Raw genomic sequence first — 144,179 nt, 5'->3', positions numbered from 1 at the left:
GCCATTGACCTTGTTCCAGCAAATTACCCTCCTGAGCTAAGACCATTCAATTTTTTTATGCTTCTGAATCCTCCTAGAAAGTTTTTTGTTTGTTTTGCTTTGTTTTCCATCAGTTCTCGCAACTAATTTTGTATTCTAGTTGGACCAACAACCACAATTTTCAAAACTGAGTCTATATTTAAGAATACAATTAGGTTAATAACTTCTTGATTTCTCAATTGTCCTTGTTTCTAACAAAAAATATAACAAATATAATTGATGTTTCCATAAAAGGGTGAAAAGAAAGTGCCCAAGTAATAATGACCATCCAAATAAGAGAGAGAAAGGATATATTAAAAATCACTGAAAAGTATAGCATCCTGTCTGAGCTGCCTCCTCAACTTGATACTCACTGTTATACAAGTTGAATCCATCATAGGGTTACCACTTTGAAAGGTCAACCTGAGAGTCTGTACTTCTGATATTATGACTGATCAGCCCCTACCAGTATGTCTACCTTTCAAAAATACTCAGAGAGTAGTCACAAGTACCTCAAAGCAAAAATGTGGATTGTCAGCCTAATAAGAAAAACAATGCAACATTACTTGCCCTCCCTTCATTCCTCCTCCTATCTCATCTCCTGCAACAAAGTAATATATTAGAAAAATAGGCACAAATTTAGAATACTGAATGAGCCATACACATAGGAAAAACATGTAATCAAAGCAAATCACACCTTGAGTATTATAGGGCCCTAAAATCCTGTCTATTCTTGTGGTATGCTTTTAGTCTTTTCCTCTGGATAAAGTATTTTAGCTTGCCTTCCAAGGTCTGATCCTCTCTACAGCTTAAATCCCAAGTGTATAGACGATTCTCTGCTGTCAAGGCTCAATTCCTTGGAGCCACATTTACTGAATTACTGTCTTTCTCATGCTTTCTGCTCCCTACTGAATGGCAACCTCTCTTTCCCAGCAAATAAAAATTCTGTAAAAATATATGGACAATTCTGAGGAAGAAAAGGAGAAAGAAATTTACTCCCTTATTTTGGTAGAGTTGCAAGGACCACATTCCATAAAACTGATTCCTACTCTTTATTGTTCCTCTAATAACTATCAACTTGCTTTTTAAGGGCCACTAGAATTGTGGACAATACTTTAAAAGGCAATGACAAGCTGCCCCTTCAATTCCATCAAGGAAATTTCTTCACACTTCATAAATAGATAATGTCTTTTCACTTTGTTGAACACATTAATGCCTCATCCTCTCTGTCATTTACTCTTTACCTTGTATGATTATATCAACTGGGCTGTTAAAAAAATACAACTACAGAGAGAGAGACAGAAAGACTCACAGAGAGAGACAGAGAGGCTGAAAGAGACAGACAGAGAGACAGAGAGAGACAGAGACAGGAACAGAGACAGAGAGACACACAAAGAGAAAGTTTTTTTTTTTCCTTAGCAAAGAGAGGAACAGTTGGAACAGTTAGCTTTACCACCTGGTTCATTTTGCTATTACAAATAACAATAGATATTTTAAAGTCTTTACTAAATCAGAATTTTTATTAAAACAACATTCAGAAGAAAAATGTATATTGTCACTTTTAAAAATTGTCTGTTATATAACATTTTAATTTCATTTCAATAAAGATTTGTTTAATAAACATGTGTTAACTACAAAATTTGTACTAACTACTGTGCTTGGCATTTTGATAGAAATGACAGTGAGCAAGATATTGTCCCATATCACAAAAGGCTTACAATTTAATAGAGAAGATAAACAATATTTATAAGTAAATGTAATAGAATATGAATATAAAACATAAGTTTTTATGTTTTATGTAATCTCTTAAGTGAGATTACAAAGAACTCTCACAGATCTAAATTCTAAAATTTAGGATAAAAATTAGGAAAATGAATAGGGATGTCACCTAGTTTAATACTGTTATTTTACAAATGAAAAAAGCGAGTCCTAGAGAAGGAAAGTGAGCCCCTCACAGTCACACAGGATTAAGCAACAGACCAGAATTTAAAGCCAGGTTTTCTAACTCCAAATCCAAGATTATTGTTATTTTATCATTTGAAGAGAGAACAACCTGGTCCCAGTGCATATGAATAATGAATCCTATGAGTCAGTTGCATTTATTCAAATTTATACTATTTAAAGTTATAAATACATTAAATAAGGTATTGGTTTCAGCCCAGAAATATGCAGTACAAATTTGAATACTGAGACCACTTCACAAGATTCATTATTTGTACTATACAGGACCTAATTGTAATTGTGTCTAGTCTCCCTGGTTAATGGTTATGAGGCTTTAACCCATGTCATCTCACATTCTTAAAGCAATTTCATCTCTAAAGGCAACCACTTATATTTGAATGTAAGTAGAGCAGATGGGTTGATAGAACCTATTATCCCATGCCATTGGCTAAAGGTAAAAGTGGTAATTAAAGGAGAATAGGGATTATGGGGCAAAGATAGGCAGGCCAACAATGATAATAAGTCAGGGATTTAGAAAAAAATAGTACTTATCTCAAATGTGGCAAAGGCTCAGAGCCAGGACATCAGCTGTTAGACCAGTGATGAAGAATACCAAATGGGATAATAGCTAAGCCTAAGAGCTGTGACCATCTGACTATGTTGTACAGACATTCAACATAAAGCACTATGTCTGAGAGAAAGACATCTTCCCTGAGGTAATAGCTTCACTTAATAACAGTACCTCCTCTATTTACATCATTAATTGGTAGTTGTAGTCTTGTGTTCTATTCCATTCTATTTTAGAGGGTTGGGAGTGGGATGGTAGGAATAGAAATCATGCCTCTGGAGATGGATAAGAAAGGAAACTCTTTTCTAACAAAAGCTCATTTTTGTGATTTACTAGATATGTTTTCTAGTTAAATGACTATTACCTGTTAATTGTGGTACTGATGATGCTTGTTATTGGTTATTGCTAGAAATAAGCAAATTCAGATGAGGATAAACCCTAGTTAAGCTGATTTTAATAGAAAAATCTGCCAAAAGTAGAAGAGCCAGGAAACTCACTATATACTCGGGTTATTTGAATAAGGACCAAGTGAGACTAACAAAAAGAGTACAATAAATATAACAGGAAATAACATCATAAGAAATTCTCCAATGTTATTTCTCACCTTGAAACTCCACAATACAAAAGCTTTGTTTACCTTCCAAGGGAATATCTATTCAGAGTCCAAAATTGATTTCGAAAATTGAAAAACTACCTGGAATCTCAAGTGTCATTTCCTATAGTAAAGATGCTAAATCTTCAAAAAGAGATTTCCAAAGCAGATCTACAGAAGTAATACTCCTATAGTTTCAATTATCATCAAAATCTGTGTGTTTTTCATAAGTTCAAGAATCCTAACGTGGGCCCAATTTTATCTTAAGAACAATAATAATCTAATTGAAAATACTAAAATATAAAAGCTCAGTTTTTTTATACATAGAATATTAATCTAGATTCCTTGGGCATTCCCATAGTCTGTAATTCCTAGATGAAGGAATTTAGGCATGACAAGAATGCTTCCCTTGCCATCTGCCTTCTGCTAAACCATAAGGACCATCATGGCATTGCATCTAACCTTTGGATTTTTCTGTATGACACTTTTTCTATTAAAATGTTAATAGTAATACTCAGTAAACATCACATATTTACTATGTGCCAGGCACTGGACTAAATATCATGGATATAAGAATGAAAAAAGATAGCCCCTGCTCCCAAAGAGACTAGACCCTAGTGAGGGAAGAAAACACAAAAAAGTAAGCTAAAAAGGCAAGAGAGGTACCCCCAGAAAAGCATAGTGAAGAAATTAGGGAAATCTCAGAATCCAGCCAGGTGAGAAATGAAATGTTTGAGTTGAGCTTCTCTTCTTAAATAGGGATTTTTAGAGTCCATGGCTCTACTCTCTAATAAGAGATAAAGAAAATAGTGATAAGATAGAACCATGACTGATAGTAACTTGCAGGATGATGAGGTTTTCAGAAAAAATGAGTTACATCATAGAGAAGTCAAAAAAGTCCCAGAGTGAGAAGTGAGGAGGAATGTGGGCTCACTGAGAAAAGAGATTGCCTCCATTTTTTTAATATCCCCATACTGAGCACAATGTAAGACACACAGTAATCCTTAATAATTTTTATTACCCCATTTAATTATCATCCTAGTACTTAAAAGCTGTGTAAAGATATTAATATTCTGAGCCAAAGGCATGGATCTCTCAGTTATACTTTTTGAATCAAAAATTCAAATTTAGGAAAGAGCTAAAGAGCTAAACAGAAAGTGCACTCCCAATAAAGAGAGAAAAAAATTCTGAGGGAAGCAAAAAAAAATATAATAAAATTTGCAAAAGTGACAACTTTGTATCCACTCAGTAGAAGTCATAATACAATACAATAATGTTGCAAAAGGACTTGGCTAAGAAAAAAAAAAACTAGTTGAATCATAAACAACCATTTCAAGGGCCTAAATGTCACCTAGGCCAAGTCAGTAATTTACTTGATGCTGCTTAAAAATGGTGCTGAAAATTTACTGGCCCCAGTAAATTTTTTAGGATTTTTACCTTTAGAGAGATAGGCAGAAGAGTAAGAAATTTGCTTTCTGATATTGACTCTGTCACTTTAACTTCTGTGGAGGTCAGTTTATTCAGTTGTAAAATGAGTGGACTGTATCTCTCAGTTCCTTTCCATTACTGACATTCTATGGTACTAATAATCTAAGTGATGATATTCCAGAATTACAGAAAAAGGTTAAGTAAAATTGATAGCCAAAGTCAAAGACATATTCTGAACATTTTTAAAAATCAACAATGAAATCTGCAAGATTGCTATCTAATGCTACTTTTAAAATTTATTAGAACAAATAGGCTATTTTTGAAAGCTAATTCTGTGACTCAGTAAGACATATGTTAATATAAATTAAATATCTTTCAACTACATGTCAGTCTTTACAATTTTCTGACTCAATCCACATACAAAGTGGTCATATATCTAAAATTATCTTGTTTCTTTTTTAAAAAAATATTGCTGAGGCAGAGCCGAGATGGCAGAGCAAAAGCTTCACTTGAGCTCTCTTCCAAATTCCTGTATCATTAAATAATGACTAAACAAATTCTAGGCAGGCAGAACCCACAAAAAGACAGAATGAAACAATTTTTCACGCCAAGACAATTTAGAAGATCAGTAGGAAAGGTCTGTTGCATTAGAGTGAAAAAGAAATGCAGTCCAGTTAAGGCCGCATCAATATGAACTGGACCCCAACAAACCAGGAGCAATTCTTGGGATGACTGAATCAATGGCAGCATGGTGGTATCCAGATCTTTCAGTCTACTGATGGTAAGGGGATCAGACAGTGGTCAGAAGGAGATTTATGCGGTTGCTTTGCTAGCCCCGGGGACTCTGTTGCATTGCCTAAATTTGGATCTGGGTTACAGATGGTCTTATTCTCAATTGGAGGAGGAACACAAAGCACAGCAGTTTTTGAAGCTTCAGTGGAGGAGAGACCCTGGTCACAGTTCCAAGCTTTGTAATTGTAATCACTCACAAGCTAGTGCACAAACAGTGAAGGAGAGTAGTAAACACACTTCTCCCTACATCATACCACCTTGGAAGAGCCAAAAACTTACAGGTCTACTGAATTTTTTCAAAAATCAACTACATACAAAAAAAATTTGAAATTTGGAACAGTACTTCATTCACTTGGGAAGCAGAGCAACTTTAGCATAGAGTTAAAAGTCAAAAACTAGGCTAAAACATGAGCAAACGAGAAAAAATTCTAAACATAGAAAAATACTATAGTAACAAGGAAGATTAAAACATACATTCAGGAGAAGACAACAAAGTCAAAATCCTTGCATTGAAAGCCTCATCAAAAAATATGAATTGATTTTAAGCCACGAAAGAACTCAATAAGGTGGTAAATGTCAACTAAGATAGATAAAGGAAAAATTAAGAGGAGAAATGTGAGTGATGCAAGAAAATAACACCTTTAAAAAAATAGGGCAAATGATAAAAGAGGCTAAAAAATCCAATGAAGAGAAGAATGCCTTGATAAGCAGAATTGGCCAAATGGAAAAAGAGGCACAAAATTCAATGAAAAGATGTACACTTTAAAAAGCAGAAGTGGCCAAATAATGGAAGAGAAAGTATAAAAGCTCACTGAGGAAAATAATTTACCAAAGTTAAAATTGGGTAAATGGAAGGCAATGACTTTATTGGATATCAAATAACAATCAAACAGAATCAAAAGAATGAAGAAATGCAAGAATATGTTAAATAGCTCATTGGGAAATAGACCCAGGAAAAATAATTTAAGAATTATTGAACTACCTCAAAATCATGATTAAAAAAAAGTGTCTTCATCTTTCAAGAAATTATAAAGGAAAACTACCCTTATACTCTAGAACCAGAGGATAAAATAAAAATTCAAAGAACCTACCAATCATTTCCTGAGATTCCAAAATGAAAACTCCCAAAAATATTATAGCCAAATTCAAGACTTCCCAGGTCAAGGAGAAAATACTTCAAGCAGTCAAAAAGAAAGAATTCAAATATCATGCAGCCACAGTCATGATGACACAAGATTTAGCAGCTTCTACACTAAAGGATCAGAAGATTTGAAGTATGATATCCTGTGGAAGAGGCATAAGAACTAGTTTTATAAGCAAGAATTACCTACCCAGAAAAACTGAGTGTAATCCTTGTATAGGTCTTTCAGTTATTCTCTATAAAAAAGACCAGAGATGAATAGAAAATTTGTCTTTGAAATACAAGATTCAAGAAAAGCCTAAAAAGGACAATAGAAAAGAGGAAATTACACAGGATTAGATACAGTTAAAATGTTTCTATTCCTACATGAGAAAATGTTGTGTATAACTCCTGAAAATTGTCTTATATTAGAGCAAATTAGAAGAAGTATACACAGACAAAAAGCAGTAGTATGAGTTGAATATGATGGTATAATTATCTTTTTTTCAAAAAATTAAGGGATAAGAAAGAAGAATATACTGAGATAAGAGAAAAGGGAGAGGAAGAAAGAGACAAATGATCTGACAAAAGAGGCCTGAAAAAGATTTTATAGAGGATGGGAAATGGGGTGGGGGGGGGGAGGGACATTAAATTTACTCCCATTTGAATTGGCTCAAAGAGTGAATAATGTACACACTCGGGTATAGAAATTTCTTACTATACAGAAAAGGAAGAGAAAGAGAAAAGAGAACTAAGGCAAAATAAAATAAGCAGAACCAAGAGAACATTATACACAATAACTGTAATATTGTATGATAATCTACTGTGAACAACTTGGCTATGCTCAGCAATACAATCCAAGACAATTCTGTAGATCTTATGATGAAATATGCTGTCCATATCCAGAGAAAAAAAACTTGTAGAACCTATATTTAGAGTAAAGATACTTTTTTCTTTATTTTTCTTAGCTTTTTTGTGTATTTCTTTCCCAAAATGATTTACATAGAAATGTGTTTTGCATGACTATATATGTATAATCTATGTCAAGAGAGGAGGGTAAAAGAGAGAATGTGAGCTCAAAAGTTGAAAAAAAGAATGTTAGGGGCAGCTAGATGGCACAGTGGATAGATTGCTGGCCCTGAAGTCAGGAGGATTTGAGTTCAAATATGACCTCAGATACTTAACACTTCCTAGCTATGTGACCCTGGGCAAGTCACTTAACCCAAATTGCCTCAGCAAAAAAGAAGTATAATGATTTTCTTCTCTCAGAACATAATGAGATCATTTTAAATTGTGCCATGTGTATTTTCATATTCATGAAATGAGAGAAGTAAGAGGAAGCCATTAATAATCTCAGTGATTCCTATTAAAATCTATCTCTCCAAGTCCATCATGTTAACAATGACAAAATTCTGGAAAGCTACTGGCATTCTTATGCTCTATTCTAGTTTTTTATCATTTCTACTGATAATTTGATTGACAATGAATAAGGGAAGACTGGACATTTTGTATTTTCTAAACTATGAGGAATTTAACTATAAGGGCACATTAATTTTAGGATTCACAAAACATTTTATTTGGGAAAACATTTTAAAAGTTAGAATACTCTTTGTATTAAAGAGACAAAATTTACTTTAGTAAATTTTGCAGAAGTTTGTTTTTTCCCCCAAAAAAAGGAAAAAAGTAGAGGCTGTATAATAGGAAATTTACCAAAAAAAGAGAAAGTGGTAGATTTTGTAGTTCAGAGACCTTAGAAATCATCAAATCCAACTTTCCTTTTTTACAAAGAGATTGAGTAACTTGTTCCAGCTCACAAAGATTAATCAGGTTCTGAGTCCAGGTACTTAAGTCCAAATTCAGCATACTTTTTGCTATTGTATCAATCTACTATCAAGGCTTTATTGTTTTTAGAGCACTCTAATTCTAATTGGAAGACCAAATATACAGCTAACAAACAATATGAGAACTATTTCAAGGTCAATATTAAGGGCAAAACCTTGATTAAACTGAAACTCTAAGTATTGAGGAAGACACCAAGTTAAAGGCATGCTTCAAGTGACATGAAATTAATAAAAGAAAGGTTTCTAGAAGACACAATTGTGTTGTTGGGTTAGATCTAACAGACATTATTGAAGAAATCTGTAAGTTTTGGAATCAGTTCAAAGGACATTAAACCTAAAGTCTCTATAGCTCTTTGGAAGGAAGAAATCTCATAAATACAAAATAATATATACATAGCAAAAAATCACAGTTGGTATTGAGCTATAAATTAACTTCAGTGCTATGAGTTTTTTGGGTGACTCAGTTGAGTTTAACCTTTCCTGTAACCCTATAAATGCCAAAAATGATTTAAAAGAAAACAAAAATGCAAATCTTTTGAAAGAATAGTTTACCTCTAAGCTACAAACACAGACACAGACAGACAGACAGACACACACACACACACACATCTTCTAAGATGGAACTCAAAAAACCACTCTCTTGAAAGAAGAGTTTACAACTAAAAGAAACTACCCAAAAAATTTTTCATTATATGTAGCATGGAGTTAGCTCCTTTCTATCAAAGGATGGCTAAGAAATAATCTCAAAAATTGATGTCCATAGATGAAAATGAAGATATCACACTTTCATATCATTTAAGCAGTTTTCATTTTATTTTTGATTCCATCCTCCTTCTCCCTGTCTTATCCCCCCTGGGCCATATATGTCTTACTTCAGTGAAGATTTAATAGGTAGTCACAATTCTACAGCTGGACATCCCACAAAGCAATATTCTTCCTGATAAATTTCAGTCATTTTTGACCCTCAGCTTGCCATGGAGAGCCATATCAGCCATATTGATAAGACCTCAAATTACCATCTCAGGAGCATAACAAGGTTAAGACGATTGCTGTCTCAGCAAGATGCTGAGCCTTTGATTCATGCCTTTATAACAACAAGGTTGGATTACTACAATTTGCTGTTGGCACCCATCCCAGAATGCTCAGTATGTCAGCCTGACTTTGTACAGGATGCAGCAGTAGGGGTGTTCAACAACTAATACAAAAATTCCTCCACATATCACATCAGTACTAGGAACATTACAATGAAATATGAAATTGACTTGGAAAATCATACTTATAAGTATTTGTTTTGAGCCCTGTGAAGAATGATGGACTCTTTATTTTTGTAAAGAACACTTTCATTTATCTTAGAAATTAGCTCTTTCATCTGTGCATGTATAGATGAGTTGTTGATCTTTATAAGTGGTTAAAAACAACACTATACAATATAACCCAATATCGTTGTGACCTCTAACAGCTTTAGCTAAAGGTTCAATCTCACTTCAGTTTAGAAAAATAAACTATCAAACAACTTTAAAACCAGAGTCATCAGAGAAAAATTACATAACATCAAAATATTAAATCAACTCAAATTAGTTTGTATGTTATGTTTAAATTATAACAAATACCCTGTTTGAATGAATTAACCATCAGAACAGTTGATCGTATCACTTACATGCAGCTAGTTCATGCCCAAAGATTCACCATTATTGGAAATGAAGAGGTCACTTTAGAGTCAACTTTAAAACTTAAATATATGAGAATTTTGTGCACAGCTCATTTTAGTACATCACTAAGAAAATCTCAAGAAGATAAATCAATTCATATGTAATATAAGCTCCCCAAATCTCAATGTCCAATTCTTGATTTTTGTGTTATTCTGACTTATTATCCGCTGAATTAGAATAGAATTTCTCCCCAAACTACTTTTCTTCCTTTATTAGAGGATTTGTAAAAGACTTCCCATCTGACTTAAGTACAGAGATGCTTGCTTCTATTAAACTTCACAGATGGATAAAGTAGAAAGCTGCCTGCACAAAATGATAGAATCTCTACTCACAATCCCTATTACTTTTACTAAATTCCATCACAAGAATTATTTTTGCAAGAGTTACACCACATAACATTGGTATCAGAATTATAGGGTTAACCAGTCTATGAATAGCTGTCATTAAATTTCCGTCTCCTCTTTTTCTTTCAAAAGTTTCAACTTTTTCCTCTTGCCTCAAATCCTTTTTCTCTAGATATCTTCCAACTCTCTAATTAATCCCTCAGTTCTATTGGAAAATACTTCCTCAAATTCCTCTCCTTCAACCCTCTCACTCCTCAACCTTTCTCAATCAATCCTCCTATTAACAAGTTAATGACCTACTCCCTTAGAGTTTACTCAATGCTCAACTTTTCTTTCTATAGATTTTTGAAAGAGACTAGTTTTTTTTTATATTTTTCTTAATTTCCCTGACTTTTTCAAAAATACATAGGAAGTTTTCTTTATTCCAAATAATAAAAAAACTAACTGCTTCCTATTCAAGACACTGCCATCAAGCTAGTCTTTGACTCATAAGGTGTTTTGTTTTTGTTTTTGTTTTTGAGATTATTCTATAAAATAAATAATAATAGTAAAATGTCAGACAGTCACCCTTTTAATCCCAACTGGAAATATCAAAGAACAGCTGTTGTGGTGATATTTTGGCACATGGATTTTCTATCCCAGTTGGAGATCTTACATGAAAAAAAATTAATCTAAGCTTTTCAGAAGCTAAATAAAGTTTCCATTCAGCTCTATTATCGAAAAAAAAAAACTGATCCACAGTTCAGCATATGTTGGAAAGGAATGAAATAATTGTTTCTCATCTATTCATTCAAGCATTTGTTGAACTGTACTGGGGGCAACTAAGCTGACTCTAACATTGGCAAACCAATATGTGTGATCTACCTGAAGGAGAGGAAAAAAAAAAACACAAGGTCATATTTACCCATGAAATATCCCTCCTCCCCCAGTGTAAAATTTTAACCATTAGAATCATTTCCAGACCAATCATGTATTCTTTCCTCTCCACGCTAACCATCTGATTCTTCTGAATGTTCTTTCTAGGGCTATCTCCCACCCCCACCTCCAATTCCATACAGAGTTCCCAACTTTTCAACTTTAACATAAAAATTTTATGTGTTTCCTTCCCTCATCAGAATGCAAATTCCTTGAATGTGGTAATTATCTTTCTGCTTGTATTTGTATTACCAGTCCTTAGCACAGAATCTGGCATATAGTTAGGGATTAATATATGCTTCTTGATTATCTCAATCTCCTTCCATCTGTCCAACAGCTATGAATATATATATATATATATATATATATATATATATATATTCTCTTATATGTGTTGTTTTCACATTAGAATGTGAGCTTTTTGAAAGCAAGGATTATCTGTTTTCCCTTTGTATTCCCAGCATTTAGCACAATGCTTAGCACATAGCAAGTATCTAAAAATATAGTTTTATTCCATTCCCTTGCAGGAGGATACATCCCAGGCTTCTCTACAAGGCTCTTGTCTTCCCCGTCTATCTCAGGCAATTACTTCTATATGAATGCTACCCACCCAGTCTCTCTTCTGAACTCTATTCCTTGTCCAGCTCATTTTACAGATAAGGAAACTGAGGCAAGCAGGATCAAACAAATAGTAAGTGTCTGAGGTCAGATATGAACTAGGCAAGATGAGTGTCACTGATTTCAGTCCTGCCTCTCTAAAACTGAATTCCCCATAATAGCAGTTGTGGTTGTTGTTCAATTATTTCAGTCATGTCTGATGCTTTGTGATCCCTTTTGGAGTCTTTTTTAGTCAAAGATACTAGAATGGTTTTCCATTTCTTTTTTCTGCTCATTTTACAGATGAAGAAACTGAAGCAAACAAAGTTAAATTTGTCTGGGATCCCACAACTAATAAATGTCTGAGGCTAGATTTGTACTAGCCAAGATAAGTGTTCCTTCCAGGGATAAGAAACTTGCATCTAGGATAAAAGATGAACTACTCTGTTTTGCTTTTAAAGTCCTTCACTGATTCTAACCATTCTAAATTTTTCTAAACTGGTTCCTTTGCTGTTCTTCACATATAGCATTCTGTCTGCCATATCTATGTTTTTGCAAAGGATATTCCTTATGCCAGAAACAAAATCTTGCCTCTTTCCTTTGAATCCCAGTTTGCTTTTAAGTTCATCCTAAGGGAATGTCTGTCCTAATATCCCAACTGCTAGTGCCTTTTCTCTAGAAATTACTTAATGGGAGTGGGGGTGGAAGAAAAGTACAGGGGAAGTAAGGAATTCCTATTAATTAATGTACTCACAGTGGGGCCAAATACCTCAGATGTGGAATTTAGAGAACTAATCAATCAATAGGCTCCAAATATAATCACATTCCATTTGAACATTGAGGAATTTTCCTACAATTTCATCACAGTATATGAATGAGCATTTTAATATATTTGAGTTACAGGTTTAGGTTACTAGAAAAATTGCACTATAGAGAGTACTTCCAGTGATTGCTTGAAAGAATCCAGAAGTTTGCTGAGCCAGCTCAAAATAGCTTTTGAAAGCCCATTGTTAAATTTCCAGTGTGAGTACTTAATTGGAAATCAGAACATGCTATAGATAGTTTATTATTTATTATCTAAACTTAAGAAATTGATGGAGAAAATGTTTAAAATACAGATTAAACTTAAAAGTGTGCTATATGTGTGTATGTTTTCCCCAAAGAGATACTTGTAAAAAAAAAATTTCCCAGCACACCCCTAAAAAAATCAAATATGGCCCCTGGGCTATGAATAAAAACATTAAGTTATTTGAGGAATTAATTGAGGATGAAAGAGTTCCAGTTTGAAGTTAATCAATTTGAAAATTGAAAATAAAAATGGAGGAAAATCAAGGCCTCTGAGAGAAAGTTGTTCTTAATTAAGAAAATGGAACTTTTGAACTATCTCTTCTTTAATCCCATCTGCAAATGATTATGTTACCAAAAAACCTAAGCCAGTAGAAAACAATGCATTTAGTAAGGAGGAGACAGACTGACCAGAGTTGGATGTGACAGGACAATCATTCAAGGGGAAGAATAGGATATACCCATTTCCTAAGGTGACCTGTCATTATTAGCTGTCAAGAAGAGCTAGAAGGGATCGTAGAGAACCATTTAGTCCAATCTTTTAATTCTAAAATGAGGAATATAAGGCTCAAGGAAATTAATTTGCCTATGGCCATTTAGGAAATAGTAAATATAGAACTTGAATCCCGATTCTCTAACCCCAGAGCCCATAATCTTCCATCTGTAACATTATGTTCCCCCCCCCAAATCCTGCTGCCAATGAGAATCAAGAGCTAGAAATTCTGAAGAAATGAGTATTGAATGAATTTCATTTTTAGCAAGGTAAAGATTTTATTTGCAAGAGTAGTCACATAGTAAGTTTAATTATAGAGGGAAGAAGTAGTCTGGGGGGAAAAGTGTTGGGTTTTTGGTCTCCCCATTTTTTAATCCTACAGACTATCTATTCTCTGTATATGTCACTGATGTCCCTATTCTCTTGCTTTTCTTTTCTCTTACAACTTTGCCCATATCTAGATCTTCTATGTCTGGAAGGTTCTAAAGTAGAAATGTACAGCTTCCTAGTTGAATAGTGTAACCTATTTGGTTATCATAGGGGCTGAAAATCAATCAGACTTGACTTTTCTCCTTGTAAATGAACTGTATAGGGTGGTTCAGAAGTAGCCAAGACTTTTTCCCCACAGTAGCCAGAAGTAGATTCCACAAACCCAGCAGAATTTACCTAAAATGCCCTCAAGAAAAGTGCTAGATTATCACTGACTTCCCCTTCATGCCAATACTTAAAGAACTCTGTGCTCAAATATACCCTTGAAACATCCTTTGTTAAATCAATTCCCTGCCCCTTCCCAGAAATGTTACAACTTAAAAATAAAATAAAAAATAAAGCTTTTTAGTCTTCTTTTTTAAAGGAATCCATGTCAATTGTTCCACTAAGGAAATTTGGGGGAAAATACTTTCAAACACAGCTCTGAACCCTCTATACATACAAATGTTGGGAAAAACTATAGGTCACGGAGCTATAATAAATCTTTTTACACTTTGGCTTTATTGTCTTGTATTTATAGTTATATTTTGATAGGCACAATGCCTTGCAAATAGAAGGCACTTAATAAATGCCCACTGACAATGATTGAATTAAAGATATCAATTCCTCAATAATACTATTAAATTCCTTGATGTAGGAGATTTTTCAGATATTTTTCTTTCACTACATCTAGCTAGGTGATGTGCACTCAATAAATATTGATTTGGTTCGATTGTAATTACTTTTACTGAATTAATTTATTTGGCTTGCAATTTAACAAAAAGTATTTGAAAGCATGACAGAGTGTGTATAGTGAAATATATGTAGAAAACTCAGTCCTAGATATTGTGTTTTCTCCTTTACTCACATCATAGCCAGCAAACAAGGTGACCTAGAGCCATTCATATAATTCAGAATTACCTAAGTCTTCACTCTTTTCAAAAGCCACAGGACAATCACTGTCCTTCCCTTAATTTGCTGAGTAACTTTTTTTTTGGCAAACTGCTTTTCATTTCTCTACCTCCCTTTTACCCCTTAGAAATGGAATTACTGAGCCCCAATCTACATCAAAGGCAAGTCTGGGAAATGCATGAAATAAATCTGCAAAGAACCCCAAGTCCTGTTAAAGCATCCTCTGCATCAATAAAATAGTCCATTAATTAAATGACTTCTGTGGTGGCACCTCAATGAAACAGAAAGAATTCACTTTGTACTAATTTCTTTTGATTTTTTTTTAATTTAGAAAATTAAAGTGTCATTTGAAAATCCTATCATTTGTCTACCCTCAAGAACAAATTGGGGAGTGGAGTATGAGGGGAGGAGGTTATATTTCAACAAATAATAAGTCTGGCTGAGAAAAAAGGAGACAGGCCTTACCACAGCTCACAGAGTCCTTGGTACTTCTCTAGGGCCAGAAATGTGTCCTTCTTATGGTCTGTCATTCCTTTTTTAGTAATAAGACATCGATAAGAAAACATGTGTAAATAATGATTTTAAATGCAAATTTATTTTAAATGTGACTTTCCTAAGAGAAATATAAACCACATATAAATATGAAATTACATACACCTAAAGCAGACAAAGATTTTACCACTCTCGGTGATATTAATAACCTTTCTAAACTCATTTGTCAATGAATGACAAATTCCTACCCAGCCAGACCCTTCCTCTCCCAGTGATCCTGAACTTCAAGGCTTTTATACAAAACTTGTTCTCTATCCTACTCCACTCCCTTATTTTCATTCCAATGTCCCACTCTAAAGCTACCTTCCCTTTCCATTGCACTCTCCAGAATATATGATCTGAGGCAACCAATCTGATTCCAGTTTGAACTTTCCCTTTCCATTCCTTCCATCTTCTACCTCTCTAAGACTTGATTCCTGATTACAAAGCCTTCCTAGGTTCCTCTCCAGCTTGGCTGCATATTTCCCTCCTCTTCTTTTCCCTTACCCCAATTTACTTGTTGAGGTAGGAAAATCCTTATTCCCTTTTGCCAATTCCAGATTTTCTCCCTACCCCTATCATTCAGTAATCTCTCCTACTTTGAGGTTCCAGCAATCCATATCTACTATGCAATCAAAATCCTTACATCTCCCTATTGCCTATAGACTCTAGAACAGTTTTCTTTTTTCCTTAATGAGTTTAGGACATGGCTCACAGTCTTTTCCTCCTTTCCACCTCCTGCCCTCATACTAGAAGATATATAGAGATTATCTCTCAAGTACTATTACCTCCCACTTCTCAACTTGCTCATTCCCCCTAACCCAATCCTCTAACCCATATCAACCACATATAAAGATGACCAAGGGATCTTGCCATCACCCACAAATATTCCATTTCTATATTTATGAACTTTAAAATGCTTCTATGTGATTCGGTCTTTATAATTTCACTTTTTCCTGTCTTGAAGCCCTAAAAATCCATTTTTGCTTTCATTTAGGTTTTCAATCCCTTGACCTCTTAATTCTTTCCCAAGCCATCACTGTTGCACTAACCAATCTCTCTTTTCTCTATCGTCATCACATTAGCAAACTCTATGCTGTTCTCTTGAATCCCTTATTCCATTATCCTAAACCCAATATTGTTCTTCCAAGCCTTGTATTACTATTAACATTCACTACCTTCACTCCTATACTGACAAAGATCAAAAACATCATAAAAACATGCAGATTAAGTCCCCTACACACTTATGGTACATAATCTCAGTGGACCCTCATTGTGGCAAGGCATTCTCTTCATATCTCCCTATTTGATTCACTATTCCGCTAACCACAACAGCTTTCCTAATTCATTCTCTCTGTCTTTCCATTCTCATGCCAAAAGCAAAAAAGTCAGTCCTTGACAGATGAACAAGTTGTGGTATATGTGGTATATGATGTGGTATATGTGGTATATGTGGAATACTACTGTGCTAAAAATATGATGAGCTCCTTGATTCTAGGCATTTTTCAATGGATATTCCCCATTCATAGACCTCTCCCTTTTCGTTGCCAACTGATAGCTTCCCTGGTTTCCTTCAAAACCCTATCTTCTACAGAAAGCTTTTCCTAATACTGCTTAATTTGAATATTGTCTTTCAGTTGATTATGTCCAATTTATCAGGTATATAGCTTGTTTGAATATAATTTTTACATGGTTCTTTCCCCTTCTCTCCTTACACTATGAACTCCTTGAGGGCAAGGACTGACTTTTTTGCTTTTCTTTATATCCTCAGAATTTAGTACAGCACCTGACACATAGTCAGAGCTTAATTTTTAATGCTAATTGTTAATGTTAATTGACAAACCAACTAACCAAACTTTCATCCTAGTTGTCTTTTATTGCTGTTGTTCTGCTATCAAACAGTCTTAAACACTCTGGTTTCTCTTTGCTTCCCCCTCCCCCAGGGAATTTATAAATAATTTAGACTCCCTTAGGATCCCAAAGGATGCTGCTAATTGGGGCTCATAACAATGACGAACTTTAAATTGAAGGGACAAAGTGGTGTAGATTACATCAGAGGTACCCTATGGGCAGTAAAAGCCCTTTGATTCATGGAAGGGCTGAGGAGGAAGAAGAAAGGAAGGGGATTAGGATTTGTATAGCTCATATTTTGTACTGAGAACTGTTAAACACTTTAGAAATATTATCTTATTTGGTCTTCAGAATAAAGTTAAGAAGTAGGTAATATTATGGTCCCCATTTTACAGTTGAGGAAATAAGCAAATAGAGGTTAAGAAATTTATACAGCTAGGGAATATCTGTGACTGTATTTGAACTAAGGTCATTTTTATTCTTAGTTCTCTACTCTATTCACTGCATCACCAGCTGCCTCAATAATTTATGCATTGTCAAAATGCTTTACTGGATACCATTGAATATTTTAGAATATTCAGACCTGAATATAACCCTATAGACTCAGACTCAAAGATGTGGATTTATTGTCTTTAATCTGTTATCTGGATTGTGTAGTTATTACTAGATAAAGTTGCTGCTTTGCCCTTACTAATTAATTTTTTTTGATCCACACTACTGACACAGCTAGGTAGCAAAGGAGATATCACACTGAACTTGGAGACCCAAGTTCAAACATAGCCTTAGACACTTAACTATATGACTATAGGCAAGTCACTTAACTCTGTTTATTTCAATTTCTTCATCGGTAAAATGAGCTGGAAAAAAATCCAGTATCTTTGGCAAGAAAACCCCAGATAGAGTCACGGGTTTCTGACATGAATGAAATAACTCAATAACAACAATAATCTGAGCTTGATCTTGTAGAAGGTGTGTGATATGATGGGTAGGGAGGTGAAGGGAAATAATAATGAATCTGTAATCACTGATTACAATTTCTGACTCTGTTACTTAATAGGTTTAAAACTAGAAAAGTTTTTATAGGCAATCTAGTATTTAGTCTAATTTTTCCTCTTTACAAACGAGGAATATGAGGCCTCCAGAGCTTAGAATTTGAACATAAGCCTTCTCGTTCTAATCTCACCCATTCCTATGAGACCTTTCCTGATTCCCCAGTTACATGTTGTCGTATTCTTCTCCCTATACAGAAAAAAAAGAATTGATTTGCATCTATTGTTCTATATATTGTGTTAAATTATCTATGTTCATGACAACTATAATATCTGGAAGGTGAGGATTATTTGGTTTTGTCTTTGTGTTCCCTATAGCTACCACAATAGGAATTTAACAAATACACATTAAATTGGATGGAATTTAAGTACCAGAGACATGATTCAAATCTGGGCAACAGGCCCAATTTTCTTTCCCTTATACAGCATGTCCTTAAGAACAAAATAAAGGGGATCAGAGTTTTTTAAAAAAGCAAACAAATTTTGTCTGAGATCATGATTACCAACCCCTGCTTTTTTTTACCTAATAAATTCTATTCCTAATCTTTATTATGTTTACGTGTATCTTATTTTCTTTCCCCCCTGACTCATCTGATTTACTTCAGCCTGCTATTTTGCCCTCCAATTACTTAACCTCCACCACCACCCCATCCCTCCATTATTCTCTACCCACACTTTTCTTGTTCCCTGTACATTGTTCCCTCTTTATGCTATTCCCATTAATTTACATACCTTTCTATACCTTAGCCCATTATCTTAATCCTTCACCCTGTTATTTCTTTATAAATTTAGAAGACTTATATTCACTTCTAAATGTATGTTATTCTCTTTAACTCAGATTTAATATAAGTAGGAATACTTCTAAAGCTCCCTCTTATTCTCTCCCCCTCATTCCCTTAGCCTCTTATTTTTTCTGAATTTAGATGATTTGTATAGATAGATAGAAAGATAGAAGGAAAGAAAGAAAGAAAAAGATATTGTTTCATCTTTCTCTCATTCCTGATGAGAATAGCATTCTAGAACTACCAGCACTTCTCCCCACCCAATTCATCTGTGTCAGTTCTTCCCCTTTTACATTTTTGTATGATTGTCTTTTTTATCTTTTTTAAGTTTTGCTTTTTTAGAATCACATCATACTCAACTCTACCCCAATCTTTCTTTTGAACTACCAATTACTAATGACAATCTTAGACAGATGGTTTACATTTCCATATATAAAAAGTAAAAAGTTTGTCCTTATTGAGTCTCCTGTAATTAGTCTTTTATGTTTACCTTATATTTCTCTTGCAAATTATATGCTGAATTTTCTACATATTCAGGTTTTTTTGCAACAAAATCCTGAAAGTCTAGAAATTCATTGTATATCCTTTCTCCCACTCCCTCATTCAAGATTGTGCTTAACTTTGCTTGGTATATTTTTAGCTGCAACTTTAATTCTTTCACCAAAGACCTTAAAGCAAAAGCCTAAAGAAAAATGAAAAATGGTTTCAACCCAAATAGAATTCGTTGAAGAGGTTTTTAAAAATATATATAAGAGAAGTAGAAAAATAGGGGAAAGAAATGAGAGCAATGCAAGAGGATTATGGAAAGAAAATCAACAGCTTAGAAAACATCTTAAAAAGTAGAAGTGGCCTAATGGAACTGGATATAGAAAAATCCTTGAAGAAAGTAATTTCTTAAAGAGTATAGTTATTTGAGGCAGCTAAATGGCCCAGTGGATAGAGCATCACCCCTAAAGTCAGGAGGACCTGAGTTCAAATCCAACCTCAGACATTTAATACTTCCTAGCTGTGTGACCCTGGGCAAGTCACTTAACCTCAATTGCCTAAGCAAAACAACAAACAAACAAAAAAGAGTACAGTTAGTCAAATGAAAATAAAGTACAAAAGCTAATTGAGGAAAACAATTCCTTAAAAGTTAGAATTCAACAAATGGAAGCTAATGATGCTATGGGACATCAAGAATTAGTCAAATGCAAAAGAATGAAAAAAATGTAAAATATCCAAGAGAGATCATTCAGAATCATTGGACTATCTGAAAGCCATAATTAAAAAGAGGAACTGGACAGCATCTTTCAAGAAATTATCAAAGAAATTTGCCCTGATGTCCTGGAACCAGACAGCAAAATAGGAATTGAAAGAATCCACCAAAAAACTCAGAAAAGTGATTCCAAAATAAAAACTCCAAGGTACGTTTTAGCCAAATTTCATATCTATTAGATCAAGAAAAAATGTTACAGGTATTTCTAATAGAAAGAAAAATAATCTTCACAACTTAAAATGTTTTATATTTATAAATGATTTAATTAGCTTTCTTAATGAAAAGTGTAAAATTAAATATAATTCAGTTAACATATAAAGGTAAAAACAAATCTCCAAAGTTAGAGATCCCTATAAAGATGCATAAAATAGAAAGCCCTCACTAAAAAAAAAATTAAATGGGTACTTATTTGTACCTTAAAAGCTTAGAAAATCTATAGTTTTATTATTGCATTTATTATTGTAAGCATTTCCTCCACAGGTACAGAACATACCCTCCTCAGACCTTAGTAGAAAATATTAATGAGTTGCTGTGGACCAATAAAAAAAATCATCATCTGGAAACCAACCTTATAATAATGAATTTATCTTAGATTTTGTACAGACACATATAAGAGTAAGTCAGTAAACATTTATTAAATGCCTGCTAATTGCAGAGGATAAAAAGAAAGAAAAAAAATCCCTACCCTTGAGGAGCTCACAATTTAATTGAGAAAATAATATGTAAATAATTATGTACAAACAAACTATTTTTAAGGTAAATAGAAACTAATAGAGAGAAGGCCAGTAGAATTAAGAAGGATTAGGAAAGGCTTCCTTTAGAAGATAGGATTTTAGCTGACTTAAATAAATCCATGAAATTCAGGAGGGATGTGAAGACTGTGCATATTACAGATATGAAGGACAGCTAGCAAAAATGCCTTCAATCAGAAGATAGAGTGTATTATGAAAGAAACTGGGGTCAGTGTCATTGAACCAAAAGAGTATATGGATGGTGAGGGGTGACAGAGATGGAAGGGGAAAGGCATAAAGCAAAAGAAAACTGAAAAAAGTTGAGATTGGGGAAGGCTATATACACCAAATAGAAAAATGTTATCTAATGCTTTAGATGTGGATGAAGAGCAAGATCTGATATTGCCAGGCAAAAAATATGGAAAGCTAAATCTGTCATCAGGTGAGGCAATTTCATAAATATGAAGCAGATGCATTTGTGGGTAGTAGCAATACCTTTGAATATAACTAAGGTGAGGTAGAGGAGTAAGTCATTGGAAAATGAGCATATTAAGGATCTAAGAGGTCAGATTATTTGATGGAAAAATCAATATGTATGTTGAAATCCTCTAAATAAAGGAAAGGATCTGGTAAGGAGAGAAAGATTGTGATCAAAATACTGAAATCTTTAAGAAAAAAAGTGTCCTTCAGATTGATAGACAGTAGCTATCAGGATTTTGTTTGAATGGTAAATGTGGATTTTTTGAAATTCAAAGGAAAGGTTACTGAGAGAATCTGAAAGTGGAAATTGGGGATGAAGGATATTCAAACTCTCCCACCTCAACAAGTGAAGAGGGTAATAGTGAAAATATAACTAGGGCTGGAAAGGATTTTCAGGCATTCAGTGTCATCAAGAAGAGGCAAGTTCTCAGTAAGAATCAAAAAAAAAAAAAAAAGGAAGGGATAGACAAGGAAAAGATTTAAGAGTAAATCAAGTTTTGTAGGCTATGGAGAAGGCATTCTAGAAAGCATAGTGAAAGAGGTAGGTAGTATCTGGTTAGGAAGCTCCTTTGGGAAAGATTAGCTTGAGAGTAGTGAACTGGATAGTGAGGTATAGGCAATAGGGTTTATATGATAATCTAAATCATCTATTTTTATATGATTTAGATTATCTATTTTTAGATGATTTAGATTTTATATATATATATATATATATTTAAATAGATTAGATGATAAAGAATATAAAATCACTGCTATGAGGGACTATATGACCAGTGGGAATCTGTTAATCACTAGGTGAAAATTTTCAGATAGATTTTCAAAGTCAGTATGATTTATTATTATGACCTTATAATAGAATCATTTCAGAGTTTTAGGCAATTCAAAAGAGATCAAGAACTTAAAGCATATAGAGTAGTGATAATTCTCATTCCACCAAGGCAGGGAATAAATCTGGAAACTTGATGTAATATAACACTCCCTTTCCTTCACTTTAGTAAAAGAAACTGATATGAAGGGAATGTAACTTCTTTCCTGAAGAAACTTAGGGACCAGACAATAGGTGCCTGCAACACAATGGCAAGGCAGCCACCTCTCTACTTTCCACTGCCAGTTAGCGCCTAGATACTAGGCAGGAGATTCCCAGGCAAGAATGGCAAGGACACAAAAGTATGACATTATCTCCTATTTCCTCAGAAGCCTGGAGATCAGTCAAAAGACATACAGTAAAGTATTTGCTTCTCTTCCCCTTCCATTGGAGGAGAAACCAAGCAGGAGACTCATGAAAATTATACAAAAGACACCATGGTATGTAAATGTTCTTCTCCCTCTTCCCTCTGGAAGCTGTAGATCAATCAAGAGATTCATGAAGAAAGATAGTCCACACTTTGAGCTGCACCTGAAACTAGATTGATAGCATTCCCAAAGCTTGTACTCCATTGGCACAGACCTTCTAGACCCAAGGTTACCTCCATGCTATAATGTAGTGTAAATTAGCTCAGTTAAAAACCCATCTGGACATAAGCTCTCATCTATAAAATGAGGGTGTCTTTTCTAGTCCTCAATATATAATCCTATAGTCTACAATCCTCCATATCACTGGAAGAAGAATTTAGTAGAAGAGTCTTCCTAACAACAAAGTAAAATAAATATGTACTTTCAGGTTGAATTCTGAGTTGTGACTCCCAAGTCAAAGGACAAATCACTTAGCATATAAAATTAGCCAACAGCAGATGGCCTCTAGGTATAAAATACTTTTTACAACAGTTAAACATTATAATAACTTTTAAAAATATTTAGCATTATTTATATTTGTTCTGTGCTCTTAAATTATATTAATTATAGTCATCGCAAAGTTTGGAACTTGTAGAACAATTTATTGTGTATTGCAGACTTAACTTAAAAGACCATTACTTAAGATCATAATAAATATGAGTTTCTTAGTGCAATAAATCTGCATTTTATGGATGAGAGAGGTTTCTATTATTTTATGCTGTTATAAAAGTATTTAAGGGGATAGGACACTATGAATATGCCTAGTGATTTGGTATACTAGGTACTCATAAGCTAATACACATTCACAGGATGATCATTTATAATGAAGATTCAAAGGAAAGCACAAGAGCCAAGGCATTTGCTCTTTGTATTGGCAGATGGCAGCTAAGCCTGGTAGCATTTACACCCTGACATGGTGTCAGACTATTTTTTATTTGTATATTGTCCCATGTTCTCTTTTTTAAAAAAATGATACCTATGGGCAAGATTCCAAAAATGACATTTAGAGGACCTTTGCTTCAGTGACCCTGTCACTCTCAAATATTTTTGAAAGGAAAGAAGCATTTTGCATATAGAGAGCATCAGTTGTGAATTTTGTCCTGTGAAACTAAAGCCGAGTGCCTTAATTTTAAGGTTATGCCAGTGGTCATGGGAAAGAAGAATCTTATGGAATACAGGAAAAAGTACGATTTGGAGAGGACAGTGACCTGGGTCCAAATCACATTTCTGATACTACCTTTTATAACACTGAGCAAGTCAATTTCCGTGTGCCTCTGTTTCCTTATTTGCAGAATGAGGAAGTTGGACTAGATCATTTTCTGGGGTTCATTTCAAGCTCTAAATAAAAAATTCTATCTAGGTGACCCTGGGTGAATAATTTAATCTCTACAGCTCTCAGTTTCTTCACCTATAAAATTTAGGCTTTGGACTAGATGGCCTCTGAAAACCCTTCCAGATGGAGATCTATGATCTTGCCCATGCCTTTCTATCTTTAGGACTAGGGCAAGTAAGAACACTTAGAAAGACTATTCAAAGAGAAAAAAATTCTTAACACAAGAAAGAGCATATTGAAGAAGGGGCTTGCTCAGAAAATGGGCTTCACATAACTGATGCTGTAGGTTATTCCTAGGGCAGATTTCATCTCATAAAAAATACAAGATACGGAGCTGTAATACAAATGCATACATTCTTTTAATCATTGATTAGGACAGCATATGGGAAAGTGGTCTATGGAATTTATCAAATAAAATGTTTCATTCGCAGGCTTAGAAACTAAACTATTCCCTTTCCTGGGTAGTGAATAGAAAAGAAAAGAAAAAAGTACAGAGAAGCTAGATTTATACTGGGGATGGTGTGCTGGATCAAGTTAGAGCAAAGATCCCCAGAGAGTCCTCATGCCAAAGAACTATGGCTCTTTAAAATGCTTCCTTTGTAACTACTCTTGGCCTCCATTGTAATGAATCAAATTAAAATGGAAAGAAATGGGAGAAAAGGAAATGGGACAAAGATAGTAAGGAGATCCACACAGCTTTAGTCTTGGAAGTGAATAAACTAACCTCCTTAGGAAGCAAATTCCATCTATTTAATGAATGTTATAAGTATTTCCTTGGATGTTTGCCTTACTCTTACACAGATTTGTATTTAAAGGAAACAGCTAGTTCTGACCAGGAAGAAAGTCAAGAATAACAGGCTTTCCCTAGGTGAAAGTCAGATCATCAGCTTTTTATCCATCTTACACACTACCATTTTAGTGATAAAAGGATTTAAGACATGAAAAGTACATGGTGTTTTCAATCTTCTTCCTAACATATCTTATAGCAAAGAAATACCTTCCATTTTCAACATGAAAATTACAAAAACATATATTATAGAAATTCAAACACAGAATATCTTACAAAGTAAATTTTTCAGTTCATAGTTGATATTTTTAGTGGCAAAAGCATATTTTTAATTAAAGAATGAGAGGTAGAAAAAGCAAAGGAAGGAACAAAGCAGAAGAGATTACACAGAAGGAAGAAGGAAAAAAGGATTATAAAAAAGAGGAGATAAAAGGTAAGAAGAAGACATAAGTAGGATTGTAACAATGGTAAAAATACTTAGCTTCTCATTGCCTTCAAGCAGTTCTCTAAAACTCCAAATCCAGACTAGTTTCTGATCTGCATCTGGGAAGCCCTAATACTTCTGAAGTCAGAAGTCCAGATCAAAAATAAAATTTCCTCACAAGCTGTGAGGATTAAATAAAATCAAGTTCAAATCATGCCGAATTAAAATCATTTCCTTTCTTAAACAAGTTGCTAAATTGAAAGATAAGAGGTATGCCCATAGAGAAATTGCTCAAATTTTCACAGTTACTTGACAGATCTCATATGCTAGTCTTACATTTGACTAAGTCTCATATCATTTTTATCATATCATATCATATCATATCACTCATATCATTTTGATGGAAAATATGGAGAGATACATGCTTAATAATTGCATAGTTCGATGGAAAGAAAAGTGACTGAATTCCCTGACTCAAAAAACAGTTACTAATACTTAGCATCAACTTGGAAGGAAGTCTCTAATGAAGGAACCAAAAAAAATAGGTTTGACCCTGTTCTGTTTAACATTTTCATTAATAGCTTAGATAAAGGCATAGACGATATGGTTGTCAATTTGCAGATAGTACAAAGTTTGGAAGAATAGCTAACATATTGGTTGACATTTTCAGGCTCCAAAAAGACCATGACAGGCTGAAACGTTGAGCCAAATCTAATAAGATGAAATCCAACAAAGAAAATTATAGTTTTATGAGTTTAAAAAAATCAGTTTCATAGATGTGAATGAGAGATCTGTGGTGAGACAGCAGTTCATCTATAAAAGATGGGGGAGGCAGTTTAGTGTATTAGAAGCTCAATGGGTCATTATTGTGATACATTAGTCAAAATTCTGTGAACACAGAATAGATTAAGAGGTATAGAGAATCCGGAGCTAGAGGAAAAGGCAAGGGATGATGGTTAAAGTCCTATTGTATTTTGCTCAGATAGGCTATCTCTATAATTTTACATTCAGATTTAGTCACCACATTTTAACAAGAATTCTGATAAACTAGAAAGTATCCAGAGGAGGACAGTCAGAAGGAGGAAAGGCCTTTTCAATCATATCAAACAAGAATCATTTGAAGGAAATGAGAATGTTCACCCAAGAGATTTATTTGTGAGGGATGTTGTGTCTTCAGATATGTGAAGGGCTATCCTGCAGTGTTAAAAGACTTAATCTGCTTGGTCCCTGGGGATATAACTAGGAATAATGCACACAAATGCAACGAGACAATTATAGCCTAGAAGACAGGGAAACTTTCCTAATGATTAAAGCTATCTGAATCCTCTGTGGATTGCCTTCTATGATTAACATATTTCCTCTAACTGAATAATTGATGATCTTTAAACAAAGACAAAATGATCACTTGTAAAGTATATAATAGAATATGTCCTGTTCCAGTTTGGATTGGATAGGACGATCTCTGAGTTTCCTTTCAAGCCCAGAATTCTCTGATTCTGTGATTTTCTAAGTAATCAATGCAAACAAAATTCTGAAGATGTTTAAGCTGTTCAAGAAAGCAAATGTTTCCAATAAGTTTAAAGCATAGATTTTCATACAAATTAGTAAAGTGGTGATTATAAACCCAGTCATTTTTATAGTTATTTTGAACACTTCTCTTTGTAAACCCTAAACTGCTTTTGAGAAAATCTATACTTTCCTCCTTAAGGAGATTTCAGAAAAGCATTTAGATAGGCATAACTAACATATTTATCAGAAAATGAAAGTGTTTAATTATATGTAAAATACTTTGTAAATATATGTAGATTAGATAGAAAGATATAGATATATGTACATAGTGTGTGCATATATATATATATATATATAATACACATATATATGTAGTTTATATATGTATATGTATATATGAGCCAGTGATTACTATTTTGAAAGAGAAAGATTCACATATCAAGAATATCTTGATTCAGAACTGATAGTCATTTATATTTAAGAATTATGATAGCATGATTTGACCTCCAAGAACCAAATATATATATATATATATATATATATATATATATATATTTCATAGTCTTAGTTTAGGAATTCTAACACTCTTCTTTTACAAATAGTATTCATTGATTGTATAATAAAAGTACATGTAGAACAGTTTCTCTAGTATGGTTCCCATAATTTCCTAGAGATTCATATATTATAATAAAGAATAAGAGAGAAAAACCAAAGTTCCCAAGTCAAAGAGAAAATATCACAAACAGACAAAAATAAATAATTCAAGTATCATGGAACCATAGTCAGGATAACACAAGATTTAGAAGCTTCTATATTAAAGAATAAAAGATCTTGGAACATGATATTCCAGAGATCGAAGGAGTTAGGATTACAACAAAGTATCACCTACCTAGCAAAAGTGAATACAATCCTTTAGGAGGGGAAATGGATATTCAAAGAAATAGAGAATTTCCATGTATTCTTTATGAAAAGACACAGCTGAAAAGAAAATTCAACGTTCAAATACAAAACTCAAGAGAAACATAAAAAGTAAACAGGAAAGGGAAATCATGAAGGACTTAAGGTTAACTTGTTCACATTCCTCCATTGGAAGATGATACTCATAAACTATCAGAACTTTCTCATTATTAGGGCAATTAGAAGTAGTATATATAGACAATATGAGTTGAATTTGAAGGGATGGTATCTAAAAAAAAATTAAGGGGTGGAAATGGAATGCACTGGGAGAAAGGCAAAGGAAAAGGTATAATGCAACAAATTATCTCATGAAAGACACAAGAAAAAGCTTTTACAATGTGGAGGGGAAATAAGAGGGAGGTGGTGAACCTTGCTCTCATCAGAATTAGCTCAATTAGGTATAAAAATTGATCTTATCCTACAGGAAAATAAGTAAGGGAAAGGGGATATGAGAAAGGGCAGGGATAAAAGGGAGGACAGATTGAGGAGAGACAGGGTGAAAGGAGAAAGAGAAGAGAATAAATGGGCGAAGTGGAACATAAAAAGAAAATGACAAGTAGTGAAGGAGACATGGGAAAAAATAAGACATCAATGCATTATTGTTGGTGGAGTTGTGAACTGATTCAACCATCCTTTAGAACAATTTGAAACTATGTCCACAGGCTATAAAATCATGCATATTCTTTGCCCTAGGAATACCACTACAATATCTGTATCCCAAAAGAGATTTTTTAAAAAGCAAAATAACTTATGTAAACAAAAATATTTATAGCAACTTTTTTTCTGGGGGCAAAGAATTGGAAACTAAGGGGATACCCATCAATTGGAGAATGACTGAACAAATTGTTATATGTGATTATGATGAACTATCATGCTATAAGAAATAATGGATAGGATGTTTTCAGAAAAAATATAGAAAGACTTATTTGAAATGATGCACAGTGAAATGTACTGTGTATAAAGTAATAACAATATTTTAAGATGATCAGCTGTGAATGACTTAGCTATTCTTAACAATACAATGATACAAGATAATTGCAAAGGATTTATGATGAAAAAATGCTATCCTTACCCAGAGAAAGAATTGATGGTGTCTAAATAGATTGAAACATACAATTTTTTAAAACTTTAACTTTTTAAAACTTCTTTTAAAAAAAAGTCTCCGTAATATTTTGCATGATTACACATGAATAACCTATATGAATTTCTTGCCTTCTCAATGGAGTGGAATGGGGAAGGGAAGAAAAAAGAGAATTAGAATTTAGAATGTAAAATTTTTTAATGAATGTTAAAAATTGTTATTACATATAACTTGGGAAAACAAAATATTTAATAAAATTAATTTTAAAAAAGAAAAAAAATTGACAAAACTAACCAAAATGTTGACTAAGTCTAACCTTGTATGTAGTATTCCATGGTTATAGCCCCTAACTTTGCAAAGAATGGTGGGTGTTATATTCTAAAAACTTTTTTGGGGATCCTAGCTTATTATAACTTCATTCACTATCATTCACTGTTGTTTGTTTTATTGATGTTCTTTCTACTTACCCTTTGAAATCATTACGCATATGGTTCTATTGGTTCTACTACTTCATTTTGTATAAGTTCATAAAAGTTTTCCCATATGATGATTATCACATTATATTCATGTATCATTTTGTTTAGTCATTCTTCAATTAATGATCTTCTACTTTGTTTCCAGTTATTTTCTATTATAGAAAGTGTTACTTATAAATATTGTGATAAAATGGCACTTTTGTCTTTTGACTTGTCCTCCTTATAGGTGATCTTATAGGTAGTAAAGTAAATAGGGGGTTCCAAGCATGGAATCAGGAAGGCCAGACTTAAATCAGTCTCAGATAGTTGCTATCTGTATGATCCTGGGCAAGTCATCTAAATTCTAGCAATTATAGAGTGCTTAGCACATTACCTGACACATAGTAAGTGCCATATAAATGTTAGCTTTTATCACATAGATGTGTGTGTGTGTGTGTGTGTGTGTGTGTGTGTATCTTTGGTTCTTTGGATCTTCTTAAGAGTATGGACATTTTGTCATTTTCTGAGACCACTTTTCTTAAAATTCTCTGGCATGATTAAAACAATAATCTGATCCTCGGTCCTTCATACTCTAGAATAGATTGTTTCCATTAATATTCCTTTTAAAAAGTAGTTAGAGATATTCTACTAAGAGAAACAGAATTTTGTAGGGATAGAAGATCTGGGTAAAAAAAAGAAATTAGGTAAGGATTTCTGAATAATCAAAGATCACTTGCCAGGAACAGCATACATCTTACAATACCTATTTATGTACATTCAAATAAATATACTTTTTTTTTTAAACTAGAGTACCAGGCTTGACATCAGAAAGGCTTGACTTCAAATCTGACTTCAGATACTAACTTTTTGTCCCTGAGCATTTAAATCACCTATTTACTGTCAGTTTGAGTTTCCTTATCTGCAAAATGGAAAGGCAGTTGGGATTGGACTTCTAAAGGATTACATAGCTAGTAAGATGTATCTGAACTCAGATTCTCCCGAGTCCAGGATCACTGCATCCACTGGACTACCTAGTTTCCCCTTACGTGCTGTTTCTTATGTGAAGCATTTCTTGGTCTTTGTAATTATTAGTTTTCATTCCTTCCTCCTGAAATTCTATTTATACACATACACACACACAGTTTACATGCTGTACTCCCTCAATAGGATATGAATTGCTAGAGAGCAGGAACTGTTTTTAACTTGTGTGTGTGTGTGTGTGTGTGTGTGTGTGTGTGTGTGTGTTTGCTGAACTGTGCACAAAGTAGTCACTTAAAAATCACTCCCTGGATATGGTTGCATTGGATTGAAGCCCTAGATCCCTAGAGAGCAGAAGAAGAATACTAAAAAGTGGGAGAGGGTCAAAGAAATTACAAATACAAAGGTCTCCAAAAATGGACATGGGCAAGTGCTTGAGCATCCCTATATTCATCATGGAAGCTACATAAAAAATAAAGATAGCCATCCAACTAAGAAATGAGTTTCTTATCTCTAACAGCCAGGGCACAATCAAAGTTTGCCCCAGAATTTTTAGGGTCTCTTTCTATGACTTGGCTTCAAACAAAAACATTCATTGATTGTTTTCAGATGAGAAAGACAAGAATCTGAGGCTGGAGTAATGACTTTTTCTGTAGGATTCCTACCCCAGGAATGAACATTCAGCTGGCAAGAAAGAAATTGTTATAGTTTTGTATATCAAATTTCTAACACCACCCAAAAATCATGAAAAAAGAACATCTCCCAAACTCATAGAAATTCGTAGTTTTGCACATGTATGAAAACAGGAAAGGAAATGGTTTTCTAAACCTGTCTATCCCTAGGTGCATTTTAAGGATGATCCTATCAATTTGGTGATGATAGAAGTATTAGGAAGAATTTACAGGAGTGGAATGATTAGAAATAGCCTAGATTCAGATACATATAAAAAAAAAAAAAAAGCTCTTCTCCTATTCCCCCCCCAAACACCTTTGATTCTCATGGCAACATTACTTATGGAAAGCTTTTGTAAATGTAGCTCGGGGCACTGTAGTGACTGACAGATGTGCTAACACTGGAAGTAATCCAGAATGATAGATTAGAGCCAGGGCATTTAAAGCTTTCCTGTGTTCTAATTAACTGATAGTAATGATAGATGTAAGCTCTAGGCATTGACATTGTCACTTCAGGCAAGGACAAAAGTCACCTAATTTATATTAATATAAGTAAAGTTTAAATCTGCCCACTTAATATGGCAGAGTTTATATAAACTTTCACCAGCTACTATAGGTGATAAATGAAATGATGCAAGACTGAAAAAGATACATCATTTGTTCCACAAATTAATAGAGATTGAAAATCATCTCATGTTAAATCACCCCTATTATTGGTATAATATCTCTGAACAGTATAAGAAAAGAAATATTTTACAATCATCCTAAAAAGTTACATGATCATTTTTGAAGCTATTTATATGGAATATTGTTCACCTCATGAATTCAGCATTTGAAAGGAGTCACTTATTGGAGAATTATAGGATCTGGAGATCATAATGATGGTATTTAGGTCCACAGATGTTATTTGTTTTTAGTGTCTAATTTCTTATAATGTACTCTCTGGTGTAGACCTTTTCAAATGTAAATGTCTTCAATTAAATCTCTTCTAACCTCTTTTCCTAGCCTACAGTGATTTAAAGACTTAAGCACAAGTTTTCAGTTTTTATTATCAAGATAAATCTCATCACCTTTATGCTTCTCAAATTCTAGTGCTTTTATTTTTTTCACGAGTTAGAATATAGTTCAGAACTACATAGTTCTTTTAGAGAGTATGGAGTAAAAATACCATCCATAAGATCCCCCTTGATCCTCTCAAGGTAAATGTGGCACATTTGTAGCAGAATTGCCCTCTTTTTAAAAAGGAATGAATGATTTTGCTTCTCATTTTCTGTTTGGAGGTAACAAAAGCAACAATGAAAAAGAATCAGATAGAGTTTAATGCAATGTTTAATAAAATGTGTAGTTCAGCCTTTGTTATATATATATGTATATATATACATATATATATATATATATATATATCCAAGAGAAAGCTTAAAATTATTTCTAAAGCATATTATTATCCTAACAATATTCCTCTGCAGTAAAACTGGGATAAATTATTTCATCATGTCAAAGTTTTGAGGGACATTAGAGGTGATCTAATCTCAACACTCCCTCCACCCCCACCCCCACCCCCACCCCCGGCCATTTTGCACTTGTATAATTACATAATTCCCAGTTATAGATAGTAGGATTGGGGCAGGTGGAGGAAGAACTGGTTAGACTTTCCACTCAAAAATGGGAATTAAACCAATATTTTTAGACCTACCATATTCAGAACAGCAAGAAATATGTAGTGATAACAATACAAGGCAGTGTATTATAAAGGACCAAAAAGATTGGCCCTCTATTAAGCTCCATCTAAAAAGCTATCACAAAATGTAGTATAATGGTTAAAAAGATTTAATTTTAATATCACTTTATTTCTGACTCACCTTTTTTGACTTTCAATTTTCTTATCTGTAAAATGGGCATAATAATGTTTCACTATATATAATAATGGTACTTTCACAACCTAAAGTACTTTACAAGAATGTTTTGAGGAAAGTATTTTTCAAAATCTTAAAGTATTAGATGTGACCTATTTTTCTGTCAAACAAAACTTTCTTGAAATAATGCAATTCTTGGAACCAAAAAAGAAAAAAAACAAAGCCTCTCAGGAACAACTTAATTTTGAAAACCCTACCAACATCACTACCACAGATATTGCTGATGCTGTTGCTATTTTTTTCCCCTTTGGTCCAGACCTATGATTTGATTACTATTGTAAACTTCAGGATTTCTACTAACATAGATTGACAACCATGGTCCAATTTGTCATCTTGCAGAATTGACTCAATGAGAGTTTTTGTGACTTATAGTAAGTCATATAGTTCATATGTGTCAATGGCAAGACACAAACTCAATCTTCCTGATTCTGAGAGTTGTCTTTGGGATATCTTATGCATTACACCAGATTTACCTTTCTCTGGTAATCTGTGTTCTTACTTTAGATTCTGTCACTATTTTAGATTTGAAGATGATAAAAAAAAATGTGAGATCCTTCTTCTTAATCAGTTTCTCACATATTTGCAACCATGAAAGAAAGAAGCAAGTATTTGTAAAATGCCTACTATGTTCTAGGGACTGGTCTAAGCCCTTTTCAAATATCATATTTGATTCTCACAAAAATTCTGTAAGTTAGTTGCTATTATTATCCTTCTTTTACAACTGAGTAAACTGAGGTCAATGTGAAGTTAAATGATTTTCCCAGGTCACACAACTATTAAGAATTTGAGGCAGTTTTGAACTCCAAGTCTATTGCTCCGTATCACCTAGAAAATTTATAGCTAAAATTTAATCAGAATCAGATTTGACAATGAAATATATGTTTTTTTCTATAATAGAAGGTATCACAATGTTAATATTTTCTTTTCTTTGGATTCCAGTTCTCCTATACAAACTCTAATTCCTCATCACAGTATGGCAGTCTTTTCTCCTTCTCCATAGGACCATATAAGGAATCCTACCCTTATGTACAAGTGTTCTGTTTAATAGAATGTAAATTTTGATCACTGAAACCTAGCAAGATATCATGTAGGCTAATTTTTTTTATGGACCATTCCTTAAACCCAAATCACTCTGACTCTCACAGATAGGCCAACAATAGGTCCCAGCCCAAGCCTCAGTCATTTTTTTTGGAAAACTTTTTATTGACAGTACATATGCATGGGTAATTTTTACAACATTATCCCTTGCACTCACTTCTGTTCCTACTTTTCCCTTCCCTCCCTCCACCCCTTCCCCTAGATGGCAGGCAGTCTTGTACATGTTAAATATGTTATAGTATATCCTAGAGACAATATGTATGCAGAACCTAACAGTTCTCTTGTTGCACAGGAAGAAATGGATTCAGAAGGTAAAAATAACTTGAGAAGGAGAACAAAAATGCAAACAGTACACATGCATTTCCCATTGTTCCTTCTCTGGGTGTAGCTAATTCTGTCCATCATTGATCAATTGGAACGGAATTGGATCTTCTCTTTGTTGAAGATATCCACTTCCATCAAAATACGTCCTCATATAGTATTGTTATTGAAGTGTATAATCATCTCCTGGTTCTGCTCATTTCATTCAGCATCAGTTCATGTATCACTTAGTCATTTTTTAAAATTCTAATGGCTCAAATAAATATAAATAGCAATTATTTCTGTTTTGGCCAGAAACCTTGAGGATCTTCCCCCTTCCAGATTTTTTATAATCTGGTAAAGGAAGCCATTCTTTCTCATTTATTTTTTATCTTAATCACTGAATGGATATTGCCTCAAACAAACTGACATATGAGAAAGACCTCAGCTTAAAAAAGCCAAGATCTCCTATTGCCTCCAAGGCTCTCGCCTGTCATCCTGATCTGCATCTTGCCAGAGGATCCAAATGGCTCTGGAGAAGAGAGTGGGACTGGAGATTTTGCATAGACCTAGTCTACCAGAATCCAGTTCACTTTCATATCATGACATCTCCCTCCTGATGTCATGGTTCTTTCTGAGAATAAAGGACAAACAAAAATAGTGTGACAGTGCGCCTAAGATCAAAAAACCTTTGCAGCAGAGCAAATGCTGTTGAAGATTTCACCAAACAAGAAAGTCTCTGAATTGGGCCCTCATAATTCTCTGTGTGTCATCTATCCAAGAACCAATGTGACTAAAATATAGAGGCTCACATAAAATGTTTTTTGATAATCAAGTGATTATGATTTTTCCATCACAGGTACTTAATGATACCATCTACTTAAGATAGTTGTGATTTTCAAGATGGATTGCCTAAGTCACCCCAATGAAATCATGGAACCTTGAAGCACTTAAGTGTTTCTATTGATGTTTTGATCATTGTGATATTTCAGACTTGTATATTCCAATATTTTTTTTCCTTTTGAACCTATGACGTTGGTAGTGGAAGTAACTCCCGATAAGAAATTTCTCCTACCGGTTTATATACATATATACATATACATAACTTTTCTGCAATCTATTGTGTTAATATTGTTCAATTGTTTCAATTATTTCTGATTCTGGATATTTTCTGGCAAAAAATACTAGAGTGGTTTGCCATTTCCTTTTATAGCTTATTTTACAAATAAGGAAACTGGGTTAAATGTCTGAAACTAGATTTGAATACCTAAAGATGAGTCTTCCTGACTTCAGACCCAGCATTGTATCCACTGTCATCACATAGCTGTCCCTATAATCTCAAGCCTTAGAATGTGACTGGCATACTGAAATTTGAACCAGTATGTATCAGAAATGAGCCGTGAATCTATGTCTTCCTGACTGAGATCTGCTTTCTATCCAATACACTATATTGTTTCTAATGTATCTTTACCCAAAATCCTTTTCCATAAATAAAGGAGCTGTCAGGGAAAGGGCCATATTCACTGACTAGCTCACTGTAATGGATTGAGAAATGAACTTAGAGTAAGAGACTTTAGATTGGAATCTTGGATACTGGCTATTCCCAGCCTGAAATACACTCCCTCCTCACCTCACCTTACCTCATGGAATTCCTTAAAAGTCAGCTCTAGTACCATATTTTCCTTGAAAGCTTTTCTGATGTGATCTATCCTTTCCCTAACTGCTTAACATCTTCCTCCAACTACTTTGTACATGTTCTATATTTATTTTGCATGTTTCTATTTACAGCACTGGTTGAAAAACAATGAGTTTCACCCACAGTGAAACAGATTGCAACAAAAGAACATTTTGAAGAATCCTATGGCAAGGTTGAACTGACTCTGACCACATTTGTCTGGAGGCAACCTAACCTCAGCCTGCCATTGGACTCAATATATATTTACTTTTACTCCTCCTAAATCTTTAACCATATAGAACTATGTTGTGTTAATTTATTTCTCATGAATAAATGTTCTGGCTCTTTCTCATTGAGTAATTAATTAACCTATCTCCATTCCAATTCATTAAATATTAACCATTGGATGAAATTTAAAAAAAAAAAACTTTTTCTCCAATAATAATTATTCTTATTTGTTCATAATTTAATAAATACTAAAAGTATCAAATTATTAATAAATTGAATTAATAAGCATAAATACATATTATTATTATCAATAATTTGACTGGCTAGTGTACTTGAGTCACCACAATGTATCACAAGTTGACTCCTTTTCTTTTGTAAAAATGTAGTCTTGTGTTATTCAATTTTTCTGTAAAGTCACACAAATCTTTTCATGAGATGAAATTGAAAACAATTTCCTTAGAACAAAGGATCTCTTCATTCCCTTTCTCTCAAAGACAACAGGTCCCCAAACACAGCAGGCAACATCCAGTAAGCTACTCCTAAACTATCCCTCTTAAGAGTCTCCATAGTTTATAAAGTATCATCAACTCCTTGGGAGGTAGGATCATTTTATTGTTTTGCATTTCTATACTCAGTACCTAGCACAGTGCCTGGGACTTAGCAGGGGCTTAATAAATACTGGATAATTGATTGATGATAAAAGATCCTCAAATACTTCACACAACTTCCCAACTCCATAGGAAGAGATACTACCTATCCAGGCATTTTCTCAACTGATTTTTTAAACTGACAATACAAATTATTTTTCTCAACATTATATAGAGATAGTTTATATCACTTCTGTAGGAGAGGTGATTTTTAAAGAGATTTATATTTATAAATGTCTCTCCTGATAAAGTGTAAGTTCTTTACTTACTGATCTTTCTTTGAATTTGTTTTACCAGTACTAAGTGCAGTGACTGATACAGAGGAGGTACTCAATAAATAATAGGTATTTGGGCAAATTGCTTGATCTCTCTGTGCCTCTGCTTTCTCATCTGTATAATGGGAGTTTTGAACTAAAATCTAGATTACTTCCAAGATTATTTCCAACTTTGATTCCATGTATGCTTTTTTTTTTACCAACTATAGATGCCAGGCACAATGCTGCTTTATATTTTATCAGATTGTATTTAGTTTTGGTATTTCTCAAGATAACAACAAAGTTATGAAGTATTATCTGGCAAATTTATTTTCAAGGCAATAGCATTAGACATATATATTATAGGCATACCCCTAACTCATTTTATGCCTATATGTAGATCTATTACATATCCACAATCACCTTCAAGTACTGCTTAAATCAGATAGGTAAATAGTAAAAATATCTATGAAATGTATTTGGGTAAGAGTATTTAAAACTGGAAATCATCTTTAATATTATGTAGTCCAAACCCCTAGCTTTATAAATGAAGAAATTCAGAACCAGGGACAGTGCCCAAGATTCTATAGACAAGTTATTCAGTCAAGATTTGAACCCAAGTCTTCTGACTCCAAGACAGTGCTTATTTTCCAATATACCAACAAAATAAATATTTTCTAAGCTTTTAGTATGTGCAGAGCTATGTGCTAGGTACTGAAAGAAGTACAAATTTGGGATAATACACAGCTTTTCCCTCTGTAAACCATACACAAATGCTGTCTGTATGTGTATATGTATGTTTATAATCATATACTCATATATCTTCTTAAACACATATTCATATGTATATACATGTGCAAACATATTTATATATACACATGTGTATATGTATTTATGTATGCATATGTATATTTCACCTGTCATCTTACACTGAAAACACACACACACACACACACACACACACATACATACACACAAAACTATCTCCACTTCCTACTTCAACCCAGGTAAGTCAGAATAGAAGTGACATGCACAATAGTATTGACAGTGACAAAGAAGGAAAGAAAGACCACTCCTGAAGTAGCTATTTTCCCTTCCTCCACTCACTATTTCTCCTTCAGCCTCTGTGAGCATCTCTGCAGATCAGATATATTTAGCATTTAACCTTGCTTCTGTCTCCTTCTAGCTACCCTCCTCCCAAAGAGTCCCTTTATACCTTTATGCTCCAGAGCAGCTCTAGTCTCCCAATTTAGTATTTGTGATGAACTTCCCAAGCTATACTAACGCTGCTTTCCCCCTAAAACTTCAATAATCAATCAAATCTTTGTTAATTACCCACTGTGTGCCAGGCAGGATCTTAAGTTCTGAGGAGACAAAAACAAAAATATAACAACCCTGCCCTCAAGAAACATATATTCTAACGCGGAAAGGGGGAGGGGAGAGAGGTGGAGGACAGGTAGGGGAAGGGGGAAAGAGAGAAGAGAGGGGAAAAGAGGAAAAGTGGACAAGGGGGGGAAAGGGGGAAAAGAGAGGAATATATACAATATAGAGAAAAATACAAGTTAATTTGGGGAAAGAAGGCACTAACCAGCAGCTGAGTGTAGGGAGTTGGCACTAATCTACAGGTGATAAGGCCACATTCCTAAGACTGCCTTAACCTTGAGTAGGCAAACATCTAGGCACCTTCTAACCACATCCTGGAGTTTCCTACATGACCAAAGATACCTGGTCAACTCATCCTTTGGCAGGAAACCAATCCTTTGTCTAGGGCCCCCACCCTGTACTGAGTTTACGGGACCCTGCTTCCTTTCCTATTGCTATATATACCTGTACTATTGCACTCATTAAAATGAGGCTTGATAAGGTATCTTGTCTTGCCTCCCTTCTGCGCCTACCCTGTCTCTTGCTCTTATCTCTCTTCTTCCAGGGTCCACACACTCTGCCTCGCGGGCTAAGGCAGCTGAGGAGCTGGAGGAACGGTGAAGGAGGGCAATGGGAGATGAAAATAATGCTAGTCCTTCCAGTATTCAGCCAATAATAGCACCTAAATGCAATTTTACCAAGTATCTAAGTTTAAAAAAATAAGAGATGTGAAAGTAGGAAGAAGGATAAGGGATAAAGGAATCTTTTAACTCTCCTGCCTATTTCCTATTTTTTCTAATTCTGGTACAAAATCTTATTGTTCATTCTTATTGTTTAAAAGCCCTACTGTATACATCCTCTCTTTAACCCACTTCTAATTCTTTATCCCAGAATCCATAGGATTGCAGAGGGAGCTTTAAGGGAAAGTTAGTCCATTCTTATGGAGGCCAGAAAGATGAAATGATTTTCCTATAATCACTAAGGTAAGAAGTAACAGAATTAGGATTTGAATCCATGTTCTCTGACATTCAGCATGCTTTCTCTTCAGTCACATTACCTGACTCCACTTACTTTCCTTATACTTTCTGTGGCAGGCTACTGAACCAGTGGTTTAGGATAATAAAATCATAAGATTTTGAGTTAGAAGGCACAAGAGTAATCATCTATTCTAGCCCCTTTGTTTTACAAATGAGGAAACTGAGGACAAAAAAGGTAAAATGAGCTGCTTTAGGTTATACTAAAAAATAGTCAGAATTTGAACTCAGATTCTCTGACTCCAATCCCAATTGACTCCAACTGATTTTTTGCAATTCTCTGTACCACTATAGCCCATTAAAAAAAAGACATTATCCTATCTGTACCAGGTTATGGAAAGGAAAGGGGTACTCACAACCTATTACAGGCTTATCTTCAACTGCTATTCTGACCTGCTCATTTTCAGCTTGGGTTTATTAACTCCTCCTTGGGAGATCTGATTCCATACATATCTCTCTTCTAGGTGCTCAACATAGGAATTCCAAGTTTATTCTAGACACCTAATCAATTTAGCACATTGTACCTCAGAATTCAGGGTCTAGAAGATACATCAACCTGAACCTCCTCAGGTGGTAAGGATAATATATGTGCACCACCTCACACATTTAGAATTGTTTGTTTTTAATGAAATCTGAAGTACACCTGTTTTCCCCTTTTTAAGGGGAAAACAGGTGTACTTAAGGTTACCCTTAAGGGGAAAACAGGTGTACTTCACCTGTTAACTAAGGTTACCCTTAGTCCATCACATTTTTCACCTGAACAAAACTAGTTCTTTCATCTCTTTGTGTTCTCTGACGATGTTACTCTCTTTCCTGATCCTATTTCCTTTACTCACTAATAATACCATGTCCTAAAGCTTCCATAATCCTCAGAATTAAGACCTATCTTTCATAATCATCTTTCTGCTAATTCAGTATTAGGATCTTTAACTCATTTCCAGTGTTAACTGTCCTTCCAACAATCCTAGGGATGATCTAGAGCTACTTAATAGGAATAAATTAAGGGAAAAGCTTATCCTTCAAACTTAGTGATTCTAAGCTCAGTACATTGAGTCTCCTTCTTTTGTTCTCAGTTTAAAATCCTGGTAATAATGTTGTCTCTGTCTGCTGCCTGCCAGAAGTCAACTCAAAAGTAACTTTCAAAGAACTGAAAAAAAAAAAGGTAACAAAAGGCATAATACATATTAATAGGCCTGTAAAAAATCATCCAACAACCTGTTATTATTCTTTACATCAAAATAAAACATGGGAACTGAGCCTTCATAGCTACAGAGAGAAAGAAAAAAGATAATACCAGAATTTGGAAATTAAACAGTCAGCAGGTGTCTAAAAAGGGTTCAAATAAAGTAAAAAAAATTCCAAAAAGAACTTGAGAAATTAATATGTGGTAAGAGTTATAAATATACTAGGGTACTAAGAAATAGGCAACTTTACTCATGGTGAATTAATGTTATTCCATAATGTATTCTAGCTTGCTTTTAAAAGGCAATTCATTTAAGCTTCACATATTCAATTAGATGCATGAAATATTTCTACCATGAATTAACTCAATAATGCATCCACCAATTCATCAAAGGTAAAAACCCATAACAGGTAAAAGAATACAATTGTCTTCTAGATAATTTCACCCCTCGATCATATTAAGCAGCAATCTGCTTTCTATAAGAAAAACATATTTGAAACAAAAAAAGGGGGAAAAGACTCTAAAAAGTTCTCTTACCTTCCTTCATCAAGACCCAGATGGTTGTTATTTTAAAGTGTTTTCAAGTTTCCTTCAAAATCAGATTGTACAATATAAAGTGTCCCCAAAATAAGAAATAACAACATATTCTAATGGAATCGATGAAAATGAACACAAAGAAGAGAACTTTCCCTAAAGACTTTCTGTAGTGAACTCTATATACATTATGACTAAAACATTGGTAGGTGACTTGCCCAGGTTTACATAGCTAGGAAGTGTTAAATGTCTGAGGCCAGATTTGAATTCATGTCTTCCTGACTTCAGGGTTGGTGCTCTATCTACTGCACCACCTAGCTGCTCCTCAAGTATATTTCTTATAAACATGTTAGATGATCTTTTATATTTGATGGTTACTGTTTTATATTTTATGGCTGAGTTTATTCCATTCTCATTCAGAGTAGTTATAGTTAATTCTATTCTCTTATAGTTGTTTTTCTTCTCTTACTCCCTACCTCTTCTTTATTATGACTTGCTGCCTCTCTTTCTTCCTTTATCTCTTTGTCCACTTCAGAATTCCCTCTTCAAGTTCAAACATTGTGTCATTTATGACAAATTGCTCTCTGCTCCCTTGTACCTTTTTTCTGTTCCTTTATGCATCCTTGTTGAGTCTAATAAATTGCTACACAAAATTGTGTATGCATTTGTATGTGCCTTTTGACTATAAAAATAAAATTCAAGTAACATCCTCTGTCCTTTTACATTTTTATATCTTCTAATTGCCAACTATAATTACTATAGATAATAAATTCCATCATTCTTCTTATCATTATTCCCTTAATATATTAACCCTAGACCATTTCTTTCTTCTTTTAGTATTGTCAAAACACAACTGATATATATTTTAGGTCTTCTGTATAATTTGACTGCTTCTGTGACTTTATGACTTTAGAATCCATTTTGCCATCCCTTTTGTCATCTCTCTTCCCTTGTAAAGTAACAACTCATCCCTATAAAGTGTCTTTTGATTGTTTTAATTGTTGAATTTTATTGACCTTATAATTTTTCTCACCTTCTAAAGCTGTATTTCAAAGTCCCTTTTCAGCTTTGAATTTTTTACCAGGAATATTTGAAAGTACTCTATATCATTAAATAACCATTTTTTTCCCTTGGAGGATTATAGTGAGATTGCTGAGCAAGTAGGTATCTTGCCATCTGTAAAATCTCTTTATTATCTTTATAATTAAATGCCAAATTTTACATGATCTTGATCATAGTTTATTTATGTTTCAATTCTATTTTTCTGGATGCTTATGGTATTTTTTTAATTAGGAAGTCCTGGATTTTTTGCTATGATATTCCTGGAAGTTTTCATATGGGGTTTAATTTGGGAAGTGGATTACTTGATGTTTTCACATTGCCCTTATACATCTGGGAAATTTTCTTAAAACAGTATCTTATGTGGGGATTTGGGAGAACAGGAATCTATAGGTAATCTGTAGTTATATCTCCTTAATCTGTTTTCCAGGTATCTGATGTGAGCTACTTCATATTTACTTCTAGTTCCTCAATATTGTGACTTCTTTTTAATAGTTGTTGTTGTCTCCTAAAGTCATTAACTGCTATTTGGTCCAGGCTTTTAGAAAATCTATTACTTGAACTTCTTCACTTAACTCATTGATTTCTTTTTTTAATTCTTTCCACACCTCATTTCTTTTAGAATATCATTTTAACTTTTAAAAAAATTCACATCATTTCTTCAAGGAATTCTAATTATGCTCGGTGAATAGCATCTTTTTTTTGAGAGAGATTTGTAAAGCACTTAGCACAGTGCCTAGAACACAGTAAGTGCTTAATAAACCCTTCCTTAAGTCCTTCATTTCTTTGTCTTAGTGAGAGAAATTATATTAATCTCATGTTAAGAGCAAATTAAAATTGAAGAAACCAAAGATGTTTTTTCCCCTGTCCTATTTCCTTGTCCAAGATCTCAAGGTTAGGGCTAATGGATGATAGAATTAAGTTTCTCTTCATTCTGGATATTGCTACTCTACCCAATTACATCAGACTTCTAATGTAAGATGAAATTCCCTTCTGCTCAGACTTGGATAGGGGATAAATTCTTTGAATAGATTGCTGAAAGCTAGAGATAACTTAGAAGTAATTAACATAATCAAAGCCCAGCACTCCATTGTAAATATTAATTCTTTCATTACTTGTTAACTAAGGTAAGAAAACTTATCCATAACATTCAAAACTTAACCATTTACTGTAATTGATGTTTCCACATATGGATGGTATGATGCTGGTTGATGGCAGCCCTGTGCTTTCTTGGTGTATTAACTGTTAGGTCAAAATTAGCACAAGCAGCAGAGAATTGATCCATAATTAATGCATCTTTGCTTCGGAGGTTGCAATGAGTGCACAATCATCTGCAAACAAAAAAATTGTGCACCAACATTACCTCAACTTTAGTTTTGATTTGAAGTTTTTTCAAGTTGAAGAATTTACCATCAGTGAGGTAGCTGACTTTGACTCCATATTTTCCCCAATGAAGGCATTTGACATCATACTAAAAAGCATGGGACCCTTGTTTCACAATTTCACCCCATTGATGATTGAGAAAGCTTGAGGGCATTTCCCATTGTCCAGAACTTGAGCAAATATGGTGTCATGAAGCTGGCATACTATGCTAATGAACTTCTCTGGGCAACTGAATTTTGACATCATTTTCCATAAGCCCTCATGACTGCAGTATCAAAGTATACTTTCCAAGGAAGTCTACATTGATAAAGAGATTGATACACACACATTGTTAGAGCTAGCTTAGTGTTTGGGAGGCTCCAAAAGAAAATCAGAAGGGAGAAGTATTAGACTGACCAGCAAACTGAAGGTCTACAGTCATTTGCTGACCTGTGATATCTAGACAGTACCCCAGCACCATGCCAGGAAACTAAATCTCTTCCATTTGAATTGTCTAAGGAAGATTCTGAAGATCATCTGGCAGGATAAGGACACCAGACACTGAGGGCCTTTCTTGAATTAAACTGCCAAGCATCCCAGTTCTATTGCAGAAAGCACAACTCCATTGAGCTGGCCACATTGTTTGAATGCCAAATGTATCCTTGCTAAAAAAAATTATTTTATGGAGAACACACAAAGAGCAAACATTCTCCAGGTGGTTAGAAAAAGCAATACAAGGACCCTTTTCAAGGTATCTCAAACTTTAGAATCAATTATATGACATGGGAGACAATGGCATGGGAATGCCCAGTATGGTGTGCCCTCATCAGAGACCTTGTTGTGCTCTATGAGTAAAGCAGAATTAAATTAGCCCAACAATATTTTCAATGATCCAAGGAAGAAATAAGAAACACCTGAGTTAGGAGGGTGACAGAGTGGAAAAACAGAAAGATAATGTCAATATAGAATGGAAATGATCTGGCAGCCTATAAGACTGGACAAAAAAGAATCGAGACAACTGATTGTTTCAAATCTGACTTATTGAGACTATGAAGGCAACATTAGAAGGGAACAGAAAAGTCTGTTAGGAAGAGGAAGCAGGATTTGGGAGAAAGATAAACATGATTTTGAACATGTCATGGTGTGGCCGTCAATGCAAATGAACATATTCAGCAACTAGCCAGCAATGGAAATGTGAGTCTTAAAGTCATCTTTAAGCAGACTTTTTTATTTATTACTTATCTATTTATTTATTGTGAGACAATTGGACTTGCCAAGGAACACACAACTAAAAAAGGGTTAAATGTCTGAGGCCACATTTGAATTCAGGTCCTCCTGACTCCAAGACTGGTGTTCTATCCACTGCGTCATCTAGCTCCTCTAAGCAGACATTTATATAGTGTTTTTGGATTAGTTGAACTTTTTGCATATATTACCTCATTTTAGCAACACAATAGTCATGTAAAATGATTGCTATCATTATCAAATTCATTTTATAGCTAAGGAAATTGGCTTAGAGATGTTGAATAGCTGGCCCAAGATGACACAGCTTATATGATCTGAGACAGAATTTGAATGTGAGTCTTCCTGACTCCAAGTCTAGTAATTTATCCACTATACCATCCACCTGCCATTAGAATAAATGCAAGTAAAGTCATCCCAGAGTCATATTCATAGATATGATTCTTGAGTTCATGGAGCTGAATCAGAATTAAAAAGATAGTAAATAGGATTTTAAAAAACTTTAGTGAACAACCTTGGAAATGAGGAAGAAAATTAAGAGAAACAAAAGGAACAGGCAGAGAAAGAGAAGAAGAAGAAGAAGAAGAAGAAGAAGAAGAAGAAGAAGAAGAAGAAGAAGAAGAAGAAGAAGAAGAAGAAGAAGAAGAAGAAGAAGAAGAAGAAGAAGAAGAAGAAGAAGAAGAAGAAGAAGAAGAAGAAGAAGAAGAAGAAGAAGAAGAAGAAGAAGAAGGAGAAGAAGGAGAAGAAGAAGGAGAAGAAGAAGAAGGAGAAGAAGAAGGAGAAGGAGAAGGAGAAGGAGAAGGAGAAGGAGAAGGAGAAGGAGAAGGAGAAGAAGAAGGAGAAGAAGGAGAAGAAGAAGAAGAAGGAAGAAGAAGAAGAAGAAGAAGAAGAAGAAGAAGAAGAAGAAGAAGAAGAAGAAGAAGAAGAAGAAGAAGAAGAAGAAAGAAGAAGAGACAGTATCAAAAGAATAGATGTTAAATGTGTAAACTGTCAAAATTTTCAGGGAAATGAAAAATATTAGAGACTAAAGAAAAATTATTAGACAACAATTATTAGGTCATTATTGATTTGAGTTGCGTTATGGGTGACAGTTTTAGTTACATACTTATAGAGATGAAATCTAAGTAGCAAATAGCTGAACAAAAGCAGTAGGTGGTAGGTGGTAGGTGGTAAGGAACTCCAAGCCAAAAAAAAAAAATTTAAATTACTCATTCTAGAAGTATTGTAAAACCTTATAAGAAATCATTTCTGAGCAGCAGTATCAAGCATGGTCAAGATGGTCTAGGTTTGATGACTATTTTAAACACAAATTTGCTATGTACCCCTGACCATGCCATTTAGTTTCTTAATCTCAGTTTCTTCATCTGTAAAATGGGGGAGGAGGGAGAATGCCTCTAACAGTTGCTTCAAGAGATTATTTTCAAGATTAAATGAGATAAAGTAGGATATAATTTGAAAACCTTGAAAGCACTAGATAAATGTCAGTTAATGATTAGCATTACATTCCCATTACTGACATTGTTCTTTTTGTCTCCAATGCCTCTTGCAAAATTCTATTTCTTCAGTCTCTAAAATTGAAGTGTAGATCTGTTCAAAGGTATGATGTCAAACGTTTTCCTTCAGTTGCTAAGACAGGAACCCTCTACAGAATGGAAGAGATAGCAAGCTCCTATAGTTTTTCATTTCCCTGTACCAGAAGAGAATTGCTTTTAATAAATACTTTTACACTGCACTTCAGTCAAATTGCTACTGTGTGAAAACAGGCCTGGGGGGAATAACACATTGCCAAATTCCCTCCAGCCATTGCAAAACAGTATTGTAGTGTCTGACAGAGAAATAAAATGGAAATATGATGACTTTGTTTTTAGTCTATATGGAGCTAATGTGTGCACACATTTAAATGTATTATTCAATATATTTCAGCTCTTGTTCTAGATTCTGATTTAAAGCCAGCCTCACACGAACCTTGTAACATCAGAGTTAGGTTTAGAGCTGACAACCAAAAAGAGAGATGATGAAATGACCAGTTATTGTATTTTCTGCAGAGCTAAGCAGGTCGGTTGATTCTATTCTTCATGCCAACTCCTGCCGTAAATCTGAGAAAACTGAACTAACCCAAAGAAGACCATACATATTAATAAAGTTGAAAGAATAGTTTGCATTAGGATGGACTCAGCAAAGAACTAAGAAAATATACAAGGGTGGAAAGCCAATTTTTCATAGGTCAAATTCTAACATGTAACAGACATGCTAAAGAGATCCTTATTCTGCCTTTTTGCTAATGAAGCATAAGCAGATTTGTAAGATGCTACGATCTGTTTGGATTTGGAAACAATGCACCTGGGTCCAAAAACTACCTTTCCCCATTTCACCTGTTCGACTGTGGGCAAATCTCATAACCTATGTGATCTGAGCTCCCTCTTCTATCAAAGGTGGTCAATGGATTGCAAGATCTTCTAGAGCCAGCTCATACCTACAAAGGGGAGCTAATTGTTAAATTTCCATTGTGGTTGTTTACACCTGGAAAACACACTACCAATTAGGAATTCATTTATTGTTGTGTTGATGTCTAGACTCAAGAATGTGTTAATAAAGTTAAACAAATGGTAGAGAAAATGTTAATAATGCAGATTAAAGTTAAAAAGTATGTTGAGCCTATTCGTTTTTCTGAAGACCTCATTGTTAAACTTATAGTTATATAACTCTATAAATGTTATAGCACACTGCTATCTCAAAGGTCTCTTTCAGCTTTATAACTATGATCAAAATTTATGAAGAAATGGGATTATCTCAGGGTTGGGGGGCAGTTAGAGGAATAAATTAGACAAGGTTTTGTTTAGGTCTTTGCAAGTCTTGGATGTTAGTGATCTGGTACCAAGAACATTTTATAGTTGGTAGGGATAGAAAATCATTATTTGGTTAATTAATTTCAATAGCTTTAGAGTAAGCATTTCTCAGCAGCAGATTTGTACTGTGGGTCTACAATGCCCCCTGGCATATTTCTTTTCCTTCTCTTCTTTGACCATGAGCAGAAGATTTAAATGTCTTTATTTTACTTATTATTTATTCTAACTTAGAAGTCATACTCAGAAAAACATGTTAAAGAATGGATAGCAGAAAACATGGAAGGATAACATTAAGAAGAGAAATAGATCCCAAGTTAGAAAATTTTACTGAATTAGTGGTTTCCTACTTATTAGTTGTGTGGAGTGGGGTAAGTGATTTCTCCCCTCTGACTCTAGGATTCTTCATTTGTAAGGTAGAAATAATAATAACTGTACTTCCTACTTCACTGACTTGTGAATGTAATATAATATGAAATGTAATAACATATGCATATATATTTATATTTTATGAAGCACTGAGTTTAAGTTTAATTTTGTTATCAAGTGCTAAATGTAAGCTCAAGGAAGCTAGATAGATAGAATAAAGTGTTGGATATGAGCTGGTTACAAAGTAAAATTGAGGGCAAAAACAGTTAGACAGTCTAGTCTCTGAACTGTTCCCTACAAAATGCTAAAAGATCTGAAACAATTTGGCTATTGTTTTCTATGAAAGTACCTGGCAGGATTAATAATTAATAAGTATGGTAAATGCCCCATACGTTCTTTTACTAAATCTTCATCTACACCACACCTGGAGAACAGGGGAGTTCCCCAAAACTATGCTCTGGACTCTTTTCTCTTCTCTCTCAATGCTGTTTCACTTAGTGATCTCATCATCCTCGGGTTCTACTTGCCATCTCAATACAAATGATTATTTATCCAACTCTAATCTCCAGTCTAATTTTCTCTAACTGCCTATTGGGCATCTCAAACTATATATCCTCTAGATGTTTTAAATTCAATATTTTAAATCTGAGTTCATAATATTTCCAATCAAACCTTCTCCTGCTATTATTAGGGGGTATACTTCCATTCTACCTGTCACAGAAGCTCACAAACATCACCATGTATTCCTCATTTTCAATCCCTGTGATAAGATCCTGGGTCACTAAGTGGAATTGGCAGACAAAGCCTGAAATACTGATAAGATTACTTCCCAGTGCAAAGCAGGGATGGACAGTAATGAGAATTAGCTCAATTTTATAGGCCCACCCCCTCTGGAGGGACTTGGGTAACCCCACTTTACTGTATCCACTTCCCAGTGCAAAGCAGGGATGGACAGTAATGAGAATTAACTCAATTTTATAGGTCCACCTCCTCTGGAGGGACTTGGGTAACCCCACTTTACTGTATCCAATCAGATGTCAAACCCCTGAGGTTAAATTTTCCCTAGCCATTTTTCCTGAAATACCTTTGGGATTTTCCAATCAAGGTGTTTTGCCTCTTAGTCTCTTTCTCCTTCTTAGAGTTAACTAAACTGCTAAATTCTTATGGATTTACCAGGTCAGTCAATGGTATATTCCCACCTCAGGATATATTCCCTTTTTCCTGGTTTATTATGAGTTCCCCTAGGAAACTTGTCTTTTCCATTGTTAATTTCTAAAAACCCTTTTCCTTGCAAACTATATGCTCTTCCAAAACTATTACATATTCACCACTCCTAGTGACTACTTTATTTCTTCATTTTGTCTATAACCTATTCTTATAAACACATCTAACTTTTGCCAAAGAGAAAGACCATTGTGAATTCTTCACATAACTGAACCCCAACATTTATTGCTAATTGCTTTCCCCAATTCTCATTTTATCTCATCATTTGGTACCTACATCAGTCTCATTATTTGATGCTCAAGTCACAAACATCAACTGGATCTGATCAATTCTTAAATTTTGTCATTTCTACTTTTACTTGATAGCCACTTCTCTAACTTTACTACTATCCTGGGTAAAGTCATCATAGACTCTTGCCTACATTGTAAAATTGATTATAAAAAAATTATGATAATAGCCTGCTGGGTGTTCTCTCCCCACTCTAATCCATCTTTAACTGATTTTTCAGGAGTGCACATCTGATCTTACCATCACCACCACCTCATTCCATAAATGTCATTGGCTACCAATTACCACTAGGATCAAATATAAAGTTTTTAATTTGTTTTTTAAAAATCCTTTATTACTGATCCCTGCCTACTTTTCTAGTCTTTGTATATGTAACTATCCTCTTTGCCATTTCTCACATAAAATATTCCATCTCTCCAATCTAAATATTTTCACCATCTATCCCTTTTGCCTAGATTTCTTTTTCATCTCTGCCTCCTAGCTTCCCTACCTTCTTTTAAGTCTCAGCTGAAGTTCCACTTTCTGCAAGAAGCCTTTCTCAGTCCTCTTTGCTCTTAGTGTTTTCCCTCTCAGACAACTCACAATTTATTCTGTATATATCTCATATGTACATGGTCATTTGAATATTGTTTCCTCAATTAGACAGAACTCTTTGAGAGCAGAGGCTGGTTTTCCCTTTTTTCTGATTTTAATAAATGCTACTGACTTTACGGATTACTAATTGCAGCTGAGTTAACTATTTTTTTTTTTTGGAAATGAGAAAAATTTTTGGTGTTTTTCTTGTATTTGCAAGTAGTTTTTATCCTGAATTCAAAAATATATCCAACAAACCATGAATTTCTATTTGAATTATTCCACATCAAGTAATAACAAAGGATGGTTTAATAGAGAAGAGAGGAGAAGTTGGTGAAAAAAGAAACTGAGAAGTCATTAGTTGGCTCACTTTTGCATATTGTATGAAGTCTCAATTTATGTGCTGCATAGAGCATAAAGCTGGAATATTCGTGTATATTAGTCATGCAATGAAATTCAATATTTAGCACACTTCTGTTGGTAGTAATCTTTTTGTAATCATCTTTATTCTTTTTTGTGTTTTGTAATAATCATTATTACTTCTAATTTTGTTTTCTATTTTGAATATATTGGTGAGTAATCTTTGTGTTTTTTAGGTATGTCTATTATCTACATTGCTTTTGATAAAGTATAAGACTTTATATATAAAAGAGGTAATTAAAATAAGGCTTGAGCAGAGAAGTGGGGGGGGGGGAGTCAATAGTGGATAGAGCACTGGAATTGGAGTCAGGAAGACTCATCTTCACGAGTTCAAATTTAACCCCAGAAACTTACTAGCTGAGTGACACTAGGCAAGTCACTTAACCCTGTTCCTTTTCTCTGAAAAGAGCTGGAGAAGGAAGTGGCAAACTACTCCAGTATCTTTGCCAAAAAAAAAAACCCAAATGGGATCATGGATAGTTGGACACAATTAAAATGATTCAGCAACAACAACAAAAACAACAACCATAAAAGGCATGGGCCCCTAAACTTATGCTATATCTCTTCTGGTGGACTACTAACTGGCTAGAAACATGATCTTAATTGATGCCATCTGACATTCCTATGTTTTAGAAAGAACAAAGACCACCAAACAGATTGCAATTTTTGCTTAACAAATTACTGCCAAGTACCTGCATAGTACACAATGGCCAAATCTACCATCTGTTATAAAAACAGATTTACATAATGAAGGAATACCTATATTGAAACCACCAGAAATGTGTAATTTGGATAAGAAAATGATGATTCAGATTGCAAACACAGGGCTCATCAAGACAAAATAGGAGATCAGCAAGACAGCGTTCTCAGATTTGAAGAAATATGTCGTCATGTCTTCATTAAAGCAGACAAAAATTAGCTTTCCAAAGGAAAAATAACAAATAATCAGTAGTATTTATATATTACCTTTACTTTTCCAAGTACTTTTATGAATACTATCTCATTTGGCCCTCACAGTAACTCTGAGAGGTAGGTAGCATTATTATTTCTATTTTATAGATGAGAAAATTGAAGCAAATAGCGGTTATGACTTGTCCATTGTTGCACACCCGATTAGTGTGTCTGATGTCAGATTTGAACTCATATTTTTGTACTTCAGATCTAACACTATAATTGCTGTGCCACCCGAATTCTCTTTTATTTTCTCTTTTAGTTTGGTTTGGTTTTGCTATTGTCTTTTTGAAATTTAAGATTTTCTCTGCATACCGTTTGATACAGCAGTATCTCTATTGGGTCTGTATCCCAAAAAGATCATAAAAAAGGGAAAAGAACCCACATGCACAAAAATGTTTGGAGCAGCCTTTTTTGTAGTGGCAAGGAACTGGATACTGAGTGGATGCCCATCAGTTGGGGAATGGCTTAATAAGTTACAACATATAAATATTGTGGAATATTATTGTTTTATAAGGAATAATCAGCAGGATGATTTCAATGATACTTGGAGAGACTTACATGACCTGATACTGTGCAAAGTGAATAGAACCAAGAAAACACTGTATACAACAAGATTATGTAATAATCAATTCTGATAGATATGGCTCTTTTCAACAATGAAGTGATTCAGGCCAGTTCCAATAGACTTTTGAAAGAGAGAGCCATCTGCATGCAGAGAGAGAACTATAGAAACTGAATGAGGCTCAAAGCAAGTATTTTCACCTCTTTTGTTGATGTTTGCTTGCTTTTTTTCCTCATTTTTTTTCCTTTTTGATCTGATTTTTTTTGTGTGTAGCATGATAAATGTGGAAATATGTATAGGAAAAAAAGGAATTTGAAGGTTTTTTTTTTTATTAAAAGAATCTATTTTGTTTTCTTCCCATCCCCACCCACTAGGTAGTCAGGTGGCAAAGTCGATGAAGCCATGGGCCTCGAATCAAAAAAAAAAAAAAAAACTTGAGCTCAAATCAGGCCTCAACACTAGCTCTGTGACCTTGAGCAAGCTACTTAGCCTTTATTTGCCTCCGGTTCTTTATCTATAAATGAAAACAGTATCTACCTTCCAAAGCTGTGAGGATAGAATGAGATAATAATTGTAAAGTGATTAACACAGTGCACATAGCAAGCACTATGTAAATGTTAGCTATTATTATAAATATAAAGGAAACAAATTTACTGAAACAAATATGCTTACTCCATCAAAACAAATTCATTGTCTGCTCTCAAAAACTATTTGGCTCATTTTGTACCCTGAATCCATTACCTCTCTCTCAGGAGAGAGACAGAATGCTTCCATCATCAGTCCTCTGCAATCATGGAAGGTCATTGCATTGATCATAGTTGATACAGCTTTCAAAGTTGTTTGTTTTTCAGGGTTGTTATAAACAAATTGTTCTTTTAGTTCTGCTCACTCTATGTCAGTTTATACAAATCTTTCCATGTCTCTTTGAAATCATCTATTTCTTCACTTCTTATAGCACAATATTGCATCACCTTAATATGCTGCAATTTATTTAACCGTTCCATAATAATAGGCATCCCCTTGATTTTATTTTTGCCACCATTATGCCTTATCTTAATTCTTCCAAAAATCAAACTAAATCTTTCATTGATATTGTAAAGATATAATCTTCTACAGGAGTATGCCAAAATATGATGATACATGAAAAGACTGAAAACTTTTAAGTATTAAAAGAATCTTGGCATATATTTGAGAATCTGAAAACTAAATGAGGTTAAAAATTGAATATACCAAATATTGCTTCTTCATTTAGCAGATGTAATTGTTAAAAAAATTTTGCTCCCCTAAATTTGTCTTTTTACAGTATCTATGCATGGCTGTCTCTGGCAATAAATGCAAAATGTTTCAACCCTCTTCCAAATAAAAGCCCATAAAATCTTTGAAGATCCCAATTGCATATCCCTTTCATTAGGATTCTCTTCTCCAAGCCAAATATCCACAGTTTCTTCAAGTGACCCATTTGACATGGATCCAAGGTCGCTCACCATCTCAGTTGCCCCTCCTGGAAATGTTTTAAAACTTAACATTGATTTTTCTCAACTATGGAAGTTGCCCAAACTAAACACAATACTTCAGATATGGTTAGACAAGAACAAAGTATAATATTCTCTATTTCTTTATTCCTGTTTGATTTTTGTGAATTTCAATATATCTTAATTGTTATTCTTTTTCTGTCATGATAAAACTGTATGTTGAATACAGATAAATTTGTTTAATTTAAAATTTTAAACTAAAAAAAGTGAAATTCCAGTGAAAACAATGGTTGTCAAAAGCCATGCTTGAAATCAGTTTGTGTGTGTGTGTGTGTGTGTGTGTGTGTGTGTGTGTGTTGTTTATCTATATCCATCAGGATATTTGTGGATATTGATACATAAAAAAATCTTTCACCTGTTTTATGGATGTGAAATGAAACAAAAGACCACTTGTTATTGTTTTTGTTATTATTGTGGTAGTTATCCAATGTCATCTTTGAAGGTTTTATAGGAGAACATGGATAAGAAACCATGGATTAATTGCCTATATATGACATGACAAATCTTTGAATTCATGTCAGATTTAGATAGGGCATAATTCCTGCTCTCAAAGTGGTAGTCCAACTGTTTTATTCCAAATTCATGATATTTCTATCCCCAGAAATAGTGAGAAATACAAAGAACTAGACCAATTAAAATCATAGACAATAACTTTTCCTCTTGGCTATCTTATAAGTAATAAAAGACCACACAAATGTGTATACAGCTACTGTTTCTTTGTCCAAGCATCATTTGCTCTGCTAAACTTTTGATATCCATAGTGCTGTATGATTTATTGTAGGTATTCGTTTTTACACACAATTGTTATAAACTCTCAAATATTTTGACTTTTCCTTTGTATTATTTACCCCTGAAGGTTCCCAGATGCTAAGAGAGAGATAATAGCCTTTCCTGACTTTATATAACTTGGGCAATTTTTAAGTATAGTCGTCATTTTAAGCTGTGTATCTAAAGATGGACATCAAAACTGTGTTTGTGATAATCATTTTCCTTTAAGATCATATCAGATTGCTCAATATCTGTTTCAGGAAATGTTCCTTCATCATCAAAGCAGATAACTGCCTAGAAAAAAAATATACTATCTTCAACTAACTCTGCTATCAGGGAGTGCCAAATGTGCTTGCAGATGAAATTTTTCACACAGGAGAAAGTTAGGTACAGCTGTAACAAATAACCTAACAACTACCACAGAGACTCTAGTCAATTCCCCAAAGTGCACAAGAATCTCATGGGAGCCAGCTAGGTATGTTTATGGAAAGATTGCACTGTCCTGATTGAAAAAACACTGAACAATAAAGAATCTTAGTCCTGCTACTTACTACCTCTGTGTCCTTAGGCAAATTATTTAATCCCTGAGGGTTACAAATTCCCCTCACCTGTAAAATAAAGCTAATTTATGGCTAATGGCCCTTCCAGCCCTAAAAATTGCAATACTATGAAAAGTGTATCAAGTGTGTATGTCTCCGTTTTATGCACATCTCAAAGAAGTTTAAAACACTCTCTACAAAGAAGGATACATAATGAAATTTATATCTAGAATGTCAAAATAGAATGTCATTGAACCACTTTAAATCTCTGTTTAAGAGATTTGTTGATAGTTTTCTGTTTTAAAATTTTGAAAGCCATATTCTATGAAAAAGAACACTCAAATACTCAACTAGATCTGCCATCTCCCCTATTTAGTGATCCTATTAATGATGCAATTTTTACAACATATTCATATTTGCCCATTGCATCACCCTTGTGACAAAGTGCATAGATGTGGAGTTTCCAACATTAACAGGGTACACTCATTTGATACTCATACATTTCTTTCATGACAGCATTTATTTTACTTCAAAACTTGGTAATGGTCTGCTTAACTAGCCATGAGCTTCTCCACTAGGTGATTTTCACTTTAGAGAACAAGGATTTTCATAACACAGCATGTCATACAATAACACTAGGAGAGTTAAGTCACTAAAAGAAAAGCTTTTTTCTCAGTTAGAAGGTTAAAATCATTAGAATAATTTTTCACTTTCCCCATATCAATATAGTCTTTCTCCTCATTCTGCTAAGTTCTGGGCATATCATTGTCCATTTTAAGTGTTGTCCAATATACAAATTTATGTATGTATAATTGTATACATACAAATACACATATACATATATATACACATATCACACTCAGATGAATGACATTGAATATTCATTCAATCACATATCAAACTTTAGTCTATAGATATTCTTCATCCACTTGACTTTTCATGTGTGGATACTTGGATTAAACCCTTGAATGCTTATGGATACTGTCATGATAGCTTGGCAATATTTCAAGTCTTAATGCAACCAGTAAAATCTTTTCTTGAAAACTATTTTAAGTACAGTCATTATTTAAAATAAATATTTATGCAAACCAAATTTGTCAGTTAAAGACATTGTTGAGAGAATCATTATATTTCAATTTCAATTTAAGTAAATTCTATCTACAAAAGGCAAAGAGTTAAAGAACGAACAATTTCATTCTTCCAAAAAGACAAAATGACTAAAAAAACTTCTAAATGAAGAAACAAATAAAAGAGAAAGTAAAGTCTTCTTTTTTCTGCTTCAAGCACATAAAAGGTATGGCAAGAAATCTAGAAGCAGAAAATTAAGAGGAAACTCATTATTTCAAAACCCCAAAAGTAATTTTTTTCAAGTGGGTGAGTAAGACAGAAACAATAACCTCTGGCAATGAAAGAAGATTCAGTTATGGTGATTTATAGACAGGAAAGTAAGTGGATAAGGAGATTTCAAAAACATCATTCTTGCTTTTGTATTGAAATCCAAATATGACAGCATATACAATTGAGAAAATGTATGTATCTTATTAATTAGTTAATAGGTTAGCTATTTTGTGTAGAATTTATTTTTGTAACTTCCTTATTCTACTCAAATTGTGCCTAAATCATCACCTCCACAGCTTATTAGTGATTAACAAAGAAATAAAGGAATAGACAGTGCCATACTGAATTTTGAGTACAAATATTAAGTACAAATCAGTAGTAAGTAATTATGAGATATAATTAAGTAGTTAGAATATGCAAGTTCCATTATAGACCTCTTCAATATCTCCTCTTAGAAGATATATAGGAAAAAATTAATACTAGAAAAGGAAATCACCCCATATAATAGTAAATCTTTGCCAAAAAAATTGCCTATTCTACTCCTTAAGTTTGAGAAGAATTATTGAATTTTAGGGATTTGTGACATTTTTATCAGTAGTTGAATTTGCAATTTTATATATGAACATGCATTTGCTATTGAGAGAGAAAAATTGTTATTTGTCCTTCATTTTCAAAAAGGACTGATGACTTTATGGAATGATGTCTTGACTTATAGCTGAATTGAAGAAAAGGATTTAAGTGCTCCTCAGCACTTATTTCAGCTATCTTCATGGCTACTGGAACAAGTTGTTTTCATCTGTGTATCCCACGAGGAGAAATCTTCACATGCTTGGGATAGACATCCCCATAATTCATCTAATAGGTTTGGGACCTACTGGTTATCCTCAATTGGAGTGAGTCTGTCAAGGCTTTTATCAGGGTTTGGCTGCTGCACATGCTATATAGTTGGACACCAAAGATTAAAGTCAGGGGAGCAGTGATCATGATTTGTGCTGAATCAGACCACTTTATTGGCAGTGAAGGTTTTCTGGTTTCCAGCCTAAGCTATACTAACATTATGAAATAGCCCAAAACTCAACACCCCCAAAAAGTAACAGTAAACCTAGAAAACACATGCTTTGTGCAGATAGTCCCCCCAGAAACATGAAGAACCAACCCTCATATAAAGCCAGAACTCAGGAATAAGGAGAGAAAATTAAGCCCTCTTCCACACCAAAAAGGATCACATTATTTAAAGCTATTGTGTTGAAAGGGATTGACATTGTAGTGATCTATGTATTCAAAGAATTGCCATATGGAAACTCAACATATAAATCTGGGAGAAGAAAATGACTACAAAAAAATCTACAAACAATGCTTTAAAGAAAACTTTCTAAAGGCATATACAACAATTCCCTGCCTTATAATAAAGATTTCTGCAGTTATATTTTGGATGTATTGGAAAAGAAAAAAAATGAAATCTGGGAAATCAAAAATTAGGACATAATGATAGTTTAGGAAAAGTTGATCTTTTCTTGAGTAAAAGCCATGTGAATGAGGAGAATGACATGTGGAAGTATTGATATGTAAAATTCTCTTTTGGAAGTAAAACTGGAACATTTGCTTGGATGCCAGAACATGAGGGAGAGGGAAGAGACAATAATGATACTTACGTTGTCTGGAAAGATAGTGATATCATCAATAGAAATAAATAAATTTGTAAGAAGAAAGGAATAAAGGAGGAAAAATGATGAGTTCTGTTTTGAACATGCTGAGTTTGAGAAGCAGAACATCTAGGAAAAATTGTTCAAGAGATTGTCATATTAAAAATATAGGGCTAGATTTCAATAGACCTTAAGGCTAGATATAGATTGAAGATATAATGATTAAATCCATGGGAATTGGGGAGATAATCAAGTAAAAGAACATAAAGAAAAAGAGGAAAGCCAAGAACAGAGTCTAAAAAGGCATACACATTTTATCAGTCAACAAGCATTAATCAAGAACCTATGTGCAAAGCATATGCTGATTTGAGGGAATAAAGTAGATGATGAGTCAATAAGCATTTAACGTTTGCTGTGTATCAGCCAATGTACTAAATGTAGAAAATATACACACAAGGAAAAAGAAAGAATATTTCTATCTCCAAGGAACCTACATTGTAAGGAGCAAGATAAAGCAGAAAAGGAATTTGAAAAGGGGACATAGGTACTCAGCACAAGGCCATCTTAGGGAAATCTAGAAGAATATGTTCTGGTGAGAAATGAAGAAGATGGAATGATCATAGAGCAAATGAAAATCAACAGAAAATAGGAGCAGTGTGGTACACTGAAAAAAATTTCCATATGGAGTCTGAAAACTTGGGCTTAAATCCCAGCACAATTACTTATTGTGTGAAATTTAAAAGGAAAGAAATACATTTTCAGACAAAGCCAATGTAGGATTTTCTTTCTTTCTTTTTTCTTGATTATGTATAATTTGCAAAAATTTTTGTTAAGATTTTTGCATGTGTTTTTATATATGGATAAGATAGTTTGGAGAGAGAGGTAAGCAAACAATAGAGATTTGAAAAAGAAAAGAAATAAAAGAAGGTCATTGAAGCACTTTTTAAGAAAAGATGCATAGAAATGAATAAATTGAAGGCCAGAAGGAAACAGAAATACACAGCATGTTTTTGAAAGTTGCAGGTTGAATTTATATACTAAAAAATAAAAGCAAAATGAAAATAAGAAATTCATATTTTCATCCTTTGCAAAATATTGTTCATACAATAATTATTAATAAATTATTTTACATTCATTTATTCATTGATGATAAATGAAAAAAAAATAAGTAGTACTTAGTTTCTAGAAGGAAAGTTATCTGAAATGACAAATCCCAAAGAACTTGGAGAACAAACGAATGGATCCAAGATTCAAAGTGGAATGAGATCCTGGAATACCTATATCAGAGACAGGGATGGATGAAAAAATATCTGAGAGTGGGCATCCAAAATCTTATAGAGGCTAGACAATGGGAATATGGTTGAAAGATGAAAGGTCCATAATTCCCCTTCATGAAAGGGTGCTGGTCCCCCATTCATCTGCTCATTGGATGGCTGGAATTAGACTACATTGTGGGTGAGGAGCTGCTTCTATATGAGAATTGGTTTAAAAGCTGAGGATCTTAATCCCAAGAAAGAATATATGCAAGAGAGACACACTAAAGGGATGGGGATATTGCTAGAGATATTTACATTGAGAGAGATTAAGGGAACTCTTGAAGTGAAAGGGACTGAGAAAAGGTGACAGGAAATACCTTAAATAGAAATATAGATATGTATTTGGGAGATATGCTATAAAGAAGATTCTCAGTTGATTAGATGACCCATAAAGAAAACTTGAACTTTAACTGGATGGTGAGATTGACATTGTAGTGATCTATGTATTCAAAGAATTGCCATATGGAAAAAGTCATGTTTGTTTTTCTTTTTCTCCTAAGGAAAAAATTGAAATTAATGAGTGAATGCATAAAAAAGTGATTTAGGACAAATGTGAGGAAAAATTCCCAAATAATTGACCTTTCCAAAGGTGAAATTGGCTTTTTTAGGAAGTAGCAAAATGCTCTGCATGGGAGAGTTCATAAACACACTGGAAGAGAATTTGTCAGCAATTTTGCTGAAAATTTTCTTGGTTAATTATATAGGAGCATAGTATTAGACTCAGAAGGAATCCCGAAGGATGTGGAGTATATTCTGGTTGTTTTACAGAGAAGGAAATTGAGGTTAGAGATTTTAAATGTCACATACAAGGTTATCCAGATTATATCTGAGGCAAGTTTTGAATTTAGGACTTCCTGATTCTAATCCAATATCATTGTAAATAGCCTTAATAGGCATGTCTTTCATTGCTTTTAACTTCTAAGATTAGTTTTCTCTTACTTAAAATTAAATAAAGTAAAATTAAGGGATTGAACTAGATGATCTTTGTGGCCCTTTCCAACATTCCAGCTTTAGAGCTATGATCAGAACAAGGACTGGTTAGACTTGATTTCATTACCATTAAAGATACTTAGGCAGGAAAACTTCCTTTAGCAATACAGTTCAACACCTTCTCCATAGCTTATAGTCTTAGAGAATTTTCCAGAGAAATTAGGTGATTTGCCCAGAGTCATACTGTTAGAAGTGGTACTTGAATCCAGATCTTTCTGATCTCAAGGCCAAATCTTTATTCATGACACAATGGTATAACTATGATTCTATGATATCATAGATCTTTAACCCTGTTTGCTTCAGACTTAAAGAGAGTCACAAAGAGTCAAATACAACTAAAAATTAACTGAACAACATGATTTTATATATTGGAAAGTGGGATTTCTTAGTTCTAACAAATTTGTCAAAATCTGAACTTTTGGAACATTCAAAACATGGAAACCATATATGAAAATCTGGGTTTCTTAAGAAAAGAACTCTAACCAAAAAGATTATTCATTTTACAAAAAATATTTTTCATAGTCTTCCTTTAAATAGCAAAATACTTTCACATAGGATCTGCCCAATAGATATGAATGAATGAAAATGGATGAACAAAAATTAATTTAAAACTAATTTTACATGGAATTATCAGCATTGTATATAGTGAGGTATACTTGTATGGAAGAAGCCAAACTTGGATTTCCCTTCAAAGCCCATCAGGATAAAAAGATAAACAATCAGGTCTGTTTGGCAAAGGTTAGTTGATCTATAAACTATTCACGTTTAAAGTTAGCCCTGAGGATACCTAACAATATGACATAAATTCTCCCAACTTACACAGTTTCAGGGGATGAATAGCATAAGCTCTCAAACCAGGCATTTCTGACTCCAGAGATTATAATTATAATATATTGCAAGTTCTCACTGCAATGTTCATCTTTGTAGATATATAGGCGAGGGAGGGGGGGGGGAGAATGAGGAAGGGGAAGAGAAGCTACAGGAGCAAAGTCCTCTCAGCCATTACAGTAATGCTTATATTTCTCCTACCTAAAGAGATATAGGGAAAATAGAAAGCAATGAAAATATACTCTATTTAGAACAGACAATAGTAGGCATAAGGCAATCACTAAAGTAAGGACCAATCCTCAGATCTTATGCCATGAAATATTGAAACCAGCATCTAAATTGGATCTCACAGTTTTGCAAAATTTGCTCTCATAGAGAAACTGCATCTCTCACAAGCATACAGACACATTGGTCAATAGATACACAAAAAGCTCAATGAGGTAAAAGTGAATAATCAGATTTTTTAGTATTCAATGGGTAGTGTCCAGTAAACACGCTTCTTTGCCAGTGGTTCTAAAGAACAAATCTGTAAGCTCTTTTCAATAGATCAGGATAGAATCTGGTCATTAGCTCCTTTTGCCTTCAATTCTCCAGTGAGTATTAACAGCTTCAGTGTTTTCTCTCTCTCTGCACGTAGCCTTCAGACTGCCATTGCTGAAGAGGAAGGTTTATAAACAGTAACTCACATTTTTACAGCACTTTAAGATTTACAAAGTACTTTCCTCACAGCAACACAGAGGTAGAGAGTATAAGTGTTATTATACACATTCCATTTTACAGATGAAGAAGCTGAGGCTTAAAAAATTTTAAGTTTTTGCCATATGTTGGCCTGTTTTGGAAAATATTCTCCATCATCCTGCTCCCAACTTTTTCAATTCTTTCTAAAAGGGTAGATTTCTAGAGCGGGAATGATGGAAATGTTGGTGTTCTAAAATAAAATATATCAATAAAATCTTATTTTTAAAAAAATCTATTGAGATAATAATGTATTGCAATGGAACCAAGATGACAGAGAGCAGACACAACTTTCTGTGACTTCCTCTGACCTTCTCTCAAATCAACAGAGTAAGCCTCTAAACTGGTCGTGGAGTCACAGAACCCACAAATACTTGGAGTACAATACATATATAGAAGATACCTTAAAAGAACTTCAGAACAGGTCTGTTTCAAACAGAGTCCAGACCATAGGGCAGGGAGCCTGGGGCAAGGAGCTCAAGTGGGAGTCAGAGCATTGCCATTTCCAAGCACCTGTGAATCTTCTGAGCCTCTTAGGCTACTCTGTCTTGGCTGCAAGCAGGTGATTTGGCAGATTGGCTACAAAAGGCACATTGTAAACCACAGAGCCCCAGAAGAACATGGGACCTAGCTGCAATTACCCAGCACCGGAAGTCAATCAGTAGAACTGCCCCAGGGTAAACTAAAGCCACTGTCACTCATTTGCCTTAAGAGCAGAACTCAAGCCTTAAAAAAATATCAAAAAAAAAAAAAAAAAAAACCTCTCATCATACATGACTTTTATGGAGAGAGAAGAATAGACATCAAATCCTGAGGTTCCTAAACACAAATCAATTCCAGAAGAAGCCCCAAAGAGAGACATGAGTTGGTCCCCATTTCACAAGGCTTTCTTGGAAGCTTGCACAAAGGATCTTAAAAGAGAGTTAGAAAGAAAATGGGGAAAGGAGATGAGATCTTCGCAAGAAGGGATGGGAAAAGCATAAAACTCTCTACAAAATAGATTTGATGAAATGGAAAAAAGCATATAACTTCTTACACAAAGATATGAAAAAGATACCAATTCACTGAAAGACAGAATTTGTGAAATGGAAAAAAAAAATGCAATGAACAAAGCAATCCAATTGGCTAAATACAAAAGAATCTAAAAAGGTAACTGAAGAAAATACACTAAAAATTAGAACTGAACAAATAGAAGTGAATGACTCAATAAGACTTCAAGAATCAGTCAAACAAAACCCCAAAAAATGAAAACATAGAAGAAAATGTGAAATACTACCTAGGAAAAACAACTGACCTGGAAAATAGATCTAGGTGAGACAATCTAAGGATTATTGCACTTCCTGAAAGCCATGATGAAAAAAAAAAGAATCTAGATATTATATTTCAGGAAATCATAAAGGAAAACTGGCCTGATGTTTTAGAATCATAAGGTAAAATAGCCATTGAAAGAATTCATTGATCACCTCCTGAAAGAGACCCCAAACTTAAAACTCCAAGGAATATTGTGGATAAATTTCAGAGCTATCGCACCAAGGAAAAGATATTGCTAGCAGCCAGAAAGATAATGTATTAAATAACACTTTACAAACTTTCAAGTGATATTTAAATGTCAATTATTATTAAATTTCATCATGAAAGTTCAAAAGTTACCTCTACCATGAGGTCTTCCCTAAATCCCACTTCCATCCCACTCCACTCCCTAGAGAGATATTAGTATCATTTCAAGAAATAAAAAGAGCTTTTCCAGGTGAATAAAAGCTGTATGGCTCTGATTTGTAGATAACTTTTGTATCACAAGCACAAATTCAAATCATGTTATTTCTTTTTTTTTTAATTTTTTTTTTATTTAATAGCCTTTTATTTACAGGATATATACATGGGTAACTTTACAGCATTAACAATTGCCAAACCTCTTGTTCCAATTTTTCACCTCTTACCCCCCCCCCTCCCCTAGATGGTAAAATGACCAGTAGATGTTAAATATATTAAAATATAAATTAGATACACAATAAGTATACATGACCAAAACGTTATTTTGCTGCAAAAGAATCAGACTCTGAAATATTGTACAATTAGCTTGTGAAGGAAATCAAAATGCAGGTGTGCATAAATATAGGGATTGGGAATTCAATGTAATGGTTTTAGTCATCTCCAGAGTTCTTTCTCATGGCGTAGCTGGTTCAGTTCATTACTGCTCCATTGGAAATGATTTGGCTGATCTCCTTGCTGAGGATGGCCAGGTCCATCAGAACTGGTCATCATATAGTATTGTTGTTGTAAATTGCTTGAATAGTCCCATTTCAGAAAAAGAAATAGAACAGGCAATTAAACAACTCCCTAAGAAAAAATCCCCAGGACCAGATGGATTTACATGTGAATTTTACCAAACATTTAAAGAACAATTGGCCCCAATGCTATATAAATTATTTGATAAAATAGGGAATGAAGGAGTCCTACCAAATTCCTTCTATGACACAGACATGGTACTGATATCTAAAACCAGGTAGGCTGAAAACAGAGAAAGAAAATTATAGACCAATCTCCCTAATGATATTGAGCTAAAATCTTAAATAAGATATTAGCAAAAGACTACAGAAAATCATCCCAAGATAATACACTATGATCAAGTAGGATTTATATCAGGAATGCAGGGTGGTTCAATATTAGGAAAACTATCAATATAATTGGCCATGTTAATAACCAAATTAACAAACCATATGATCATCTCAATAGATGCAGAAAAAGCATTTGATAAATCCAACATCCATTCCTATTAAAAACACTTGAGAGTATAGGAATAAATGGACTTTTCCTTAAAATAATCAGCAGCATCTATTCAAAACCATCAGTAAGCATCATATGTAATGGAGACAAACTGCAACCATTCCCAATAAGATATGGAGTGAAACAAGGTTGCCCACTATCACCTTTACTATTTATTATTGTATTAGAAACGCTAGCTATAGAAATAAGAGCTGAGAAAGAGATTAAAGGAATAAGAATAGGCAATGAGGAAACCAAATTATCACTCTTTGCCGATGACATGATGGTATACTTAGAGAACCCCAGAGATTCTGCTAAAAGTTATTAGAAATAATCCACAACTTTAGCAAAGTTGCTGGTTATAAAATAAACCCACATAAGTCATCAGCATTCTTATATATCACTAACAAAATCCAACAGTCAGAGTTAAAAGAGAAATTCCATTTAAAGTAACTACTGATAATATAAAATATTTAGAATCTATCTGCCAAGGGAAAATCAGAAACTTTATGAGCAAAATTACAGACCACTTTTCACACAAATTAAGTCTGATCTAACCAATTGAAAATATTAAATGCTCTTGGATAGGGCGAGCAAATATAATAAAGATGACAATATTACCTAAACTAATCTATTTATTTAGTGCTATACCAACTGAGTCCCAAAAACTATTTTAATGACCTAGAAAAATAAAACAAAGTTCATATGGAAAACAAAAGGTCAAGAATTTCAAGGAATTAATGAAAAAATCAAATGAAGGTGGCTTAGTGTACCAGATCTAAAAATTATATATAGAGCAGCAGTTACCAAACTATTTGGTATTAAGGAATAGATTAGTCGATCAGTGGAATAGATTAGGTTCAAGGGATAAAACAGTCAACAAATATAGCAACTAGTCTTGACAAACCCAAAGACCCCAGCTTTTGGGATAAGAACTTACTGTTTGATAAAAATTGCTGGGAAAATTGGAAACTAATATGGCAGAAACTAGGCATTGATCCAAACTTAACACTGTACACCAAGATAAGGTCAAATGGGTTCATGACCTAGACATAAAGAATGAAATTATTAATAAATTAGAGGAACACAGGATAGTTTACCTCTCAGACCTGTGGAAGGGAAGGTCTTATGACCAAAGAGAACTAGAGATCATTACTGATCACAAATAGAAAATTTCGATTATACAAACTGAAAAGTTTTGTACAAACAAAACTAATGCAGACAAGATAAGAAGGGAAGCAATAAACTGGAAAAATATTTTTACAGTCAAAGGTTCTGATAAAGACCTCATTTTCAAAATATAGAGAATTAATCTAATTTATAAAAATGAAGCCATTCTCCAATTGAAAAATGGTCAAAGGATATGAACAGACAATTCTCAGATGAAGAAATTGAACTATTTCTAGTCATATGAAAAGATGCTCCAAGTCATTATTAATCAGAGAAATGCAAATTAAGACAACTCTAAGATACTACACACACCTGTCGATTGGCTAAGATGACAGGAAAAATAATGATGATTGTTGAGGGGATGCGGGAAAACTGTCATTGATGCATTGTTGGTGGAGTTGTGAACGAATCCAACCATTTTGAGAGAGTTTGAACTATGCTCAAAAAGTTATCAATCAGCATACCTCTTGATCCAGAGTGTACTACTGGGATTATATCCCAAAGAGATTATAAAGAAGGGAAGGGACCTGTATGTGCACGAATGTTTGTGGCAAGCCCTTTTGTAGTGGAAAACTGAAACTGAATGGATGTCCATCAGTTGAGAATGGCTGAATAAATTGTGGTATATGAATATTATGGAATATTACTGTTCTGTAAGAAATGACCAACAGGATAATTTCAGAAAGGCCTGGAGAGACTTACACGAACTGATGCTGAGTGAAATGAGCAGGACCAGGAGATCATTATATACTTCAACAACAATGTTATTTCTTTTGTTACCCTTGAGTAGAGTGATGGATCTAGAATGAATCAACAAACATTTATCAGGTTCCTACTATCTGCCAGCCATTGGCCACAGACACTTATTTTCTATGTAATCTTGAGAAGGTCACTTAACCTTTGCTTGCTTCAGTTTCCTTATCTGTTAAACAGAGACCATAGCTTTACCTCTCAGGGTTTTTATGTAGATAAAGGCATGTTTGTTAAGAGCTTTGCAAACCTTAGTATGCTATATAAAGGCTATTATTATTATAATTATTATATGAATGGTATTATAATTGTCATTATTGCAAAACGCTGAAAATAACATTTTCTTAATTTATAAGTATTATTCGTAGTATCAATAAGAGGCCATAAAGACAGAAATAATAAATGTAATGCTATAAGTCAGAAATAGAGAGGAGATACTTGATTGAAGATTTGCAGAATGCTAAGTGGATTGCTGGATTTTTATTTAGGCAAAAAAGATAACAAACCAGACTAAATGCAGGTAAGAAGTGAAACCTTGCTTGTAAATAATCTTATGTAAATGGTAAAATAAAAATTAGTTGAAAGAACTGGAAATGTTCAGCTTTAAAAGGACTCAAAGAGAATAAGAGTTTTTCAAGTATTTGAAGAATTGTCACAAGGAGGAGGGATTAAACTTTTTCTTTTTTCAAAGAGGAAATCAGATATCTCAAGAGTTGGTGCATTCCCAACCCTTGTAATCAGAAGCTTGATGACCACTTATCTTATAGTCAGGGTCTTGAGTATATAGATAGGACAAAATGATCCCTAACACTCCTTCCAACTTTAAAATTTTGTGATCTGTGGCCAAGACAATCACTCTTCTCTCAACTCAATTAGAATTAGGGAAATAGGTTAACAATCCATAGGAAATCTCTATAATTTGCTTTGTTACACTCAGCTGGGATCCTCATTATTCGGAGGAAAGAGCATCTACGATTTCATTTATATAGAAAATTCAATCAATCAAAAAGCATTTATTAAATACCTATTACAGTCCAGGGTATTGTTGTTCAGTAATTTTAGTCATGATCAACTCTTTATGACCCCATTTGAGGTTTTCTTAGAAAAGGATATTAGAAGAATTTGTAAACTCTGAGTACAAAAAGAAAATAATAGCAAAACTTCTATCTAAACATCACAGAACTGTGAGACTTGCTCTGCAACTTATATACTTAGCATAAATATTTTTTACCTTGGGGTCCTTGAATTTTTTAATATGGTGATTGAACTTTTAATATAAGGGGTTTCACCAGATTTAAAATCCTATGCATTTTATTTTATTTTATTTTATTCATTTAAGATATTACTCTGAGAAGGAATTTATAGATTTCACTATATGGTCAAAAATGGAAACATTCATTCCAAAAGGTTAAGAATGCTTATCTTAGAAAGTTATCCAAGGCACTGAGAAGCTAATGTCATATCACAGTAATAAAGCTAGTATGCATCAGAAGTTGAATTTGAACCCATTAACTCAGACTCTCTATCCCTTATGCCACATTGCCCCCCTATAATTTACCTATTTTCTTTCTGCAGTCCTTTCAAGGAAAGTTTATAGCTGTCACCATGGAGCTTAGAATGGACACCATTTCCTTTTTCTTGTTTTTTTTTCCTCCCTTTGGGCTTCTCTGTATTAGAAATAAACCCCATATTTCCATAATTGCACTGAAAAGATCATTGTTTCCCTTATACTCTTAAAACAGTTTCATCATGCTATAGCCTCTCAGTTCTATAATTTCAAAGAAAAGATAGATTTTAACCTAATAAGAGCTTCTGTTGAATAGCTTGGCAACCTATTGGCACAGATTCATGGAAACTTGGGCACTGAGCAACTTAACCAATGAAGGTATGTATTTAGTGGGAATTATTGTTATTATTAACCTTTATAATGACATAAAAATAAACTTAATAACCTGGTGGTTAGTATGCTCCTAAGCTCACTTCAGTGGACTGAAAGAAGGTAGGGGTTAGGGGAATAGAGCTTTTGAGAAAATCTATGCAGCTGAACAAAGCCCACAGCTATGGGCAATGTCAAAATGGAAGGCTGATTTTATTTTGATCAATAAATCTAGATAACACAAGGAATTACCATCTTCAAATACTGCAGCTTTTTTTAATCCATTTTGAAGGAATATGTCTTGTGAAATCTTCCTTTATTTCATAAAACAAGAAAGCAGCCCCCCTTCGCCTGCATTTTTATAATCTAAACCTATCTAAAAATCAATCTTTCGGTATGGCAAATACATTGTAAATCATAAAGCTATGTGTACACTAAAGCGAGTGACATGGTTAATTTTAACAGTTTTTTAAAAATATGTCAGGGTTAAGATAATACCAAGGAGATGAAAATTTCTTACCCAGCATGCCAGATCAGCATAGTTTTCAGTTTGAGATTATAGCGCATTGACTAATATGTCATCAGGCTCATACAGTATTTATAGTCAATATGCTCATGAAATTAAAAGCATTCAATCTTGGGGAGGTCAGAGATGTGAATTACTTAAACAGGAGAACTGAAAATCTTTCAGTTGTGATAAATATAACTTTAATAGATTTGTTGGTTTCTTTTCCAAGGTAACCAATATCTTGATTTAAAGGTGAAAGCTCAATGAAACTTCTTTTTCCCCTGACAACAATACTTCCCTCAAAACTCAAAGCCTGCCCCTCCTCCCTCTTTCCTTGGGGAAAGAAGAGATTTTTTGGGGGGAAATCAATTGGCCTAGTCTTTACTCTCCATTGCCTCATACAGATCAAGAGATCATGGGTCTAAATCTGGTAGGCATCTCAGAGGCCATTTAATCTAATACCCCCTCAAATTACCAGCCCAGGGATAGTAAGTGATTTTCCCAATGTCACCTTGGTAGCAAAAATTGGGTCATAGCTAGAATATGACATTATTTAACAACCAAATTGGCTATAATATACATGAACTCTATGGTTAGGCTTTGATTGTATATATCATAAGAACTTTGTCCCATTACCTACCAAGCTGTATTGGGTTTTTCATGAAAATTCATTTCTTAGCTCTCCAAATATCTTTTCTCACCTGCCTTTATTCCTTTGGATTTTATTATCATTATTGTATTCCTCCAGAATCTCATCATCCCATAAGATCATGTCAACCTTGATGCTTACACTTTCTCAATACTCCCTGCCCCTGCCCCTTTCCTCTCTGATTAGAAAGGGTAGAGAATAAACAATGAAGAGTTCCTCTCAGATCCTCCATTTAAGAAAGGGTCCCAGGGCAATCATCTCATCATTAACCACCTATGATGGATGGTATTAAATTTCAACAAATTGATCAATATCTCTTCTCCCCTTCATGTACCACCTATACCAGGGGTCTTCTAATTTCACTACAGCCATATCTCATTACTTACTGTATGAGCACAAATTCCTTACCTTCTACTTCTTCCATCTCCCCATTCCTACTAATCCATTCTTCATCATGACATTTAACTACCTGACTCCATTTCTCCTATCCCAAATATATACATTTGGATTCAAATCCTAGCTATATCATAGTTAATGAATAGCTACTAAACATTTGTGAATACATTAGATTGCCTTATGAAGGAAGAGACTGTCTAGCATACCATCTCTCTCAGTGCCTAGAAATGTTTTACAAATAGCCAATGCTAAATAGTGGAAATTGAGTGAATGAATTAATTTCATTTACCCCTAGATACTATGGAATCACCACGGCCCTAAACATCTCTTACACCCTTGACTTCACACTGTTTCTACTTTATTAATCCTAAGCCCTATTTGCTCTCTTTCTGTTCTTGTCATTTCAAGCATGTGTAGAGAAAACTGTGAAATAATGCTGTTTAGGTTCACTACACAGTCACAGACTCTCTGAGATGGAAAGAACTCAGAAGCTATCTAGTTTGATCCATATTTGAACAAGAATCTTCTCTAGAACACTCCCAAAAAGTGATTCTAACAGCTAAAAGGTTAATGCTGCCTGATTACCCTTTTGTTAATGTCTGGTTTATTCCATACTGCATTCTCCAGAGTGACTATGGTAGACTTTTTCTACTCTTCTCAAGTCCCCAACCATGAAAGCTATATGATATAATACCCTGGCTCTGTCAATAGTTCTATTACTATGGAGGAAGAAGATGGAGTAGGTATTCATTCAAGTTTTCTGGGCCCAAGTTTCCTCTATTATAAAAGAAAGGTGAAAATAATTCCACTATGTATTTCATGAGTTTATGAGAAAATAATTTTGTAAATTTTAAAGTTGCAAATATGAGTTTTTATTGTCATTCATAATTGACCTCATTTCCTATTTCACTAAAGATCAAAGCTGAGATGATGGCATATTTTAAAATCAGCCGGAGTCAGGAATTCAGGTTAGGGTAAAATTGTCAATCTTTATCCTTAGCAGAGATGAAGAAAGATCAGAGGTAGAAGGGAATCGGCAATAGCAATGTCAGCAGCTGAGTCAAGAAGCTAGCTAGACCAGAAGCCACAAGCCCAGCAGCCACCAGAATGGAACTAGCCCGCAATCTCTCCCAGCCTCTCTTCCTGTCTTGCTACCTCCACCCACCAAAATCGTCATTTCATATACAACACATCAGGACTTGCACAGAGAGTGGGCAGGGGCCATTCTTTATCCAAGCATGTATATTAATAGAATATAGTCCAATTACTAGTGCTTGGGACCTCAGTGCATCAACTCAAGCCTCAACCCATTACACAAAGCTATTCTACATGAGCTCCCTAAATTTGTCTTTATCAGTTTTAACATGTTTTTATATATGCACTTATTTTTCCTTTCTTCTTCTTTTTTTAATCACAATGATGAAGACAAAGCAGTCAAACTGTAGGGTCAAGAAGACAGAAATTTAGTTCAACAGCTATAAACCAAAAATGTTGCTCTCAAGCTGGACCTATCTAGGATGAATCAAAGCTTCTCTGTTACTATTTCTAAGTAGATATATTATATCACTATTGTACCACTGGTGGTTGTTTTAAGTATAGGAAAAAAGTAAGTCAAATAGAGCTTCACAACAAAGCAATAGATCTTTTCCAGTCTAATATTCCTCAATAGCTTTTCTTTTTCATTCAAATCATGTTAATAAGACTCTTGAGTTCTTGGGCACAAAGATTACTGATAGTTTTTAGCAGTAATACAACTGTTTATGAGATCAGATAGCGCTGTCTCATCAATTATACCCTTTTGCTCAAAAAGGCCTTATTAGAGATTGCAAGATCCTCATACATTTCTGTCTTTGAGGAATATATTCCCTCTTTTTTGCAAAGACCACGCTCTTTACTTGTATTCTCCATTTCTCTTCTTTCCACTTATAGAAACTTTACATATCTCCTGATAAAATGTATGCTATTTGAGGCTAAAGATTGTGGGATTTTTTTGTATCAGTATTCCTAGCATCTACCACAGTACCCAGGACAGACAGTAGTAAGTACTTAATAAATGCTTATCAATTAATTATTCTTCAAACTCTTTTTTTCCTTGGTGGTAATGTGCAGTGAAGCTCTAAGACAGACATGAGTTATTAGGAACTTAGATAGCAACTTTGGCTAGGATTTTATTCATTTTAGGTAGTGAGCAGTAGAGATCTTGAAAACAGCCAGAGAGCCAATTATTCTTAACAGTGTTTTACTGAAAGAGTAATAGTTGGTCAAGTACTGGATGACATCTCTTCCTTGAAATTTTTCCTCATCTTCTGGTTGCTAGTGTTCTCTCCCAACCTCAATTTTTCTTGTATTAGGCTTATTGTATATATAACTGTTTGCCTCTATCAGCTGTCAGGACCATGGAGTGGGAACCTGACAATCAGCATCTAATACTTCGTCTCTTATTGTCACATATTATTCATTACTTGTAGAAGTATATGTCAGTAATGATGTGCTACTTACATAACAATCTCTCCCTTACCATCAAGGTGCCTTGTCATGTGGCACAATGTATAGAGTGTTAGGCCCACAGTCAGGAAGACTCATCTTCCTAAGTTTAAATCAGATGCTTCATAGTTGTGTGACTTTGAACAAGTCACTTAACTCTGCTTGCTTCAGTTTTCTCACCTGAAAAATTATCTAGAGAAGGAAATGGCACACCACTCCACTATCTTTGCCAAGAAAGTTCCAAATGGGATCATAAAGTCACACAACTGAAAAAAATAAATGAATGACAACAAATCAGTCATTTATTGCCTCAATTATCATGGTTAAATAGACAATCTAATTATATTAGGTAAAAATCTAGTAGAAATCAATCCATTAGGTAATCACAAAACATGCTATATACTGCCTTGCTCTGATCTTTAAAAAAAATCCTGTCCTTCGGGATGGGATCTCTTACCATTCTCTTCCATCTTTTAAGCTGTAAGGAGAAAAAAAATCATGGTGATCATTTGCTTAATAAAATTCCCTGCACACTGCAGGGCTAAGGAATGACAGTGGTAGTAAGAGAGCTATCAGTAATGATAGTGACGAGGGAAACCAGCCATGAAAAAGTGATCAGATTTTCTTCAGAAGCAAGTAAATAATGAGCTGGGTGCTAGCTAACAAGGTTAGTGCTCCTAGTATCATGACTGTTGGAAGATCATGATTGGTGTCTCTCAAGTCCCCAGCTTCACTGTATATCACTTGAGCTTTTTAAAGCAGGAGGATAAACAGCACAAAGATGGGAAGAGGTAAACCCTAAATTTTATGCCAACCTGAACAAAGAGTAACTACAGATATTCCTGGCTTCTATGGCAATTTCAGCCACCATTTTTTCTCTCACTTTATTTGTCTTTTACTCTTTCTGACTTCCCTTCTACAATCCAACCAATCCCATCAGAACTAACCAAAAAAAAAAAAAAAAGCAAATGAAAATCATGTTCCTGAAAGTTTCTAAATACATCATCCTCTATAGACATTCTCTTTCTATATATGCTGTATGCCCTCACTGTAATATATGATCCTTGAAGACAGACCATTTCATTTTTGCTATTATATTCACAGCACCTAGCACAGTACCTTCCACATAGTAGATTCCTACTTCTGACTTTGGGGATTAAATTGAATTGAGGAAATAAACACAAGGTATCATTCCCAATCAAGTGATCAGGTAAAAGAAAGTGCCAGATGCATAAATAAAGGGTGCCTGAGTTCCTATAGGAAGATGGTATCGGTTGACAAAGTTGTACAGCATCAAGCAGAAAGCCAGGGCCTTCCAGTAATCCAAAGATCAGAGATCAGGTGAGTAAATACAGGAACAAATAGTAAGCAAGTCAAAGCTAAATCTCTTTTCCAGATCTGCAGTGATTCAGGATTAAATACATTGTAAAATATCCTGATCATACATGGCAACAGAATTATACAATAATCAATTCTAATGGTCTTGCCTCTCTTCAATAATGAGATGATTCAAACCAGTTCCAATTGTTCAGTGCTAAAGAGAGCCATCTACACCCAGAGAAAAGATTGTGGGCACTGAATGTGGTTCACAACACAGAATTTTCTCTCTTTCTGTTGTTATTTGTTTGCATTTTATTTTGCTTCTCTCTTTTTTTATTGGTTTGATTTGATTTTTCTTGTGCGCAGGATAATTGTATAAATATGTATGCATATATTGGATTTAACATATATTTCTATAATGTTTAACATATATTGGACTATTTGCCATCCGGGTAGAGCATGGAGGAAGGGTAGACAATTGGAACACAAGGTTTTTCAAGGGCTAATGTTGAAGAATTTTCCATGCATATGTTTTGAAAAATAAAAAGCTTTAATTTAAAAAAAAAGATATCCTGGAATAGACTTGGTAGCTCCTTACCTTAGGTTTCAAAATGGGTCTTAATTTCCAGTCCAGGAACTTGACAAATGATTCTTCCCTCTCTTTTTATAAAAATGCTTACATTTTCCTTAACCTTAAACAGAAATTTTCCTTTAATTATCTTATGCTTTTAAATGATTGGCTTTTCTTATTCTAGTCACATTGAAGCTGTGACTTTGCACAGCCCTCCCTCTCTTCAATGTAATTCACTTGCATGTTATGATATCACTTCCCTGATATCATGGTTCTCTTTCAGAATAAAGACAAACAAAAACAACAGTGTCCCAGGGGCCCTTCTCTCACTAACACCTGTTTTTCAGCTTCTTTCTGTGTGTTGTCTTCCTCTATTCAATTATAAGCTCCCTGAGGATAAGGAATGGTGGGAATTTTTTTGTTTGGCTGGTTGTTTTTGTTTTTTACTTCTATTTATATCCCCAGCACTCAGAACAGAATATACTATATAGTAGGTGTTTAATAAATATTTATTGATTGACAGATTAAATCACCTATATTTATTCAGTATGTCAATGCCAAGACATTAGGAGGCAGTTACAGGTGGTGCTAAAGCATAGTTTTTTCCCCATTTCTTACCAGCTTTATTGCTTTTGAACTTTTTTAACTTCTTCATCATTTCTTCCTTCCTCAGGAAAGTCATCACTGGGAAATTTTATTATCCTGAAAACTGGATCTGCCTGGTCCTCAAAACCCTAAGATCCCTCTGATCAAAAAGAATCCCTTAACAAAGGGATTCAACACAATCTTCTTCCCATTTTCCATCAGGAGCACTGCTTTGGGACTTGTTTGGACTTCTCAATTATGTCCACATATGGAATCACACCTTTAACTTTAGGTGCATTGTCCAAAGAAATGTAAATTCTAGTCAATGAAATCTCTTATGATATCTTGGGGTTTATGAGATTAAAAACATGATGTAAACCCAAATCACTCTGACTCTCATTGACTTAACAATAGTACATTGTTTAGACCCTAATTGGCTCAGAGTGAATGTAAATAGCAATTGATTCAATTTTGGCCAGAAACCCTGAGGGTCTTCCTCTCTCAGATTGATTTTTTTTTTTGACTTGGTAAAAAATACCACTTTTTGCCTCAATTCTTACCTAGCCTTAATCACAGAATGGGAGGCTGCCTCAGTCAAACTGAAACCTCTTAAAATCTTTAGCTTTAAAAGGCCAAGGTTTCCCAGTGCATCCAGGGCCACCTTCAGCCTTCCTGGTTTATATTTTGCCACTGGGTCCAAATGGCTCTGGAGGGGAAAGTGAGGCTGGTGACTTTGCACAACCCTCCCTCACTACAATTTAATTCACTTGCATGTCATGACATCACCTCCCTGATGTCATGCTTCTCTTAAAGAAAGCCCCCACTACCTTTCAGGGACCTTTCTGCCCCCAACCCCTGTTTTTCAGCTTCCTTTGGTGTGTTGTCTCCCTCCATTCAATTATAAGCTTCCTGAGGACAAGGACTTTTGGAATTTTTTTATTTGGTTGGTTGGTTTTGTAATTCCAGAGAAACTGAGGCAAAATAGAGATTAGAGAATTTTTAATATTTTATTTGGATTTCTGAGAGGAAAAGATTTTCTGGGACCAAATGATCCATTTTGGTCCCAGGGCTGATGTCTCAAAGCATTCAGCATCAGCATCAGTATTGTATGTAAGATTCCAATGAATTATACATGGATCCAGAGGTCAGGGTGAGAAAGGGGGGGAGTCGGAACACTGGTAAATGGGGGAATTTCCAGGGACCAACCATCAATCTGGTTCTGATAGGTTGGGGATGAGGACTATAAATTCTGGTAATCTGGGAGTGAAGGAAGTTGTCAGAGAGAGACAGAAAGTTTGGAATTTAGAGATAGAGGATGCCAATTAGATATCTGAGATAGAACATCTGGAGTCTTATCTTTTGGAATGCCAGAGTGGCCACATCTCTACAGCCCTAATTATCTCAGCCCTCATGAACAGGAAAACCTGGTTGCAACCCCAGGGTTGAGGCAGAAAAATTAAGGAATTGAGATAGAACAATTTAGGGAAATTGAGGCAGGACAATTTAGGGAAACTGAGGCAGAACAATTAGGGAAACTGAAGCAGGACAATAAAAGGAAACTGTAGCACAACAGTTTTTGTTTTTACTTGTATTTATATCTCCAGCACCCAGAACAGTATAGAGCACATAGTAGATGTGTAATAATAATTACTGATTTACAGACTAAATGCCACTGGTTCTGACAAAAGCATTCTTGTTTTTTCCTATCACTTTGGTTTCAAACTGTCCTTGGAGCCCTGGGAATTGAGAAATGAATTTTTTTCCTATTCCTATAGTCATCTTGGACTCCTCTGTCTTCTGAACCCAATATTCAACCAGATGGCAAGTCTAATCATTTTTATTTCAGCAGCATTTTTATATCTATACCCTCCTTTTATCTTGCCCATCACTACAATTCTCTATGATCAAGCTAAGATTGTTACAATAGCTCCTAATTCATTTCCCTTACACCACTCCTCCCTCCTCCTACTTCCAAACCTATCCTATATATAGGACTTAAAGATTAATCTTCTGAAAGTACAATGCTGATTATATCACCCTCTCTCCCCCAAACCTTCAATGGACTTTTATTAACTACTAAATAAAAGTCAGGCTCCCTGGCTTGACATTAAAGCCCCAACATAATTTGGCCAAACCCTGTCAGCTTCATGATATCATGTTAATTTTTTGTATTGTATTAAAACTGCCCTTTTTTAATCTTACTGTTTCTTCACAATGATTCTCCTTCCATCCTCACAAGTCCCACTCTTGTAATGAAATACAGTTAAGTAAAACAAATACATTTATCCAGAATTATGATTTTATATAACTTCCCTAATATGTATCCTTCAACCTGGCCAAAAGTAGTTCCCTGAATATACCTTTGATTATACTTTTCATTTGGCTTAGAATGCCTTTCCCTATCATTTCCACCTGTCAAATTCATCTTGTCCCTCCTTTGCACTGAGAGAGTACTTTGTGCTTTTTGTGGCATTTATGTCTTGTCTTGTATTTGAACATGCATCTTACCTCTATTACCTCTTTCTGGCAGGAACCAGGTTTTCTTCTTTTTTTTTTTAAATCCCAGAATAGCTAACACAATGCCTTATATGTTTCAAGTCCTTGATAAATATTTGTTGAATGCATATATAAAAGAATGAATGAATGGCTCATATTGAGAAAAGAATGAAAAGTTGATTGCATAGGGCACCTAGATAATGTATGCATACCATCTATTATGCATTGTTTGTATGCATTACATTGAACTGTGCTGGTGATATGCTGTGACTGCCATTCTCCTGGGACCCTCATGAAAATTAGATATAGATTCAGGACTATGTACCTAGAGCAAAAATTTTAACACAAAAAATTAATTATCAGCTGTAAGCTATTATTAGTCTCTGAGATTTAAGAATTGACTCCCAGTTTTTTGTTGAAAGCTTTTTATAACTTGTGCTAAAATAATCAGCCTCCTTAGAATTACATATTTAAATCAAAACAAGGTCACTGCACTTCTGCATCCTTCCTAGAAGAACTATCATGATATCTTATTTTGGGGGGATAATTATTATATATAACCATTTCCCTCCTCCTACCAACCTGAACTTCTGGATTCTACATAGGAGACATGGAAAACAAGGATATGACAAATGATAATGTTTTAGTAAGTCTTTCCAAGTCTTTATAAAACTGCAAATACTTTAAAAGAATGAAGTGAACCAGCAAAGATCCACTAACATCATAATCTGAACTATTTCCTTTTTTGATATAGTAACTAGAATAATAAAACTGAAATCAGTGTGTTGTGGAGAGAAAACTGGTCTTGAACTTAGGAAGAACTGGGTTCAAGTCTTACCTCTGACCCATGCTGACCAGTACAAAATGTTTAGGCAAGTTACTTAACCTCTCAGGGGTCCAAGCTACTCTCTAAATCTGCTTATCACATATTGTAGGGTAGATATGGATTGGCATTGGATGAGAGAGTTCCTCAAAGAGAAGACTTTGTATTAATGAAGCCTCCCTTCCCCCACAAAATAATGTACTATAGATAGGGCCAGTACCTGAATTTCAGCAGATTAAGGTGATCATGATTCAAATATCCATTTAAGATCATATAGATTGCATGCTGAATAATGCCAATCTGAAGAGAGGTCTCCAATAGTTCTATCTTCACCATTCCAATCATTGCTCCAATATTAAATAAGTATTTATTAAACACTGACAATATGTAGAGCATTAAGATGGTTTCAGGGTAAGATCCCAAAATAAGTAAAATATAGCCTTTGCCTTAATGAGTTCATAATTTCATGTTGATAGGAAGAGAATATGACAATTATATATTTGTGAAAAAAAACTAAACAATAATATAAACATAGCAAAATAACATGGGATCAAAATAGAGGCATAAAGTATCATTTGAGGGTCAAGGGAAAAAAAGATAATTTCTGATAACAAAGGTCAGGGAATATTTCCTGAAGAAGATAATTAAGATAGATATTGAAAGATGGGAGAGATAAATGGAGGTCACTTCACAAACAGAAATGGTGTGGTTAACCGCAAAGAAGTAAGAAAAATCTGAAATCAGGAATGGTGCTTCATGTCTATAAACCCAACTACCAAGGAAGTTGAAGCTGGTGAATCTAAAGCTCCAGAATTCTGAGCCAGTATCAGGTCATACAAATCCTTCATTCTCTCTAAGTTCAGCCCTAATGTTGTGATCCTTTAGGATTTGGGCGGGGGGGCACCCAGTTGTCCAAGGAAGGGAAAACTGAATGAGTTGAAAATAGAGAAGGCTAAAACTTCTAAATCACTTAGTAGTGTTGGGCCTGTGAGTATCTCTTACATTTTCTTTTTCTTTTCTTTTTTTTTTTTAACAATGGCTTTTAATATTCAAAATACATGTAAATATAGTTTTCAACATTCCCCCTTGCAAAACTTTGTGTTCCAAATTTTTGTCCCTCCCTTCACCTTTCTCCCCCTCCCCTAGACAGTAAATAATATATGTTAAATATGTGCAATTCTTCTATACATATTTCCTCATTTATCAAACTGCACAAGAAAAATCACATCAAAAAAAAAGAAAAAATGAGAAAGAAAAAAAATAACAATAAAAAAGTGAAATTACTGTGTTGTTATCCACATTCAATCCCCATTGTCCTCTTTCTGGATGTAGATGGTTCTTTCCATCACATCTATTAGAAATGGCCTGAATCACTTCCTTGAAAAGAGCCATGTCCATCATAATTGATCTTCTTGTTGTAATCTTCTTGTTGCTGTGTAAAATGTCCTTTTGGTAAAATGTCACTTCACTTAGCATCAATTTATGGAAGTCTCTGCAAGCCTTTATGAAATCATCCTGCTGATCTTTTCTTATAGAACAATAATATTCCATAACATACATATACCACTACTTATTCAGCCATTTCCCAAGTGATGGACAACTACTCAGTTTCCAGCTCCTTGCCGTTACAAAAAGGACTGCTACAAACATTTTTGCATCCTTTCCACCTTTTTATGATTTTATGATCTTTTGGGATACAGACTCAGTAGAAATACTACTGGATCAAAGGGTATGCAGTTTGATGGCCTCTTGGGCATAGTTCCAAATTTCTCTCCAGAATGATTGGATCAATTCACAACTGCACCAACAATGTATTAATGTGCCAGCTTTCTCATATCCCCTCCAACATTTGTCATTATCTTTCCTGTGATCTTAGCCAATCTGAGAAGTGTGTCGTGGCACCTCAGAGTTGTCTTAATTTGAATTTCTCTGATCAATTATGATTTAGAGCATTTTTTTCATATGACTAGAAATGATTTTAATTTCTTCATCTAAAAATTGTTTGTTCATATTCTTTGATAATGTATCATTTTCAGTCTAAACAAGATGAGGAAGTAGAGAAGGAAGAAAGGAAGGAAGGAAGAGAGGGAGGAAGGGAAGGAGAAATGGAGGAAGAGAGGGAAGAAGGAAGGGAGGAAGAAACGGAGGGAGAAAGAAAGGGAGAAAGGGAAGGAGAGGGAGGGAGGAAGAGAGGTAAAGAGGGAGGGAGAAAAGGAGGGAGGAAGGGAGAAAGGAAGGGAAGGGATAAGGACATAGGGAGGAGGAAAATAAAGGGAGAAAGAAGGCAAAGAGATAAAGGGAAGGAGAAGGAGGAATAAAAGGAAGGAAGGAGGAAAGAATCTGGAAGTACACTATATTTGAGAGAATAGATATACCATAAGCAGAGGGAATTCATATGAAATAAGTCAGGAAGGATAGGGGTGAATTAGATTATAAAGGTCTTGTTAAATAGTTTATAGAAATAGCTCCTATTTGGGATGGATGTTTGGATTAGGCCACCTTTAAGGTCCCTCCAATTTAAAATTCTGTTATTATATGGAACAATTTTCTGTGAGGATCCATTTGATAATAAAAATGTTTTCTACAACAATATTGCAGTCATAGGATCAGAGATTTAAAATTGGGAGTTCTTTAAAGACTCTGAAGTCTAACTTCCTCATTTTATAAACAAGGAAACTGAGGTTTAGAGATAAGTGACTTTCCCAGGATTATATAGTTAGCTAATTTAGAGGCAGAATTAAAATTCAGGTCAAGCTGTTCCAAATCAAGCATGTAATCCATTCTTTCACTTACTAGATAGGATAAGCTATGAAGTAGCTTTCTCCAAGAGATTCTGAAAACATGCTACTCAATACTTTTCAATTGCTTGAGCTAAGATCTAAATTGATCAATCTATAAATATTTTTGAAATTCTCCTAATTTGAAATATGACTCATCAGGTTTCAATGAATTATATAAGAACCTATGAAAACATCACTTATGAAAAGCTACAGCAAAGAAGTTGGAGATTTTGTCCCTGTGAAAAATGTCCTACTATCTTTTTTCTCAGATAAGAACAGATCATCCCATTTTCTCTCTGCCCTCTTCCTACTTTAAGTACTCCCTATGTAAGGTGCAATGTTTAACACTCGCTCTCTCAGCACCACATACACATCTGGAAAGAGAAATCAGAACAAATGGGGACAACTCTATATTTTAAAAGACCAGGAAGGAAGGCTTTGATAGGTGTGAAGGGAGACCTGAGAAAGATGAAATCAAGTTAAATTAAATCAAGGGTGGGAAATAAATAATCATAAGGTGGTACCATAGGGGCAGCTAGATGGCATAGTGTCAGGAGACTTGAGTTCAAATACAGTCTTGGACATAAAACATTCCCCAGCTGTGTGACCCCAATTGCACACATATACACAAAAGTAACCATAAAATGGTACAGTGATAGTTAGGAGGCACATTAGATAAAACCCTGGACCTAGAGTCAAGAAAACCTGAACTTGGTTCCCATGTCTCAGGCCTCAGTCCTGGGTCTGGTCTCACTTATTAGCCGAATGATCCTACACAGTTCAACTAATCTGCCTCAGTTTTTCTCATCTATAAAACAGGGGTAATTATAGCATCTATTTCCCAGGCTTATTGTGAGGGACAATGAGATTTTTTTTAATGTGCTTTCCAAACCTTAAAGCATTATGTAAATGCTATTATTGTTTGATATTTACCCATCTCAAAATCCAAATATCAAGTAAACCAAGTCAAAAGACTTAGAAGTTTAAAGGACTACATCAAGTTATATGATAAATAAAATGGAAATATGGCTATTTATGAATTTATAATATTTGCACAATGTCCAAATACCTAGTTACAGATGAAGGCAAAATTGCTTTTACAAGTTCAGGTGTACTTAAATATGTTTTCAACTGATCTCATCATCTACCTATCCCAAGTGAAATTCCTTTCCAATTAATCTCTTTGTCTCTCCTCTCCTTCTATCTCTCTATCTGTCTGTCTCTCTCCCTCTCTCTTTCTTTCTCTCCCTCTTTTCCTTCATTCCCTGCTCTCTCTCTGCTCTCTCTCTGTTCTCTCTCTATCTCTCCCCTTTGTCTTCCCATCTCCATTTCTTGAATCAAATTACTTGAAAAGCATGATCACACTGAGAGATCACGCTGGATGCCTCTCATTCTTAGACTTAACTACATCAGCCTCCAGTCTCCCTTTGGTTGCTTCCACATTAGTCCTTTTCTGTTCTTTAATTTGACATCTAAAATTTATTGCAACAATGTTCCAAGACCATTATCATTTGGATGAAGTGTTTATGGTAATTTGCATTGCTACCCCATAATTGCTTCCTTTTTGGCCTAAAAGCTGTGTTAATTTCCCTACACAATAACTTTTGCCCAGTTCAGGACTCCTTAAACTTTTTTCCATTGCAAACACTTTACACCCAAAAAATTTTTATATGACCCCGGGTATATAGAAATATATAATGAATATGCAAATCAAATATTTACTGAAAATAAATAATAAAGCAATTTATTTTTAAATAATTATTTAGCAAATATATATATATACATAAAACACACATAGTTTTACTATTTATTAAAGACAAAAGCAAATTTGCATACTAATGAAATGGATGTGCTTGTTTATTTCACATATAGAATTAAATCTTGATGGAACACTTAATAGTATTTACTGTGGCCAATTTTCACAACTTTCACATTCAGTTACATGATCCCATATGGGGTTGTGACACAGTTTAAGAAGTTTTGGCCTAGATCTCTTTTCACATAATTTGCAAGGTTCCTTCAAAAGGTCCACTTTTTGAGTAGATAGGACACCATGAAGGAAGGAGATGACTTCTCCACAGAAAAGTTAAGAATACAGGGTTTTCTGTGTATTAAATGAAAACAAGATTAGTACTTCACTAGAGAAGAAGTTGTTCACATCCTGTTAAGTACTACTTTAAAATGTAGAAGTCAAGGTAAGGCAAAATAAAATTCCTAAAATCTAAATAGAGCGAGTATGCTAAGACTTATGACAGCATTATTACTGACTCTACAATATCAATGAAATAAGAAAAAAATTCTGGTCTTGAACACTTTGCCCAAAGTGGTTTGCTTTGTATTGCAGAATATTGGTGGGGGGAGGATTCATTAGAAGATGAAACATAAACTCATGGGTTTCAGATTCAGAAGGAATCATATGAATCTTATAGTTCATTCTTTCACATGGAAAGGAACACCTCTGTAAAATCCCTCTTCAAATACTTGGTTATACACAGTCCCCAGCTCTCTAATAAGGGTAGGGTGATCAGCCTCTATCTCATTGAATTCAGAAGGCCACCTGAACACACAATTCTTTAGTTTCAGAGAAATAATAGGGATTTATGCCTAGTTAGCAAGAATTTCTATAATAAAAAGGTATCAAATAATACCAGCTTCCCCTCTCCCATGGCCCTATTCCAAGTGAACTCCTCCGTGCCCTAAATCCTGCCTAGTTCAAAGGCTTTTGGGCCAGTAACCCATGTAAAAAAGAAATGTTCCATGATGCTTGCCCAGAACACCATTTCTACTTCACAGAGCACAAAAGCTGTTATAGTTCTAGTGATCTTCCCACTGGAAGCGTTAACAACATTCTTGCCAAGAGAAACAATGACAACATATGCAACTACATATATATGATCACTAAAATAAAATTTAATTCAATAAGTAATTACTAAGTATATTTTATATGGGCACCTAAGTTCTAGACCAAAACAAAAACAACACAAAACAACATAATAAGAAAAGCAAGGAAAACTGAAAAACAATACAAAGACAGGTAAAAATAAGCATTTTGAGGTGGGAAAGAACAAATAACTTCTAATCATAAGTTACATTTGTGTAGCACTTTCTGCTTATAAATTACTTGATAGAATATTTTGTTTGGTACTCAGAGAATTGAGGGGGTCGGCAGTTATTATCATGTTCATTTTACAGATGAGAAAATTTGGGTTCTTAATGGTAAAGGAACTTATCAAACAGCTAATAAGTAATAAAGCTACTTCTCAAAATCCAGTCTTATTTCTACTCAACACTATAGAAGAAAACAGAAAAATTTAGATAATGTTCTAGTAGAAAATGACATTTCCAGTCCCCTATACTGGTTTTAACTAAAGCCATTCAATTGTTTATGATATTTACAAGTGTGAGCTGTAAAAAATGAATCAGTTCATATTAACACTGAATCTGTCCTGATTTTTGAAAGCATATCATTTAAATGTGCTAGATAATTATTATTCCTGCTGTGATCAAAGATTACAGAATATACAATATGTTATTTGGTATGCCTCAGTGATTGTCTTTTTTTAGTATTTAATGTTAAATTGTCTGGGGGGAAAACATCAGATGTGCACCCAAAATCCTTGGTAAAGTGTTATAACTCATCTAGTAATGTATAAGCTTGTCCAGGTTTCCACCCCAAGGTTGTAGTCAGGATTTTATTATTGATAACAATAATTTAGCATCTCGTTTCCTTTCAAAAGTGAAAGTGATTAAATTGTTCCACAACTCTGAAAAGCACAGAAACTATGTAATTTTATAGACATTTGCAAAAGAGCATAAAAGATAAAATACCCATTTGTCCCAAGAGAAAAGAAAATGCGATTTTCTAAGCAAAATCTATTCATGTCTGAATTTTTATTAGCCTCCTATAATGGAAAGGCTATAAAATATATATTGTTTTTGTGCTCCTGAATAGTTTTAACATCTTCTTAAGTGAAGACAAGATCAGTGCTTTGTTATGAAAGGTACTATTCTTACCCTGTAAGTGCTAGTTCAAAAATAGGGCAGACAAGCAAAGGCAAATGAAATTCCTAAAATCTAAATAGGACAAGTATGCTAAGACATAAGATAGCTTTATTACTTACTCTACAGAATCCATGAAATAAGAAAAAGAAATTCCTTTCTTGAAATTAGCTTTGCCTGAAGTGCTTTTTCAAACCTCCTACTTGAGCTACTTGTTTGAAAAAGCAATGACATCTAGTGGCCAATTAAGACTAGCACTTCCATGCACTCATATAGAAATGTTTTCATGACAATCATTTAAATGAACCTTAAAAGAAATAAAGGAGATCTAGCTTAGGTTGAAACAAAGACCTCATAAAGGTCCACAGCTATTAGAGAAAAATAAATTGTTTTTCGCACTTCTACCCAAAAATGGCTTATAAAAATCAAGGTGAACCAGATGGCAACATCTCTGTCTTCTAATATTTCTTGCTTGAGTTTCCTTGGAAATACAATTTTTTTAGGAGAATTTTCACTCTACCCAATTTCGAAACATGAAAGAGGGGATGGTGTAAAATAATGATCTGCAATGTGAAGAGGTGGGACCTCTTAGAAAGCTGTGGAGATGAGTAACATTTCACCTTCCTGATGGAAAATCTTGGGGTTTATATACAATACAATTTCAACTACCCTTTATCCATGAAAGCCCCAAATTGCTCCAGCCCACCCTGAAAGCTCCCATTTTTCCCCTTCTGAGCTGGATATTAACCCTGGTGGAACACTCACAGTAGAAACTGCATAGCTGTACAGGTGGAAAAAAATTTTCCTCTCCCCTTCACTACTCACAGGAAAAAGAAATATTGACAGGGACATGAATCCCCAAAATTGGAGAAGACAAACACAAAAGAAAAGTACTGTGCAGAAGATATGCCACTAGCACAGTATGACCTTCAAAAAATCATGTCTCCTCTCTGGACCTCAGTTTCTCATCTAGACAATTAGCATTTTGATTAGTTGATCTCTAACTTCCCTTCTAAATCTACTAATTTTTCTATAAAGTAGTCAGTTCTGAACAGTCTCATCAAATAATTCAATAAGGGGTGGTATAAAGGATTGAGAAATATTTTTCCTATTGTAGAATCGAAGATTCAACTGAATTTGATTTAGTAATGAAGATGATAGTGGTAGAATTGATTGATGATGATGATGATGATGATGATATGGATGAAGGAAGAAATCTTGTAGAAGAATCTAACTATTATAGGATCAAAATCCCATAGTATGGGTGTTGACCTAAAAGTAATTCTACCAATTATTATCTATCTTTTGTCTGATTGCATTGTTAATTTCTTGAAATTAGCCTAATTAGAATTGTCTGATCTTTGTTAAATGTTTTATTCTTTCCCTTAACTATACTGGCTTTGAAATTGCTGACCTTGACATTTTCAACTTGGTCTGATCTATTATGTCCACTCAGCTATATAGCACAAAGACACTTTGACCTGACATAGTCAGGCACTCATTTATTAAACTATTATTTACTAACTGCACACTATGCAGAGGGCACTGTACTGGGACCTGTGGAAAATGAAATATGAATACAATATAGTTCCTGCCCATTTGAAACTTAGTCTAGCATGTGGATAATGAAAGCAAAAGTTGTTTGGGGTCTGTATTAGCAAGAAAATTGGTCCAATTTGCCACATGACTACATTTGAAGACAAAATGATGTATATTTGCAGAAAGATGCTTCAGTGCTTTATTCATTGATACATGAAGAAATACAAGTAGAATGATATCAGTTGAAATTATGTCTCTTTTGGGCTTTTATCATGTATTATTTTATGATGTATGTATATATACAAACATAACTATAGATATACACATTTGTCTGTGTTCTACTACCCTGGATCCTAAGTTCTATAAGGCCAGGGATGGCTTATTTAAACTTTGCACTTTCTTCATTATATGTTACAACGTTTTACATATTGTAAATTTTAATAAATGTTTATTAAATTGAATTGGGCTGTTCTAATATATTGTATCAAAGACTTCTGAATAATATTTACAATGATCGTTTGATAAGCTTTATTTCACATGATCTGTTCTAATAGCCAGCTTTAGAACAAAGAGTGGAAATCATTTCAATTCAAAAAATATTTGCTATTTGCCTACTATATCCAAAACAGAAATGCCTTTGAGGAGTTTATATTCTACATAGTGGCTATAATACATTTATGCAGATAAAGAAGGTTAGTACACTAATAACTCAAAAGTTAAGGGAAGAACTCACAGAAGAAATGGCACCCAAGCTGAGCTCAAGAGGTTGAGAAAGAACATCCCAAGAACGAAGACTTGTTTAGAATGTCAAGCTTCATGGAAAGCTAATAGTCTTATTTTGGATAGAATGCAGAATATGTGAATATAAAGAATGCAAAATCAAACTAGGAATATAGGCTAGAACTAGATTGTGGAAGGCTTCAAATTCCAGGCTGAGGAGTTTGTATTTGATTGGAGAGAAGATAGAAAATCCATACAAATTTTTGAATAGGAGAGTAACATGATTAGATCTGAACTTTAAAAGGATGACTTTGTTCATTGTGTGGATATTTATTACAGAAGAAAAGACTAGAACCAGAGATATCTTTTAGGAAGCAATAGTCAAGGTAAGAAATGATGGGAACTTGAAGTAGGATGAAGACAATGAGCATGGAGGGAAAAAGATAGATTCAAGAAATATGGAAATAGAACTGAAAAAACTTTGAAACTGTTATAGAAGGTGAAAGACAGCAAAAAGTCAAGGCTGACTGAATTTTCCTATCTAGATTACTAAAGACATAAGCATGACAGCAGAAATATTCAAAAATGGAGAAAAATGGGTTCAGATTGAAAAGTCATGGGTTCATTTTGCATGTTCAATTTGAGAGGGCTCCAAATGGAAGAATTAAATGAAGTTCTCCAATATTCTGCCAGTAATTCAAGTAGAAAAAAATTTTAAAATATTAACGATAAGAAGAGAGTATTCTTATTATTATAATAATTTTAACACAACATTAGAATTCATTATAATTTATTAATGCAATAGAGTCAGCCAAATAAGATATTTGCTAGGAATTGATGTGGTTAGAAGAAATCTTTTAGGAACATAGAAATTAAGGACAGCTGTTGGAAGAATCTATTTTATCTACATTGGGAAGAAATCTCAGATCTTAGGGTGTCCCATACTAATTTAAGGATTTAGACCTGGAAGACATGTTTAAAATCATTTATTCCAACATTCTCAATTGATAAATGAGGGAATTGGAAGTCAAAAACTACAAGTGACTTCTCCATGTCACACAGGCTGACATGAGTTGAGATTCCAACCCAAGTTGTCTGATTGCAAATCTAGTGCGCCTGTACTTTCACTAAAGCTTTCTAACACTGACTTCTCAATATACTTTTGACCCTTGTAAAAGAAATTTTAATTTTACTGGAAAGTTCCTGCCATGTTCTCTTGTAATCTTGTTAAACTGTGGGAAAAGTTTTGTTTTTGAAGTAAGAGCCAAACATAATGGCAAGATTCAAATTTCATGAGTTGTTCATCCCTCCCTGCTACAGTACAATTTCTACAAACAATATTTGTTCCGAGAGGATTCAAAGAATGTCATTTAAATCCAATTCTTCCTGATTGTAAGACAGCATTTTGTCCACTGCTCTACCCACTGATCTGTAGAAGAATAATACAAATGATGATAAAATTAAGATCTAGTAATGCATCCATTTCAGAAAAAAAAATGAAATAACCACTTTATAATGCTGGTTTAGACATCAGAGAAATTCAAGCTATAACAGAACTAAGAGGTCATTTAATCAAACTATATTGGGAGTGGGGGAGTGAAGAATAAGGAAATTAAAACTCAGAGAAGTTAAATAATTTGTCCAAGATCACAAAGTTATTAAATGACAGGTCCAGAATTCAAATTCAGATCCTATGACTCCAAATTCCTTCTACTTTCTAGTATAACACTACCTATTTTGTCCCGAGAATAATCTTTTAATTTTTTAACCTCTTGCATTTGTTCATGCCATTTCCTATACTTAGAATCCCTTCTCCTACCCTTCTCAGCCTGATAAAAGTCCATTCCATTCTAAGGCCATTATTTGCTTCTGAATGTTCTGAATGGAACTGTGATTCAATGATCACAATTAATCTAGTATATAATGTTCTTCCTGAATATCCAGTTAACAATCCAAGTGCCAGAATTGGGATTCATGTATTGTTCAAAACAAGCCTGGTAGCCATCTGCTCGGCCAAATCTGCTCTGTCACAACTAGTGTGGTCTTTTGGAAGAATTATCCAGTATGAACAATTTTCAGAAGAAATGCAAACGATTAACATACATATGAAAAAATTCTTTAAAGCACTAGTAATAACAGAAATATAATTAAAATAATTATGGGGCTTTTCCTCAAATAATACAAATAAACAAAAATAATTTTTTTAAATGGAAAGCAATCAATTTTTGCGAGGTTAAAGAAAGAAAGATATAACACACTGTTGGTTAAGCTTTAAATTGGTCCAATTGTCCTGGAAAATCATTTAGAATTACATGAGAAAAGTCATTCAAACTCTCATACCCTTTGATCCAATGATTCTATCCCCAAGGCTAATGACAGAAAGAAAACTCCAAACTATTAAGGAAATATTTATAGCAGGATTCTTTCATTCACAGGGAAAAAAAAACTCTATGAACAAAGTAATCTTTTATTATTTTATCCTCTGTGGATAGCTAAATAAATTATGGCATATGATTTATTTAATTTTGCTTTTTAATTAGCATGTATTTATTTTCCCTTCCTATCACTATCTCCTAATCTTAAAGAAAAAGGAAAAAAAAACTTTTGTACACACACACACATGGTCTAGCAAAATAAATTCCTACTTTCTCCATGTCCAAATGTATTTCATAATCCATTTGAATCCATCACTTTCCAGCCTGGAATTGAGTAACATAATTCACCATTCCTCTGGAATAATAATTGGTCATTGCACCAATCAGAGTCTTTTGAATTTTGTCTTTTCGATGATGTTGGTTAAATTGTTTTCCTAGTTCTACTTATTTCAATGTGTATATATGATTATAATAGAATATTACTACCCCCATAAGAAAATGAACATGGGGAATATATAAATGAAATAAGATATGTACAGAAACCTTAAAATGCTATCTAAATGCTAACTAGTATAAAAACTTATTTGAAGTGATGCAGAAAAAAATAAGCAGAATCAAGATAACAATCTCAATACAATTACTATAATAATATAAATGAAAACAACATTAAGATGTAACTGAACTAGGATTAATTGTAATAAAAACCTTCATCATGAAGAATAGAAGATGAAATATCTTGATTCTCAGTTCACAGGTAGAGGAGTACAAATTAAGAATATCTTAGGATATTTTTGCTTTGTTAGTTGCTTTATTTCTATTGTTTTTCTTTCTCTAAGTGATAGAATTCAAGAAGGAGGGGAGAGGGGGAAATGGATAACAGGAAATTAGTTGAAAGAAAAACAGGCATCATTTTTCAATGACAAAAAAAATGATCCCAATGAAAATTATATCATACTTGTATTTTCTCTTATTGTAATTCTTGCTTAATTTTATTCTATGTATGGAAGGAACAAACTGATTCCTTTGGTGCTACAGGCTTTGGGATTAATATTGATCAAATAAAAATTATTCCTATCAGAGGGAATTGTGTTGTTTAATGTCTTCAGGCATATAACCTGTTTTTGTCTTATTTTGTTTGTAATATTGAGTAATCCATGTTAATATGTTCACTCTACTATCTCATATCTTGGCATACTGTCTAGTGCCCACCCATAGCTACCTCACACCAACCCTCTCATTTGTAGCACCCTTGCTCAATATAGTCCCATATAAAAATCTTTGAGAATAAAGTAAAATCACTTTTAATGTTTAAAGTGCTATTTGCAAAGCAGTATTAAAGGGGTAATGATATCTGATATTACAGATATGTCAACTTAAGCTTTTCTTTCAAATATTTTCCAACTAACTATGTCTATCACTGCTGTAATAGAGAGCCTCCAATGCCAAATACCTACATTTCATACACTTCCTTTATAAGTAAACCTACTTTGAAATAAATGGGGGCTCTCTTCAGGTAATTCTTGTTCTCCCCTCACCACCACCACAATCTCTTCACTCATCCCATTCATAGGAAGTCTTTGCCTTTTCTTCTTCTGTTTTTGAAAATAACATCAAAGTATAAGTTCAATCTTCTATCCACCTTCATAGAAATGTCATATTACCAATTTCAAACTACTTTCTCTAAGTTTTAATGGCATAGAAAAGGTCCTCATAGCTATAAATGTTAAGGTGTGGTCTGTGGAGAGATAGGAAAAGCCAGTTAATCAGACCAGAAATTTTAAACCAATGCAAAGTTTATTGAGTTTGTCAGCAAGGGTGGCTTTCTAACTTAGGAAGAGTCACTCCATTTAGAGAGGGAACAGGATTTATACAGAGTCTAGCAATAGACAAAAAGGAGAGGGGAAGGGATATTTAATGTTGATTGGAAATAACATTCCTAAGGCTCTGGAGAAGATCTTAAAATATATTGTTTGTTCATTTGACCTAGAATATTATGGCTAAACTAGCTCTCAAAATTAGGGAACAAAACAAGACATGTTGAAACTTTGTTCTGAACTGCTTGCAATTTCAAGCAGCAAGTGGGTCAGAGGAATACTGGGAGAGAAGAGACATTAGTAGGTGATGGAATGGCAGGGTCAGGACCCACAAGTCTTCCCTTAAAGCAGGTATAAAAGCTGGATGATTTTCATATCCTTTCTTCTAAAATGGAGATTAAATCACTATGTCTGAGGAATCATGTTTAATACAACTCTCTGGCTTTCTACTTCAACGATTTTCAACATTCTCTTCTATCCTCCCTTTCTTTAAGCCACATGAACATTTCCCTAAGGCCAGGATGAGTATCTCAGTCAAAATCACTTTAATATTTTATTCATAGACATGAAATAGAATAAGTGGGCCCAGAGAAGTGTCCAAAACAAAAGAAGTGGTCTTTTCCTTCCACAGATGATCTGATCAACATTAAATAATCGCCTATCTTCTCCCACATATCTCCAAGAATACCTTAAGGACAACTTACACACCAAAAGAAGAATGTCTTTCATTCATTTGTATAGTGGTTTCTCATTTTCAAGGTGCTTTTCACATTATTGACTATCTTCACATGCTAAGTTAGTTGGCCACCTCTCTAATTTCATTTAAGCATAGCACCTTCAGATATCACCTATATGGTTTGCCATTACTAGTCTCTTACCAATGCCATGATCCTAGTTCAGACTTGTTTATATTCCCTAACTCCTCCATCTCCCTTATAATCTATTCTTTACTGTCAAATGAACCTTCCTCACAGCTCTCCATCATTTTATTTCTAAACAAGAAACAAATCTGTTGACATGTAAAATAAAGTTCTAACTCCTTAGCCTGGCTTAGTTAGATAATTGACTAAAATAGAATCTGATCAAGTCATTAGGCCTATTGGCAAAAAAAAAAAGTAATGTAGGAAATTTGAATTAAAGTATAATGACAAACATACAATCTGTCAATTTTATTTGTGTCTCTCCTACCTCCTCTTAGATTATAAGTGTCTTAAGCATAGGCACCTGGTCTTACCCTGTATTGTCCACAATTTTTAGCAGAGCATTTTGAAATAACATTTATGATTCTAGAAATAATTTTATAAGAAAGAGAAGAATGGTATAATTAACTGCATTTTTACAGATAAGAAAAAAAATCAGTCTTGAAAAACTAAATGACTAGTCCAAGACAAAATGACTGGCAAAAATTGGAGTTGGGTCTAAATCAGCTGCCTTTAGATTTGCAGTAAGGGAAATCCTACTTTTCAGCCATCCTAACTTCATTGTTGTAGAAAATAAATGGAGCCTTATACTTCACAAAGAATGGAAACTTCCAAGTCAGCAAGCTTACTATATATCAGTGTTAATTAGTGAAAGGCAAAAACACTTTATACCCTCAAAGAGCTCACAATCTAAGGGGGGGAAGTAACATAAAAATAACTATATGGAAACAAACTACATAAAGGATAAAATGGAGATAATATCAGACAGAAAGCATTAATGTTAAGATGTAGTTTAAAAAAGGTTTCCCTATAGTTAGTAAAGAAGCTAAGGCAATGTGAGTTCAATTATATGACTATATAAGAAATATATGTGGGTATGAATATAGGTCTGGGTGCATAAGCCAGAGAATGGGGGGAGGAATGAGACATATAAAGGAGGGAAAGTTATTTGTCCTGTACTAAATATTTTGTAAATGTGAAGTATCATTTTCAAGTATTACTATCAATAAAAACACATACTTTGCCTGTGAATCCTAGCAAAGGGCACAATCATGAGGTGCTTCTTTGTCTAGTTATCTATAGCCTCTCTATTATCACAGTAAGGAAAACAAAACTTTTGATCTGTGGCAGAGGAAAACATCAGCACCAATAATGTAAAAAAGGCACCAATTTATAATCTTTAATCTAATTATAGCCACCCCAGCCTCCCGTCTGGCATCGCCGCACTCTTTGTGGTACCAGAAGAACAAGGGGAGGGAAAACAAGTGAGAATTGAGATCATCAATCAGAACATCCCTGAGGAGTCTAATTACCTGGATGGCTTTTTCCTGTATGTTTATGTTGAGTTCCCTGTGCTATGTGTAACCCTGGGGAGAGTCTTATACAATGAACTATGTTATAAAGTGTTATATATTTTGAAATGGATTATACATAAAAAGGTTTGAGATTTGGACAAAGATGGTACCATGTCACAAGGTCACTCAACAGTTATGTGCTTAATAATCACTTCTTATCTCTTCCTTGTTTTCTTCAATATAACTATGCTAGAGGTTATTGGGCCCTTGAAGTCACAGCTTATAGGATCCTGATCATATCTTTCTATCTGTCAGGACACTTTCAAATAAAACTTTCCCCCTAGTTTTGTCATTTTTGCCCTATTTCCAACTTTTCTTTCTTGATTTCCATTGGGTTTTTTTCTCTCAATTTTTTGCCTTGAAGTCATTTCTCATATCCAAGCTGTAATGTACAGACAGATGTTCATGGAATTCCTCTCCTAATTTTCTAAAGTTTACTGACACTTGTCTGAATATTCTCTTTCTGCACAGAGAGAAATTGTTCAGAAAACATTGCCTGAAACTATTTCCCATTTGGAAGTCAACTACTCTGTTTTAGCTGCCATAAAAGCTTGATGAATTAAAAAAAGAAAAAGAAAAAGAAATGTAAGACTTTTCCAGGAATTAACAGCACACAGAGTTCAATTCGAACTTTGAAGCCTTTCACACTGTAATCAGAGATATCTTAGTGGATGAAAAATAAATGATGATGAGATTTCAGATGGTAAATTCTCATTTTAGGAGAGGAGCAAAATGAGTATCATTTAATCTACTAGGATGGTTGCTTTTTTAGGGAATGAGCTTTTTTTTCCTTTCTTCAGCTTTTAAGCAGATGAGCCTCTGAGCAAATGAGAAGAAGAAAATTAATAAGGAATCCAGAGCTGTGAAAACATAAGGGAGGTGAGAGGTGCTTTGCATAACTAAAAGGGAAGAGGTGGAATTCTTACAATAGATAATCAATGCAGGGGGTGCTTACAGAAGCAGTGGTTTTTACTGCTTGAAAAGAAAAGGCAAATATGCAAATGGTTTTTCCAAAACAATAACTTGCATGCCTGCTCCCTTTTGATAAAGCATTAAAGTATGGAAATAATTAATGGTGTACTTATTCAGCTAGCAGTTCACCCACAAAAATTCCTTAGCACAGGCTTTTCTGACTCTGGCATTTATAAATGTAGCTAGGGGTTATTAAAGACCATTGATGAATGAATTGCTCTGTGCTGTAAGCAAGGTCTTGCCCCACCCCAGAAAGAGTAGTCCTTACATTAAGGTTACAACCAACTGTCAAAGATGTGTAATATTTCAATTCAATAGTACTTGTAATCAGGAAAGCAATATAAGAGGTGGAGAGGGGAGGAACTGAGAAATGGAGAAATCTGGGTCCAATTACAAATCTAATACCAAATAGTTGCTTAACCCACTTGGACCTACAGGACCTTTCTCTATAAATTGTGGGTTTGGACAGGAAGAATTGCTCTTCCTCTACTGCTCATGACAAATGAATACCATTTTTCTTGAGAAGAATTTCTATGGGACAGCTAGTGGGTACAGTGTAGAGACAGCACCAGCTCTAAAGTCAGGAGGATCTGAGTTCAAATCTGACCTCAGACATTTAACATGTCCTAACTGTGATCCTGGACAAGTCACTTAACCCCAACTGCCTCAGTAAAAAAGAAGAAAAATTTCTGTGTCAACATGTGAAGGATGTGATGTTGTTAGTATTTAAACTCTCTTACCCAATGCAGTAGAGTTGTAGAAAGCTGAAATAACTTAAGTGACTTTTTCATAGTCACACAGCTATAAAGTATACAAAAAGTGGAATTTGAGTCTTCTTGACTCTAGGTTGATTCAACATTCTATCCACTATACCCTACTCCATAAAAAGGTATTTATTGAGGGGTAAAGGAAAAGGAGTGGAATCATCTGCTTTACACCATTGAAATGGAATTGACTAACTTATGATATTCATTTTATAGGTCAAATTTAGAGGGTTTTTTGTTAGTTATAAAATAATTTAAATACATTAGCTGCTTTTGCCATCAAAACTACCCCTCAAGGGGGCAGTACACATAGTATATTCATTTTACAGATAACTGGGGCTCAGCAAGGTTAGGTGATTTATCCAAGAGTAAAAAATGCATATTCATTATATTTTGATAACTAAATAGAAAGCTTTAATTAAGTTCAGGTCTCTTAAGTCCAATTCTTGGGTTATTTAACTCTGCCAACACTGCTTGTCAAAATCCAAGGCCATTTTGACCAAAATGATGGTTTGCTACTTTTTCATTCTTTTACAACCATAGACTAGCTAGTTAACATGCTCCAAAGACCCTCATCCATTCTGAAATGTTAATTTCCACATGAATCTTATACACTTTTGTAAGCATCTGTTTTACTGTAATATCTTTTTTGGAGCACATAGGTATGATGACATTAGAGGCCATAAAAAGCACAGAAAGATAGATATTCTCTGAGTTTATTCCAGCCTTGCTGTATTTCTTCCTATGGTGAGCACTTTCCAAAGAGTCATTAAAACCCTCTTTGCTCTGGATAACTAATAGCAGAGTGGAGCTAAATCAAGTGAATGAATGACTGAATGAATGGAAAGCGCTTTCTTATAGAAATTGTTCTGCAAAAAGAACCCCTATGATTTGTCCAGTACATTAGGCCATCATGGCTTTAAAATGTTATGAAGTAAACCACAGGTACTGTCAAATTACATTTATAAGTCACACAAAAGAGGAAGATATAGTGCATCTTACCAGAGACCTCCTGCATTGGAGATGCAACTCTAAAGCTCAAGATAAAACCTGCCATTAGCTAGTTCTGCAAATGATGATGTCTCCCTGTTGTCCATTGAATAAATACTTATTTTTTAGCTTAATATTCAAGGCCCTCAAAAGTCTGGTCCCCAAAGTATCTGTTTAGTATTCTCTATTTCAAGCAGAAGCCTTCTCCTTGTGCAGATACAACCAGATTTGTTTATCTGTCAATATTTTCCCTTATTTTGCCTTGAGTTCTCCAATCACCACAACTGTTTTTGTCATTCTTGTTCACATTATCTTCCATACATGAAATAGCCATAGCTACTCTTCTTCCCTATTCAAGATCCAACCATCTTTCAAGGCCCAACTCAATCACTACTCTCTGTGAAGCTTTTCTTAAACTAAAGAGACTTCATTCTAAGAATTCTGGTAGTATTTGTTGTCTACCATTCCCTTGACATTAACCATTACTAGCAGTTTTCTAATTGTAAGATCTTTTTATATGCTATTAACTATTATCATCACACATCTTGATCATAAGCTCCTTAAGAAGGGTGTAATTATATTTCTCAGAGTGATCAGTGCAGCAGGTACACAAATGATATCATTTGATTGAGGGCATGTACCACAAATTGTGGTACACAGATAGAATATTTTATAATGCTACAAAAATATGAAAATACAGAGAAGCACTTATTTGAATTGAAGCAAAATGAGGTAAATAGAATCAGTAACACAATTTCCATAATAACTATAGGTTCAGGTTATATACAACATTTTATATACTAGAAGAACAAGAAAAAGAAAATGGTTTGTGTCATTAAAATGACAAAACTCTTCATAGAGAAGAGTTGAAGGAAATGTTTCTCTCCATTGCAGAAGCTGAGACTATGGATGTGAAATATTTCATATACTTAATCAAATACAGATTATATATTAGTTGGTATTACTTAACTGCATTTTTCCCTCTTTTTTTAACATTTGTTAAAAAGCCCAAAGAGAGATTGGAATTCTTTTTTAATGAATGCAACTTAAACAGTAAAGAATATCAATATATTTTTAAATATAACCATAGTCCTAATATCTGGAGAATGGGAGAGAAAGAGGAAAAAATTTTGATTGTAAAGATAACATCTTGTCTGCCTTAACAAAAATGTAGAAAAAATTTTACATAAGGCTAACATGGACAAATCTATGAAGAAGCTCAAACTGTCTTTGGGTGATATTCTCCTTTGCTCACCAGGTCGTACCCTCTCTGGAGAAGCATTCTATTTTCCAAATCTCCCTGACCCCCTTGATTCCTCATCAAAACTTACATCTCCAATGTTATCTCCATTCCTGTGTAGAAAAGGGGATTCAGGGTGTAAAACATTACCTATACTGTCTGATTTTGTTCAATGTATTGATTGCTTTTGCTGATACTATTTCCTCTTCTTTTCTTCTAAAGAATTCTTTTGTTATATGACATGACTTCATAATAAGGGAAGAAAGAGAGATCCAAGAGGTAATTTAGATGATGTTAAAACAAAAGAGGCTGATAAAATATATATTTTTTAAATATGGTGCAGTACTATAGCTTCAAGGCCTTATTCTCAACATCATGATCACTAAAGTGGTGAATTAATCTATTCTATACTCATATACATCAAAGTATTATTCTTAGCAGATTACAAATGCCTTCTATATAATGCCAATGGGTCAGTTCAATAGTGAAAGGACAATTTTGTGGAAGGCCAATAATAAAGGGATTTAAGACCTGTGGTATGAGACCACTTAAATCATACCTCTGGGTGGATATTTACTCCTTGTTTATGCACATTCTCAGTCATCCTCTGTGCTCCAGTTGCTCACCTCTTTTTATTAGCAGTTATGGTATTTATTTGCCTAGAGTTACAAAATCTTTCAGGTCTGATCACTTCTCTCCAAGTTAGCTTTAGCTCTATTTCCAGGTATACATTGCACTTTATATATTATGATTCAGCTTTTTGGAAAATTAAGCTACGTCTGTGTCAGGTCAGATATTTTGGTAAGAGAGAGAAAATCCATTTGCATCCCTTTGAATGTTTTAAGTCCTCATGCCTAAAAAGCTGGGGGTTCATAATTGAAACTTTGGGTTTTCTTTGTGATGACATTTTTGGTTGTCTTTTGCAATCTTCTGTGTAAGTATGGATAAGCTGTTAAAATCATGGCATGTGTAAGTGATAACATTAATAAAATGCTAATTTGTGCTCCAATAATGGTCTCCCACTGATAGACAAATGCTGGGGAAGATAGGAAGGCATTATTTCTGAAGCAGTTACAGTCCATTACTAGAGTAGCCAAATTTTCTCTCCCTTGATTGTTCTAGGAATGAAAACATTTTCAAAGATAATGATGCTTTTAAGACAGTTACTCTGGCTTTCTTCCAAAGGAAGTCAATGGTTAGAGCTAGCTCAAGGACTGAAACTTTATACTTTATTCCTGCATTTCTCACTAACTGGTTTTGTTTTCAACCAAGCTTCAAGTAGGAGCTTTTGCATTGGGGTTACATATCCACAGTCATCTTCAGAGGGAGTTAAGTAGTGCAGAGGACAGAATGAGTGAGGAAGACCTCAGTGCAAGCTCAACCTCAAGCATTTACTATGTAACTCTGCGTTAAACAACTATTTCCATTCCTTCATCTATAAAAGGAGGATAATAATAGCATCTAGTAGAACTGTTGTGTGGAAAAAATAAGATAATATTTATAAAACTCTCTATAAATGCTATTAGTTTGTAGCAAAAGTAACATGAAGCAAGTCATTAGTTGAAAATGGGAAGGCAGAGTATTACTCTGTACAGTTTTTGTGGTATTAGAGTACTCTTGTCTAATTCTGGTCCCAACTCATTGCTCTTTTTCATTGTCTCTAAGATGTACATATTGATAGACAAGCCCTATGGGTTGTCCATAGCACTTCAATGTTATGTATAATAATTATTATTCATGTCATTATTTTTATTTCAATAGCTACTTATCACCAAATGAGATAGTTTAATATACTACTTGACATATAGTAGGCACTATGTGAATGTTTATTCTCTTCTCTCCTATTTCCCTTCTAATGTGTATATCAAGGCCAAAACCTTTTAAATGATTATAGGTAACATGATAGAAGGTCCTTTGCTATGTTGGTACTTGATGCAGTCAGCACAATGTTGTCTACAGACAGAAGGATCTGAAAGAAGTCACTACCAATAGAGAATTAATTTCTGATTTGGTTTTTGAGCTGAGCACACTCTATCCCAGAGGCAAAAACCTTTATGAGCATAATTCCCTGTTTTAAACTGAATTAAAGTTGAAGACCACACAAAGGGCAACAGAGAGACATATGATAGGTGTGAGCAGATGGTAACATGCTACAAATATGTAATTATAAAGGAGAAGTAGTAAAAAAGGATGTCCTCAGAGAAATGTATGATCGCAAAAGAAAAATGATGTATTCATCACATACAAGAACAAACAATAAGGGATGAACAATCTGCATCCTATTTTATTATCTACATAATGGCAAGAAAATAAAGGAAAGGGCCCCAGCATCCTGGGCATTACCTCCCAGTGGTATGTATGGATAAGATCTATACAGGATGGCAGGCAAGGATGGATTGAAATTTTATCACTGTGGGGAATATTCATCAGAAGAGGAAGGATAAGTTTCTCCTTGGTGAAGGTCTTTAGGGGAGAATTTAGTAACTATTCATCAGCTATGTTGTAGGGGAAATTCCAGTTCTGCTGTGGGTCAGATTAGATGATCCCTGGACTCTGTATTTCTGTGATACCACCTGACTGGACTATTGAGGTCACCTCCTAATAGGCTTTATGACCACCAAAATCTCTCTCTATTCACAACCAGCCAATTTTTACACTGCTGCCAGGCTGATTCCTTATACCTAAATTTAAATTCATTCAAAACCTTCAGGGATTGCCTTCCCATGATGGATTTAAATTCCTTTACTTGATATTCAGGTCCCTTCATAATCTGAAAGCCCTCTTCCTTTTCAAACATTTCATACTAACCTCCTCCAAATATCCTCTACTTTAATCACATAAGGTAATATAACTACCCCCAAATATCTTTCATTTTTCTACCTCTGAGCCAATATCCATGATTGATTGGGCAGTCTCTATCCAGTCATAGCAAATTACAGGGAGTATAAGTACAATGTAGAGATACACATAATACTAGATATAATATTATCTATTATATTTAACATGGACAATAACATATAACACATCAGAGATGTAGCTCAAGTGTAGAGATATATTTAAACATCACTGTGCCTAAGTCATCCAATAACTGGATGACAATAATGGCCCCTTACCTCCAACACATAATTGCAAATTGTTATTAACTAGAATATTTTAATGAGTTTGTAAATGCTTGCTTAGATTTTATTTCATTGTGTTATGGAAGATAGTAAAAATATTTATGGGCTGACAATATTCATGATAAGCTCTTTTCTGATATCATCCACTCAAGACAATTTATCATTCAAAGAGATACGATTTATCTGTCTTATATGTCAATACTTCAATGGATTTCAAATAACATTGATGTTACTCTCTAAGTGGAGAAGACTGTAATCAATCAAAGCTATCTCATCTTATGTAGAACTTGTTCACGTCTTTCTATAAATCATTCACAGAGTCCTTTACTCAGGGCCCCTTCTTTAGAACTCTTTAAATTTTTTAGCAGCAATCAAATATACAGGGATTGTCCCAACAACCCATCCCTCTCAAAATATAAAACACTGACCTCCTGATCCTAACTGAATTATATTATTTTTATAATATTACTTCTATATTGATAATATACTCCTAATTATTAATAAACTCTTACTATTCATGCTCACCATATACTTCTCTTTAGATGGTATAAAAATTTAAGTCTTCAAATCTAATGACATCACATGCTTGGAACTAGTTTTTGTTTTCTAATTTCATATAACTTTACAAGCCCAGGTTCTGCAGTTATTAAGAACAATCACTGTGGATAAGGGACACACTCTACTTATTATTACATACATCTAATTCTGACCAATTGCTACAATTAAGCAAGTAAATCCAATAGCCCCAGGAGTGAGAGACCCAAACACCCCAAACACCAGCCCTACTTATATGCAATACATCCTCTTAGGCAACAATCCTTGTTGACAAGGAGCTAGTCAACTCCAATAACTTCTAACCAACTGCCATCTATTGGGCAGAATTGTTGAAGTAGAAGAAAACACTTAATGAGCAACAATAGGCAATATATGACAGGCAAGTCAAACCACTGCCACAATTTTAAATGCCCAGACCCTAATAAAGATAATACATGACTCTGAACCCAAAACCTTTAGAAGTATCTGGAATTCAAAGCCCACTGGCTCTCCTTTCATCCCAGACTCTTCAGGGATGAAGAGTCCATTTTCCTTACCTAAACCAACACCAGTTGTACACAAACTGAAATGATTAGGCAGATAAACTCAAGAGCTCTAGGAATTACAGCAATACATACCTCATGCTAGCATTTATATTTCCAGCTCAGTTCCTACACCCATTAATTACACTAGGAAGCAGCCCCTTTGAAAATGCAACTTAGCAAATGGTTCTACAAATATCAGAATGCTTTTCTCCTCCACAGCCACAGCTACTGAAAACTCAGAAAATAAAATTCTCACTGCCAAAGTCCTTGGCCTTTTATCATCAGAAATTGATATAGTATAAGATAGAAAAGGTATTAAAGAGTATACATTTCTATTTCCTTTACCATCATACTCTTAAGGACCATGTGACTTTCTTATCTAACTTTCAGCTAAAATCAATGTGTCATTTCCTCCATAATATGAGCTCCTTGAGAATACAGATTGTCTTTTTTTTTTACTTTTATATCTCCAACATTTTGTACATGTTAAGGGCTTAATAAATACTTTCTTATTCTTTAATTACTTACCAGAATATCAGTGTTAAAAGATGTACCTTAATTTGGGGGAGCTCACTGAAATGATTTGGTAACTGGGGAACAAAGTAAAACTATTGATTTCTATTCTTCAGAAATATGATCAACTTGATTTGGAGAGAGGGATATTATTCTATGCTCAGCATGTCCAATACCTTCTGATTCTCTTCTTAAAGAAAATTTTCATGATGTATTTACATGAGGGCTTTGTGTAGTCATCAATATTTGAACCTTTTTCAAGTCATATTTTCCAAAAATTTTTATCATCCTCCTTTGCAAATTGCTATATATTAAAGTATATGCAGATTTAATTTGTAGGATTTTTTAAAGAACTGCCCTAAATTTCTCTCCTTCATAATCTACTGTAAAATATAATGTAAGAAATAGGTGTAATTGTCTTCATAGTGGTATTTTTGTTGCTTTCATTGAGTACAGTAATATTTAATTACTAAGTATCCCATGAAAATATATTTTTTCTAAGCTTGGATATTTGAAAAAGTCAGCCCCATTTAATTCCTTCCTTTTTTGGTCTCCCCAAGAAGGACCTGAGAGCCACCCTTCCATTTAGTGGCAACTTTCCTTTTGTTTTAGTTTCATTTGTGGAAAGAGTCCTAAATTGACTTAATTCAGTTCCAAATCCCTTCTAAAAATTAGCAGGCAGAGCAAAAATTTCACAAGTATTGTTTTTCTTCATTTTTTTTCTGTTAGCTAATACATTATTGATTCTAGGAGAAGGAAGATTTTATCTCCTTTTACATTTTAGTAAGCTACTTCATTATGACTTTATTTGCACTTTCAGAGTTTTCTTTAGAGAATAATGGTCAATCTTACATCTTGTTGGCTAGGTGACGGAAATTCCATTTGAGGTCATTTATTATATCCAAATGTTGTTATAGTCTCTCATTAGTTTTGTCATTTCAGCTGTAGGAGATTTTATCTTACAAAATAGTAATGAGGAAAGCTACAATCTAATTGGCAATCCTTATTGTTTTCCTCATAAAGGGACCCATCATTTAGAAATTTAAAGCCTTATCATTGACAACTAGATCACTGGCTGTTTCAGAGAATGTTAAATTGTTTCTGCGTCTCTTACATAAATAGGAAGAAATGGGAAAATCAGCTTTACAGCTCAATTTAAATATTTCTTGGATATGGTGACTCATATCTACAATCCCTGCTACTTGGGACTAAACTAATCAGTTGCCCACACTATATCTAGCACCAATATGGTGAGGCCCTGGGAACAGTGTATCACAGGGCTGCCTAAAGAGGGAGTAACTAGCAAAGGTCAGAAGGGAAGTAGATCAAAGCTCTTACAACTATCAGTAGTGGGATCAGTCTGTGAGAGACTTCTGATCTCTTCTTCTAGTCTATATTAGATAGGGAGCCCCAGCTCATAAAAAAGTTGGAGATAACAAAATAATTTAATGTGAAAATAGTTTTAAGGTGTCCTATTGCTTTGATAAAATAGTTAACTATGGAATTAATAGTTGTTGTTCTATATTTAAATCATATACATATATATATATATAGTTTTTCCCCAGTTACATATAAAAACTTTTTTTGTTACAGATGTACATTCATTTTCTTACAAGTTTTCATATGTATCATATTGGAAAAGAAAAATCAGAACAAAAGGGAAAAACCACAAGGTGGAAAAGAGTATGTGTTGACATTCACTTTTCATAGTTCTCTCTCTCTACATGCAGATGGCAATTTCTACCCAATGTTTATTGAGATTGCCTTGGATCACTGAAATGCCAAGAAGAACCAAATCTGTCATAGTTGATCTTTGAACAGCCCTATTGTTGCTGTGTACAATGTTTCCATGGTTCTGCTTGCTTCACTCATTATCAGTTCATGTAAATCTTTCCAGTCCTTTCTAAAATCAGCTTGTTAATCATTTTTATAGAATAGTAATATTCTATATTCATATACCATGTTCCATATATTATATATACCATATACCATGTACTTATTCAGCCATTCCTCAATTGATGGGCATCTACTCATTTTCCAATTTCTTGCCACCACAAAAAGAGCTACAGATATTTTTGCACATGTGAATTCTTTTGTCTCTTTTATGATTTCTCTGGGATATGAACCCAGTAGTGGCACTGTTAAATGAAAGGATATGCAGTTTGATTGTCCTATAGGTATAGTTCCAAAATTGCTCTCCAGAAGAGTTAGATAAGTTCACAACTCCACCAGCAATGCTTTAGTGTCTCACTTTTCCCATATCCTATCCAACATGTATCCTGTCATCTTAGCCAATCTGATAAGTGTGAGGTGATACCTCAGAGTTGTTTTCATTTGCATTTCTCTAATCAATTGTGATTTAGAGCATTTTTTCATATAATTATACTTGGTTTTAATCTCTTCAACTGAAAATTGTCTGTTCATATCCTTTGACCATTTTTCAATTGGGGAATAGCTTGTATTCTTACAAATTTGAGTCAATTCTCTATATATTTTAGAAATCCTTAGATCTTTATCAGAGCTATAAAATTTTTTTCCACGTTTTGTTTCCATTCTAGTTTTGACTGCATTGGTTTTGTGTGTGCAAAATTTTTTTTTAGGTTAAGGTAATCAAAATTATCCATTTTGCATTTCATCATGTCCTCTAGATCTTTTTTGGTCATAAATTCCTTCCTTCTCCAAAATTCTGATTTTACTCCAAAATTCTCCTTTGCTCTCCAAATTCGCTTATAGTATCACCATTTATGTCTAATTTGACCTTATTTTGGTATGGGGTATGAGACATAGGTCTACATTGAGTTTCTGACATAATGTTTTCCAGTGCTCCCAGCAATTTTCATCAAATAGCAAGTTCTTATCCCAAAATCTGGAATCTTTGGGCTTATCAAACATAAATTATTATTGTCATTAATTATTGTGTCACGTGTAACTAACTTATTCCACTGATCTACTAATCTATTTCTCAGCCAGTACCAGATAATTTTAATGACTGTTGCTTAAAATAGTTTTAGGATTGGTATTGCTAAATCACCATCCTTTGCATTTTTTCCATTAATTCCCTTTTTCAATTAACCTTTTCTTTTTCCTGATGAATTTTGTTATTATTTTTTCTAGCTCTATAAAATAAGATTTTGGTAGTTTTATTGCTATGTTAGTGAATAAGTAGACTAATTTAGGTAGAATTGTCATTTTATTATATTAGCTCAGCCTATCCATGAACAATTGATATTTTCCAATTATTTAGATCTGACTTTATTTGTATGGAAAATATTTTGTAATTGTGTTCATATAGTTCCTGGGGTTTGTCCTGGCAGATAGATGCCCAAATAAATTTTTTTTGTCTACAGTTATTTTAAATAAAATTTCTGTTTCTATTTCTTGTTGTGGGATAGTGTTGATAACATACAGAAATGCTGATGGTTTGTATGGGTTTATTTTATATATTGACATTTTGCTAAAGTTGTTAATTGTTTCAAATAGGTTTTTTTTTATTCTCTTGGATTTGCTAAGTATGCCATAATTCCTTCTATTTTGTGATAAGTATACCATAACTCCTTTTATTTTTAGTGGTGATAATGCATATCCTTGTGTTTCTTGTAATTGTAATTGTAATTGTTGTAGTATTCTCACTTTTAATCCATTCTGCTATCTGCTTCCATTTTATGGGAAAATTCATCCCATTCACTTTCACAATTATGATTACCAAGTATTTCTCTTCATCCTATTTTCTTCCCCATATATATATATATATATAATATATATATACATATATATGTGTATGTATATATATATGTGCGTGTATGTATGTATGTGTGTGTATATATATATATATATATATATATATATATATATACAGAGAGAGAGAGAGAGAGAGAGAATCTAATATATACAGGGAAGAAAATAGGATTCCCTTTACTATAATAGACTTTTTTGTGCCTCTTCATGTAATCTAATTTATCTCATTTTAGATTTTAGCTCCCCTTTTTTTCTTCCCAGTCCAATCTTTTTTCCATCCCTTAATGTCTTTTTATTTAACATCATCCCATCAGAGCCAATTTGTACCCCCTCTAACTGCTATACCCACACTGACTTTCTATGTATGTCCCCCTTTACCTGACATAATAAAAGATACAGTTCTCAAGAGTTACAAGTATCATTTTTATGTAGGGATATAAACAGGTTAACCTTAAAATGTTTTCTTTCCTGTTTACCTTTTTATGCCTCTCTTGAGTCCTGTGTTTGTACATCAAATTTTCTGTTTAGTTCTATTTTTTTCATAGAAATGATTGGAAGTCCCCTGATTCATTGAAATTCTATTTCCTCTCCTAAAAGATGATGCTAAGTCTTACTGTAGTTGATTCTTGGTTGTAATCCAAGATCCTTTACTTTCTGGAATACAGTGGTCTTCTAATCCTTTATTGTAGACACTGTCAAATCTTAGGTAATCCTTACTGGAACTCTTTGATAATTGAATTGTTTTTTTCTGGCAGTCTGAAGTATTTTTCCTTGAAATTATAGTTCTGGAATGTTGCCATGATGTTTCTTAGAAATTTCCTTGTGGGATCTCTTTCTGGAGATGGTCAATGGATTCTTTCAATGACTACTCTTTGCCTTCTGTTTCTAGTATATCAGGGAAGTTTTCCTTGATGAACTCTTGAAGAATTCTATTGAGGCCTTCTTTTGCTTGCAGAGTTTAGATAGTCCAATAATTTTTAAATTGTCTCTTCTGAATCCACTTACAAGCCAGTTGTTTTTCCAATGAAATATTTAACATTATCTTTCAGTTTTTCACTCTTTCTGGTTTCTTTGACTAATTCTTAATGTCTCATTGAATCATTAGCTTTCATTTGCCTAGTTCTAGTTTTTAAGGTATGATTTTCATCAGTTAGCTTTTGTATCTTCTTTTCCATTTGATCGAGTCTACATTTAAAGGCGTAGTTTTCTTCAGTTGATTTTTTTCCATTTAGCCAATTACATTTTTAAAGGAATTATTTTCTTCAATCAAATTTTTGTCCTTTTCCAGCTTGTTGATTTTCTCTTGCATAATTCTCATTTCTTTTCCCATTTTTCTTCTATCTCTCTTCTTTGGCTTTTAAAATATTTTATGAGCTTTTCCAAGAAGGCTCTCTGGGTTTCCATCTCTCTGACCCTCTTTAAGATTTTTCATGTAGGCATTTTGTCCTCTTCTGAGTTGGTGTTTCGATCTTCCCTGTCACCACAATAATTTTCTTTGGTCAAGGTTTTTTCTCTTCCTTTCCCTTTTCCTTTCCTTTCCTTTTCTTCTTTTTTTCTTTTATATGTATATATATATATATATATATATGTTATATATTTATATGTTTATATATATAAAAGAAAACTCCCTCCCTCCCTCTTCCCCCCCTTCTCTTTCCCTTCCCCCCATTTCATGACTTTGAAAGTGAGTTCTTCTCTTGGGTCACAGGTGTCCCAAGATTCTTGTGCAGCTTTGAGCCTTGGCTTTAAGCACAGGGGTGCCTTGTGTTTGGCATCTTGCTCACAGCACTGTGCTGCCCAACCTAGTTCTGCCTGTTGTTGCCTGGTTTCCTGGGGTGGCACTTCATCATCTATCCTGGGATTAGAGGCTGCCCCAATGATCTGCTCTGCTACTGTTTTAGTTAAGAGAGAACTGAGGGAGTTGGTTGATGATCTGCTGTGATTAAGAACTCCCAATGGCTTTGCCTGGCACCATCTGAGCTGGGCTGAACACCCCTTTCCCCACAATGACACTGACTTTTCCTGAAGTCCTACCAACCTATCTTGAGCTGGATAATTATTTCATTCCATCTCTTTGTAGATTCTGTCATTCCAGACTTTGTTCACAGGCTTGGTTTCATGTGGTTTTCAAGAGGAAATGGGAAAGTTCAAGCAACTTTCTGAATTCAGTCCACCATCTTGACTTTGCCCCCAGAAGTCTATCTTTAATTTCTAATCAGACTCTCCTCTAATTTATATTTTAATTTCTATCAAAAAATAGAGTTTTTCAAACATATAAAGAATAACATAAAATAGCAAGGACTGGGATCATAGCATCACTGATTTGGAAATAAAAAGGAACTCAGAAGTCATCTAATGCAACCCGTTCATTTTACAGGGAGGAAACTGAGGCTCATAGAGGTAAAATGGATTGCCCAAAGTCATGCTGGTCTGAATTTAGAATATCTAAGAGTTGAACTCAGGTGCTAACTCTAGATCCAATGCTCTTTTCAAGATGCCACAATAATAGTGTGCCAGCCTCAGCATCTAGAGACCTGGTTTCAAAACTTTTTCTGTGTTTCTTACTAACTGCAAGTCACTTAGCTTTTCAGTACAGCAAACAATTCACTAAGACTCTAATTGTAGACAAGTTTCTAAGGTATGCTGGTTGAGAGAGTTTCTCTTTAGGAAGTTTCCTAAGCTGCTTAGGATGGGACACATTAAAGAAAAATAGATGTATAAGAGGAAACAGGTGAACATAATTTTTTTTGGCTAGTCATTATTATGTTTGACTCGATCATCTCTTTTGATGTTTTCTTGGCAAAGATATAGAAGTAGTTTGTCATTATCTTTTCTAGTTTATTTTACAGATAAGGAAACTAAGGCAAACAGGGTAAAATGGCTTGCCCAGGGTCACACAGCTACTAAACATCTGAGAAGACATTTGAATGCATGAATATGAGTCTTCCTGACTTCAGGCCCAGGACTTTATCCACTGCACCTACCCAGAAATAAAGTAGATATCCAAAAAATGGTGAATGACTAAATAAGTTGAGATACATGGAGGTAATAGAATAATACTAATCTATAGGGTGAGAAAAATAAATAATTCAGAGAACCTCACTTGAACTGATACAAATAAAGTAAGCAGAACCAGAAAAAATAATATAAATAATATCTACAATAATAACAATGAAAAGATTAAAAATTGAAACTAGACACTATATAATTATAATTGCTAAGCTTATCTCTGGAAAAAATTTGATAAAATAAACACTCTTCTGCTTTTTATAGAGGTAGAGAATTACCTTTGCTGAATTTCCTTTTTCTCTTTCCTTTTAAACCTTTGATGCAAAGGATAGTTTAGTAGATAAGTAGGATAAGGAATTCATTCAGAAATAAAAGTACTTTTATAATTAAAAGATATTGACATTAAAAATTTAAACTTTATAAAAGACTGATTCTTATATCTGTACTAATAGATTTATTTCTATTTGTTAAAATATAATGGATTTCATTTTTATAATATTACTTGATGTTCATTATATCCAGAGCCAATATATTGTACAAAAGTGATTAAATAATCATAGATTTAAAGAAGAAAAGGGACTTAGAGAGTATTTAATTCTATTATCTCATTTACACTTGAGAAAATTGAGACCCATAGAAGCTATAAGCAGTAAGAAAATCATATAATCGAGACACAAATTTATTTTCAGTGATAAATGCATTCAAGGATTGCATATCCTCTGTGTCACCTGTGGAGCTATCAACTATAGTCTAAGCATTCTTTGACCCTTCTGTTTATTTATTTAATCAACCTATTGCTTCTGCCTACTTGGAACTTTCTTCCTCCCAATTTTGGTTGCTACAGAAGATAATCTCAGAAACTGAAACCTTCCCAGTCCAACTTTGACTTTTTTATTGCGCTGGTCTTATTCAGCTCCAACTTCACCTACCTACCATCTATATCTGCAGCCTATTCCAACTACTGACTGTCTGGAGTTCAGTTTCCATTGAATCAAGCTCATTATAATCACCTGATCTAGTAATCCAATATGATGGAGTCCCCTGCCCATATTCAAAACCAGCAGGCTGGTCCATTAAATAAAATGTAAAGTTAAATGATCAAGGAAGTTAAACCAAAAAAAAAAAAAAAAAACAAGTTTTAATTAAAGGGAAGAAGAGAGAAAACTAAGTGTCAGACTTATTTGGCTCCTTTTAATTTTAAACTAGAATTTAGATATTCCCAGGAACTAGCCTATTTTTTAAATTTTTAATAAATAAACATATTTATTATGTTCTTTGTTGAATCTGCCTTCTTATGTGATGACAGAAAAAAGGATCAAATTTTATTGTACTCAGGGTAAAAATGATCAAATTTAATCTGTCATTAAGAAGAGGCATAATTGATTAAATATGTACTGCTATCATTAATAGATTTCATTCTGCCTGAATGAAAATAAAGGCTAGTCTGACTTATTAAATTGTGTAGACATCATGGAAGTCTGATTGATTAGAAAGGGCTTTGACTTGATTTTTCTTTTCATATTCTGGAAGAAATTAGTCATTTTTTTCTCAGAGCAGAGGAATTTGACCTAGGAACACTGTAATTTCTTTATCAAAGCTGTAAGAAATGTAGGAAAATTGTGTGGTAATGTGGCAATCTAACTATATCAAAGTTATCTTTGGATCTGAGAGTCAATGCAATTTAAATACCATTGTTTTTGACAGATATCATTTATTGAGAGTTATTAGTATCTGCATAAATGCTTACAAAACAAAACTAAATACCATGGAAATAGACCAAGAAAGCAACACCTCTGCATACCATAAGCAACTGAAACTAGATAAATGATGGATCTTCTCCAGCGTTCTTTAAACCATTACCATACTATTTATCTAATCCCATATGGGATATTCACATGAATGAAATGTTAAGGACTCTTAAGGCTAGAGGATAAAAATGTTTAATGCTGAAATGTAAACTGTTGCTAAGAAATATTTTTTGTTCATACTGACTTAAGACAATCAGATTTATTTCAAGAAAATAAAAATTATCAAATCCCTTCCTTTCATTTTCTTTTTGATATAGAAAAAAATCACAAGATAAATCACATATATTCTGCTATCAGTGATGGCTAAACTACCAGGTTGTTGAGAGTGAGGGCAAAGAATGAATTCACATTTTCCCTCATTACCTGCCCTTTATGTTGCAAAGTGCCTTCTCAAATGTGAAGATGTAAATATTGTATTTCTATTTGCTGAATGCTGATATGGTACTTGGAATCATTCCAGAGAAAGACAGAAGTATAATTTCTGCCCAGGAGACTTACTATCTAAGAAAAGCAGGCAAAGCCATTTACACACAACAAAGCATCTGAGACAGTGGTTAAATGTCAGAGAGCTGGGGCACTAGCTTTCAACCACAACATCAGACCTCTATACCTCTAATCCTTTGGATATTTTTTTCATTCCTTTTTACCCTCCCTTCCTTTTTGTCATCTTTCAGTTGCTTTTAGAGAATAGATCCTCATTTAAAGACATCATTTGCATTTTAAGGACAACACCATGAGGAAAGTTCCAGGCAAAAAGGGAAGAAAATGTTAAGCCAACAAAAGTAACAGAGAAAGGGCCAAAAGTAATCAAAGAATGAAATATCTGACAGATATCAAGATCAAGAGATAGAACTAATGTCCACAGCTTTGAAGAAAATCTCCAATAACAAATATTATCTTCCACATAGCTTTGGACTTACATGCAACTAAAGTTAAAGGTGGGAAAGTAACTTTTCTTAGATTCTAATTCTCTATCTCCTACCAGTTTCTGACATTGTAGTAGGACAGAGTCAGCTGCTGAAGCTGATAATGTCAAGTAGATAGAGAGCTGCATTTACAGACCCAGTGCCTGATTAGTGAATAAATACATGGATAGCATGAGGAGGTTGTTTGAAGGATTTCAGTAGAGCCTGTCCAATGTGTAGCAAAAGTAGCTAATTTACAAACCTGAGTTTCAAGCCTGGAATATTTTGTTCTCCTAATTAGGTGAAAGAATAATAACTCAATACTGTATTCTTGAATGAGTGAAAGAATTTGCATGAGGATTTTGAAGAGGAGAAACATTCTTGCTAAGAGACAAAGAGAATATAGTTACAGACTCTTTTATTTTTTTTAACAACTCCAGGGAGAAGAAAGAGAAAATCTCTCTCATAGATACCTAAGAGAAACCTTGCTTTTTTACACATCCCTGATTTCCAATTCGCCTTCCTAAATACTTCAAGGAATTTCTCCTTTGACAAGATGAGGATTACCTCTCTTGATTGAGAGACATAAATTTACTCATAGTTAGCAGAATATATACTTTACACTTAAAGAGCTCTTTCACTCTTTTCTATTTTTGTTATATTTCCATCTATATAAATTCTCCAATTTCTGTTTGCTGTATGCTTGCATAAATGAATTTATTCACTATTCACTATTTGTAATATTTTCTGTAACTATTGTTTGAGAAGAAAGTCAAGTTTGTGGACTTTGAGGTTTCAGACAGTGACTAGGGGAGCAGTTTTGTTGCTTTTGAACTCAGAAAAGAAGCTGTACTACTAGACCAGCAAAATTTCACATGGGAAAGATAGATAGAATTCTAATCCAGTACCCACACATGCTCATGCACACACAGGAAACAGTGGCAAGTCTATTGGTTCCTTCTTCCCTCCAGGCAGAAATCAATATCTTCCTTGAAGGGGAATGGGAAAAAGTCTAGAGATATCTAACATAAGGTTTCTTCCTCTTCCCGCCCCCCCCCCCCGCAACAAGCTTCATTTAGGCAACTTGCAGATAGACACAGCTTGTATAAGCAAAATATACCTTATATCTCTATCATGTAAATTTACAGATGATGAATGACCATCCCCAGACAAAAGATTACCTCCTTTTCCACTATTTGATGCTTAGGTTCTCAAAAAGTGTGACAGAGCCTTTCCCACTGATATAATCTTTAAAATGTAAATGAGAAAGGGGAAAAAATAATCACATTGATAAATTCACAGTGGGATGTGAGTGACTGATACTACTATACTGACTCAAGTAATGGTGCGTTTTTAAAATGATTTTTTGTTTTGCTCTTCATAAAAATAGTCAAGTGTAGAAGGAAACTCTAAAAACATTTGCTTCAGGCAAATTATAATCTTCCCTTATTCTAATGAGAAGTAGAAGAGAAATAGGTGGAAATAATCACTAAGAAGGAATTGCATTGGTCAATGTGGGCAAAATTGTTGCAAAGTTTGACAGGTGAATAGAACTTTGAAAGCACAGTTAACATTCAATAACTATTTACAAAGCTGAGCTATTACTTCCTCTGCAAAAGAACTATAACTCTTTCTCAAATAAAGGATTCTATAAATATTTAATCATTTAAATGCATCTCTTCTATGGCAAATTCCAACAATAATATTGATTATGTTTTTTCCTTTTATTGATCCTTGTCCAAATACTGTCTACTGTACTTCCTAAAATGCCTGGAATTCCTCAGATTTTTATATCATGTTTTTATTTGTGTATATATATATATATATATATATATGTATATATAAAACACATATAACATATATATTATATGTATGTAATATATGTATGTATATGTTTCTCTACTCTGTCCCTTGAAAATCAAATATTCCCATCCAGAATCCTAATACTGTCATGAATCCTATTCTATCACATGCCAGTTAAACATAGGAGACTGAATTTGCCTTCTTGCTTTGGGATTTCTATACCACACCACTCATGAACAACATATTTATATAGACATATGTTTAAGATGTTGCATTTTCTTTTCATCACTATTCTATTCCCATTATTGTTCTTTCTTTGTTTTACCTGGAATTCTTGAGAATATCAAGGTTGTCTAACCTATTTGGGCATTTTTTTGTTGACCCTCTCTTTCACTTTGAAGTCTACTTGCACAGTTTCACAATATTCCAGGAAAATTTGTTTTTTACCAACCCTTGTTAGATGTATTCCATCCTTGGTTCAAGAGCACACCATTCCAAATTTGAGTCATGTTCTCTGACTCCATATTCTTAACAAGTTTTTCATTTTCTAAATCTGCCTCTCTTTTTAAAATCCCTACAAACAAAAGTGATAAAAAAAAATCTTTGTCCCTCATATCTTCATTTTTTTGTTTCTGCTTTTGTTCTTGCCTAAAACTTCATAATATTTATTAATATTTTCTAAGATCCTTTTGGTAGTGTCATTTGTCCCCATACATATCATCAGAATTGGGAAGTGTTTAACAAGTCTCAGGAGACTCTCTGTCATGTTTTAGATACATGCCCCCAAGAAGGCAGTAGATCTCTCTGTTGTTTATGTCAGATTGACAAATTGCTGCCTTGGTACCACTCAGTAGGGAGCCACCGTCAGCTTGTATCTTCTTCCTCTTACCATTACTACATGAAATTTTAACTTATAAGACCATGGACCATATCATAATTCCTAACCTGCTAAGAAACTTCTCCCAGAGACTCTTCAGTTTACCCCCCACTAATACCCTTATTAGCAATGAATGGTTTCCAAACTCCATGTAGTGACACTTCTTTGTAAAAGAAAATTTATCTTGCTTCCACATATATATAATAAACAAATAATTTTGCCTCTCCTATTTTATTAAAATAAAAATTGCTTTATCATAATAATATTATAATTTTACTCATTTAAATATATAATATTTATTATAAATGGTTACTTCATTGAATTATCCTTCATAGAATAATAGAATTAGAAATGAAAGGGACTTGTGGACAAAGAATTGGGGGAGGACCATGAACTCTGGCTCCATTGCCGTCAAATAGGGAGATCTAGCTGGAATCAGGGTTTGCTACTGCCATAAGTAATCTCTTGATCTCTATTGAGATACAGAACCACCTGGAGGTAGGGCAAGGAACTGATAAAAGAGTCAGCATTCCATCTGCTATTTCTTGGCAGACTCCCCTTCTGTTACCAACTCCTACCACTTGACGCTAATTCACAGTATTATTCTTCCTTTTGCTGACATTGATTTGAGCTTCTTTTCCAATGAAGAAAGTAGAATTATTTATGGGTAGTTGTACTCAAATACATGATAATTTTGTCACTTGCTTTGTCACATACCCCTGATGGGGTCTTGTGATCTATTCAACATAGGGATAGATACAACAATTTAAAAAGTTATTTTATAAGAAGTCTTACAACAGTTAAATAGCTGTGTTTTCCTTCGTCTTTCCTCTTTCTTTACTTTCCTATGACCCATTCTTTCATTCAGTGTGGTGCATTGTAAAGGGATCTACCACTAAAGGACCTAGGCTGAAATTCTGCCTCTAAAACTCCCTCCTTGTATGACCCTCAGTTTCTTCCCTATCAAAAAGGGAATCGAGTTAGCTGGCCATAGAGATTCCTCATCATTTCAGATCTATGGTTTTATGATCCTATGTTAGATTGAATAAATATAGCATGTTAATTCTTTCGGAAAACACATCATTTTCCCCAAGAAACAAAAAATAGGTATGCATCACTTCAGTTCCATTACCTTCTCCTTTAGGAGAGAGAACAATTTTTACTTTGTATATGTGTACATGCATGTGTGTGTATATATATATGTATATGTATATGTGTGTATGTATGTATGCATATATATTTTATATATATATATATATATATACACACATATATATATACACAAAGATATTACTTGGTATTAGCACTTATGCAAATAAGCATACATTTCACAAATAAATGCAAAATACTCCTTGCTCTTTCTGTTTGCTTGAATTAAGATTCACTGTCCTTTGTTGTTGTTGTTCTCTGGACTAATCCTTTTGATTTATTATGGTGTACTATCTATATGTAGTACTTGGAATAGAAAATGGAATAGACAAATCTCATGAGATGATCTCTCCATGTATCATCTTGCTGATGATCTCCAAATATCTACTTATAGTTCCCTGAATTTCAGTTTCTCTTTTCCTAATTTAGGAAAGGGAGAATGGGTTCAAGTATTATTTTACTTTGCAGACAAAAATAGATTAAAAGAGATCAGTGGATACATTTAGTATTCTAGACAAAAGCCAAAAAATGCCAGAATGCAACTATTATTTAATGAACCTCATTTCAGTTTGGTACTCATCTCTATTTAATGTCTATATTCCTCTATTTATATGCTAAATTGTTTACTTCCACTGAGTAGGAAAGGCTTAATTAGTTTATGAAACAAAAATGGGCAGTATTTAATCCAACAGAACACAAGAACACAAGATCCTAACAAAAGAAATTACCCTGTACTTGCATTAGAACTCATGAAAATATCTGACAGTCATCAATTTTGCCGAATATAATTTTAAGCCAATAAGAACCTCTTTAATGGGTATTTATATGTTCTACCTTCTTTCTAAAGGGAGAGGTAGAGTGTTGGACATAGTAAAATAATTTTAAGAATGGTCAGAAGGGAAGGATAGGCAAAAAAAGAAAGAGGTATTATTGGGGTGGGAAAGAGGAAAAGAAAACAAATTTTCACTGTGTAGTCTACTTTTTCAAGGCAAAGGTTTACCTTAATCACAAGTAACAAGGAAAATGTTCATTCTGTTTTAAGTACACCAAGAAGTCCATATTTTCAAACACATATGTTTTCCCTATAGTTGTATGGTTGTGACTCTTGGAACAACACACTCTCCAAAAAAATCTAAGTTGTGGCTGATTCAAAAAATGATCAAAAGGTCAAAAGATGAAGATATCCATGATGGGCACAAGTACATTGTAACACATCAGCAATGATGACAAACATGCAAGAAGTGAGTGATAAAACAGGCATTGTTCAGGAAATATATTATCAAAAAATTATATGAATTACTCCTGCAGTAAAAATATGAGATAACAAGTTGACAAATATAAAAAGATGGGAGAGTGGAGGTTTTCTGATATCCAAATAAGTTCTACGAGAATGACAAGGGATGAATATGCTGCCATTTCTATCCATGAAAATACTGCCCCCAGGTCCCCTAAAATATGAAAGCATTTTTTCCATTTTCTCTGCAAGTGCTAATAAGGGAGACTATTTTTTTCACATTGCCCAAAGGTCACAAGGCATAGCAGAAAGATCATTCTCTCAACTTGGATTCAGATTTTCCCTCTAATGCTTATTACCTAGCATCTTGAGCACCCTGATGAATTTCCTTGGGTTTTAGTTTTCTCATCTGTAAAACTAGATGATCTTTCAAGTCCTTCCAGATCTATATCTATGATTCATTGACTCATGGACCTTGAGATATAATGGGTATACTTTGTCAAGTTTTGAAAATCCTAGGGAGTGCTGAGATTTATAGAGAACATATTTTTCAGAAATTGGAATGTCACTAATGCATTATTGGTAGAACTGTGAAATGATCCAACAATTTGGAACTATGTCCAAAGTGCTATATAAAACTATATATATTTCTTGATCCGGCAGTGTCTCTACTGGGTCTTTTTCTCAAAAAGATCATAGAAAAGAGGAAAAGATCCACATGTGCAAAAATGTTTGTACTAGCCCTTTCTGTAGTGGAAACAAAATGGAAATTTAGTGGATGTCTATTAGTTGGGGAATGGCTGAATAAGTTATGGCAGGGTTACTCAAACTACAGCCTGCGGGCCAGATGCAGCAGCTGAGGACATTTATCCCGCTCACCCAGGGCTAAGAAGTTTCTTTATTTAAAGGCCCACAAAACAAAGTTTTTGTTTTTACTATAGTCTGGCCCTCCAACAATCTGGGGGACAGTGAACTGGCCCCCTATTTCTAAAAAGTTTGAGGACCCCTGAGTTATGGCATATGAATGTGATATATGAATGTAATAGAATACTACCATTCTATAAGAAATGATGAGCAGACTGATTTCAGAAAAGCCTGGATGACTTGCATGAACTGATGCTAAGTGAAGTGAACAGAATCAAGAGAAAATTATATACAGTAACAATAAGGTTATATGATGATCAACTATGATGGATTTGGCTCTTCTCCAGCAATTCAATAATCCAAAACAATTCCAAAGTGGAATTGTGCCATCCATATCCAAACAGAGAACTATGGAGACTGAATGTAGATTAAAGCATAGAATTTTCACTTTTTTGTTGTTATTTGATTACTTCTTTTTTTTTTCTTTTTTGTAGTTTTTTCTCCTTTTGAACTGATTTTTTTCTGGCACAATATGATGAATATGGAAGTATATTTAGAAGAATTTCACATATTTAACCTATATTGAATGGGTTGCTATCTTGGGGAGGGAGAAAAGGAGGAGAGGGAAATAGAAAAATCTGAAATACAAAGTATCGTAAAAGTGAATGTTGAAAAATATCTTGGCATATATTTGGAAAAATAGAATACTATTGGGGAAAAAAAGAAATTGAAGGGTTAGTCCCCTTCCTAATTCTACTCCTATTCCTGTTCTTATTAATAAGGATGTGAAATGCCTTTCCCAAGATCATATCGGTAATTAATAGCAGATATTGAACTAGAACCCAACTCTCCTAAACTCAAAATCCAATTATCTTTAGCCTATCCCTTAAAATGTCAATGTAAATTTCACCAATGTCTTTTGAAATAGGATAGGATTCTCTGTTTTATTTTACAGGAATACACATAATAAAGGATTCTTATAGAAAAATACATATTGCAGATGCTGTTCCTAAAATAGCCGATCACCACATGTGATGTTCTTTTAAGTGAGCAGTATTAGTGCAAGTCTGGCTTACATTCCATATAATATAATCCAATTATCTAAGTTCCAGAAGCCAAAAAATAAAACTTATAAAGATAACTGGCTCAGTCTCACAGCTATAAGTAGGCTAGGAAATGTCAATCATTCTATTCCCTTGGAAGGAAATGAAGATGCAATTTCAAATGGCCTGCTTTGGGGATGCTGTGATCCACATGAAGGCTGGTAATCTTCAAGCTTTTCTATGCCAAATAAATGCAGAGTTTCTCCTATAAATATGCTGCATAATCACATATATAATTTATTCATTTCTCTGCTATGGTTACAACATCATTTAAATAGCAAAGATTGTAGAACACAGTGTCAATGGAATTTGGATTCTAGAAGCAATTTCACAAGAGCAAATTCATGACCAAGGGCTAAACTAATGTAGGAAATGATTGCCTAGCAGCAATCTACAAATTTCTACCACAGAAAGAAGAGCATAGAAAAGACTGGATGTTCAGGACATTAACTAAGGAAATAGAAGACTTTCTTTTTTTTTATTTAATAGCCTTTTATTTACAGGATATATGCATGGGTAACTTTACAGCATTAACAATTGCCAAACCTCTTGTTCCAATTTTTCACCTCTTACCCCCCACCCCCTCCCCCAGATGGCAGGATGACCAGTAGATGTTAAGTACATTAAAATATAAATTAGATACACAATAAGTATACATGACCAAAACGTTATTTTGCTGTTCAAAAAGAATTAGACTCGAAAATATTGTACAATTACATGAAGGAAATCAAAATGCAGGTGTGCATAAAATAGGGATTAGGAATTCAATTAATGTTTTTAGTCATCTCCCAGAGTTCTTTCTAGGCATAGCTGTTCCAGTTCATTACTGCTCCATTAAAAATGTTTCAGTTGATCTCGTTGCTGAGGATGGCTTGGTCCATCAGAACTGTCATCAATAGTATTGTTGTTGAAGTAATAATGATCTCCTGGTCCCTCTTTTCACTCAGCATCAGTTCCTTAGGGTTCTCCAGGCCTTTTGAAATCATCCTGTTGGTCTTTCTTAAGAACAGTAATATTCCATAATATTCATATACCAAATTTATTCAGCCTTCTCCAACTGATGGACATCCATTAGTTTCCAGTTTCTAGCTACTACAAAAGGGCTGCCCAAACATTCGTGCCTTAAGGTCCCTTCCCTTCTTTATAATCTCTTTGGGATATATCCAGTAGTAACACTTGGATCAAAGGTATGCAAGTTTGATAACTTTTGAGCATAGTTCAAACTAACTTCCAAAATGGTTGGATTCGTTCACAACTCCACAACAATGCATCAATGTCCCAGTTTTCCCCATCCCTCAACAATCATATTATTTTTCTTGTCATCTTGAATCAACAGGTGTGATAAGGTATCTTAAGTTGTCTTAATTTGCATTTCCTGATTAATAATGACTTGGAATCTTTCCTATGACTAGAAATAGTTTCTTCAATTTCTTCATCTCAAAATTGTCTATTCATATTCTTTGACCATTTCAATTGGAGAATGGACGATTTTTATAAATTAAGTTAATTCTCTATATATTTTGAAATAGAGGCCTTTATCAGAACCTTTGACTGTAAAAATATTTTCCCAGTTTTATTGCTTCCCTTCTAATCTTGTCTGCATTAGTTTGTTTGTACAAAAACTTTTCAGTTTGTATAATCGAAATTTTCTATTTTGTGATCAGTAATGATCCCTAGTTCTTCTTTGGTCATAAAGACCTTCCTACAGGTCTGAGAGGTAAACTATCCAGTGTTCTTCTAATTTATTAATAATTTCATTCTTTATCCTAGGTCATGAACCCATTTTGACCTTATCTTGGTATGCGTGTTAAAGTATGGATCAATGCCTAGTTTCTGCCATGTTAGTTTCCAATTTTTCCAGCAATTTTATCAAACAGTTACTTCTTATCCCAAAGCTGGGGTCTTGGGTTATCAAAGACTAGGTTGCTATATTTGTTGACTATTTTATCCCTTGAACCTAACCTATTCCACTGATCAACTAATCTATTCCTTAGCCAATCCAAATAGTTTTGGTAACTGCTGCTCTATAATATAATTTTAGATCTGGTACAGCTAAGCCACCTTCATTTTGATTTTTTCATTAATTCCCTTGAAATTCTTGACCTTTTGTTTTCCATATGAACTTTGTTGTTCTTTTCTAAGTCATTAAAAATAGTTTTTGGGACTCTGATTGGTATAGCGCTAAATAAATAGATTAATTTAGTAATATTTCATCTTTATTATATTTGCTTGCCTATCAAGAGAATTTAATATTTTTCCAATTGGTTAGATCAAGACTTAATTTGTGTGAAAAGTGGTCTGTAATTTTGCTCATAAAGTTTCAATTTTTCCCTTGGCAAATAGATTCTAAATATTTTATATTATCAGTAGTTACTTTAAATGGAATTTCTTTTGTAACTCTGACTGATGGATTTTGTTAGTGATATATAAGAATGCTGATGACTTATGTGGGTTTATTTTATAACCAGCAACTTTGCTAAAGTAGTTGATTATTTCTCATAACTTTTTAGTAGAATCTCTGGGGTTCTCTAAGTACACCATCATGTCATCAGCAAAGAGTGATAATTTGGTTTCCTCATTGCCTATTCTTATTCCTTTAATCTCTTTCTCAGCTCTTATTGCTAAAGCTAGCGTTTCTAATACAATATTAAATATAACAGTGATAGTGGGCAACCTTGTTTCCTCCAGATCTTATTGGGAATGGTTTGCAGTTTGTCTCCATTACATATGATGCTTACTGATGGTTTTAAATAGATGCTGCTGATTATTTTAAGGAAATTCCATTTATTCCTATACTCTCAAGTGTTTTTAATAGGAATGGATGTTGGATTTTATCAAATGCTTTTTCTGCATCTATTGAGGATGATCTATTGTTTTTGTTAATTTGGTTTAACATGGCAATTATATTGATAGTTTTCTAATATTGAACCACCCCATTCCTGGTATAAATCCTACTTGATCTAGTGTATTATCCTGGAATGATTTTCTGTAGTCTTTTTGCTAATATCTTATTTAAGATTTTAGCATCAATATTCATTAAGGGAGATTGGTCTATAATTTTCTTTCTCTGTTTTCAACCTACCTGGTTTAGGTATCAGTACCATGTCTGTGTCATAGAAGGAATTTGGTAGGACTCCTTCATTCCCTATTTTATCAAATAATTTATATAAGCATTGGGAATTGTTCTTTAAATGTTTGGTAGAATTCAATGTAAATCCATCTAGTCCTGGTTTTTTCTTAGGGAGTTGTTTAATTGCCTGTTCTATTTCTTTTCTGAAATGGGACTATTCAAGCAATTTACTTCCTCCTCTTTAGTCTGGGAAGTCTATATTTTGGAGGTAGTCATCCATTTCACTTAGGTTATCAAATTTATTGGCATAAAGTTGAGCAAAATATCTCCTTATTATTTCTCTAATTTCCTCTTCATTGGTGGAAAGTTCTCCCTTTCATTTTAAGACTACTAATTTCATTTTCCTCCTCTTTTCTAATCAGATTTACCAAAGGCTTATCTATTTTATTGGCTTTTTCATAAACAACTCTTAGTTTTATTAATTAGTTCAATAGTTTTTTTTTACTTTCAATATTTTAATTTCTCCTTTTAATTTTTAAATTTCCAATTTAGTATTTGATTGGGGTTTTTAATTTGGTATTTTTTAGTTTTTTTTACAAGCCCAATTCATTAATCTTTTCTTTCTCTGTTTTATTCAAGTAAGCCTCTAAGGATATAAAATTCCCTCTTATTACCCTTTGGCTGCATCCCACAAATTTTATATGACGTCTCATCATTGTCATTATCTTGAGTGAAATTATTAATTATATCTATAATTTGCTCTTCACCCAATCATTCTTTAAGATGAAGATTGTTTAGTTTCCAATTACTTTTTGGTCTATTTCCCCTAACTTTTGTTGAATGTAGTTTTTATTGCATCATGATCTAAAAGAAGCATTTACTATTTCTGCTTTCTTGCATTTAATTTTGAGGTCTTTATGTCCTAATATATGTCAATTTTGAATAGGTTCCATGAACTGCTGAGAAGAAAGTATATTCCCTTCTATCTCCATTCAATTTTCTCCAAAGATCTAAGATACCTAATTTTTCTAATATTCCATTTACTTCTTTAATTTCTTTCTTATTTGTTTTGTGGTTTGATTTGTCTAATTCTGAGAGTTCAAGGTTGAGATCTCCCACTATTACAGTTTTGTTGTCTATTTCTTCTTGCAACTCTCTTAACTTCTCCTTTAGGAAGTTGGATGCCATACTACTTGGTGCATATATGTTTAATATTGATATTGCTTTCGTTTTTATGCTCCCTTTAGCAGGATGTAGTTTCCTTCCTTATTCCTTTAATCAGATCAATTTTTCTTTGGATCTGGATAAGGATGCTACCCTGCTTTTTTGACTTCACCTGAAGCATAATAGATTTTGCTCCAGCCTTTTACCTTTACTCTATATGTATCTCCCTGTTTTAAATGTGTTTCTTGTAAACAACATTTGTAGGGTTCTGACTTTTGATCCAGTCTACTATCTGCCTCCTCTTTGGGAGTTCTCCCATTCACATTTACGGTTAGAATTACTAAATCTGTATTTCCTGCCATCCCATAACCCCCAGATTATGCTTTACTTATTCTTGCCTCCCCCAACCCTCTTTCCCCTTTTAAACTTATGTACCCCTCTTGTATCACAATGCTTACCTTTTATAATCCCTCCCTCCCCCTTTGAGTCTTTTCCCCTTCCTTCCTTATTACTCTTTTTCTTTTCCCTTTTCCTCTCCCCGTTTTTAATGAGGCAGAGAGAATTTTCTCTAAAACAAATGTCAATTATGTTTTCTTTGAGCCAACTCTGATGAGGTAAGATTCACACAATGTTCCTCCCCTCTCTAAATTCTCTCAGATTGATAAGTTTCCTTTGCCTCTTTGTGGGATAGATTTCCCTCTTTTTATCCCTCCTTCCACCTTATTCTGCCATCATCCTTTTCCATATCTACTTCCCTTTTTTATTTATATCAGTACAATCAAATTATACATGTATTCTTTTGTATATCCACAACAGAAATACAAGTCTCAGAGTTATTTTTACCTTTTCTGCATCTCTTGGTTTCTATGGTTTGGAGATCAAATTTTGTGTTTAGTTATGGTTTTCCTTAGAAACAAATGGAATTCATTTGTTTCATTAAATTCCATCTTCTTCCCTGGAAGGAAAATGCTCAACTTAGCTGGGTAGTTTATTCTTGGCTGCATCCAAGTTCTTGTGCCTTTCGGAATATCATATTCAGGCCCTTCGTTCCTTTAATGTGGAGCAGCCAGATCTTGGTGATCCTTATTGTGGCACGTCGGTATTTAAATGGTTTTTGGCTTCTTGTAAAATTTTTCCTTAATCTGATAGTTCTGAAATTTGGCCCAATATTCTTTGGGGTTTATTTTAGGGTTTCTTTCAGAAGGTGTTTGATGAATTCTTTCAATGCTTATTTTACCTTCTGATTCTATTACATCTGGGCAGTTCTCTTTGATGATTTCTTGTAAAATAGTATCTAGGCTCTTTTCATCATAGTTTTCAGAAAGTCCAATAATCCTCAGATTCTCTCTCTAGATCTATTTTCCAAGTCTGTCGTTTTGCAAGTAGATAGTTCATGGTTTTCCAGTTTGTCATTTTTTTTTTTGTTGACTGATTCTTGCTTCTCAATGAATCATTAGTTTCTATTTGTTCAGTTCTAATTTTTAAAATTATTTTCTTCATTAGCTTTTTTTACTTCTTTCTGTATTGTGTCCAATTAGGTTTTTAAATGTATTGTTTTGGTCTGTAATTTTTCCATTTCACTAATTTGTTTTTAGTGAATTATTTTGTTTTTCAATTCAAGATCCTACTTTCTTCTAGTTCTTTGTCTTTTCAATTCATAAATTCTACTTTCTAGTGAATTCTTTATTTTTCAATTCACCAATTTGTTTCCCTGTACTTCCTGGGAATTTTTAACTTTTTCAATTCATATATCAGGAAGTTGTTGCTCTCTTTAAGGCTCTTTTTCCTTTTTCCCCATTTGTCTTCTAACTTCTTTTTAGGACCTTTAATGGTCTCTTCTATGAAGGAACATCATGTAAGGAGGACAGTCTGATGCATTTTGTGTTTGAGGTCTCTTCAGGTTTGCTGACCTGCTCTTTTTCTGCATAGAAGTTGTCGATCGTTCTTTTCATCTTTTTATTCATGTTTAAAGCCTTTAGGGTGTTCTCCTAGAGCAAGGGGTTATCAGCTTCCTCTGCAGAGCAAGGGGAGATGTAAAGATTTCCAGCTCCAGTATGGGAGTGCTCTGGTGAGAGTTTTCCCTTCCCCCAACAGAAGTGGATTCAGCACTGGGGAGCTATTGGAGTCAGTTGGGCTGTGTGGTTAGCGGTGCCTGGGCTGAGACTAAGGGTGAAAGGCAACTGCCCCAGGCCGGAGCCTCTTGGGACTGTGGTATTGGCGCTGACCACGGACTGCAGACCACCGGGAACTCTGCCCCAGATCTCTGTCTGTGCAAATCAGCCCTGGAAAAGCTCTATGGCCCAAGCAAGCCCCACTGAGCAGATTGGAGCTAATCCAGGCTGTTCCTCCCAAGGAAAGAAGCCCGTACTGAGGGTTGGGGCTGTGAGCTTGTGCTGAGATCTGTGCTTTCACTTTCGGTTTGAGGCTCTCCTCGGAACTAATTCTCTCCCAGTCTGCCTTATCTCCCCCGGCCCTGGAACCAACCTTTTTGGCGGACTGCAGATTTTCTTTGGTGGTGGTTGTCTCTTAATTATCTTTATGAATTGTAGCAATCAAGACTATTTTTGAGGCTCTTGATAAAGAGGGTAAGAGAAGAGCTTAGAAAGTCGCATGTGCCTTCTCCGCCATCTTGGCTCCGCCCCATCAAAATAGAAGACTTTCAAAAGCAAGGTTTTGATTTTTAGTCATATGAAAAAAATACTCTGTCACTATTGATTAGAAAAAAAGCAAATTAAGACAACTCTGAATTACCACTACATACCTCTCAGATTGACTAAAATGACAGGAAAAGATGATGATAAATGTTGGAGGGATGTGGTAAAATTGGGACACTAATGCAGTTGTTGGCAGAGTTGTGAACTGATTCAATCATTTTGAAACTATGCCCAAAGGGCTTTCACACTGTGCATACTCTTTGATCCAGCAGGGTCTGCACTGGGTCTACATCCCAATGAGATTATAAAAGGAGAAAGGAGTCACATATGCAAAAATGCTTGTAGCAATACTTTTTGTAGTGGTAAGGAACTGGAACTTAAGTGGATGCCCATCATTTGGGGAATGGCTGAATAAATTATTGTGTATGAATGTAATGAATTATTATCATTCTTTAAGAAAGGATCAGGAGGATGGTTTCAGAGAAGCCTTGAGAGACTTATATGAATTGGTGCTAAGTAAAGGGAGTAGAACAAAGAGGACATTTTATACAGCAACAAGATTACAATGATCAATTGTGATGGATGTGGCTCTTTTCAACATTGACATGATTCAGGTCAATACCAATAGACTTGTGATGGAGAGAACCATCTGCAACCAGAAAGAGGGCTATGGGTACTGAATATGAATCACAACATAGTATTTTCACTTTTGATTGCTTTTTTATTTCTTTTTTTTTCTTTTTGATTTGAGTTTTCTTGTGTAGCAACAAATGCAGAAATATGTATAGAAGAATTGCGCATATTTAACATATATTGGATTATTTGCTATCTAGGGCAGGAGTTGGGTATAAGGGAAGGAGGAAAACTTGGAACACAAGATTTTGCAAGGATAAATGTTGAAAATTATCTTTGCATATATTTTGAAAATAAAAAGCTATTATTTTTTAAATAAGGTTTTCTCCCTTCCTTTCTAGCATTGTAACCAACTCTTTTTCCACACAATTTACTAGGAAGATGTGGCTTTTCAATGTCTTGACTTGAAAATTATTATGAAATGTCTTGGGTGACCCTACAAATGATCAACATGAAGGCAGCTAGATACCAAAGCTCTCACCTTAAACTTCATCAGTCCATGGAAGGACTATGGAATGCTCTCCCTTCATCTTCAGACTTTTAAACAAGAACTTCTTGTCCAAAGTGTAACTCATCTGCCATCTCATCAGTCAATGCTTAAACACATTCTTCTGTATATACCTTATTTCTCTCTCACTCTCTCCAAGATCAAACTCCCCAAACTATATTATTTGTCAGTAGCTTTTCCACATGATTCCATTTAATATACCAGACTGACAACTCATTTATCATCACCTGTAGATTGAGGTCCAGTAAGGTGTGAGAAAACTCGGGTAGTCAATAAAAAGGGGAGAGGAAAAATTAGAAAGGATAAGACTATAAAGATCTAGACTGTGAAGTATCTGAATTAAAGTAAAATCCTGGCCCTGCAAAACCTTTTTTTAACCTTAGGCTTTATTCCCTCTCTCTGGGCCTTATATTCCTCATTTAAAATGAAATGTAACACTATATGGCATCTGAAATCACTTCTGGCATGGGATCTGAATCTGACCCATTCCTTCTATTCCAGATTTATCCTTCTTATATTCTGTAGTCCAATGACATCAGCCAATTTACTGTTTCTAATATAAAATGCTCCATTTTCCTCCTTCAAACATTTTCAGTAGCTATTTTTTTTTTATGTGTGAAAAGTCCTCCTTCCTCTTCTCTACTTCCTGGCATCTGTGACATCTCAGATAAAGTCCCACATTCTGCAAAAAGTCTTTCTTAGTTCTTCCTAATCTTAATGCCTTCCCTCTGAGAGTATCCCCAAATTATACTATGTATATATAGATTGGAAAAAGTCCTATATATATCTATCTATATGTACATATATATTTATATACTGTTTGCATATACTTGTTCACTAATTAGATTAGATTGTGAGTTTTTTGAGAGTTAGGACTATTTTTTAATCTTAGATAATCATTTTTCTTAATTACATATAAAAACATTTTTAACATTTTTTTTCAAATTTTGAGTTCCAAACTCTCTCCCTCCTGCCCCTAACCTATCTAACTGAGAAGGCAAACAATTTAACTCAAGTTATTCATAACAAGTTGTTATGCAAAATACATTTCCATGTAAGTCATCCTGTGAAAGAAAACACAGAAAAAACAAACAAGAAAAATAAGTAAAGAAAAAGTATTTTTGATCTGCATTCAGCTCTTTCTCTAGAAATGGAGCACCTTTCATCATAAGTCCTAAAGATCTGTCTTAGATCACTGTCACTGCTGAGAATAGCTAAATTAATCATAGTAGGTAAACATATAATATTGCTGTTATTATTTATAAAGTTCTCCTCATTCTGCTTATTTCACTTTGCATCAGTTTATGTAAGTCTTTCCATGTTTTTCTGAGAGCATCCTGGTCTTCATTTTTTAAAGCACAATAGTATTCCATCACAATCATATACACCTTGTTTAATCATTCCCCAATTGGTGGATACCCCCTCAATTTCCAATTCTTTGCCACTAGTAAAAGAGCTGCTATGTTTTTCTGTACATAGTTCTCCAGAATGGCTGAATCAGAATACAACTTCACCAATAGAACATTTTGTTTTAATTTTCTCACATCCTCTTCAATATATCTAATTGTTCTTTACTGTCAATCTGACATGTAGGGTAATAGTTCAGAGTTGTTTTAATTTGAATTTCTCTCATCAAAACCAACGTAGAACAGTTTTACATAGCTATAGATAGCATTAATTACTTTGTCTGAAAACTTCTTCATATCCCTTGACTATTTATCAATTAAAGAATGACTTTTATTTCTATTAATTTGACTCATTTTCCTATATGTTTTAGAAATGCAGTATTTATCAGAAAAAATCACTGTAATTTTTTTTGCAGTAAGAATTACCAAGTATGTATTTCCCTCCATTTTACTGCCATCCATTTATCCTACTCTCTATCTGCCATTACCCTGTTTATTCTCAAAAGTATTTTTATTCTGACTTTTACCTCCCCCAAACTATCCTATTAGTTCCTCACTTATTTCCTTCCCTTTCTACTGATGAGAGTAAGATGCAAGTGCTCCATTGCCCACTTCCCCTATCTTCCTCTCCACTTTAAAATCTCTTTCAGGTCTATGTTTTGTCATATTCCATTCTACCTCACCCTTTCCCCTTCTCCAACTCCATTCTTTTTTCTCATGGCTTTATTTTTTTTTAGATAATCATACCATCACATTCAATTCATAGCTCTACTTTCCAAATATCTATGTATCAACTACCTTTCTATTTGCCCTAACAATGAAAAAGGTTTTTAGAAGTTATAAGTATCATTTTCCCATGTAAGAATATAAATTATTTAATCTTATCAAATACCTTTATGATTTCTCTTTCCTATTTACCTTTTAATGCTTCTTTTGAATCTTGGATTTGAAAGTCAAATTGTCTTTTCATCAGGAAATCCCACACTTCACTGAATGTCCATATTTTCTCCTGAAGGAGTATACTCAGTTGAGCTGGGGAGATGCTCCTTGGTTGTAATACTACCTCTTTTGCCCTCTGGAATATCATATTCCAAACCCTCTTATTCTTTAATGTAGAAGCTGCTGAATCTTGTGTTATCTTACCTGGCTCAATGATGTTTAAATTGTTTCTTTTTGATGGTTTGAATTATTTTCTCCTTGATCAGGAAGTTCTGAAACTTGGCTACAATATTCCTGGAAGTTTTGATTTGGGATATCTTTCATGAAGTGATTGATAGATTCTTTGAATTTCTATTTTATCCTCTGGTTCTAGAATATTAGAGCTGTTTTACTTGATAATTTCTTTTTTATTATTAAAGTTTTTTATTTTCAAAATATATGCATAGGTAATTTTCAACATTCACCCTTTCAAAATCTTGTGTTCCAAAATTCCCCCCCATCCTCCACTCTCTCCCCTAAAAAGCAAGTAATTCAATATATGATAAACATGTGCAATTCTTCTATACATATATCCAATTATCATGCTACACAAGAAAGATTAAAAAGGAAAAAATGAAAACGAAAACAAAATGCAAGCAAACAACAACAAAGAAGTGTAAATACTATGTTGTGGTCCACACTTAGTCCCCACAGTCTGGGTGCAGATGATTCTCTCCATCACAAGACCATTGGAGGTGGCCTGAATTATCTCATTGTTGAAAAGAGCCACATCCATCAGAATTAATCTTTGTATAATCTTGTTGTTGCCATGTATAATGATCTCCTGGTTCTGCTCATTTCACTTAGCATCAGTTCATTTGAGTCTCTCCAGGCCTCTCTAAAATCATCCTCCTGGTTAGTTCTTATACACCAATAATATTCCATAACATTCATATATCATACTTATTCAGCCATTCTCCAACTGATGGGCATCTACTCAGTTTCCAGTTTCTTGCCACTACAAAAAGGGCTGCCACAGACATTTTTGCACATGTAGGTCCCTTTCCTTCTTTTTCTTTGGGAAATAATCCCAGTAGAAACACTGCTGGATCAAAGGATATGCATAGTCTGACAGCCCTTTGGGCATGGTTCCAAATTGCTCTCCAGAACAGTTGAATCAGTGCACCAACAATGTATTAGTGTCCCACTTTTCCCACATCTCCTCCAATATTCAACTTGATAATTTCTTAAAGGATGATGTCTGAAAGATGGTGGAGTAAAGGCAGGAACTCAGTCAAACTTTCCCCAAACTGCTCCAAATTCCTTTAAATAATGACTTTAAATAAATTTTAGAACATCAGAACACCCAAAAATATAAAATAGAGCATTTTCCAGCTGAAGGCAACTTAGAAGGTCAGCAGAAAAGGTCTGTGACACAAAAGTGGGAGTCCAGCATGCAACCCAGCCCCAATCCAATCTCTGAATCAGCAGCAGTGTGGGTGACTCCCAGACCTCTCAGCCCAGAGATACCGAGGACCTAACAGGTCAGCAGAGAAAGTCTGTGGAACCAGAGTGAGAACCCAGAATGCAATTCCAGCACAGGCAACATAAGCCCAACCTCTGAATCAGCAGCAGTGCTGATGGGTTTCAGACCTCTCAACCCAGAAACATCAAGGAGAACTCAGAAGGTCAGTAGGGAGAGTCTGTGGCACCAGGATCGGAGTCCAGCATGCATCCCAACACAGCCATGGCAGCCTTGCCCCAGTCAGCAGAGCCCAGCCCTGGCCAGCACATTAGATCTTACAGCTTCAGTGGATCAGGGACTTTCCTAACAGCTCTGGATCAGAAAAGCCAGCTTGTGGTCAGGTTTCTAGAAGGATCTTTGAAAACAACTGCACAAAACCCCTGAAGTTTGGGACAATGCACCCTCCACCCTGAAAATATCCCTACTTTAACAAAGAGTTAAAAGCAGAGTAATAGACAAGAAAAGGAGCAGACAACAAAAATAGTTTCTGACCACCAAAAGCTATTAAAAACTTTTATGATGACAATGAGGATCAAAACATACAAAACAGAAGATGATAACAAAGTCAACGCTTCTATATCCAAAGCCTCCAAGAAAAATAAGAATTGGACTGAGGCCAAGAAAGGGGACTTTGAAAATCAAGTAAGAGTGATAGAGGGAAAATTAGGGAATAATTGAGAGAGGTACAAAAGGAAATACAAAAGCTCACTGAGGAAAATAATTCCTTTAAAAAGAAAATGAGCAATTGAAATTAATGACTTTGTGAAAAATCAAGATTCAATAAGGCAAAACCTTAAATAAAGTGAAAAAAAAATGTGAAACATCTCCTTGGAAAAACAGCTGACCTGGAATATAGATCCAGGAGAGATAATTTAAAAATTATTGCTCCACCTGAAAGTCATGATCAAAAAAAAGAGTCTAAACATCATATTTCAAGAAATTATCAAGGAAAATTGTCCTGGTATAATAGATATTCTGGGACCAGAGGGTAGAATAGAAATTGAAAGAATCCACTGACCACCTCCTCAAAGAGATTCCAAAATGAAAACTCCCAGGAATATTATAGCCAAATTCTGGGAATCCCAGGTCAAGAAGAAAATATTGCAAGCATCCAGAAAGAAACAATTAAACTATATCTGAATCATAGTCAAGATAACAAAAGATTTATCAGTTTAGTGGTTAAAGAACTGGAGGGCTTAGAATATGATATTCCAGAGAGCCAGAGACTTAGGACTGCAAAAACGAATCATCTCTCCAGCAAAACTGATTATAATCCTTCAGAGAAAAAGGTAGTCATTCAATGAAATAGAGGATTTTCAAGCATTTGTGGTGAAAAGACCAGAGCTTAATAGAAAATTTAGTTGTTAAATACAGGACTCTGGAGAAGCACAAGGATATATCAGGAAAATAATGTCATAAGGGACTTCATAAGATTTACCTGTTTACATTCCTATATGAGAGGATAACACTTGTATCTCATTAGAACTTTCTCATTATTATAGCTCTTAGAAGGAGTACATATAAACAGAAGGCCCAGTTATGAATTGAATATAAAGGGATAATATCTTTTTTAATAATGAAATTAATAGATGAGAGAGAAATCTATTAGGGGAAAAAGGAAATGGAGAGGTGAAATGGTGTAAATTATCTGCCATAAAAAAGAGGCAAGAAAAAACTTTTACAGTGGAGGGGAAGAGAGGGAGAAGAGGTGATTTAGTGAATATTACTCTCATCAGAACTGGCTCAAATAGGAAATAATATATATACTCAATATGTATATCTAGCTTGCCCTGCAGGAAAATAGGAGGGGAATGAAATATGGGAAGGGGGAGAAAAGCTAGAACTCAAAAATTTTAAAAACAAATGTAAAAAATTGTTTTGAAAATAAATGGAGGAAAAAAATAAATAAGGGGGAAAAGATGGTGTTTAAATTATTTTTTATTTTTTCTTTCAGGTTATCATATCTTTTAGGTTGTCAAATAATTTTCAAATTATCTCTCTTAGAACTATTTTCCAACTCAGTTGTTTTTTTTCCCAATGAGATATTTTACATTTTCTTCTATTTTTTTCATTCTTTTGATTTTGTTTTTTTCTTGATGTCTCATAGACTCATTATTTTCAACTTTTCCAATTCTAATTTTTCTGCTTTTTAAGGAATTCTTTTCTTCAGTGGATTTTTGGACATCTTTTTTCATTTGGCTAATTTTGTTTTTTAAAGAGTTCTTTTCTTCAGTGAATTTTGTATGTCTTTTTCTGTCACAATTCTACTTTTCAAGGCATTTTATCTTCATTGGATTTTTGTGCTTCTTTTACCATTTGGCCTATTCTCTTTTTTAATAGTGTTGTTTTCTTTAGTACTTTTTTGTGCTTCCTATACCAAGCTGCTGGCTCTTTGTATGGTTTTTTTTTTGCATCATTATGATTTCTTTTCCTCTACCTATCTTACTTAATTTTTCACAATCCTTTTTGAGCTTTTCCATGGCCTGAGACCAAGTTGTATTTTTCTGAGGCTCTGAATGCAGGCAATTTGACTTTGTTGTCTTCAAGGGTATTTTTTTTAGCTTCCTTGTCACCATACTAACTTTCTATGGTCAGAAATTTCCCTTTTGTTTGCTCATTTTCTAATCTATTTCTTGAATTTTAATTCTATGCTAAAGTAGGGCTCTGCTTCCCAAATGAAGGGGACACTATTCCAAACTTAAGGTTTTTGTGCAGATGTTTTCAGAGGTAAATCTGGGTACTTGTATATTCTTTAGCTTTTTCAAGATGGTATGCTTTAAAGAGAGGTGTGTTTATTATTCTGCTGTACTATGCATTGGTTTATGAGTGACCACAGGCACTCTTTTCTACCCTAGAACTGTGACCAGGGTCCCAGCTTCAAAATCTGCTGTGCTAGTATTCCTTTTCCCACTGGGACTAAGACCCAGGACTGTGACCCAGATCCAAATACAGGGTAATGCAATAGAGTCCTGCCCCTGATGCCAACAAAGGGATTCATGTAAATCTCCTTCTAACCCATTGTCTGATCCCCTAAGTATGTGTGGGCTGAAAGGTCTGGAAATCACCACCACTGCCAATGATTCAGTATTGTTTTTACTCCATCTTTTTGTGAGAGCTGTTACTCTGGAATTTGTTTAAAGTCATTATTTAAACATATTTAGAGGGTTTTGAGGGAGAGCTCAGGTGAGTTCTTGCCTTTACTCCACCATCTTGGTACTGCCTTCCCACAGAGATTATTTTCTTTGTATATTTAGCACAATGCCTGGCACATAATAAGTGCTTAATAAATACTACTTGACTAACTACTTGAAAAACAGATTCAGAAGAAATTTATTTTTAATTCAATAGCGAATAGCATTGACTTAATCTAATCAGAAGGCTGTCAGAGAGTCATTTAAATAATTTTTTTAATTTCAGAAATAGGATCCTTCCCCTACTTTCAACAGCCATTCACAGCATTCACACCTGTGGTTATTAGGCTTCCTACATTCACCACATGCTGAAATAATGAACCAATTAGATCATTCCCATTTTGTTTTAACCTGAAACATAATCACTCTTTTACATTTCAAACAAAAGCATTTTTTTCATTCTGGAGATGTTCTAAAGACAGGCTCCTGCCTATTGGTACAATATTTCCTTTACAAGAGAGATAGAGACGGAAACAGACAGTCAGACAGACACAAAGACAGAGAGAGTTCTCTATTCTTAAGTCACTATTTGAAAGCCACCCTGAAGCTCTTTTGAAAAAGATTCATATAGAATATTATTTAATCTTTTCATTTTTCAAGACATTCTCAAAGACCAAGGGGGGAGAAAATAAAAACATGTGTTATAACAATTTCCCCCCCTGTTTCTTCTGATTAAAATCAATATTCTTCTCGTTCTTAGCAGCTGCAAAAATCAACACAATAGTTTCTGGCATTCAACAGAATGCCAAGTGGTATCTTAGCATATTGTTACTATCAATGGTGTCAGTTTAAGACTACAGACAGTCTATAATAGTTATTGTTTTATTATCTACAAAATGTCATGAGTATGTATGGCGTTTCACAAAATGGAATATGTGGAAGACAAGGGCCTTACCTCAAGCCACTTCTGAATGCAATTAAACAAATCACAAGATAACAGTAGAAAATAAAATCAGATTCCACACTAGAAGACTGGGGGGGGGGGAAGGATTGATCAAATATAATAAAGTTGTCTGTGACTTTTCAGTGTCATTTGATGATTTCAAAGGTAATGACTTTAATCTTCTTTCAGAGCTCTGCTGGGTTTCTTGATCACAAACTAATACTGAAAATTCAACAACATGAGTTGGCTCAAGCACATTCCTGGTTAAAAATCAACATGCTATTTACAAATTAATATATTAAAGAATAATAGCTGGGAGTCATTATTTTATTTTTTTATTTATCTTATCCAGCTCCTTAATTTAATAAAGAATTTGAGACCCACTAAAGCTTAATTGTTCAAGATTACATCAAATGAAAGTAGCAGAGCCAAGAATTGACCCCCAAGTCCTATAAATTCCAAATAGTCGTCTTTCCATTGCACCAGAAAGTAAAAAACATCAGAACTCAGTGAGACCTTAAAAATGATCAATTTCATGTACTTTGCTTTCCAAGTGAGAAAACTAAGACTCAGAATAGAGATGTGACTTAACTGTGGTCTCATAGTTTAACACAGCAATAGTCACTCTAGAATTGAATTCTCCTGTCTCTGAATCCTATATTCCTAGATTGTCAGAATTAGTATCAGATCTAGAATATACCATAGAGGATATTCAAAATATAAACATGACTTAATAATCTCTGAGGTCTTTTCCAGTTCTCACAACCCATTCAAGTTCTTTGTGCTAGACATAATCCCAACAAAGATGCAAAGCATATAGTCTAATAAAAGGTGACTCCACCTACTCAAATAAGTTCAAACAAAACTAGTATGCAATAAATGCCTAAGAGAGGGGCATATATGGCATGCAAAGTAACATGACTGAGGTGGAGAAGTCTAATAATTTTTAATAGCAAATAGATATGTGATGGAATAGATGGGAATATTCTACATCTCTGCACAAAAGAACTTCAAAGTAGAGTCTGAGAGCAAAAGTGAAGTAGATTTGATACTTTTTAGATGCAAACATTTGGGGAAGTCCAAAAATTTAATGTGATTTTAGTTTATTGGTAGGACACCTGGGTTTTCTTGTAGCAGGCTGTATCTGCTGCAGATGAACCTCATTTTTCTGCCTTTACTTCCTAAAATAATCCCTTTTCTAAAATGCTCCATTTTAAGAATTCTATCTGTTGGAAACTTCAGTTCCCAATAATTGGCACTTCTCTTCCTCTTACATGTGAGGTAAGGAAAGGAACAGGCATGTTTATGCACCTATTATGTGCCAGGTACTCTGTTAAGCATTTTACAAATATCTCATTGGTCATCATGACATGAGAGTTACTCTGATTATCCTTAATTGCAATTGTGGAAACCAAGTTAGACAGAGTGTAAGTAACTGACCCAAAGAAACATACTTGGGCAGTATCTGGAGCATGGCTTGCTCACAGATCTTCCTGACTCCAGATCCACTAAGGTATGCACTGTACCATGATGATGGATATTCTTCCTCTTCCTATTATATAACCTAAGGATCATCATATCTTAGCCTCCTCTCCTAATGTATTCTGTTCTCCAGAGGTCAAGATGTATCTGTCTTTTCAGTGCATTCCAGATGCAATGTATCCTTTTCCCCCTTCTCACATCCCTGAGTGTTTCAAGAAAGGACTTGTGGCTTGCTTCCCTTTTGTCATTTAAAATGTATGAAATAAAAGCTTGTATCTGGAATCATGGAAATGCCTTTCTGCTTCACCTCTTAGTTTCTGATTCCCTTCAGTACTCAGCTTTCTGCAAAAGACTTTTCCCAGATTTTCAGTAATTAATGCCTTAGGATCTCATATTATTCTCATGTATTCTGAATATATCATGTATGTAGATATTTATCTTTTGTCTCTTCCATAAGAATGTACTTTACTAGAAAGGAGTGACTTTATTTGTATATTTTTCTTTATTTCCTTGTGCTTAGTGCAGAAGTGGCACACAATAAGTACTCAATTAATACATGTTGACTGATTAGTTTTCCTCTTTTGTGGAAACTTTTAAGACCTCAAAATCATCTATAATGGACTGGGAAACCATAACAAATAATTAAATCTTCAGCTTACTTACCTTCCCTGTAAAAGATCTTTCAAAGATACATTTTTTCTTGCCCAGCTCCAGTGTAATGAAGATAGTATAGAACAAAGTAGAGAAGGAATGTGTGAACCAATTTAATAGAAGAGATGAGGTAACACAGCAAAAAGAATAGTCATGGATTATTGTCAGTCAGTCAATAAACATGTTATTCCCTCTTCTGTGCCAAGTACCGTATTAAGTACTGATGATACAAAAAAAAGGTAAATAACAGTTCCTTTCTTCAAGGATCATACAGTTCAATGGGGGAGACAACAAGTAAATATATATACACCTATATATATATATATATATATATATATATATACTATATATATAGTATAAATAGGAAATTATTCATGGAAGGATAGTACTAGAATTAAAATAGGTTGTAGAAAAGATTTTAGCTACTATTTGAGGGAAGCCAAGGAAGCCAAGAGTAGAAGTAAAAACCAAAAGCTTTAGAGAGTTTTTTCCATGGCCCAGAAAGGAGGCCATTATCACTAGATTGGCAAGTATGTTGGATAAGGTGTAAAGACTAAAAATACTAAAAAGGTAAGGCATTAAGTAATTAAATATTTTGAATGACCAACCAAGAATTTTTTATCTGATGATAGTTGTGATGGGGAGCCACTGGAGTTTACTAAGTAGGAGTGACAAGGTTAGACCAGTGCTTTAGGAAAATCACTTTGGTAGCTGCTGGATGAAAAGATGTGGTAGACTGACCAATTAACAGACTATTGCAATTGAGATGATGGAGACCTGCATCAAATTGTGGACAGCAATAAAGGCAATTTCACAAAGGTGAAATTGATAGGTGTTGGCTACTAGTGAGGAACTAAGTATTAACCTAAGAGAAGAGGCTAGAGAAGTAAGGGGCAGTAATAGGGAAGTTTGGAAAGGCAGAATATATGGGGGGAAAGAAAATGAATTCTTTTCTTTGTATACATTGAATTTGAATATGTTGCTGGACTTCCAGTTTGAGATGTCTGAAAGGCAGTTCAAAGTGAGAGAATGAAAATCATCAAAAATATTAAGACTGGATAGGTTAAGGCAGGATACACATGGTAATTAGATCCCTGAGATATATTGAAATCACCATGTGAAGTAGTATAGAAGAAAAAGAGAGCCCAGGACAGACCTCTAGGAGATACCTCTAGTTGGGAGAGATGAACTAGATGAGGGCCCTGAAAAGGAAACTGTAGAATAGTCAGATAGGAAGAGCACCAGTAGAATGATATCCCAAAAATCTAGAGAGAAGATTCTATCCAAGAGAAGAAAATGATCAACAGTTTCAAAGGCTACAGAGAGATTAAAAAAAAAAGAATGAAGAATGAGAAAAGGCCACTAGATTTAACAACTAAGAAATTGTTGGTAGCTTCAGAGACAGCAGTTTTAGTGGAATGATGAGATCAGAAACCAGACTGTGAGGAGTTAAGAAAAGAGTGAGAGAGGAAGTGGCCTTATTTAAGCCCAGTAATGATTTTATATAATATATTTACCCAATCCATAAGTATATCCAAAAAACAATTGTCTTTCCCTTTCAAAGGCCCTTTTTATTTGTTTTCCCCCATTTGCTAGCAACAACTATATTATACCAACAAATTTATTCATTTCCAATACTGAAGACCATTTTTATATGAAAATTGAACTCAAATTTACATTTCAGCTTTTCTCTTTTTTAAATTCTCAGAACTTCAAAGACTTGTAGCCATCTCAGCACATCCAAGCAAGAACAAAGGTAATCAGCATGATGTCACAAAGAATAAGCTGTGAGATATTTTCAAGGAGAAACTGAATTCTTGATCAGAATTACAGAGTTCTTGAAGGCATATTTCTGAGTAGAATCCAAATATAATCACAAAGTCAGGAAAGGTGGCACAAAATTTTGAGTTTCAGAAGAAATCAACAAGTACAGAGCAGCATCAAACAATTCACCCTGCACACCTAAGTGTCATACTAGACTAAGTAATTACCAGATAAATGGACATATCCAAAGAGTTCTTTTTCTCCCTTAATTCTTTGACTAACAGACAAATAATTAACTAATTGTCTGGAAGCAAAACTAAAGCTGAACAATTGTCCTTTCTAAAAATATTGCTTATGACAATGTTGATTTCAAAGCTAAAAATCAATGACTTCAAATTCACTAGGGAGTTTAAAAAACATTACAGTGAAGACTGATGATTTTCTATTCAAATAATTTTTTTGTTAGAGAAAGACAGTAGCTTTTAAATTTAAGTTAAATGTTTAAAAGGTTAAAACTTATCTCAACATCTGACAAAAGATAAGATTATTCTGTATAAGATTATGCTGTAGAGTCAAAAATTCATTTCTGTTCACACTTTCTTGACCCACACATGAATTACTTTATTCTAAACAAATCACTGCTAAATATATGAGCAGAATGTGATTGGGATATTTTTTCAGCCTCTGGGCAATTCATTGCTTAAATGACTGTGGTAATTCCCTCCCAACTGGTATCTAGAATGCCAGTCTCTCCATTTAATTCCTTCTGTCATTGCCAGATGAATCTTTCCAAAATAATTTTTAGTCTTTCAAACCTTTTTAAAATAATATTGTAATTTCATCAGTGTAATGAACTCATGCTGAAGGCCTTCTTCCACTAATGTGGATCAACACCTTCTCCATAGCTTAAGATCTTAAAATTTAGAGAGTTATTCTGATACAATAAGAGTTTATAACTTGCCCAAGATCTAAAAGCCAGCAAGAGATATAACTTATCCAATCCTTCCCAACCCTGATTGTTGCAGGTAGATTAATTGAAATGATTGAGGAAACAAAAGGTTTGAGCTTCTAAGCATAATGATTTATTGAACAATACATGCCAATTACATAACAAATTGTGACCAGACCTCCTCAACTTGGCACTGGACCACAATACAGGAGGAGACAGATTTTTATGCATTAAAAGATAACAATAATCAGAATACAAAACAGAATGTACAATTAGCTAATCTAATTTCTAATTGGAAAAGAGATTGGGATTTTCTCAGTTGAGAGGGGGAGAACAAACAGGTACAATTCCTTAAAATCAGAAAAAAAAAAAAAGAGGCATCCCACTCCTCCCAAGTATCTGTATTTGATCAGAGAACATGGAAACAATAACTGATTGACCAGTAAGGGACCAGTTTTCAGATAAGAAAGATGAATTTATTTGAGATGTATAATTGTGAGAAAACTCCTTTCATCAGTCTTGGGATGTGACTGGGTTTCTGGTCAGCATAATGTAGATTTCTAGTTATGGTCTCTAAGCAACAGATTGAGGTAGCCTCACTTCCCACCCATGAAAGACTGTTTCCTCACAATCCCCATAACTAAATAAAACTCTCTAACAAAACAGAAATTGGAATAGATCCATAATTGAATAGAAAGGGAATTAGGCTGGATCCAGCATTGATTCACAAATTAGAGTCAATGTGGTTCACTCAGTTCCCACACTTCAAGTACTACTCTTTATGTACTTGACCACATAGATTCTCAAATGGCATGCCAGCTTATCAATATTCTTCCTAAAGCATAGTTCCCAGAACAGAACATAGTATGCTACATGAAGTCTAAACACCAAGCAAAAGAGAATATAAGGAAAAGAAAAGAGGGCTGAGTAAGGTCACTAAAAGCACACAACTTAAAACAAAAGATAAAAGCAAGACTGTATGAGACTTTTTTTTTTACTAAAATGTCATGAGCTTTTGGTTAATAGTTATCTAACAATCCTTTTTTTCCATGAAAATTTTTAGATTTAATGAAATCAAGGGCTTTCAAGCATTCCTGATGAAAAGATCAGAGTTGAATAAAAAATTTTATATTAAAATACAAGACTCAAGGGAAGGATAAAAAGGTAAACTTGAAAGAATAATCATAAGAATCTCTACAAATTTTAAATGTTTATATTCTTCTATGAAAGATAGTATATTTAAAAAAAATCAAGCCATTCTCCAATTGATAAATGGTCAAAGGATATGAACAGACAATTCTCAGATAAAAAAATGGAAACTTTCTAGTCATATGAAAAGATGTTCCAAGTCATTATTAATTAGAGAAATGCAAATTAAGACAACTCTCAGATAGCACTACATACCTGTCAGATTGGCTAGAATGACAGGGAAAGATAATGTAGAATGTTGGAGGGGATGTGGGAAAACTGGGATACTGATACATTGTTGGTGGAATTGTGAATACATTCAGGCATTCTGGAGAGCAATATGGAACTATGCTCAAAAAGTTATCAAACTGTGCATACCCTTTGATCCAGCAGTGTTTCTATTGGGCTTATATCCCAAAGAGATTTTAAAGAAGGGAAAGGGACCTGTATGTGCAAGAATGTTTGTGGCAGCCCTCTTTGTAGTGGCCAGAAACTGGAAACTGAGTGGATGCCCATCAATTGGAGAATGGCTGAATAAATTGTGGTATATGAATATTATGGAATATTATTCTGTAAGAAATGATGATTTCACAAAGGCCTGGAGAGACTTATATGAAGTGATGCTGAGTGAAATGAGCAGGACCAGAAGATCATTATATACTTCAACAACAATACTATATGATGATCAGTCCTTATGGACGTAGCCCAATTCAAGAATGAGATGAACCAAATCAATAGAGCAGTAATGAACTGAACCGCTACACTCAGCGAAAGAACTCTGGGGGATGACTATGAACCACTACAAAGAATTCCCAATGTCTGTTTATGTCCACCTGCATTTTTTATTTCCTTCACAGGCTCATTGTACACTATTTCAAAATCCGATTCTTTTTGTACAGCAAAATAACTGTTTGGACGTGTGTGTGTGTGTGTGTGTGTGTATTGTATTTAACTTATACTTTAACATATTTAACATGTATTAGTCAACCATCTGGGGGAAGGGGTGGAGGGAAGGAGAGGAAAAGTTGGAACAAAAGGTTTTGCAATTGTCAATGCTGAAAAATTACCCATGCATATATCTTATAAATAAAAAGCTATAATAAAAAAACAAAAATAATAAAAAAAGAAAGATAGTATATTTAATTCCTAAGACTTTTATCATTATTATGGAAGTTAAAAGGAGTTTACATAGATAGAGGATAGGGATGTAAGTATATTATATTGAAATGATCTTCCAAAAAATGAAGAACTAAGAAAAAAGGATATTCTGGGAGAAGGGGGAAGGAAGATGTAGATGAGGAAGATATTTTCACATAAAAGAGGCACACAAGGAAGAGGTTTTATAGTGGAGGGGAATTATGGATTAGATGATGAGGAATGCTTGAATCTCACTCTTATCAGAATTGGCTCAAAGAAGAAAGAATACACAAATACAAACACACATTCAATTGTGTTAAGAAATGCAACTTACTCAACAAGAAAGAAGGAAGGAAAAAGAATTAAAGCAAAGGGGATGATAAAATAAGGACAGTATAAAGGAGGCAGTAGTTAGAAACAGAACAGACTTTTAAGGAAGAAGAGGAAAAAAGAGAAGAATCAGAAGAAAATAGAATACAGAGAAAATATAGTAATTATAATTGAATGTGAATGAGTTGAGCTTACCATGAAATGGAAGTGGATAATAGAGTGGATTAGAAAAGGCACCACAGAAAATGAAATAATATCCAAAATATTTTTAGTAAGTTTCTCTCAAAAGGGCCTCATTTTACAAATATACATATATATAGAATAGTACCGAGTCAAATTTATAAAAATAAATCATTTCCCAGTTGAGAAATGGTGAGAGGATATAAATAGGCTGCTTCCTTTTTTTAATTTTTAAAGCTTTTTATTTTCAAAATATATGCACAGATAATTTGATAACATTGACCTTGCATAGTCTTGCGTTTCAGATTTTCTCCTCCTTCCTCCCACCCTTCCCCTAGATTTCAAGGAATGTTTAAACATGTTAAAATATATGTTAAATCCAATATGTATAACATATTTATATAATTCTCTTGATGCACAAGAAAAATCAAATCAAAAAAAGAAAGCAAATGAATAAGAAAACAAAATGCAAAGAAACAACAAAAAGAGTGAGAATGTTATATTGTGATCCACATTCAGTTCCCATAGTCCTCTCTCTGGGTGTAGATGGTTCTCTTCATCACAGGATCATTGGAACTGGCATCAATTATCTCATTGCTGGAAAGAGTCACAATCCATCAGAATTGATCATCGTATAATATTGATGCTACCATGTATAATGATCTCCTGATTCTGCTCATTTCACTTAGCATCAGTTCATGTAAGTCTCTCCAGACCTCTCTAAAATCATCCTCCTGATCATTTCTTATAGAAGAAGAATATTCCATAACATTCATATACCATAATTTATTCAGCCATTCTCCAATTGATGGGCATCCACTCAGTTTTCAGTTTCTTGCCACTACAAAAAGGGCTGACACAAACATGTGTGTCCCTTTCCCTCCTTTCAGATCTCTTTGGTATATAAGCCCAGTAGAAACACTGCTGGATCAAAGGGTATGCACAATTTGATAACTTTTTGAACATAGTTCCAAATTGCTCTCCAGAATGGCTGGATCTGTTCACAGTTCCACCAACAATGTATCAGTGTCCCAGTTTTCCCACACCCCCTCCAACATTGATCAATATATTTTCCTGTCATCTTAGCCAATCTGAGAGGTGTGTAGTAGTATCTCAGAGATGTCTTAATTTGCATTTCTCTGATCAATGCTTATTTAAAACACTTTCCCATGTGATCAGAAATGTAAGTTTTAATTTCTTCATCTGAAAATTGTCTGTTCATATCTTTTGATCATTTATCAATTGGAGAATGGCTTGAATTCTTATAAATTTGAGTCAATTCTTTTTATATTTTAGAAATGAGGCCTTTATCAGAATCATTGAATGCAAAAAAATGGCTTCCCAATTTATTGCTTCCCTTCTGATCTTGTCTGCATTAGTTTTGTTTGTATAAAAACTTTTTAACTTAATATAATCAAAATTAACTATCTGGTGTTCAGTTAGTTCCAGTTCTGCTTTGGACACAAATTCATTCCTTTTTCACAGATCTGAGAAGTAAACTATACTATGTCCTTCTAATTTGCTTATAATATCACTCTTTATACCTAAATCATGAACCCATTTAGATCTTATCTTGGCATGTAATGTTAGTTGTGGGTCAAGCCCTAATTTCTTCCATACTAGTTTCCAATTTTCCCAGCAGTTTTTGTCAGAGTGAGTTCTTATCCAAAAAGCTGGGGTCTTTGAGTTTCTCAAATACTAGATTGCTATAATTATTGACTATT

Source organism: Sarcophilus harrisii, chromosome 5, assembly GCF_902635505.1.
Source record: "Sarcophilus harrisii chromosome 5, mSarHar1.11, whole genome shotgun sequence".
In the NCBI taxonomy this organism is placed as follows: Eukaryota; Metazoa; Chordata; class Mammalia; order Dasyuromorphia; family Dasyuridae; genus Sarcophilus; species Sarcophilus harrisii.
This window is presented reverse-complemented; position numbering follows the sequence as displayed.